The 144,179-nt window shown below is 42.9% G+C and overlaps 1 protein-coding gene across 16 annotated transcripts; it reads left to right on the top strand.

The window, feature by feature from the left end:
• The first annotated feature begins 28,828 nt into the window (after nucleotides 1–28,828).
• On the top strand, nucleotides 28,829–140,061 carry plecb (plectin b). 16 transcript variants are annotated; one of them, XM_084027245.1, is made up of 35 exons: nucleotides 28,829–29,029; nucleotides 106,462–106,523; nucleotides 109,221–109,235; nucleotides 109,941–110,030; nucleotides 111,444–111,521; nucleotides 111,613–111,705; nucleotides 112,758–112,924; nucleotides 115,333–115,448; nucleotides 115,596–115,684; nucleotides 116,418–116,537; nucleotides 117,076–117,171; nucleotides 117,257–117,384; nucleotides 118,021–118,114; nucleotides 118,532–118,686; nucleotides 118,814–119,135; nucleotides 119,218–119,295; nucleotides 119,383–119,544; nucleotides 119,668–119,772; nucleotides 119,874–119,969; nucleotides 120,061–120,186; nucleotides 120,370–120,522; nucleotides 120,622–120,776; nucleotides 121,005–121,131; nucleotides 121,608–121,791; nucleotides 122,423–122,580; nucleotides 123,248–123,426; nucleotides 123,505–123,643; nucleotides 123,842–124,198; nucleotides 124,289–124,372; nucleotides 124,476–124,580; nucleotides 124,734–124,832; nucleotides 126,611–129,964; nucleotides 131,576–138,673; nucleotides 138,907–139,023; nucleotides 139,193–140,061. In XM_084027245.1, exons 1-33 carry the CDS (start codon nucleotides 28,840–28,842, stop codon nucleotides 137,735–137,737), a joined length of 13,638 nt encoding a protein of 4,545 aa, XP_083883371.1. In that variant the 5' UTR covers nucleotides 28,829–28,839; the 3' UTR covers nucleotides 137,738–138,673; nucleotides 138,907–139,023; nucleotides 139,193–140,061. The 16 variants fall into 16 exon arrangements, with proteins under 16 accessions (XP_083883371.1, XP_083883370.1, XP_083883373.1 ...); XM_084027244.1 differs by having other exon boundaries at nucleotides 111,613–111,717; XM_084027237.1 differs by lacking the exon at nucleotides 28,829–29,029 and adding an exon at nucleotides 39,118–39,332 and having other exon boundaries at nucleotides 111,613–111,717.
• Nucleotides 140,062–144,179: the final 4,118 nt, after the last annotated feature.

Raw genomic sequence — 144,179 nt, 5'->3', positions numbered from 1 at the left:
GCTGTCTCTAAGCGAGAGGGACACAGAGCGATGGCAAGGAAAGACTCTCTGCTGCCCAAAGCACACTAATCGGTATAATACTAATATGCACATGACGCCAGCCTTAAGGTAAGCCAATCAAATGCTAGCATGCTAGGTTGCCTTGGAGACATATAGCTTCTGGCAGGCTCAAGCATTAAGTTTATGTTTACTGTCCCATTTTACCAGGATGAGGTTCGATAGAGAGTTAAGAAAATGGGAGAGCAGAGAGAGAAAGAAGAGGATGGTCGTTTGATTTTTTTTTTTCACTTAATGGCATTAACAACACACACCCTCACATAAAAGTGGAGCCAGACAACCAGGTGACATACAGCAACAACAACAAAAAAGTAAGTACAAGTAAAAAAAACAACAACATAACTTAAATATTCTATTTGTGTCTCATCCAGCCTCTAATTTGAAAAACCCTTTTGTGCAGGTGCAGGGCCTTTAAACCACAGTGGGCCATGTGCTGAACTTGATTCCAACCATGTGCTACGCCGCTCCATCCTACCAGCACTGCTCTTAAACCAGGAGATGCATTTGAGCTGTGTATCAGTTGTTTTACATTTCATTTTGTATTCTGAATCATCTACAGTCCTCTGTTCAAATGCTCTTCCTCGGCTCTTTCACATGTTGACAGATTTTGCCTGTTTAGGAACATGCATGCATTTGCAGAAGACACTCAAACTCTCAGTTTATACACAGATTTAATGATTGAAGTCATGTTCTTACGTCAGCAAATTGGAAGTAGAGGTGGTAAATCGGAATCAGTGTGCTGACTCACGGATCTCTGGGTCAATCACCAAACCGATCCGGGCGACTCACTTGAGTCACTTGAGTCAGTACCACCCAGATTATAGAAATCCTATCCGTAAAATGTGATATCTCGACATATATTAAGGATGCAACAGTTCTCAGTATAATATTGAACCATATGGTACATCATGCACGGTTCAATACGCAGTTGTGAATTGAGGTATTTTCGGTTTTGCAATAAACATTTCACGTAATTTCACGTATCCATTCTTGTATTTCTCTCTGGTCCCAGGGTGAAAAAGAAAAACGGCACCTTTCCATTTCATCTTCGTGTAGACAGCATCCGATGACGTCATTGCCCCTGACTTCTTCCCCCGCGACGTCTCATAACAACAACAACAACAACAACGGCGGCCTACGTGCTCGTGAACGTGCTGCAGCAGATATTCTGCTCCTCTGTACGACGGCGTATTAGGGCCACTGTAATGGAAAAAAATGGAGCCTAGACAGGGGGGCAATTTTCGGAGAAAAAAAGTTGCAGATTTGCCACTTTTTTATGATGCTAAACTACAACCGACATTTATGCTAGTTAACTTCCCATGAATGTCGCATTTATTTTTCTAATTTATCCCACACGTGTGTCAACACCTCGTTAAGGTCCTTAGGGTGATGGTTATTGTTGGTTTTATTTATACGGGCCAAATATTCATCTTGGTGTTTATTGATCGGGTGGTCGAGAGGATTGTAGCCGTAGCTTCCACTTGTTGCCGTAGCTTCCACTTGTTGCCATAGCAACGGCAAACATCCAGTCAAGCAACGTGTTTACTTCCCCATGCTCCATCTCTTCTTCTGTGTTTTTGGTGTATTTTTGTAGCAGAAACAGCGTCACATAAGACGCCAAGGAAAACGGAGAAAGAATCGTTTTGGTACGTGTGGACATGTCCTGAGTCCTGACCTGAGGAACTGGCTTTCCTGTGTTGATCTGAACAAAAACACATCAGGGAAGCTCTAAAAACATGTGGATACCCAAACTGGGCTTTCCACAACAGAACAAAGAGAAACGATAAGGACTGAGAAGAAAACACCAAACAAATGCAACTACAGTGTCATTTTAGGTTTCTCTGAGAAACTCAAGAGGATATTCAACGAACACCACACCAACGTGCACAAAACAAACTCTGCACAAGTCCCTTGGCAAAGATGTGTGGCAACACTTCAATATTAATTCATATCAATGGGATACAACTCACGCACTGTTAAATCTGGCCTGAAATTGCCGAATGGTTGTCTGGCCGGCTCCATGTTCTAGAACATGAGGAAGATTGATTAATTCAAGACCATCGCCCAGCCTTCATTCAATATCCTTGGAAAAACAGCGCCTGTGGAGCAGGGCTGCAAGTGCAACCTGGGTGACGAAATGTGATTAACGGAAAAATGTGGTCCCGTCTCGCCCCCCTCTCTTAAAGACAGTAGCGTACATGAAACTATCACAACATGACTTATGAATCCCCCCCACCCTCTCATTGTAGCTCTCTCACAGTCCGACAGCCAACTAGCCGGGTAACTCTACCACATCTACCAGAATTTTAAAAAAAAGTGTTGAAGTGGTAAATCCCGCCTCTTGCTTTATTTGATTGGCTGCCTCGCGTCCAAATGTGACAATGACGAGTGGTGCATCTCCACATCAGGTGCTGAAAAGTTGACAGCATTATATTTTACATACAGCATGTCTAAAGCCCAGGAGAAAAAGGCAACACTTGATGCAAGAGAGTTATGGTTTTGTCTTTGGCAGCATTTTACAGCCTTGGGTCTATGTAGATAGGCATGTAACAGCTGAACTTGGACACTACCATATTCCATTCTTTCTCTGCAATATCGCTCAAGAGAGTGAGAGAGTGTATGGAGCACAGCCGGATAGTTGACATGAAAATATTTTTTTCTGGTGATCAATGTCAAAACGGTAGTTACATCCACTTTCAATGCTGTAAGAAAACAAAACTTTAAAAATCATCAGCAGTGTAGGCCTGGACTTTACAAGCGTACTTATTTTGGCCTTGGTGAAATGTTTCTCCCTGAGCAGCTACCCTGGCAGCCAATATTCTGGCCAAATGCAGCTACTGTACAATCACAGTTGACAGATTCACCTCTCCATAATGTTTGTGTCTCAGTTGTCAGCCGCCTTTCAAACCGCATTTCTGTTCCCAGACATGAGTTTAGCTTGTATGACAACCAGCACGCTACCATGTACCTCTCTCATCACACTTGGGTACCTCAGGTAGTCTACCGGTTCCTTTGCCCTGGATCTTCCCTCAAAACCGTATGGCAGAAATGGTGTTGGTACATCATTTCTATTTCTGTGTGTAAACTTAAGATTGGCAATCGATGGCCTCTTACGTTACGGCACACGTCGTAAATCCACTGTTCCCAGTTCGCCCCCACTGTTGCTTCCCCCTCCTTCCTTGCCCCTCCATGCATGGCAGTTAGCACCAGCGCCATGGCTGGCGAGATGTTTTTGACACAATACTGGGAAAGTTGCCAAAGCATGTGTAACACAGGAAGAAAATCCAATGGGAGACCATTGTAATTAGTCCAATAAATGTTTTCACTTGGATGTATTCGAAACAAAGCGGGGCTTATTGCGGCGCGCATGGGTTTTATTGTGAGAGCTTGTAAGCGGATGATGTCTTCTGCACAGAGTCAAAGGGCACTGCTTTTCTGTGGTAATGAAACAATTTAACAGGAGCCCTTGCACTAACAAAAACCCGTGTTCTGCTACTGTGGAGAAAAAAAAAAAAAAGAATTAAACCGCTACTCTATTTCCTAATATAAGCGATGTAATAAATGCATCAATAGATTTAGCTTTTTTCCCCACTAACCTGATAAAAGATATAAATAACAGATACCACTGCAAAGGCACACTGGTTTTAATTAAGAAACATGGATGCTTATGACTTTCATCACAACACCGCAGTGAGGCTGTTTCAGTTGGATTATAGAGCTGCTAAAACAGTTGTGTGTAGAGTAGACTGCTACGCTCATCGCTGAAGTCACATCCGTCGCCAGGACGACATTTTTGTATCCTGTAATACCTTAAATTTGTAGATGCAGACACACACACACACACAACCCTGCCAGTCTGGCTTTAATGGGCTGGGGCCCGCCAGTCAGGGCCCTGAAGGCTCTTCTGATAGATGTGGCTTTCCAGAGGGTGTTGGGATGGGGGATGGGGGGGCTAGAGGGGGCAGAAAGGGGGTCAGGCACATTCACCACTGGGTGTCGGCCAGCCAAAATTGCTGCCACATGAGTGGCTGGTGCACTTGTGATTAAGGATATAGAGGGACGGAGGTGTAGAAGTCGGTTTCAAAGTCATCCGGGTGGATGGGAACACAAAGGCGAAAAATGCTAAACGGAGAGTAAACACGTGAAGCGGGATGACTGGGTGTACAACGCGGCATCGCTGAGTGATATGAGAGGCCATTTGCACTGCGGTCGCTATGTGGAGCGGCCTACAAAGCATCCAGTCAAAGAGCTTCCACGGGGCCTCTAATTTGCGGCGCCCGTGTCCTGTGTTAGTTAATTAAGCCACAAGATAGCCAGTCAGACGCAACGGTTCCTTTCTTGCCCGGGCTTCCTGGGAGGCGGTATATTTAGCCGTCTCGTGTGGCCCCTGCGGGGTGGTTGTTTTGAGGTAACAGAGCTGTCTGTTGCGGCCTGCTCGGTCGCAGCCTGTCACGCCTGTAAAAATGTTTGTGAAGTGCGGAACCCAAAGAACTGTGGTCCTGTGCCAAATAAAGGGTCTTCGCTCGCTCTCGGCGTGTAATGACAGAGCGAACGCGTAGGTCACACTCGGTGACGGTCGCTCGCGTGGATGCCGGCCTGCTGTGAAGTCGCTCGGTCTCTGCCACGGAGCCGTAAACAAACTCCTTTTTTGTTCTTTTATCGAGCGTTACAGCAGAGAGTAAACATGTGTTTGTGTGTGTCGGGAGGGGGGGGCTTATTTGTGCATCTTCTGTTTAGATCTCATTAAACGTACCTAGACTACAATTAGCATGGAATCTTAATTTGCCTGGAAAGTTAATTAATCCATATAACTTTCAAGGCAGCCTTGTAAAAACTTACACTCGTATGGCTGTAATACATTATTGGAGACATTTGCAATGGAAATGCTTACTCTTCCAACCACCCAGGAGTATTTAGTAAGCAAAATGGCCTTTTCAACACTGAATCTTGTCCCCTGAAAAAAAAAAAAAAATCCTCAACGCCCACCACTTCTTCCAAGCAGGCAGTCAAAATGAGTCCCGCTGGAAATCGCTCCTGTTTTTATCCATGTCGCTTTACACCCAGCTTTTATAACGTAACGTGGCAAGCATTACACGATGAGGGACTAATGATATATTTTCTCAGCTGGAACGTGGGAAATGCACCGCGGACCCAAAACAGTGTAGAGTCTCAGTAAATTAGTGTGTGCCGCTAAGTGAAAAGTGAACAGCTTGCCAGAGCTGTTCTGGCTTGGGACCCATAGGGAACCCGCTATACCGCACGGTGGGAGGGAGAGCCGCAGAAGATATTGAACCTATGGGGAAGGGAAGCCCACTGTCAGCGAGACGCTCCGAAAAACCCAGACTTCACCCTCTGACAGCTCGGAAATATCCATTTTAATGAGGGGGAAAAGTGGATTTGGCCAGACATCGTCGTTCCTCCCATGGAAACTCATCTGTCCTGGTGTGAGGCGACACCCTCGGTGACTTTTAACTAAAGGGTTGAGCACGGCAGACTTCTGCAGACCAGTAGGCCCCACAGAATGTATCCACAATTCACTCCTCCGGTTTCTTTGAAAACGATTTTTTGTGTCTAAGTAAGTTGTATGTGTCTCCCATTTTTTTTTTTATCTGTTCTCTCAGTTTTTTCATTCTGTTTTTCGAAGGGTTCTAAATGTCGAAGGTCACCGCCGCAAGTCTAGCAACAGCTGATCTCGTGTCCACAACAGTCCGTTATGTCAAAATCTATTACCTGCTGATTCACTTGGAAGTTTCTCTAGATAAGACCGCCAGCCAACTGCCTGCAAAGTCAAACATTTGTTTAGTACGCAGCGGAGAGTGACGGGAAACACGGAGGGAGTGAATACAGCCGTATTGAATGCAGGAATCCGTTACAAGAAAACAAGGCCACCAGGATCCCTAATAATCCTCATAATGATGCAGCAGCAGAGCCGACAAACAGTTGGGTTTGTTGAAATCATTACCTACCTCACACACATTTCCAGTGTGTCGATATGTCTTTCATAACAGAAGAATTTGCGTCATCTGGTTCAAAGGGCAAATGCACAATGTTTACAGAAATAGAATTTGCAATCACGTGTACTATTCATTTAAATAATTTCAATCAGGCAATATATTTGTTACAAATAATGGTTTCTTTGATGGTTGCCTAATCTGTTTCTTCCAAAGATTAAATTAGAAACTACAAAAAAGAATGCTCACAAAGGCTTGAACTCTACATTGGTTAACTCAAATTTAAATGTTTAAGAGAGGCACATTACCTTTTTTTTTTATGATTTTGATTATAATGGGGTCTTATTTAAAACACATGGGTGTAGTAATATTCAGCAGCTGCGCAACTCTGCCTCCGGGGCATTCTTTGTTCAGCTAGGAGGAAAGGGGGGGAAAAAGGGAAAAGAAAAACTTCCACATGCTAACATTTACACAGTGATTTCTTTTAATTGCACTCTACTTTTTAATTTGCCCTGGACTAATGCTTTTAAAAGTAGGACTGGAGGTATTTTATTGAAGTCGTGCCTAGTGCCGGACCAAGTTTTCCCTGATTGCCGTGGCCTTGTAGCCCTGGCTCTTTCCGACCTGACAACCTGCGTTATTCCTTTCATTCGCTATGTCAAACATGCCACGCAGCATTTGGACTTGGAAAGGCGAAGGGAACACACTGACTGGGCGAGCTTCCTCCAGGTCCCCTCTTCAAAGGATTACGATAAATTAACGTTCCTTGTACTGGGTGAGCGGCGGAGTCAAAAAGAATCATGTTTAAAAGTAGGGGTTGAACTGGAAAACGCAGATGGCCTAATAGATATATGTTGCTTTTTTAAAGAGGAAAGAGAAGAATGTTAAACAGATCCTAATCTGAGCAGCCAGAGGGCGGGCATAATATTCCCTTAAACACTTCCAGTCTTGATAAAGCATCCGTCAAATCCAGTGAAAATATCGCTGGAGCTGATGATGAGCTGCTTCTCGTTTCTGGGCTTTGGGACATCTTCCTCCTACGATGCTGCATTGAAACAGTAACATTCCTGATATTTACAATAAAGAGCAGTTACTTTGAATTTCTATCTCTTCCATCTGACAACCTGCGTTATAGCAGCTGCTGCCACGGTGTGAGGAGAACCTGGCAGAGCCCAGATCAGCAGTAAAAACACGTCTGTCTCTGGACTGTGTGACAGCTCTGTCTTCCAGTCATAACTACCTCTAAAGACACGACCAGAGACCAAACGGGGGAGGTTAATTGCAGAGAAATAGATGAAAAATTACTGTATAGCTGAGAATTAGGTCTGACCCTGTCATGACCCCCGGGTTGAAGTTTTACCTTCCCCTATCTCAGCCCCGATAAAACACTCACTTTTATGATCGCAGTTTCCCAGAGTCTAAAGATTATACATCTTCTGGCACGGGTTTGTGCGCGTGTGAGCACGTGTGTGTGCACATGTGTGTGTGTGTGTTCTGTATATCCATGTATAACTTTTTTGAGTTGTTTTTTTCCCCCCCATCTGTTTTGTTTAACAGCTTCAGAGGTGGCAGTCTGTAAAACCTGCGATTAAAACCGACCTCACCCTGCCAAAAAGTAATTATCCTTAATATTTTCCTGTGATTAAATGTCCATTTCCATTGCCAGTTTTTACAACAGCAATTCAACTTTTTTTTTTTCTTTTTTTTACCAATTTTCTATTTGTTGTTCTGCTCAGTGCTTTTAAGGCTCTCCTGAGAGACATGTGTTGTATTTTTCAAGTTGTTTTGAATATTTTTCAGAAACACAGAGGAAGAACCGTGTAAGCATTGTTTCTCAACATGGCTGAACAAAAGAGTGCCACAAATACCACGCGGCGGTGGCAATAGGGCTGTACTTATTGCTGAAAACAACTATATATATATTTGGTTTTGACTAATACCAACAAGTACATTAAAGCTCAAAGCAATTTGGAAGCCTTGGAAGATCCAAGGCTTTAACAGGTGGTTTATTTAACACAGATTTGTGACTCCCTCCTGCAGTGCACGTTGTCACGATCTGTTCCTGCCTTGTTCCCAGAAGGCCATCGATTATGTGTTTCCACCAAAACCATTATCACTAAATCATATTTTATTTCGCTTTTGAACTCCATATACTGTATGGTCACAATTTTTTAATTGAAAACATTTTTTTCCGTGCTGTCATTATAGTACCAATGTGTAGAATTTGGGGGATCTATTGGCACAAAGTGTGCATGCGTGAGTGTGTGTGTGTGTGTGTGTGTGTGTGTGTGTGTGTGTGTGTGTGTGTGTGTGTGTGTGTGTGTGTGTTTGATCACCTCAGAATAAGAACCTTATGATTTTGTAAGCTTAGAATGAATGCCCCCAATAGAGCCGCCATAGTTAACCTACACACTTGGGACACTGGAGCTCCTTTAGTTGGTTGCAATCTGAAAACTCAAGACTAGATGCCGCCAGATCCACAGTCCACCTTTAAGTGTGTTTCCATCCACCCGCATGTATCCCATTATTCATTTCTATTAAAGAAAATAATTCTACAGGTTTTTACACTTGGCTGACGTGCAATGGAAACAGAATCAGAGCATAAATCAGCATATGACTTTAATGTCCTATAAGGCTTCTGCTCCACTGCACAAAAACATCAAACCTGTGTGGACTGATGAGGACATGAAACTATCCTCAAATACATGAAACATAAATGCTGTGCTTTGCATTTGTGCTAAATTTGGATGGAGACTTGGCCTATTAGGGTTGCAATTGTTCTTTCGCTTCATCTTTTTTTTCCCCCCATCATAATAAATATCAGTTAGAAGCAGCATCAGCACGATACTAGTCGCACAGCATCAGCCCTCCAAAAAAAACAGCGTGGCTTTGCACGCGAGTATACTGTAAGGCTGTTTATGCTGTGTCCTCTGCACTCAGTGTTTGTTGACATCCTTCATCATGACTCATCACTCAGACTCACTCGGTGTGGATGCTGGGTTTTTTTTTTCTGATGAATCGGCTGCTCGGAATAAACAGGAACGCGTCATTAGAGGGGTAAATGGAAAAGTGAGTGTTTATGATCCCAATTACCACCTTTGCTTTAGTGCCTACTTTAATCATAGCCATATCCTCTTTTTTTTTTCCTCATTCAACACTGCAAAGCCTCCCGCTACAACACCACACACACACACACACACACACAAATAAACCTGAGCTAGTGGAATGGAAAACAACTGAGCTATTTATCTATTCATATATATTTTTAAGTCAATATGATACAAGTGTATTTGTAAAAAAAAAAAAAAGGCGTCTTGTTCCATCAGCTAGAATATGACTCTATATCCACGTGTAATATCTTACTTTTGAGGGGCTTTCCTTTGTGCGGCCCACTCTGTGTCGAGCGGCTCACACATCCAAATAACCTGTGGCACAAAACCTTTCACCATGATGATCATCATTATAGTTAATCACCATTCATTTCCAGTTTCACAAGAGCCCACAAGATCAAACATGGAGTATTTTGAGCATTTTCCTATGGCATGGTCTGGAACAACAGTTCGGAGTAATTGAAACAATGTGCAGCGTATCAACACTCGCAGTTACTGAACCATCACCACAGTTTGCAGATATCGTGATAATGGTGCGAACCTGTTTCCCCTTTTGTTTGCTGCCACAATAGCTGGCGCTGCAGCTCAGCCTCCCGTATTGATACGCCGTCAACACCATCTTGTGGACGGAGTGGGTAAACTCACTCCGCCCAGCAACTACAACTCCAGCAGGGTCAATCCCAGTACGGTATAGAACCTGTGGCAGGCAACAGTGTTTCCCTGAAACCCTCAGAAATAAATCAACCAGCAACTGCCGTCTTGACTCAAACATTGGCCGCTAACTCACTCTGAGGTTGGCATCCAATCTGACATGAAGACGACTGCGGGCGGGGAACTAAAAAAGACACTTGCATGGACACAACAAGACCAGTCACTTGAACCCTCTACAATACGTTCCCCTCTATTATGGTCAACCTTTTGATTTGTGGTCTTTGTCTCGGATTCGCCTACGATCATCCGTGTTTCTTATTCCACTGCGTCTTCCTTTCTCATGTCGTGCATGCCAGCGATGAGGGACTGCTGCATGGTGAGATGCGACGGTTCAAACACACTGTGGTTCATTAAAGACATCCTGTTGGCTTCGAGAAGGGAGAAAAAAGATCCCCTGCCCTGCTTGCTGCTGCTCCGGTCTGCCCTCTAAACCCACACTGGCCAGACCACATCAGCGCCCAAGCTGGAAATCACAGGATCGGCCGTGGTCAACCATACACACAATATCATTTCCATTTGTCATTTCTTTCCTGCGGCGTTCAATAGCTGGTACAGTAGTGGGTGTCGCTCCAGGATACCGGTAAGCAGATGGCGCTCTGTGATGTTTAAACGTCACGTTTGTAGTGGCGGGGACCGTCATAGCCGCCTCAAACACTGGTGTATTAAACCCCAACTTATTCTGCACTTCACACAATGCAGACCTCCCCCCCTAAATTTTATTTAATGAGACAGATTGTGTTCAAAGTGAATGTAATAAGAGGGAACAACCACTGTGCTGTAACGGATGGCATCAGGCAGAGGAAATGTGCATTTCAGGCATTAGAGGGAGAGTTTTTTGGTTTCAGTAAGTCATGTTGTAATGAGCTGAGGGAGTCACCACCATGGTTGACTCATAGGAAGAAAGTTGATAGCTGAGGTTGGATGAGAAATTGTTGGGTTCGGGGAGGAAACACAGAGAATCCTGCAGGATCAACAGCACCAGCTGCCTTCATTGTGGACAGTTGGCTTGACATGTGTTTAGGGAACGGTGGTCACAATTGTTGAGAAAACACGCATCTAAAGATACATTAATTGCATATTCCTTTAAAAAAAATGTTTTTTCAAAATATTCTGTAAAACTCACATATAGTTCCTATCCTGATCAGATACTGTCAACATACAGTGTACACCTGCTGTCTTACACCAGTAATAATAGCATTGCTGCACTATAGACAAATCTGTAAGTCACGCAGTGACACATTTTGTGATTCTGCTGCATTGAAAAAATTACTATAGTCATTGGACTTAAAATCATATATGATTTTAAGTCCAATCTAGCCTTAGAAAACAAGAACAAAATATTTAGTTTTATTTGTGACGATTATGAACGTTTTGTTCAGGGAGATAACTATCGCAAATGAAACGTTTGTTATTTTTAACTTTTGAGAAGTAAACAAACTACATCATGGTTGAATAAGAGTATACACAAGTCTGTAGGGGCAGACTAGTCGGTGCGATGACGTTTTGTAGTCTCATAGAGCAACTTCTTAGCACCCACCTTTTTAAAGACACTTAAAAGCTTAAAAATTCAAGAGAGGTGTAGTGTTTTATATCGTAGAATGTCAAAACCTTCAAATATCTTTAGCTTGTTTTAACCAAAGACGCTATTTCTGGCAACAGCAGATGCAAAATAGCCATTTTGGCTAACTCTGGCCCATTTACATATTGATGTTTATTAATGTGCACTGTCCATGATTAAATAAAGCTTAAATAAATAAACAAACAAAAAACAAACATATGTTCATTCACCAGCTCAGTGGTAACTTTGTTGGTCCGCTGTTAGGTGCTTTCTTTTGCTGATAGCTGCTGCAGGAAATGATGCTGATGAGAGCGATGGAAGTGAACTAAAACAGTGAAGTAGTGCACTGTAAAACCAAAACAACAACCTAAAAGATGCTAAAACTCTCCATACACTGAAGTCGTGCACTGTAAAACCAAAACAACAACCTAAAAGATGCTAAAACTCTCCATACACTGAAGTTGTGCACTGTAAAACCAAAACAACAAGCTAAAAGATGCTAAAACTCTCCATACAGATGAGGAAACCTGTGGATTCAGGTGAAATTTCTCCGTGGGATTGTTACTACCAGTGACTGTGTTCACATTACAAAGTCACTTGACCAATTGTTAAAATGGAAAAATGAATTAGTGCAGCTTTAATACTTGGTTGCAAGTTATTCGACTGTGAACCACAGACATTAGCAGAATGTTGGTATCGTCCCATCAGGCCAGTTGTGCTTTTCTTTAGAAAGTGAAACACATGTTCGGTGGGCGAGCAGTCGACATTTTGGTTCCTACACTGTTTAATATGGATGTGAACACATTCGACGTCAGCACTTTAACCTCATTGTTATTCTTTCATTTCAAATGCAATGTGCGAGTCTCGGAGAAGCCAAATCTTACTCTATTATTCTTCACTTTGTAACTTTTTTTTAGGTTCATATGTGTTGCTCTCTATAGCTTCTCTCTCATTTTCACTCTTGAATTAAGTCAAGTGAGTTTGCATTTGAAGGCTAAAAAAATGTCACCATACACCATCACCATGTACCATGACAGCTTTTTTACTTTAGTATTGTAGAGCACCAACCATACATTACATTACCTGTAAATCCTGTGCGAGTAAATACGCAGCAAAGGCAGGGACACATTTAAACAACTTGAATGAGTTTGTGTTCATGCATGCATGTGTGTGTGTGTGGGTTGCAATACAGTAGCTGTGTACCCGAGGCTCTCATCCAAACAGCTGGTACCCATCTGTTTCTTCTTCTACTCCTGCGGCCTGCGGCTCGGGGAGCGAGGTGCACTGGCATGCGGTGTCTGGGTCTGGACCAATAGTGGGGAGGTATGCACAGCAGGAGTGTGCGTGTGTGAATGAATGTGGTTTATGGCGAGCGAGCACTCCTGTGTGTGTATATGTGGTTTAGCACTCGACTGGTGCGCGTGTGCGTGTGTGTGTATGTGTGTGTGTGGACTCATGGGTGTACCGCCATGTGTGTGGATTATGCGTGTTTGTGTGTGCATCTGGCCAGCACTGCATCCAGCATGCCTGCTTGACTGTGTGTGTGTGTGTGTGTGCGCGCATGTGTGCTTTTTGGCGGATTATATATCCACTTTAATGTTGTTGCCATACAGTTATACGTTATACAGCAAACACAAAGCGCCCTGCTGCCAACCTATATTGCCTGTACGAACTCCCTCATGATGCAGTCTGCTCGATTCATTGCGGACAAACGTTCCTTCTTCCCATTTTCTGTTTATGTAAATCATATGTGAACAGCGTTTCAGATTTCCATCATTACTTTATGGCTTTATTGGCATGACGTTCCCTGAAAATATGTGCCTTCCATCACACAAACAGAAAAAGTAACACACAAAAAAACAAGTCTTATGCTGCTTTAAACAGAAAAAGGCTGATGGTGGCTAAGGTGGTATTTCCGTTGGGTTAAGGAAGTAGATGCCTGGAGAATGTTAAGTGCTTGAGGGAGAGGATGATCTGTATTGATGTGGCGAATGATGTCTGAGGCTTTTTGTGGATAAAAAACAAGTTTCTTCCAATCGCTTTAATAAATTTGTTCTCATAAGGAATTGGTCAAATAATCCATGACCTGCCTTGAACTCGCCCCACTTTTTAATAGAATTTGAGGAAATATTTTTTTATATAGTAAAATTCCACTGGAGGGCAGTGTTGATTTAGTAATCGGTGGCTTCTGCAGGTGTGTGTGTGGGTGTGTGCGTGTGTGTGTGTGTGTGTGTGTGTGTGTGTGTGTGTGTGTATAGTCATTAGAAAGGCAGACAATGTCAGCATCACTGAGGTCGACTGACTGATGTCTCTGTTGTTCCCTCCGACTACTTAGTATTCACCCACATGAAGCACAAGCCTTCCAAATCCTCCAGGTCTAGGTAGATAAAATATAAAACACGTTGTTAAAATGTGGTGGTGTTCTTGCTTTTTTGTTTGTTTTTCTCTCTCTCTCTCTCTTTATTAGGAGTAACTTGCGTTTTGGAGGCCTCAGCATAAAAAAAAACTCACCAAAAATGGATTGTGCATAGAAAAAAACGAAAAATGTCTTTATTTAGACTGTAAAAAAAAAAATACAACATTTAAGGTTTATTATTATTATTATTATTATTATTATTTTAGATTAGTGGTGATATTGATTTAGAGATAAACATGTGTTTTTTATCTGAAGGGTTTGTACCTTAATCATGTTTTTTCCCTTCAAGTTTTCTCGTTTTCTTGTCTTATTATTACCCGTTTTTCTTAGTTTCTCCTTCTTTGTTGACAGAAAATCTTTCCACTGAAGCTTACCAACCATCCTCTGGTTCTCCCTCAGGTAAACACTGTTAGCTCTGTCAGCATGTTTGTCATAACTGCAACTTTACAAGCCTCTGGCTCAGGTGTTGTGATGTCGAGTAATGTCAAGCAATCGAAATGCTCCCAATCCCATTTTATGCACCTTTGAAGAATCTGCGTGTTGCTGAACCGTTACAAATCTTTATGAAAATGTTTTCTGTATTAAATATGGAATTGGTTATTGATGTGATTTGTATCTTTAGGGGATGAAATACATCATATCAATACATAAAGAAGTGATAAGGAGATGAAGACAAACAAACAAACAAACTTATAGATAATGGATTGAAAATAATCCTGTTTATAATTATCAGAAGCGCTGTGAATGGTGGTGTTGACCGTTAAATCCTCCACACAGACACAGAAGAGTAAATACACCATTAATTAACAATGAGAAGGCAAACCCTAATAGTCCTGTTGTTGTTTTGGCAAGAAGTGAAAGTAACAGACCAAATAAAGACTTCAAACTGAGCAGAATGAGTGAGGGGATCAAAAAGGCTGCTAGGAGACCCCAAACAGGGGTCTGAAAATGTAAATGGATCGCAGACACACTGGGAGATTCTAACAGCAGACATCATTAAAGCTTCAAATCAGAATGTCTGGGCAATAACTCTTAAAAATGTATTTATTTTGGGGTGTCACTGATAGCAACCAAATGCCATTAATTTGTTGCCAATTTCTCTAAATTATTTCTGGCAAATGTTACCATCGAGCTCTGGCTGGATCTGTAGCTCATCGTATCATATTTTAATTTTGATAATGTACTTAGACTCTAAATCAAGTTTTTCAATCGCAGTAGTGTTTGTGTCCATGACAGTTACACTGAGACACTGCCTTGGCAGGACCCTGTAACAACACTGTCAATGCACATAAACCTTTCCCACCTTAAGTAGTCCCCTATTAAGTTATTTATAGGGGACTTGGATGTTGTGTGAGTAAACCGTGGTTGAATCCACAGTATATGCGTGCTTACCATCATCTGGAGTCAATACAACTGTTCTTTCTGGATTTATAACACAATGCATTTATTTTCTGTATGTTTTTAACCTCGGATTTTGCAAAAGGGTTCAACGGTTGAATCCCAACCAACCTAAACACCAGGTTATTGAATGCCACCTGCCGGAACGCCAGTGTGACGTCGGTCCCTCCACACCAATCAGATGCCGTTGGTTTTTACACTGACAACATGGATCACACAGTCACCGCTGCATTCATGCATCCTTCTGCACTCTGACTTCCACGCCTCATTGTAGTTTTCCTGTGGTCAACCATCTCTAATTAACTTAAGTTTGTTATTGTTAAGTTTGCGTGCATCTCCCTCCTTTGTTGCGGCCCACCAGCTGGGCGGAACAGTCATACCACTCATGTGCTCCGTGTGTGTGTGTGTGTGTGTGTGTGTGATATCACACCTAATGCGTCCCTAATGAGATCTTTGTTCACTGAGCTAAGAGCAGAGGTGATAAGCTTCTATTCATACACATACAGTAAGGTCTGAGCTATATTTCACAAAGCGGTGAGAACTGGGTGTCGTATCAGATATTCTTTTGACCTCAATGCCATCTGGCATTAGTTATGCTTAATATCCTCATTACATCCCGTCCCGTCAAATTAATTGGACAGCAGTCCGAGAGCAAAGATGAGAGTTTAAAGGAGCTGGAGCCATCGTCCTGGCAGCTCAGAGGAGCTGTTAATCTTACTTTAACAGTTTGACCGAGCCTCATAGCTCCTAGGAATGCAAGAGCATGTTCTAATTCATTTTTGTGTTCTGCAATCACCTTCTGCCTCTGCTTCTATGACGCCCTCTGCTGGCGTTGTAGAGCACTGTCAACGTTGCCAGGTCTAGTTGATCTGCAGCCTTTTTCTTTGCTTGTTGCTCCTTAAGGAGTTTTTCTGCATATCTCATGAGTGTTGCAAGGAAGCTGTGGTGATGTTGTTACTTCACCTCAACATTTGTTGTTTTCTCTACTCCGCAATGTCCTTGATGGATCTCTGTTAGTCTGTGCATTTTCTTCATCATCTTGTTTGCACATCGCTCGAGTCAATTCTTGGTTTGGAACATGTCCACACATTTGTCACGGAGTGCAGTGGCAGCTGTTCCGTAGGCTGCGTTGTTTGCATGTTCCCAAACGGGACAAATCGCCCATAATGTCCATGACCATTGGTGGCTGAGTCACTGGTGTCTCCTCTCCATCTCTAAGCAGGCCGGACAGCTTGGATCTTAGTCTTGTGGCCCGAAAGTCTCTGAGCCTGATGCTTCAGATGCAAATGGATTGTGGGGTGACATCATCAACGTTGGACCATAATCTCTTCTGCTAACCCTTCTTTCCCTGAACTGAGCTTCATGCCACCACATATTGCATGCAGACCAGTTTACATTGTGTTTTATCCCTTTGTCTTTCCTTTCTTTTCTATCTCATGGAATTCGTTTTTTTTTAATGTTGTTCTGTCTTCAACTGAAGCTTCCCTTGTCTGGAAAACCACATTCTGTTACTTAAAATTGAAAATCCTGCACTGAACCATAATTGACTATCATGTAATTGATTGGTTATCGTGGGATTTCATCCATTTATCTTCCCCCCAACTTTTTATTTTTTCCCCTCACTTATGTATTCAATTAATCTCCAACAAATACAAGAAAAGGAATATCAGAAATGTGATTGCTGTTTAATGGTATGACCTATTTAACTTTGTTGTTTTAGACAAAGAATCTTACATGGCACGCTTATTGTCAATCTTTCTCGGACTACCAGAGTCTCTGTGAAATAGTTTTCACAATCCTAGAGAAATGACAACCTGTCAATCTGTCTACTCCTTACACAGTATCAGTAAACCTTTCACTAGCGACAGATAACAGTTTTATGATAAACCCGTCAGATACATCCAGATTTCTACTTCAAACCTCTGTTAAAAGCCTAGTTCCCACACCTGTCAATGAATCAATATTCCCAGATTCGTAGCTCATATCACACTCAAACTTCTAAGCAGTGAAAGTAATTCATTTGATGTGGTTTACCTTGATCCACATAGTGCCATATAGGAGAAGTTCATATTAATATTTCATACAGAGGTGAGTTTTTGTTAAAAGGCGTCTTGTTGATGATTCATTATAGTTACACTGGGAGCGCCACGCCGATTACAACTTGTCAAGCACAGTTAGCCACTTTATAGAACAATGCTAATGGCTCAGCTCTCTGGAGAAAGTCTTTTCATATCTCACTCGTTTATTGTTTAATGTCTGCTAATGCTCTCATTACTATTATTATTATTATTATTATTATTATTATTCATGCCCACAATGTTAAAAACCTGGTTCTGTGGTTACATAAAAGGTGTTGCCGAATTTTTAAATCTCTCATAAATCAACGCAGTTTTAAATGATCCAGACAGCTGTTGTGTAAACTAATAGAATGTATCGCCGCCCTTCGCATTTTGTCATTTAAGGCCCTTTCCAGATCACTGAATGTCTGGTTTATGTATTTTGTTTTCTGTAGGCAGGGATGATTTGATATCCACTGTAAGGTCTAAAGTCTAACTCTGTGTTTTTAGCTGATTTGCAGAGAGAGAAGACTTCATATGTTGGGACAAACATGTTGTATAAAGCAGAGATTGAATGAAAGCGTTGAGTGATTTCTGCAGTGAGGCTCTGATGTGTCCAAAAAGACGGCTTCAGTGAGCGGATACATTACCGGACGTTTGATTATGTCTAGACCTCTCAGTGCTTTCTGTCCATCAGGCTGCACTAATGGGCTTTGTACTGCAGTGTGCTGTTATAATGTGCTGAACATGTCCAGTGGTTGAGACATTAAAAGTGGCTGGATTCCGATCATTTCCTTCTACGGCGCAGTAATCGATACATTTGTAACCCTATTTATTCAGAGAACCAGAATACGGTATCACATTTAATCAGTGAATGCTGATTTCAGATCAGCATGATAACACTCATTGCTAGCTACAGGGCTTATTTCTTGATGTACAACAGTGAGCAGTTTAGGCCTTTGACACGTTACAATGAAACATGTCCCCTTGGTCTCGTCACAAAGCTGTGATCAGTTTAAGCAAAAGGGTTCATTCGTCTGGTTGTTTGAAGAATATTAAGAGGACAATGTTCAAGCATTCATATGAAAAATCCAAATAATCTGAAAAGTTTTATCCACCACCTTAAACTATTCAAGGGTTGTAGAACCAATTAATATTCAGGCTGGGCGGATCGATCCCAAAATATTGATAGTACGTCTCATTTTACGATACCAGTTTCATTGTCTCTCTTCCAGTTTAACGTTACATTAAAGATTAAACTGAGAAATTATAGTTAACTAATAATAACAAATAATTGGTGGTCATAGGATTTGATCGCTGATCTTGATTAAAAAAAACACTCAATAGTTGATTGTGTTGAATTGCCATTATGCTAATAGTCGTAAACATAGCCATGATGACTGACTTGAAAACGCTGCCTAGATCACTATCAAGGTGAGAAGTGAAAAATAGAGCCTGATTTAAAAAACAGGATACAAACATTCTTTTTTTTAATTCATCCTTTATTTATGCAGGGACACCTTGTGATATGTGATGATTTTATTGTGATGATTGTTTTTCCACTAAAAAGGATGTTCACAAAACATGTTATCTGTGACACAATAAAAATATTGGCTTCTTAACTAAATGTAAAGTGATACCAGTAATGGAATCGTGAATCACAGTTATTTTGGCCAGGATGACCGTGACTTTACATTTTCATATTGTCCCAGAGCGGTCAATGTATTCTGCATTTTTGTTGGTGTTAGGTATAGTTTATGAATGAATTTAAAATTAGATTCCTTAATTTTGTTGCTAGTGAATGGAAAGTGTATTCTTTCACAGATATTTAACCAGGTGTTTTCTTCAAAGACTATCTCTAAGTCCTTTTCCCATGACTTCTTTATAATCTGGAAAGATGACTTACCTCCTCTTGAGAGAATGTTGTAAAATTCACTTATTTTCCCTTTTATTGTTTCAGAGGACATTAATATATCTTCTATCTCGAATAGTACAAACCGCAGTTTGTCTGCTTTAATAAGTGAATGAACAAGACTCCGGATTTGTAAATATTTAAAAACATCTTTATTAGAAATGTTGTATTCCTTTCTTAAATCAGCAAATGATTTTAATTGCCTATTCAGATTAAATAGGTCTTTAAATTGTATTAAACCGGAGTTTGTCCATTCTCTTATGTTGATCTTTGTTTGAATGTTCAGATCTGGATTTTGGTAAATAGGTGAGTCCACAGAAGTACAATAAGTGATACCATATTTTTTCCTACAAGCTTTCCATGTTAACAGAGTATTAAAGACAGAAAAACATTTGTCCAGTTCATCTATCTTTTCAAAATTATTTATAAACAAAAGAGAAACCAGAGGTAAAGGTTTAAGCGACTCTGTTTCCATCTGGACCCACAGAGATTCTTGTCTCTCCAATATCCATGATACCATGTTCCTTAACTGGGCTGCCCAAAAGTAATATTGCAGATTAGGGAGACCGAGACCTCCCATAGGTCAATGTATTCTGATTTAGCTTATTGATCACTTGATATGAAAAGCTCCTCCATGAAAGTACATAAGTCACTTTTAATAATAAAACCTATTGGTATGGATATTTGCAATTCTGGCCCAGTCTTACTTCTTACCAAATTTTGCAGTATTGTCCACATCCTACTTATATATTATGCCTATAGTGTGCATAATTAGGCATCTGATTGGCTGAGAACTCTGGAGATTATTTGCCATTGTGTCACGTGGCGTGTGAACACGAGGACAATTAATGAAAGGTCCAATTCTAAACACCTCCGTTTTCTTCAGCTCTACCCCCCCTGAGAGCCCATGCAGACACAGCCACACTCAGGCCGGGACACCTAGCCAGCCCGACTAATCGATCAGAGAGTCATGCCGCTTTTCACCGCAGCACGAGACCCCGCTGGTGGCCGAACGCCGCTAATTACCCCCCACCCGGTACAGTAGCTGCACCGCGGGTCCGCGGGGTGGACTGAGCGACCCTACGAGGACGTCCGCTTCAGTCATGAAGGTTGTCATCGGTGCAGTCAGGTAACGACCGCAGGACTGCCCGTGTTCGAGATTAACTGGTGGCTGAATTAACTGGTGATATTCTTTATACTAGGCAGATGTTTGGGAGGCGTGTCCTTCTGAGGACCCCTTGTTGACTATCCAGGAAATAAACATTTGATCGCTTCTTGTCTTTATCACGTTCATGTGTCGGTGTGTTTGGAAACATTACGGTCCGCTGTAACATTATAACCGTTCGCCAGCCCGTCGGTGAGCTGCCGCTGTCAGGACTCTCCTAGCAGGACTAGCGAATGAGACAGTAGGTGACTGTCCCGATGCCTGTTCAATACACTGCTAACGTTAATAAATCTGTTGAAATGTGTTCTTGTCGTCAGTCTCATATGTTTAATCACACATGGTTAGTAAACTGCTGTCCAGACGGCCCGATAGCTGGTTCTGCTTTAACCCACCCTGCAGGAGAAGCAGTTTCCAGCCCGCTCAGAGCGGTGAGGAGACTGTGGTCAACTGTGGTCTGCTCAGATTAACCTGTGATACAACATCTGCTACCTACCTGAGCGCTCTGCTCAGCTTTCTGCTCAGCTTTCTGCTCGGTCTAGACAGAACCGCTTGGTACCATCAGACATCTGGGCTGTGGAAATATGTTGTGTGGCGACAGAAAAGAAACAAAGACATGTTTGGCGGAGTTCAACGCGGCACATGTGAACACGACTTGGCTGTCAAGTAGCGTCAAGACCCGCAGATACCAGCGCACTGACCTGTGTGGACCTGCTCTGTCATATAAACACTTCCAAATAAAACATGATGCAGCTAAATGTGAGTTTACACACTGTAGTCATGCAGCACACTGCCAGAACTACAATCAGTCATTACTGTAGCAGAAGGAGACACAATGGATCAGTAACAATTCAGAATCACTTTTATTGTCCAAGTATATGTAGACATACACTAAAAATACAAGGCAGTAGCATGTCCTTAATGTACAGAAATGTGACAGACATATCTCATCTGCCAGTTGAGGTGTGTTCCTGTCCTGTTTGAATCCAAACCAGACTGAATTAGTCTGTATGTGGAGTCTGTTCTAATGTTCTTCCAGACTGGACTATTGCAGTGTGGAATGGGATCAGCAGCTCCGGAGGCAGGTTGGACCTCCAGAAGTAGCCAACACGGGTCTGTAGCTTCCTTATAATTTTCAATCAAAGTACACACGCAGGACAAAAATAGTTAAGGTCTGCTGGGGGACTTCCAACGCAACTTGTGTGGTACCACAGACTGCATGTGGTACACTCAATCTGAAAGGGAAAGAGATAGATGTTTAAATATCGACAAACATTTATCCTGATACTAGGGTTAATTCTTAGCTGTGGGCCTGTATGTGGAGTCTGTTCTTATGTTCTTCCAGCAGTTCCAGTGCCTCCAAAAAGTGCAGACATGCAAGTTAGGTGAATTAAAGTAGACATTTTCAATATCTGTTCAATTGTGACTGTTCACCCGGTGATGTTGAGGTGACCCATCCAAAGTGCATCCCAGTCTTCCAGCCAAACTCTGGGCAGGATATGAATTAAACTTCTTACCCAGTCGTCAATGTCAGCTCCCGAGCTGAGCTCCCCACAAGCTCGGCACAGCTGGGATAGGTCATCTGTTAAGGGGGGAAAAGCCATTAATGTAGTGCAGTGCCAGTATGGACACATTTCAGTGTAGCTGGTACAATCCTGAATACCTGAATTTTCCACCAGAGCCTGTGCCATGTTAAGCCGTAGTGTCGCCACCCCCTCCTGGTCCACACGATACTGCACAGTTTCATTTAGAAGTATCTGCTCTGCAAGCTAAAGTGATAACAGGGAGTACAATTCTGAAGGGGTTCCAATTATGTCAGAACATGCATGATCAAATTGTTACCTTGCACACAAAGACTCCACATGAGGACCCATCAGTCTGTCTTGGATGCTCTATGGTCGAGCATGTCCACCTTCCTACAGCGGGTCGTTTTTTGCGAACCAGTGCCCTGCACACAGAACGATTACAGTTTGGCAAGTGTATCATGAGCCCCAAAGAGATCATTTCCAATTAAAGATCAGCTGAATGGTGAAAAGGCTTCGTGTTGCTACCTAAAGACCAGCCAGTTGGCATTTAATTCACCTTGTTACATCTTTGCAGTGATTTATGTGTTCTGCAGAGGCCCCAAATGGGTCCAGGTACAAGGACCTCATCTCCTTCAGATACATGATCTATGGAGAGGCAAACAAGATGACAGCCAAGCCTTCATACATCAGATGGTCTCATAGTTTCATCTACATCTGTTAACTTTAAGATTACTTACAATGAGTGTCCAGTGTCCACCGTGACAAACCGCTCCAGCTGCCACAGCATACTTTAAGAGGTCCAGCTTACCAAAAAAGTACATAAAAACAAACATTATGCATGTACTGTGGAGGGAAACTGACAGACAAAGAGACTCACCGATCTTAAACTGCCTGTATTTCTTCCTTGCCAGAGTGAGGTCATGAGATACGAATCGATGATGAGTGCCCCAGCTCTCTGGCCCACCATCATCAAATACGCATTTATGATCTATGAGAATAATAATTAGTCGTGACAATGTGAAAGACAAATATCAGGCCAATATAAATGTACCTCTCCCTCCAGCAGCTTTCCTGGGGCCAAGACCAGCAGATCTTCAGAGAACAATTTGTATGGGCCGATCTTGGACCACAGCGTCTTCCTCTTCCTCCCACTCCATATGTCTCTGATCACTGTAAACATAGCAATACCAGTCATTTGTGAAATTCATATTTTATATGTACTTTGTCAGGTTACTGACAAGTTTCTGCAGGATTACAGTCATCCTGTGCCTTGCTGGATGAAGGTGGTCTTGCTGGCAGGGCACTGGATGTGGTTGGCATCTCACGGTCTTGTGGACCAGCCAGAGGAGAAGGATCCAACACCTTTTTTAATTTGGCAGGGATCCTCTCCTCTGGCTGGAAGTAATGTGTCAGGAGGTCTATATTCGACATAAGTTTGGCCTTCCCCTTTTCAGAGGCCAGGACCACATTTTTCCCCTCGAGTTCCATGATCCGGTATGGACCCATCATGTCACTCTCCATCTTGCCCCCTTTCCGTTGCTCCCGTCTGATGTTCTTTTTAAGAACTACATCTCCAATTTTGAACTGGTCATCTTGGCCCCTTTCGCGCTTTCTCCTTCTCACCATTTCCTGGCTTTTTGCGATGTTGGTCCTGACCTCTCTGTACGTGTCCTGCTGCATTTTTAGTCCTTCTGGAAGCTCCTCTTTTGTGACCAGCCTTTCTACTTTCTCTTCGGTTACCTGGCACAAATCACAGTTAGTATGTAGAGGACATAGATGAGCCCCTTTTTTAAGGATGAGAACATTAGAGCAACTTACTTCATACTCCTTTGGTACCTCTGAAGGATACCTGGCCTCCCTCCCAAACATCAAAAAATATGGGCTATACTTTGTCGTCAACTGTTTCTTTGTCCGCAGACCAAACATAGTTGACTGCAGAAACTGGTCCCAGGATTGTGGTTTCTCACCCACCAGTTTGTTCAGGGACCTCAAAAAGGAGACAGGAAAGAATTTAGATACTCATGCACAGTATGACAAAACACATATTAGTTTAGCTCAATATTTCATGAAGAGCTTAAGTTATTGAACACAAATATACCTCTGTATGGTGCCATTAAGCTTCTCCACTAGGCCGTTGGTCTGGGGATGGTAGGGGCAACAGAGGCTCCTTTTTATGCCCAGCTTCTTGCACAGGCCGTAGTTGACCTTGAAATGATCAGTTGGACTAACATTAAATAGGTGAGCACAGCAGCAGTTACATATCGGGCAGTCATAATGCTTCATCATGGTACCTTGTTGCGGAATTCTGAGCCCTGGTCTGTTAGCAGTCGTTTAGGTGCACCAAATTTGTAAAAGAAATCAAGAATACAACTGGTCACCTCATCTGCTGTTTTGCTCTTTAGTGGGTAAGCCTCTGCCCATTTAGTGAAATAATCAACCATGACACATATGTACTGGTTGCCACCATTGGTTACTGTGAGTTTACCCACTAGATCCATCCCTACGAGCTCCAGAGGCTCAGTTACCTGGGAGGAAAAAAAAAAACACATTATAGTATTTCTATTTCAGTGTTGTGATTGAAAGCTGACAAAATGTGCCATTGATTCCCTTACCTCTATCGGGTTGTATTCCCTCTTCTCTTTCACGTTCGCTCTCTTGGCCTGGCACTGTGGACACTGAGCAATCTAAACATAACATGAGTTCCAACAGCATGATGAATGTGTTCACACAAATGATTTCATGATACATTATATTGAAAACTAATAAAACATACTAGCAGTATATGAACAAACACATCACACTCTACTGTACAAGCTGAATGAGTGTTCCACCTCATTTTAAAGATACAAACTTACCCACTTGCGAATGTCCTCCTCCATGCCAGGCCAGTAATACCGGCTGATGATGGCACTGTGGGTTTTTTCCACGCCACAGTGTCCTCCAAAATGGCTGCAGTGGAATTCTTCAAATATATCATTTGCTTCCTCTGCACTTAATACAACCTTAGCAAGGTGCTCAGCTTTATTTTTTCTGCGCCTGCAGATGTAGTGCAGATCTCCATCTGGTGTTTAAATAACATAATGCTACATTTGTTAGTTTTACCATGGCAGATGATCACTGTGTTCTGAACTTCAGATGGCAAGCATTCTTACCTTTAATCCGGGAGGTGTCCGCTCTCCTTTTGATAACATATTTTTGTTTGGCCGTTAACCCCTCAGGATACTGGTTGTGGAGCTTGAAATTGAGCACCTCCTGCACAATTTTGGGATCCATCACCCCTATCTGTCCCTAGCTCCTACCTCCACCTGTCTCACCTGCTCCAACCTACCTACTCACCCCTTCACACACAAACAGATACACAACAAGATACAAACAGGACAACCACAATAAAGACAAATAAACCTCTCAAACACACACAGCCACACTCTACTACTCACAGCAACCACTCAACTATCGACTACTCACTCACTCAGCTACTAACCAATCACCTAACTATGTCTGACTTATATGTTTTATCTCTCTCTATCTCTCACTATCTCCGTCTCCTCACAAACCCACAAAGTTGGGGCATGTCAGTTGGGTTTATATAGTCTGTACCATGTACCAATGAAACCTGCTCCCAACCACCCACAGGTTAATTTAATAACACTGATTAACTGTAACTCCTGATTAACTCCTGCCCAGAGTTTGATTGGAAGACTGGGATGCACTTTGGATGGGTCACCTCAACATCACCGGGTGAACAGTCACAATTGAACAGATATTGAAAATGTCTAGTTTAATTCACTTAACTTGCATGTCTCTGCACTTTTGGAGGGCACTGGAACCGCTGGAAGAACATTAGAACAGACTCCACATACAGACTAATTCAGTCTGGTTTGGATTCAAACAGGACAGGAACACACCTCAACTGGCAGATGAGATATGTCTGTCACATTTCTGTACATTAAGGACATGCTACTGCCTTGTATTTTTAGTGTATGTCTACATATACTTGGACAATAAAAGTGATTCTGAATTGTTACTGATCCATTGTGTCTCCTTCTGCTACAGTAATGACTGATTGTAGTTCTGGCAGTGTGCTGCATGACTACAGTGTGTAAACTCACATTTAGCTGCATCATGTTTTATTTGGAAGTGTTTATATGACAGAGCAGGTCCACACAGGTCAGTGCGCTGGTATCTGCGGGTCTTGACGCTACTTGACAGCCAAGTCGTGTTCACATGTGCCGCGTTGAACTCCGCCAAACATGTCTTTGTTTCTTTTCTGTCGCCACACAACATATTTCCACAGCCCAGATGTCTGATGGTACCAAGCGGTTCTGTCTAGACCGAGCAGAAAGCTGAGCAGAAAGCTGAGCAGAGCGCTCAGGTAGGTAGCAGATGTTGTATCACAGGTTAATCTGAGCAGACCACAGTTGACCACAGTCTCCTCACCGCTCTGAGCGGGCTGGAAACTGCTTCTCCTGCAGGGTGGGTTAAAGCAGAACCAGCTATCGGGCCGTCTGGACAGCAGTTTACTAACCATGTGTGATTAAACATATGAGACTGACGACAAGAACACATTTCAACAGATTTATTAACGTTAGCAGTGTATTGAACAGGCATCGGGACAGTCACCTACTGTCTCATTCGCTAGTCCTGCTAGGAGAGTCCTGACAGCGGCAGCTCACCGACGGGCTGGCGAACGGTTATAATGTTACAGCGGACCGTAATGTTTCCAAACACACCGACACATGAACGTGATAAAGACAAGAAGCGATCAAATGTTTATTTCCTGGATAGTCAACAAGGGGTCCTCAGAAGGACACGCCTCCCAAACATCTGCCTAGTATAAAGAATATCACCAGTTAATTCAGCCACCAGTTAATCTCGAACACCCGCCGACCGTAGATGAGAATAAGCGCTGCAGCTCGGGGAAACATCACAGATGACTGCGGATTCTGCACGGCAGCCCAGCCTCCCGCAAAAGGAGTGGCTATCTCAACATTGCCGACATACACACACATGCAATGCGCTGTCACACACACACACACACACACACACGGGCTGTCCTTTATTTTTGTTTTGGCTGGCGATCATCTGCAGGAACCAGACTGTATGCAGCGGCGTTCAAGGCTGTTTGACACGCGTCCAGTACGGCAGTGAGGTAAGACATTCTCCGGGGTCCGGGTGAACACTTCAGGAAACACTGCAGGTTAAACAGACAGGAGAGGCGAGTGGTAACTGCTGACTGGGTCATCCCGTCGTTCGTGTGTCGTGGCGTGCTGGGATCGGTTAGTTGCAGGTGCATCACCAGGCCGGTAGTGCAGGTTTCCTGGAGTCCTGGAAGGTGCCCAACAAAATTATGCATTGAGTAACTGCACCGTGGCCCCGTTTTAAATGTCTCAATTATGTTGTTTCTGGCACTCTGTTAGAATAAATATACAGACAGCTCCACAGTTTAATTGAGACTCTTATCCCACAGAGGGCTGGTTGGATAGTGAGATCCCAGACTCTGACAATACAACATGTATGAGCCAATTAGAAGACTTGCTTTCACTGTAATCCTGCACCACCATCCATCCATTTCTGTGTGGTCTATAATAGTGTGGTCATAATAATAACAAGTAATATGTGCCTGAGAACTACAGACTCCAGTATTGTCATGACATCATGAGCCAACGCCAGCCAGAAACATTTACATGTACAGCAGGATAACTTCACAAAGGGCAGAATTCAGTTCAGTGGTGACAGCGTCAAGGCACGACACAGTAAGTACAGCGATCGGCTGCTGTGACAGGGTTGTTGGGTTGTTGTTGTAGTCAAGGCGACGCTTCGAGAGCTCTCTTGACATATCTCCTGCTGACAGAAAGTGAAGTGATTGTGTGTCATGAGGTGTCACCTTCTGAGAGCCTTTCAGGAAACATCTCTTGAGTTTGGCAGATGTACAGACAGTGTTCAAGAGCCCTGATGACTCACGTAGCTACTTGGTGTTGTCTAAAGCTCAGGTTTATCATTGCAGGTTGTGCTTTCGCTAAGCCACTAACATTGCATATGTGTGTGTGTTTGTGTGTATAACACTGCTGTGCCTGGCCTGGTCTCCACATGTTTCGACACACACCTTTTTAGCATGTCCTTTTGGTCATATAAACTGTTATGTAACACTTGCCTCCTCTGGTTTTAAATGCAATTAAAGGGTGATTTCCATTGAGGGTTAAATACCCCTACACTCCACACGATATACTGTACGACTCAAGGCGTTACCGGGCGATAGCATGGCAATGATGTCATATGCAGGGAGTTGTGATATTTCACAGTGAGACGCATTCTGCTCTGTCACTATTTATACACTACCTGAGGCTGCATATTACTGGTAAATATTTAACCAAAAGGCAAAGGTCAGATTGCCAACAATGGGCTTTAAAGCAGTGTTGTGCTGTGTTGATTTAAAGGGCAACTCAATTACATAGGGGGAAAGTTGTTTAAAGCCTTTTTTAAAAAACAAAACCAAAAAGGGTGCAAAGCTGCATCAGCCGAGTTCTCCTTCAATCCTTTCATTAGATATTATATTATTTCCTTTACCCATCTCTAATCTCCTCACCAACGTCCACATAAGGAGAGCAAAAGGAGCCATGGAGGCACAACAGTGTAACATCCCGTGTTTTGCATGAGTGGGTGAAGGTCTGTACAGCGGCGTTATCATGGTCATGGAGCCTCACCCTGCTGCCGGCTCCTCCACACACCACCGACGCTATTTCACAGTGCATTGAGTGTCTAGCACTGCATTTTGCATTTATGGCACTCTAATGTTAAGCATTTTATCTCTTCATACTTGCCTGTGTTATTGAACTGGTCAGTTGTAGTCAGTAATGATCAGCCTGACGTTTGAACCTCTTTGTAATCTATGATAACCATGAAAATACGTATGGCAATTACCGCTCCGCCTCCTCCAGCTCTTCTCAAACCCTGCCTTTTAATCTCCTGGTAGGTAGGTAGGTGATGGCGGCCCGTAAAGAGAGACGCAGGGATCAAACCCCAGGCGAGGAAAGCTGTGGAGAGAGGAGCGGCGTCCCCTGTCCCGGAGACACACTGCCCTGGAACCTGTCCAAGCTCCAGAGGGTCAAACGCTCCAAGTCGAACACGGGGGAGGTCCTGGATCCAGCGGAGAGGGCTGTCATTCGTATCGCAGGTAGGATGACTGGAACAACCACTCACACATGATGCAGTGCATGTAACGTAGTGATGCAGGCCTGATGAACTACTGTAGCTCACTAGCAAGTCAGCTAGCTTTTATTCCCCCAGATTGTGCACCACTTATTATAGACTTGTTATACCCTATATAGTGGCAGTGTACAAATGAAGGTCACCAACTGAGCATTATATACCATCAAGCATTGCACTGAAAGCAAAATGAGAGACGGATGAGAGAAGAGAGAGCAGAGTGATGGAGGCAAATTTATGAATATACTATATTAGAGCACTGTATCATAACACAGAAAGTCCCAAAGGACTTTTCAATGTATTTATTATTTTGGGAAAATATGCGTATTATCCCCACATTGACAACAGGAGAGTACACTTATCTTTCACCTTTAACTTACAAATATGTATTGATCATTTATTTATTTGTCACCGTTGATCCAGCATGTTTTAACTGTGTGACAGCAGTGACGTAATTAAAGGCGCAGAGAAAACGAGGAGTGTACGGATGAGCTCACAGTACCTATAAAGTCCTTCTACGTCGGCTTCATTGTCTTGTGGGAGGACGCCTTTCTTTGCATACTGGGTAGAGCTTGTCAGACAAAATGAGAGCTCTGTTTGAGATATTGGCCACTGAATTCCACGGGTCACACATTTGTCTGTTTTTAGTGTATTTGTGCATTTTTGTGTATTTTTGTGTCTTGACATAAAGGCAAGAAGTACCTGGATTTTGTGGACTTTAGTATTGTGACATCACATAAAAGCGATGTGGATCAAGTAATAAGTCCTGAACATGGTGGTAGGGGCTGACAGCCGTGTCACACACTGTCTGGTGAGCAGCATGCTAGGATGCTCTTTTTCTATACAGTAGCCTATGGAGCTAGAACAGTCTCATAATTCATAAATGCACACAGAAATTCATAAATGCACAAAAAAGATTTACAAATGTATTTGGGGATTTGTATATACATGTGACTCAAAACACAAATACATTTTCAATGCACACACAAATATGTTTAATTTCATATGTAAGTAAAAAATATTCACATATAAAAAACAAGATTCATAAACATATTTCCAATGCACACACAAATCTAAAAAAAAATCACAAATACATGAATGTTAAAGTATTTGCAATCTTCATCAAATACGCATTTGGGGCTTGTTACATTCATATATGAACTGTTGGACCTGTATTTACAAAGTGCTTTTAATTTGTAAACCTCCCTGCATTTGTGTGTGAAACTTTTGAGACTCCCCTGACGTGACTCTGATCCACAAATGCGTTTTTTCTAAGAGGAGGTTGTCTGTAGCCAATCAGATGTCTCCCTCCTTTACAGCCAATCACGTGAGTGCGTTGCGTTGGAGGGATATGGGTGCTAGAGCCAGAATCGACCTTATTTCTGGAGATAATTTCCCTTCTTCCTGTGCTCCCTGTCTTTATGCTGTATAGATTAGGTGTACAGTTATATAAATATCTATTTTTCTTTTATAAAGAAGCATTTTATGGAAGTAATTTATTCCCTCATTCTGGGGAAGATGAACCGGTGCGGGCGGAGTTGTGTTTTAGACTTTTGGGGGAGACACTCACGTGATTGGCTGTAAAGGAGGGAGACATCTGATTGGCTACAGACAACCTCCTCTTAGAAAAAACGCATTTGTGTATCAGAGTCACGTCAGGGGAGTCTCAAAAGTTTCACACACAAATGCAGGGAGGTTTACAAATTAAAAGCACTTTGTAAATACAGGTCCAACAGTTAATATATGAATGTAACAAGCCCCAAATGCGTATTTGATGAAGATTGCAAATACTTTAACATTCATGTATTTGTGATTTTTTTTTAGATTTGTGTGTGCATTGGAAATATGTTTATGAATCTTGTTTTTTATATGTGAATATTTTTTACTTACATATGAAATGAAACATATTTGTGTGTGCATTGAAAATGTATTTGTGTTTTGAGTCACATGTATATACAAATCCCCAAATACATTTGTAAATCTTTTTTGTGCATTTATGAATTTCTGTGTGCATTTATGAATTATGAGACTGTTCTAGCTCCATAGTAGCCCTTCCATGCATTTTATGCTTCCAGCGGAACTTTAAAATCCAGGTCACCAAGGAACAGTTAGCCTTGTACTTAAATCCTGTCAGCAAAAAAAGGGAAACCAAACAGAACATCTGTAAGGTATTTGTTTCCTCTGCAGGTTTTGTCAGTTGAACAGGATGTACGCTTTATATATTAAGGCAAGTAGCAAGAGACAGTCGTTTTACAAGCGTGAGGTGTGGTTCCTTTTTTTGCTCAAACAATAGTCTGGGATCCTGTCCAATTAAACTGTAGGGATGCTGGGAACAATGTATTTACTTACACTCGGGGTTGGTGCTCACATGGCTGCGATGTGCTGCCAGTGTTAGACATGTTTACACAATCTAGTCAGTGAAAGTCCTAAATATTCCTCGTATGAAACCATCAACACTACCTCTATAACTGAATGAATGAAAAGATGATGGTAAAATTATAATGGACATCAGTCCTCCATCAGACCGAAACGGAGTCGTACAGTATACTCCCCCTTGATGTTGTAACGTAAATATTTCCAACGTGCCAATTTGAGCACAATAAGTCTTTGATGAAGTTTGTTTTGGAAGGCCGTGCTGCTGCCGGGCTAACAGGAAGTTTGGTTAACTTCAGCACCTACAATAGGCCGGCATCCACATCCTGTGCTGCCCTTCCTCAGGCCGCGTCTGCACCCGTGGGCTCTGCTCAGCTTTTGTTGTGGGCTCCGCCGACTTGGCCGCTACAGAAGCACTGACTGTATGTGAATGAGTATGTGCTAAAGGGGGGTCAGAAGCATCATTATCACCAACTGGATGGAAGCTGGAAGTCACGGACATCACAGGAAAACAGCAGTGTTTTGCGTGCGAGGAACACATGACGTCAACAGAGATCAAACACGCTGATGGTTAGTTCATGCTATTGAGTCCATGTAGGATTCTGAAACATCTCCCAGACTAATGGCTGCAGATTTACAGACATTATGAGACTGAGATGATATGAAGCTAAATCCGGCAGTTGGTTAGCTTAGCTTAGCATGAAGACTAGAAACAGGGGTAAACTAAGTTAACTAACTCATTTTGTGATTTTTATGACTGAGCAGTGACATTTAAAGTTGTTAATAGGAATGAAGTACCTCCTTTGGGATTAACATGAGAACTTGATAGGACCATCTCATGTAAGTTTGTTGCATTAAACACTCACTACTCCGCCGGTGATTGTAAATGAGCTAATCAATCACTAAAACAGAATGTACTCTCACTTTCATATTAAATTCACTGCTACAATTATCAGATCAATACGAACATTCAGTCTCGGTCATGTGGCGCAAAAGTGAGACTCGGAAAGAAATTCTGCAAGTTAATTTGGTGAAATTAATTGGTGTTATGCTTTAAAACCCTGATTTACAAATTATTAATATATTTTGTAATAAAAAAAGTCTCTGCGGTTTCCCACTGCTATTTGCTGCTGAGATCATTCGGTTAGTTTCTTGTTTCTAGTTTCTCAGGGAGGGATTTACTGTCCACAGTGCCTGCGGGGTCACTGCAGGAGGAAAGCGAGAGGTCAGAGGTCACCTCTGATGTATAGGTCAGCCACTTTAGTGCATGCATGAGAGCCACTCAAGGACTGGCACTGTGCTCTGCAACAGAACACAACATGAAGTCAGACGCTCCAAGCTGCCACCTTGTGGTGGACTGGTGATATAGCTGTTTTACTTTTCCTGTGGGAGTTTAGGGGACACACACTGTGTTGGATCTTTAAAGGGGCTGTTCACCCATTTTACAAGAAAAAAAATAACTGGTATAGTTCTGGATAGTTTCAGTCTTGTTTTTAAAATCTCCACCACTGAGGCTTCTGCCACCACTAGAATACAATGGAGGTTAATGGAATTTCACCACAACCCAGCAGATAAACTGTCTACCTGCATACCATTCACTTTCACTTATGTATCTCTTTAAACACTAATGCTGGGAAGGGAGCCGGTGCTTCCAATACACGTCGACTGGTGCTTGTGTGTATTGTGGTAACATTTGAAATGATATAGAAAAGTGCATCTCTGAAATAATCATATTATGTCGTAAGTGGATGTTCTGTTCAATATTAATATTAAATAGAAAAAAAAATCTGACTCGGAGTGATTTTATTGCAGGTGCCATCATCACCAAAAGGGAAACACGGTAATGAGGTAATGCAAATACCAAATAACAGCATATCAATCATTGTTGTATCAAAATCAATAAAAATATTAATACTTATTACATAAATGGCTTCACTTCTGAAATTTAAAATAACATCAGTTCTAGTATTTGATTTTAAAGTCATAGACACATTATTTTAGATATTAGGCTGTCATTCTTTACATACATATAAGGCATTTTTTCAGACCCAGGTAAGAGCTGACTCAAGTGACCTCGATTGAGGCCATTTATCAGACCCTCTGCAGCCTCAAAAGGCTTTAATATGCAACTTTTTCAAGTGCAGTAAACTGACTTTTAAATTGGATTTCCTAAACACATTCCTATCAGGAGGAAATATTTGAATAGGTTTGCTTATAGTTCTTATGGACTTAAAGCATCTAGAATGAATAATGATGATGCCATCATCATAATCATCATCGGGCATTAGTCATTGCGATTTAAAAAAAACACACATTAAATCTCATTTTCCTTTATATTTATAGACATTTTTATATTATAGGTACAGTGAACAAATGACAGGAAGTGTTGTGGTATCAATTTCAGTTGTTCAATTTGTTGACACTGATTTAATTGGATTCCATAAACATGGACTTGCAGTCCTGGTGTGTTTGTGCTCCAAGCTGTACTTAAACTCCTCACTTCATGCCTGCAAAGAACTCAATTATTCATTATGAGGAGAATGATCTTCTACAAAGACGCCGCCACACAGAGACACTCTCACATAGTACTGTGGCCTAAGCAGAAGAGATTTACTGTAGCAATGATAAGTGTGGAAGAACAGAGCTCTAAGTGTCTCAGCAGTAATCTGTGGCTCATAAATATTACAGGCTGTATGGGGAATGATGTGAGTCTCCCACCGTCTGTTCCTCATGTTATCACTATCACGGTGACCACAGGATGCCACCTTTTTAAAAGTGTGAATCTTCAGCTATGGCACCTTAGACTACTTACTTCATAGACACATACATAAAAAACATTTAATGGAAGAAATGAATACATCTATTAAATCACGCTTCACAGGTTCTTCCTCAACTTCATGAAATGTTCATTTTTTTAACAAACGTTGACCTATTCTTGGATCTCAGCTGCCGTTGAACAAGTTTATTAAATGGCATCTATGAATCCATCTCCATGCCGATAAGTGAACTCAGCTATTAGTCCCCCTTTAGACAGCAGTAACCCATTAGCCCACTGGGTGGCACTTTCTATTAAAGAGGCCCGTAGGCCGAAAGTGTTCATCCTGTAGAGTCGTCACTGCTTCTGGAAAATGTGTCTCATTTCCCACACCCTTCTCAAATAGCATCGACTGCACAGTGTATTCCTTGTGCCCGTTACAGTGCTCTGCCTCATTTCAGCAGACAAAACGTTTTATGCTCATTTGAAGGAGTCTATCAGACAGAACAGCTTTATTTCTTGCCTTTCTTTGCTTTTTTTTTTTTACGGCTTTGACCTTTATGCCTTTCCTCATTACATGCTGAATCAGGGGAGGAATGCTGAACCTCGCCATTAGTTTGAAATTCGGTAAATGAGCCATAACGAAAGGGGAAAAGGAAAAGCTTACAATATCTTCTTGCATCAGTGCGTTTCAGTCGGGCACTGTTGTGGATATCCAGAAGAGGGAGCCAGGCTTGTTTCTGTGTTATTACAGCCACATTGCAGCATTATTGCACTACGCTAGAACAGCATCCAGTCAGCCCTGGCTAATGACAATGAACTGCTTCAAGCCTCCAGACGGATTAGTTGACACCCTGACAAAGAAGAATGAGTGAGGATGAGGAGAGGCCTTTGATTTGGTCCTTTCAATGCTGAAACGCTGAACAGAAGCAGCGATACGACCTCTGGACCTCACGCACAACAAATGCCTTTAGCAGTGCTGTTAATCGCAGTCAACTGTCTGCTATTCACAATGGCATGGATTCAGTTTTGGTGAAAACAAATAAAATTTATAGAGGGGAGAGCTTTAGTCGAAAGACACGGAAGGAAATAATCACAGACATTTCCCTTGACTTTCAAACCAATGTCTCCAATGACAAAATCATTCCCAATCCATCAAAATTGAGGAGAGGATAAGTCCAGTTTTATTCGTAGCCTGCCATCAATTCTCCCATAATAACAGCCGTTGCGCTATTGTTGAGAGGTCCGTCATCTTCCAAAGCCAGACTATCAGTCTAGATGTTGGCGAGTATCAGGCGTGTGTGTGTGTTTGTGTGTTGTTTGTTCCCATGGCTCCTTCCATCAGCAGCGAGCCGTGATTCAGTAATCCCTTTGATGCTCGAGTGTAAAAGATGTGCTGTGGTTTTTGAAGACTCTCATTCTCAGAACATAGTGTTGTTTAAAAAAAAAAAAGGTCTTCTTTGGTCTTGAGGGACGGCCCCACTAGAATATCAAACATATGGAAACTCACCTGGAAAAAAAGGCAGTTTACAGGCCAGCTGTGTAGCATCTTCAGCCCCTGGTGGATGCATTAAATTGACCAAATGTCGCAAAATGGACCTGTTTATCGACTAAAAGTGTAATAAAATATTTTATATATATATATATATATACAGTATATATGTATATAAATAATGGAAGAGAATGGAAGGAAACACATATTTTATTCCAATTAATTGCATGATCCATTGATAAAATTGACTTAAATTAGTTAATGAAGAAGTGCAATAAGTGACAGACATCAGCTATTGGTTTGTGAACTATTGTTTTGAAGCCTTGAGTTCAACATTCTGGCCGTCAGCCATCTTGGCTTTTGGCGCTGAAATCTTTACATTCACAGCTTTGGTTGATGCGTTCCATCTGTCCTCCGGGTCCATTCACAGGCAGAGCACATACACACACATCGGAGGGGTCATACATTGAGACACGCAACCACGTGAAATGTGTGTGCATCTGTTGTTGAATGAGAGCTGAGAAACATACCTGAGGCTCCACACACGCGTCCAGCAGATCATGAGCCTTTAAAAGACGAGGCTAAACTAAACGAACAGATGTCCTGAAGCCAGAGCTGCAACACCTAGCTGCACTTATGTGTCACCACTATGTGTGTGAAGGAAAATGACATGATGAGATCCAAGTAGCGAGTGAGGTGCTAAAGGTTTAATATCTACATTTAGCCTGCGCGTGTATCGGCCAGACCGATGTCGGAGAACTTGGCCACCAGGAAATGGGAGCGTGACTTAATCCTATTCCGGTTATGGATGATGACGCGTGAAGAGTTCATTACTGCTGTGTGCTACTGGCTTCTCTTCATAGGTCTGTGTAGTTTTATCTGTCAGGAGCCTTCAAGCCAGAGGCAATGACGTTTTCATGTCATGCCTCTCCCTGTTGAAAAAGAAGAGTAAGCATTTAGCTGATGTTGCCTGCATATTTATCTCCGTGACTGTTTTTCAAAAAACAGAAAAAACTCACCAGACTGATCAAAAAACTGATGGTGATTAATCATTCCATTAATCAATAGTCATCCACTGTGATTACCTTTTTGTGTGGAGTGATTAATAAATATCATATATCATAGTTTTTTCTGTTTTTTGAAAAACTTGAAAATATGACAGGCCATTATTTTAATAGGGTGACGATTTATATGTCGTCTTTTTAAAAAAAAGCTAATTTTGATTAAGTTTTCATCAACAACCATACAGTATAAACATTTCCATACAATTACTTTTTTCCTTTTCAGCTGTATATGGCACAAGTACACATTATGTTCAAATACTTATTGTAAATATGTCGTCTTTTTGAGACAACCCCAAATTGTATGTAATGGACACTGAATGCTGCTGTTCCTTAGTGCCCAGTTCTTGCATTAAGTCCATTTATTATGTATTATGAAATACAAACAATAAAATGGAAAAGGGCAAAATAGCTAAATAACGTCCATATTATTTTCTGTAAATTAAAAAAAAAAAAGGTTACATTGTTTCTGGTCGTTGCTATTAAGAAAACATGCTGGTGTGTGCATGTGCATAACTCGGTCACTGCTTGTAAAATTTCCTGTTTGAATGATTGCAAGATATAGAAACACACACACACACACACACTTTCTCTCTCTCTCTCTCTCTCTCTCTCTCTCTCTCTCTCTCGGAGTGGATTTAGCTTGTTTCCTCTCAGGAAAGACTCCTGGCTGATGTCACTTCGGCCTTGGCCAAAGAAATGTCTGACAGTCAGGCACAGCAGCAGGGATTTTCCTTTTCCTACATCAGATATTGTGCAGCGGCAGACTCCTACGCAAGCCGACATGGAAACAGTGCAGGGTGATATCGTCTGCACGTTCCTCATCATTCTTATGTGGCATGCCGTCGTTAAACTCCTCAACGAGACACGGTGTTTGGAGATAGCGGCTTGCTATGCACAGTATGTCTCTGTTAGTTGAAACCAAGTTGTCTCTGTTTGTCAACGCCACAAATCATTTTTAATGCTACGTCATGCATTTATATGAATCAAAGCACCTTCAGGACCTGAGCTGAATTAAAATGAAGACCAATGAAGTCTTGCAATGTGTCGCTGGCTGAGTGCTTGTTGTTTTGTTTTTTTTACCCATAATTAATTATTGGTGTGAACTGTCGTCAGCTTGGCTGTTGAGGGCGTCTGTTGAATATTCAATGGATAGCGAGCTCACAGTTGATTCCAGGCGGATGTCAAGGGCACATCTGCACTTTGAGTGTATTCATCGTGCTGTGGCATCAACTTTCTCTGAGGCGGGCCCGAAAACATAACGGCTACCAGCTATTTGATTAATAGTGTTGAAATTATGATTCAGTTGTTATAATTACACGCAAAACACAAATTTGCCCCACGAAAAACTTGTTGGTTCAATGTCATTATGGCTTATTTGTACCTTTTTACTGAAAGCAACTTGCTGGAAACGAGTAAAATTACTGGTCAGAGGTTAAATTGGACGTAGTAAAATGTTTGTTGGAAACACATTTGGATATAATTAGTTAAGCTCTACAGAAAGTGAGAAATGAATTGTCCTAAAACCTTTAATAGGCATCCTGGGTTAAAATCACATAAGCCCCCATACAAGCAACATTAGCGTGAAAAAAAGTTGCTTTAGTGTACAAGGAATGGGTGCTGGTTGCCTGCAAAAGTTAAGCTGTTGACGTTCTGACAACCTGTGTTGACCGTGAGATTCTCCTTATGTGTGATCTCAAACGGTTAGGATTTTAAAATCCTGTCGTGTGAGCCCAGCTTTAAGAGCACAGAGGCTACCGTGGTCTTATTTTATGTATGAAACTCCTGCTGTTTGAAGTTATGCTTTTATAGCGGTGCAAAAGCTAAGAGATGAGTGCTGCACAGGCAAAACTTCACTCACAAGAAATTGTATCAATATTTAATTGAGTGAGGTTTATTTATCATCTGTACAGGATCATTAAAGATACTATTGTAGTTCTGTAAGTAGTGTAGTTTTATGTACCGATTGATGATGAGACTTTTCCGTCTTAGTTCTACAGTATGACACACAGGAGAATTGAATCCGTAACATTGATCTGACTCTAAGAGGAGCGTGTCTTTTACAATCTGCTTGCTATCCATCACAGTCTAATTCAGTTGTGGAGTTACCAGGGAGCCTCATGCCTCCTCGCTGCTGTGCTCCTGCTTGGCAAGCAGCGAGGCTGTGAGCCTGTTTCCTGCTGGTCCAGGCTGTGTATCTTTAAGAGGAGGGGCCTGACATTTATATTAGTGTTTCTGAGCCAGGCTATGGGAGGGTATGGGAGAGAGGAGGGGAGGTGAGGGGGGGGTGTGCGGTGGGTTGGGGGGGGTGGACGCCGGACTATGGAATGAAGTTGGGAGCTGTGGAGGGTTCACACACACACAGCTGAGGGAGCAGACAGAGGACAGCACAGGCTGCCTCCAGCCCATCCAGACGTACAGAGACGGAGCTGACCCACAAGGTAGAGGAAGCAGCAGAGAGGAGGAGGAGGAGGTGGAGGAGGAGACCGAGAAGCCAGCATGGCCACGTACGAGCCCGCCTACCTGCCTCCGGATGCCGAGGAGCAGGACTTCATCCAGGCTTATGAAAACGTCAGAGAGAAGTATAAAGGTGGGAGCCTGCACTCACATTACAGCGATGACAGATACTTGCACAAGCGTTGTGATGATGGACACATGTCCGTGGGGGGGTGGGGCTTTATTCATTTGTCTATTTTTGGTATCATTTGACTCGACACAGGTGCAAACATGTGACCGCTTGCACGCGCACCTCGCCGTGCCTTTGATCACGAGCCGCAGCATCTCTCGACTGCTGAGTGCTTTATTGAACGGCGCACATGTTCGCTGTCACTCTCCCACGCCGCATGTGCTGCGAGAGTCCGCCGGCTTTACGGGAGTCCTTCACTTTGATATGTGACCAGAGCAGCAAACCCCGCTCTGCTGACCTCTGACCCCAGGGAGGCTAAGAGAGGGGTTAAGTTAATGTCTGAGCGCTATGCTCAATTGTTATCGTCACCACAGAGGACGTTAACAGGTGCTGCTGAGCAACAGAGAAATTCATTAACGCTGCAATGGGGAGCTTGTGCTTTCTTTCTCAAATATTCATCCCTTTTATGGATTATCTTACGTATTTCTTTATGGACATTTTAACGAGGTGCAGAAATCAATCTAGAGAGATGATGGGAAGGATGAAGAAGAGCCAGTCTATCTCAACATCACTCTGACATTTCAACCTATTGTTTAGGTTTCATCCCTTTCCATATCTGGTGTTAATATTCTTCGCCCTTCCTTCAGCTCTATGTTTTTCCTCCTGTATGTTGCAAAGAGGTAGACCTCCTCTATAAATATTGCCCCAGTCCCCAACCCCCCTCCCCCCCATTGAGGATCTGACGACTGGTTTTGTGCTGAATCACCGTTGCTTATTTACTGTGTATCAGCATGTGTGCATGTTTTTCTTTCTACGCGTGGATGTCTCACATGGTTGTTTTTGAAGTGCTGACCCGTTAATCGTTCTGAGACAGAATTTGCCGCATTGTGTGTCATTGGGTTGGATTGGTCAGGAAATCCACGGGACAAAACGGTAGATTGCTTTGTGACACAAACCAGGAGGTTGTTATCAAGTGCAAATATTGCCAAGGCTTTTGGGTTCTTGGCAATCGTATCGTTGAAAGAGTAGAGAAAGTGATAGGAAACCGGCTTCCAACACGTATTCTAGAGTAGGGCAATAACAATGGGGTTCATAAGGAAACGTGGTCTTGAACTTGAGGGACACGGGCTGGTAATCTTGACCACTGTATTATAAATGTAGATTTGTCTATTGTTTAGAGTGCTTGCTTCTGTGTGTGAGCGTGTGAGACAGATCTCTGTGTTTGTAGTGCTGTTTCTGGAATGGGAGGTAATGGGAAGCAGGAGCTGGCTCTGTGGCAGGTGTTTATGTTCCAGACGTTCTTCTGGGCTCAGCTGAGGTCCTGCTCTCCTTATTAAGGCACACTGATGACGGAGCCAATCAGAGGGCTGACTGCACCTTTGGCTTTCTCTTTGTCATTTTCAAAAATATGCGTCTCATTTCTAGTTAACGGAAATGAGGAAGACTTGTACACCTATGAAGCTTACTGTTAGGACTCTGAAGGACTCTGTGTACACCACAATAGGCAGCATGCAGTGTGGTCATAGAGCTCGTGTGTTGGTGGATACACCTACTGATGCTTCATAATGGAAAGTATTTGGATGGTTAACATCCTCAAGGTATGCAGCAGTAGGAATGTCGCTGAGTTTCTCAGGTACTCATCTCTGTCCTTCCAGAATATTCCAAAATGTCCTATGCTGCTCTACGTACAAAGACAAACTCTTATGTTGCCTCAACAACCTAACAGTCTACAACAAGCGGATTTTATGTAAAACCTTTACTGGACGTTCGAAAGCTGTCTCGTGATATCTTCAACTGGCGGCCATGCAAAGAAACAATTTGCCTATGTAATCAGCGATGCCTTCATTAGCACACAACTTCCAGGTGTGGATGCACCTATCAGGGTGCCGTCAGCCTTATCTCACTTGTAGGGAAAGTGTTCCCGCATTGGCATACTTGGTGCTTTTGTATTTCCCTTTTAAATGCTATTAATGCGCAGTAGCAAAGAGGATGCTACATGTCTTCCACCACTCCTCTGTCGTCACCTTAAAGAAATGATTACAGTTCCAGACATTTCCCAGCAAAAGTCTTTTTGTGCCCTGTGGCGGCACGTGATGGACTTGGAATTTTAGGTCGCCGTTTCGCGATGAATCAAAATTGGCTTCAAAGCCCAGCGCTCTTCCTGTGGGCTTGGTTTACTCTCTTCAGATATATCGAAGTATCGGAAGTGGTATCACTTTAGGATATTTTTAGTTGATCCACCACTTGCCATCCAGAAGGAAATATCTGACAAATCCGTTGCAGGGATTGTGATGAACTTGATGAACGCGGGACCACCATGAGGTTGAAGTGTATGGAGGGAAGGAGGGAAAGACAAGTAATGGATGGATTGTCATACAATGATGTACAAGCATTCATGTTGTTGATCCCCTGACTTTTCATCTTGCTCCATCATCAGGGCAAACTCTTTTATTTGTCCTATAATCATTTTTATTGCCAAAAATGAATGTCATTCCCGTCAGCCTCACCTATGCTTTGTTGATTTGTGCTGAATAGCAAATGTTAGCATTCTAACACGCTTAACTTAACACAGTGTTTGCTAAACATCAGCATGTTAGCACCTGGACCTGGCATTTAGCTCAAAGTGCAGCTGTAAGTTCAGCCTCACTTAAGCTGCTAGCATGGCTTATCGCCTAGCGTACTGCGGATCTAGTTGTGCTCAGCTCTGAAGCCTTCAGCTGCTCATTTGTTGATCATACTATAGACTACTAATCTAGTCTACATATTGAAGTGGTAACCATTTTATTCATTGTAACATATTTTATATAATAACGTTATATACAAGACTTAAAAAAACTGCAAATGTGACTGTCGTCAGTGAATCTGCTCTTTCTAAAGTTACTCAGTGCTGTCTCATTGCCTGCTTTTAATTGTAGCCGGCTAGTCGGTGAAGGGCTGGCTGTCTTCCCACTGTCCTCTTGTGCAATTTGTGCTAGCAGCTGATGGCGACGTTGCCGGGCGGCCTGAGCGGGGGATTGCCCTGTTCTTGTCGAGTCGACTGCTGAGGGTGCACAGACATGGCTGGAATCCATATTTCGCCCTGTGTGTGTCCTGCAAAGACCCGTCCTGTGCCCCGCACGGCTTAAAATAACCCCTAAATATAGCCGTGGCCCCGTTCAGCCGGCCAATTAAATGGTTATTTTTGGCTTGATTGTCTGTTAGGGGGAATTAAAATTCTTCTTGGCAGAAAGAAAAATCTAATTGTGAATTATTAAGCTAAGTCTGGCTTTGATGCACATTAAACTGCAGCCTGACAAGAATATAAACCATGAGGATCACATCTTTATTTTCGCTAGTTGTATAAATAATTTCTCCTATCACCACCATACCTTTTAGTCCTGACAGCTATCTTTGTGAATGACTGCAGTGGATCCTAGTTAATGTAGCCTGTGTGTCATCGTGTGAGGTGAGAAGTAGCGTGGGAAGCGATTCGTCACTCAGACTTGTGAATGAATGAACTCTTTAAAAAGCCGAGAGGCAACTGATCATGTATGTGTATTTTAAAACCTACCATTGGGTGTGTGTCCGTTTTTAAAGCTGCTGAGAGCTGGTGAGACACACACTTGTGATTGGTCAACGGACTCTTTTAATTTCCTGTCCTGCTACTATGAAAAATTATACCAATTTGAAAAGTTATGTTTGGCTCCTGAGCGATGACGGATATCTAAGAAATGTGGTTCTTTTACCATCTTTTCCCATGTATTCCAGACTCTCATGTTGGCTGCCTGCCACTGGTTGAGAAGTGTTAACAGAGAGGTTGGATGGAACTATTGGAGCGCGCCCTGGAGAAAAACACTTAACCTGCAATAAGTGCCTGACTGTTGTTGTGTGAAGCCAAGATCTTTTAGTCATTGCTCACAAATAGAGTTGTTGTGGTTCAAATACATTGATTTTCTTATTTAGTTTCTGTGTGATGTCAAAATACAATCTCCCTCCATTATTGCTCTCTCTGCTTTGGCATAACTCCATTCATGACATGGCAGAGAGACTGGTGCAGTGATAACAGCAGCAGGACCTTAACAACGAGGGCTGGGAGGCGTTTATCAGCGCATACTATTATTTTTGTGGATTTGCATCTCCAGTAACTGTCAGGTCATGTCCAAATGGATTTTTCAAACTAAACTAAATACAGCCTATGAACAAAATGTGCAATTAAAGGAGGTAATTTGGGAAAACCACAGAGATTTTGACTTTGAACGCATCGGCAAACTGGAAAAGTCCCGCCCCCTTCGTTCAGACCTCTGTTCAAAACCCCCAGAACGCCAAACGAGTGGTCGAGATCGACAGAGTGCAATCAGGATGTAAGAAATGACTGACAGGCAGGCCGTCCAATTATTTTCTCTGGACACATTTTTTAATTGAACGGGGTTTTAACAGTCATGGCCACAGATGACATTTACATTTTTTTTTTTATGTCAGGGCATTTAATTTATTCATTGCTATCAGTAAGTTACCAAGATTAAGTAATATTACAGAAAGTGTTTCTGAATAGAATTACGTACTCAACCTTTTAATACACGTAATGCAACTGTAAGAACCTAGAAATAGTTCACCATCATGACCGTTAAGGTTAGTGCTAGTAAAATCAAATAAATGGTTTTCCCTCTCCCTCAGCAGTTAGCTGCTCACATTGAGGTCATCTACACACGGCCGCCAGCGGCAGGTGAAACGCTCATGGAAAGTAGGCTGTTGGTGCATAATCGGTGGCGGGTGGCGTTATACAGTAACAAGGATTTTGGGGACTTTTCCCCCAGTATACAAACAGTGCCCTTTTAGAGCTGGAGCTGCCAGATACCAACCAGGAAAATACGTAATGGAACTTTTCTGTTACTGTAGTTCGCTACGTATTAAGCCCGTTCAGGGCGTGTCTCTGTGGAGCGTGTGGCTCGGAAAGTGCTCAGCTCTGTCCCTTTAGCCATGCTGCCGCTGCTTTGCTGTGAGAGTCGTCACGTTAGCCAAAATGTGTTCCTGTTTTTTTTGTTTTTTTTCTCATGTGTGTCAGCATCCTAGTGCCTGGGATAGATCAGCGCTGACACACACAGCTCAGTTCAAAGTTCATTTTGGGGCAGGGCTTGATACGTGCGACTATGCTTGGAGGCCTTCAGAGCCTTTTATGGGAGGGGAGAGAAACTCCGTAGGGATGCTCCCCCAATCTGTCAGCCTTCCCCTCAAACACTCAACAATTCTACAAAACAGAAGCTGCAGTTGTTTTCTACCTGAATCTGGTGTGTTTTTACTGTTACTGTGTGAGAGAGAGGGAGATGGAAAGGAAATGATTAAACAGTACAATTAGTACAAACTCCCAAAGGGAAATGTGGTTGTTAGGGAATGGGCAACTTGTGCTGATTGGAAGTGGATAGTCATTTACAGTTAAGTCTAATAATCTCCGTTGTGTACAACGTTTCCGTAGTCACCCCTGTGAAGCTGTAAGATGGTCACATGTTTGCATCTTACAGCCAGAGGACAAAGGGAAGACACTCAATACCATTTTTATTATATATTATTATTATTTATGTAAACATCCATTTCACATCCCCACCATAGACATCCTTGATCAACTTTTTTTCTGCCGTCCTTGCTGTAGCACTGAGGGTTTATTACCAACGTTTTGGGCCTGTTCCTTTTCGGTTAGAGCTCCAAACAAAGTGGTGCAGATAAGCCGGCTAAACTTTTGGCCTTTCTCCAACGTGTCTAATCATCTGGCACTTTTGCTTCTTGGAAAAGGAAAAGGAAACTGGAAGACCTGACAAAGCACGACAACCGTAGGTCGAAATGTTGCACCAATTCCACAACCAATTTTTTTTGGGTGCTGTTTATAGACCTGCACCTGTATCCAGCTGGGGTTAAGCGTGCACACAATTTGCCAACTTTCCTTTTTGATTCTTGCTTTGTACGCATTTTACAACAATAGGAGATGATGGGCAAACACTAAAAATAATGAAGGCTGCAAATAAACTGGAAATTGTACTTTTGTAAATCTCCTCACCAGCTTTTTCCTAATATCACAACAAGTTATCTGATTTCTTGGCATTTAACTTCAAACTGTTTTCAGGCTGTCATCATCACTGATTTGCTTTACACGGCCTCAAGAATGGACAACATAGCAGTATTTTTGATAACACCCTAAAATTCAGAATCACTAACTTACATACAGCTCCAGCCCTCACAGGCTCTGATGATGCTACTGTAACACGCGTGTTCGGTTGAACCCGTTTAAACTGTATGACTCAGCTGGGTCACACAGGGCTTGTATCTGCTGTGTCACTGCGTAATGCTGCTCAGCGTTCCCGTACATGATGCTGAACGCTAGCGACGGCGCTGCTGATCCCACTTAATCTGACATCTTGTTTGCTTTGCAGCTGCAAAAGAACTGCTTAACGAGCGGATTGAGTGGCAGCTGTCACTTTGTCATACCGTCACGTTGGAGCACCGAACCTTTTAGTTTGCAACTTGCCAACGCTGGACTCGAGCCTTCGGCTTTGCTGCTGCTCTTTTTGTAACACAAACCGGGAGCCCCGCGGAGTCTCTCGCTCCGGTTCTCTTTTTTACGGGCTGAAACACATGGCTTTGTGGTTTGAGAGGCGTGGGGAAAGAGTGTGGAAAACACATTTGTGTGGAAAATACTGAGGTTCTAACACCTGGGTTGTGTCTGACACAAAGACTCTCTGTGTCTCCACTGCTTTGTTCTGGAAGGCAGAGCTCCGGAGTTTTTATTAAGTCCTGTATTAGTCTGGGGTGGTAGCTTCAAGGCTCCAGTGAGCTATGAAAAAGTTAATGTGGGAAAACAAAAACATCCCCACGTACTTCAGCCTAACACACACACACACACACACACACACACACACACACATGCATGCCATTGTTACAGCCTACTACTGTAGAAGGAAAGGTCTTTTAAAAAGCAGAGTGGTCACCACCTCCAAAGCTTGTAGAACATTCCCTCCCCCTCATTTCCCAACCCTAAGATCACTTATGAACCAAAACATATTCACTTTTCAAAAAAACACAATTCTGTTTGTGCAGGGATTAAATGAATGATGTTATGCATACATTAGTAACATTTTCTTTAAGTTTGAACACAGCCAGGCTAGTTCCCCCCCCTGCCTCCATTTGTTATGCTACGCTAAGCTAATCACCTCCTAGACTCGGTTTCATATTTACCCTACAGACGCAAACGTGCTATCAATCTTCTCACCTTTCCAAAATAAACTTCCTGTGTGGAGTCCTTGCTACGGTTTACACAGAAAGAGTCAATCCTTACAATCTTAATTTGCATGTATTGTGATTGTGAGTTTACACAAGTCTGAAAAGTCCTAATTTCTAAATGTCAGCATTGGAAAGTCTTATTTTCACGGCACAGTGACAGGTGCTTGGTGTTGTACAATTTAAGAATTATGGATTCAAAAGTCATATTTGAGCTCAAACATAATCTATTTCGCCAACATTTGATTTATTCAAAAGTATTCAAATTTACCTTGAATTTAAATGTAAATGAACTGTAAATTCAACAGAAGGCACTGAATCTGCTTCGACACTGTGATCAACGACATATATTCATAGACCGTAGTGTACAGTAGTAATTGAAATATATCTGCTCCACAGGGACTTGGGTTAATAGAGAGATCTGTGTTCACTGTGAGGGAGAGCTCTGTCGAGGGAAGACAAGAGCTTTTTTGAAGGCCGGAGTAATATTATTCACGTTGAACACCGTCCAGCTTCTGGAAGCCAGAGCAAGTGGAAACATTCCCACTTCATTGCCAACGCGACTTAAATAGACTTTAGGGTACTTCCACTCAAAGGGAGTAATAATGGAAACCCTCCTTCGCACATGATCCGATGTGTTAATGCTTATAAGCAGGTACTGATGCGTGAGTTCGTCAACCTATTTCTTCGTCGGCCCTGTCATTTCCTGACACTGACGGGCGATGACTTTATTGCCCATAAGGCGTGGCATTCGGGGCAACTGGAGCCGGCCGGCGTGACGGCCACCGCATGGGCCGGGAATGTCGGTGCAGGTCACCCCCACGCAGCTGACAACGGGGGGAATGTTGCCCCGCAAGCTCGCACACGCGCAACAAACACACTGACATTCTGTATGACGATTTCTCAACGCTCTTTCCACATCCCCTCTTCAACTACCAACGTGCCACGAGGAGTAACTTGTTACATTCTACTCTGTTAGCAGATCCCTGGATCTCTTTGGGTCTGAGATGCCGAAGGCGGAGGAGTAAAGCTTGTTAGCAGCTCCGAATACCTTCCATGGACGCATTCTCTTCAGCTTTGACGGGAGAAACAGTTGGTTTAAAAAACTTCCCTAAATGGCGTGGCCTGCTCCATGGTTTCACCAAAAAGGGCGTTACATAAAAGGCATGATTTGTTTCACAGATAAAGCAGCTTCTGAGGTGGTAGAACACTAAGCAGGGCCCCTGGTGCGTTCGTGTGTCCGTTGACCGGCGGGTCTCCGAGGGGTGTGCCTGTTCTCCCTACAACCACAGGTCAAACAACCCTGGAAAAAAAACAACAAAACTGCCTGTTGTTTGTTTTCTTATCTCAACAGTCAAATCACGACTAATTCTGGCCTTCCTGTAGTTCATAGCTGCACGTTGACCCAGTCAAACTCTGTTGTGTGGGGAAATAAAGCATGGCCGGGCTCCAGTCGCTCTCCGGCGTCCTTTCATCTGGTCAAGGTTGTGTTTGAAAAGTGCATATGCCTGGAATGAAACCAGTGTGTAATATTTTACTTTTCTCTCACTAAGTTGTTACAGCTGTTATCACAGTTTCGGCCTCACACACACACACTCACTTGATGTGTAGCAGGACCGGGGAGGAGGAGGGGGGGGTGGAATGCTATGACCTCCAGTGTACATCATTATCTCTGGACTTTACTTTCATTCCATGGATTCACAGCTGAAGGCCCGGAGTGATGGTCACGAATGTGGTATCACAGTACATCTACTCACAGTCTGTTGACGTATGCGCTGCACTTGGAGTTGTGCCAAGGCCAAAGTTACACTGACCGAGCACTACATTTACCGCTGCAATGTTTACAGCTGTCTATGAATATAGAGACAGGAAGACAAAAAAGCAAGATATACACCGAATATACACTTAGAACTTTGACTTTGAACAGATGCTCACACACCAAATATGTAAGTGTTTAAAAAAGAATCAAATTTGTAATTAAAAAAGTGACAGCCCTGCTGCTGCAGTAGGAGGTGCCATACATGTCCTCTAGTCACAAGTCTGAATTGTACATTGTAACTGTGACTTAACAGCCGGTGTTGCAATAATGGTGTCAATGATGGGGCCGGTCTCTAAACGACACAATGTCAATCTGTTGTAAGAGTCCCAGCATACATCGTGGGAGCAGAGCTCAGTGGCCAGCAGTCAGAAACTCCCCGTCATGCATAGCGGAGGCAGAAAAAAAAGATGACGAGGCACTCTGACAGTGAGGAAGAGAAGTAGGGAGATGGTGCTGAAATGAAACTAAGACAAGAGATAAATGAAGAGGAAGAGAAAGCAGAAGGAGCATTGATCACGTTTGCGGTTGGTTTCCACGTTTGGCAGCAGTTTTTTTAGATGGAGGGTCGTCTGTAAGGTGAGACGGGAGGCCGGTTCTCACGGTGGGCCCCTTCAGTCCTGCTGGAGATGTTTTATGTTTGGCTTCCAAAACAGCACAAATCATACACGTTTATACTACTATATACTGAAACCGACAATACTTATATGAATTCATTATGTAATTAATCTGGATATCTCTGGTCCTGTTATGGCAGTAATTTGAATTAGAGCTGCAACTCACAATAATTTGAATTATCTGCCAATTATTTTCTTCATTAATCAATTCAATGTTTGGTCAATGCAACGCCAAAATGTAGTAAACAAGTCCAAAATGATGCTATAAATCGGTTGCAGACAACAGTCTATAACTCAAAGATATTTCATCGACTACCGTATGGGACAAAGAAAAGCAACAAATCCGAGACATATGGCTAGAAATTATTTGCTATTTTTACTTGAAAAATGACTAAATTATTTATTGAGGATCAAAATAGTTGATGATTGATTGTCTTTCAATCAGCAAGTATTGACCGGACAAAACAAGACATTTGATAGACAAAACACTGATGTTCTCTATGGATTAATCCATTCTGAAATATCAATAGTTGCACCTGTAGTATATCCTTTGGGTAAACTCACATATTATTACTTTGTATGGATCTGCTAATATTTGCTTTTGTAATAAGGTCTAATTAATAAAAAAGTCCCCCTCACTATCTATCATTTGACTCACTTTCCCTTTTACTAAAAGTGTCCTTCAGATGAAACACTATGAGCCACCGCTCATTTGGTTCCCTTCCCAGAAACACAATGAGCCTCACTGTCTGCCTCTTAGCTAATTTTGTTATCCTCCTATAAACTAAGCACCGATGGCGTGCCCCGCCCGCAAATTCTGACTGGTTTGAATGGCGATGAGAGCCCGCAGCCGTGTCATGCTTTTCCATCGGCACACACACACACACACACACACACACACACACACACACACACACACGCCATGTACTTTCCCTTCAGGCCCACGGGAGGCATCGCTTGGCAAAGACAGTGTTTCCAGCTTCATGTGAGCATCCAACCTCCAGCTCTCTGGAGGCTTCTGCCTCTCGCTGGAGCAGTGCAGCAGTTTAGTTTCATGAGAGAGTGTGTGTTCTATTTAGTAGAACAAGTACACATATTACTAAGTGTAACATTCGTAATGTATGCATTTTCCTTCATAAGTAAATAACTACTCTACAACTACATGTATCACTGCTCTAGAGCATACACTGATTTAATAAGATATTAAGCATTTAGTTGTCCTCCATTGTTCATGATCTTTTATTTTTTAGCAAATGGACCTAATATTTTGTTCTCTTCTCAAACTCTTCTTGTTTCTCTTCATGCCGGTTGAGCTTATTTGGGCTTTACAGGGTAAGCACAGCCCCTAGTGGATCATTGTCCTCATAACAACAGACCTGACAATCCAAAAAAGAAATAGAGAAATGGACTTTTAAGGAAAACCTGAGGGGATAAAAAGCTTTGAGCTGATTTCCAAGACATCTCGAATGGTAGCTGAAAGAGATGACTATTATATCCACGTTGCATGCAAGGAACCTGTTGAGGTATTCTCAGATCATCTTTTAATCAAAGCGTGGATTAGCCTCCTCCCCTCTCTCTCAGATATGACGGCGTCTCACCAGTGATTGTGATCCGGCTCCAAGCAACTGGTTCTGGGTGAAATCCAATGAGTCAGAGGTCAGGTGCAGGACCTTAGGGGCCCTAGTTTCCTCCTTATACACTACACACCCTCCTTGTCTCCTTTCCTACAAATAGTATATGACTCGGAGCACAACCTTCAAGTGTCCGCCTCTCTTCTTGTAATTTATCCAAATGTCAAAACGGGAGGCTCTTTATAGGGAGTGACCTCACACAACCTGAAAGCCCCCATGGGACCTGGTCTTGGGTCTTTTTAAGGCTTGAGCATGGGAGGAAACCTGCAGGGTGCTCCGTGCCTTGTTTCCCCTCTGTCTCAATTCCCAGAATTCCTCACCAGTCTTGCTTGTTTCAGTAGCATAAAAAAAACAGCGTTTTAACAGCTGCATGTTGTCACGCCGACATGGATACATTCTTTTTCAGCTTTGTACAAACATACAACGCGTTCACATCAGAATGAAACTTGATTATTTAATCAACTATGAGAGTTTTAAGTCAATTCGATGCGAGCTGAAACAACAATGTCGAACATTCCCTTCACAGTACAGCACATCCCTGACTGACAGGCTGTGATCGGTTGTATTCAGTCCACTGGCTTAAATATTGTATCGCGGCTGCCACAGAGAGGTCTCTCGGCGGGGAGGCTGGACTCCTGCTGACTGCTGCCCGGGGCTCTAAGCCGGCACATTGGGCCGGAGATTTGAGTGGCTGGGTGACCTCAGACAGAAGGAATGTTTTGCCTGGATGTCCGCAGCTACCAGTCTGGTATAGAGCCAGCAGGACTGAAACATTCGTAGGTGGAGAATATCAAAAAGAAGGGTTGGTTAAGCAGCTTTGTGCATAACAATAATACCTTAGAGGGAAAGAAATGGGCAAATGTCACTGGATACGTTGCAGAGCTTTTACACTGGTCTGCATCCTTTGGCATGGTAGCAAGGCAATACGAGTTTTACTGCAATGTAGCCCATGTGAAATATCTTTGAAAGGGTTTGATTTGGTTTTGGATCATTATCAATGACTGACTATTAAAAGTGTCAGCCAGGCTTTAGCTCTGTAACTGGATTTTCCAATTATATTTTTAATAAAACGCCACTGATCTAATCCGAAAGCTGCTTAGTGACAGGAAACAAGCTGTATGTGAACAACCGACAGCATGTTAACATTAATCACTTTCATGCTCTATGACATGTAGTCCTTAAATACCTTTTTTGTATTTACTTTTAATTTATATTTTTATTATTCAAAGGGTTCTCTTTAGCCTTCATAAATGTTTTTTAACAGCAGCACAGGTTTTTTGTTGAACAATGTCAACATAAAACCATTATCGTGTTTCAATTTTTTTTAGAGAGACAAAACTCAAGTTCCACCTTATTATTTTTCTGGAGCGTTTAGCTCATGGGCTTCATCAACACTCGGAGTTTTACATTAGGGATTCTCACCAAAATGCATCGCAGAGACGATTTTTGAAATAATTTATCGCCTCCATCCTTGTTTCTTTGCCAGCTGTCTTCTTTACTGCCTTGGTTGCTGCATTGCATTCGTTAGCACGTTACCACCACCAACTGTTCATGTCGTAACTAGCAAAGATACCAGAGTTCTCCTAGTGGACAGAACCTCAGGGTACTTTTCATTGTGTCATTCAGTCACATGATAACAGGTGGTTATAGGCCAGGCAGGATTCTATCAATGGCATCTCATAGGTGACACACTCATCACAGATGCAGCAAAAGGCTGCTTTGACACAATTTACTGGCTCCTAATAATCTTTCTTGTAAATTGTCAGGTTCCTTTAAACTGCACAGAAGCAAATAAAGGCGGACCAGCCTGAGCAAAAGCATGACAAAAGCCCCGCTCCTCATAACTCTCATTCCTCAGAAGACCCAGTTATGAAACGCTCTTAGCGACTGAGAGATTCCTCCCTGTAACCTTGGTGTTTGACACTGTCAGTTATGTGGAGCCATATGAGCATCAGCAGGGCTGCGGTTTGTTTTACTTCTCTGTAAAACATTTGAAAAGGAAGACAGAGGATGGGGTGTGCACTCTCCAAATGTCAAGCACAGGGTTGGACACATGGGATTTAGGAAAATCATGTTGTATACCGAAGCATATTTTGCTGTTCAAGCGTTTTACATGTTGTGTAATAAATCTGCAACAAATACAGACAATCTGTTGAAATAGGACCAAAATCTGCAACCAGACCTCCTTCTGGCTCTGCATCAGACACGGCTTACTCACAGGTTTTTTATTGTATCCATCAATTACCGCTAAGTCCCACTATTATATCCACTATTATATTTCCAGTCTTCCCTCCAACCGAGGAATTCACACCTGCAATTAGAGGCATTATGTTTGATTGAATATCCCGCTGCAGGCGATGGATTAATGTGGACGGTGTTGGGAAATCTGCCACGGCACAGCAGAACCAGTTAATTACTAAACAAAGAAACACAATTTGTGCCGGCAAATCAGAGACACAAACACTTATTGCTCATCTCCTGATTCAGTAAGAGAGTAATATTCTCCTATCAGGTGACTTGATGCTCACTGAGACTTGTATTCCCAATAAAGCACATGCACACAAGCTTTTGAATATGGGAGCATCATTTCTAGTGGAACATTGGATGAATTTAGTTGCTTAATCTATTACTTCTTCATCCAAGAACGGGCAACGTTGGCTAATCCGACTGGCAGCAACACTTTAGATCTTGCTGCCCAAGCAGCTGGATTAATTTTCCAAGAAGTGATAAGTTATGGGTGGCTGCATACAATGTGTGATTCTGCAGATGCATGCAGACTGCATTGAAGCTATAATTCAATCATTCTTTCCCATTATCATGCAGTTATGATTCATCGATGATAATTGTAAGAATATAGGTTACTCTTGGATTACTATTAGTGTTGTTGAAATTCACAGTGATCAATCTATTTAGAAAGATCTTGTCCTGTGTATTGTTAATAACTAATGACATACAGTACATTGTTGCCTGCATTGTCTGGCATGGGAAGAGGAGGCTCGGCACAGGTCCAGAGGGTGATGTCAGCCAAAACACACAGCTGTATCCATCTGAATGTCTGCATGTTTGTCTGTCTGTCATTTTTTAAATATTGTCTGCTGTGTAACACATTCTCAAGAGTGAGTCAGGGACAGCCACAAAATGCACACGCTCATTCAAACATACACACCAGTGATGATTTACCAGAGACCCAAACTCCCTTGACCGCGTCTAGAACCGCGAACATTAATAAAGACAAAAGTGATACCCGACTCATGTCACGCAGGTATCTGTGGTCAGCATGCGCTGCATCTTCTGGTGATTAGAGTCATTCAGCCAGTAATGTTTTAGAAATATATATTACTTAAATATTTATATGCACCTAGAGGTAATATTTTATGAAAATGCTTATATTTTATTTCAACTCACCCACCCGCAAATAGAGCCCGACCGATGTATCGGCAGTCCGATATTATCGGCCAATATTAGGCATTTTCCAAACTATCGGTATCGGCATTTATAATGGTCGATAAATGAATATTTTAAAAATAAAATAAAACGGACGAAACATCCTTATAGAACTTAACAGAATTTGTCTCCATTCTTGTTCGAAGTTATATTTATGAATCTTACCAAGTCTTCTAATACTGGTAACTTTGTGTTTGGTTGTTGTTGTTATTGTGTTTTTGTTCAAAGGACTTTAAGTTTTATATCTTAAGTTTGTATTTTTATACATTTTATTTATCAGAACTTTAATATATTTTGATGTTCCTCTGTTCCGTTGTTTAAACTGCATTATCATATTATTTTAGTGAAGACTCATAAATAACTACAAATAACTAATGTTAGGGAAATCTGTTAATGTTTTGTTACGCGTTTCTGAAATAATAAAAAAAATATCGGCCGATATATCGGAATATCGGATTTTTAAATCAACAAACATTTGCATTGGTATCGGCCTTCAAAATCCTTTATCGGTCGGGCAAATGACCCGCATATCATTAAAATCATTGTTGTTTGGCTCTAACTGGGCACCAGCTTATGGAATTCTACTTGACAGTGCAGAATAGCTCCACTTGCATTTTCCTGCTGCCAACAATGTGTCAGTCATTTCCTCCGGACCCGACTGCCTTTGTACAATGAGGCACGTACGTAAGAGCTGAATCAAACAATAGCTCTGCCACAAGGCCATCTGCTGCCCAAGCTGAGATATGATTAGTGCTAGCTTATCAATAATTAGAAGATGAATTGATTTACCATGATTTGCTTTGTTAGATTTTGATCCGTTCCCTGTGGCTTCGACATGCAGCCTGTGCTACTGGGAACAAGCAGGGCTCACTTGGTGATGTGAGGGCTGATCCGAGGTTGATGTTAATGTTTAGCGAGCCACTCAGTACAAAGGAAGTCGTTTATTGACTGAGGATAGTTAGGGATTTGTTCACACTCTGCACAGATTGTTTGTTTACAGAGCCAAGTTTTTTTTTTTGTCTCATAGGAGGTTCATTCTCACATAGAAAGCTTTAAAGCAGATTTAAGGAAATGATTAATGCTTTCAGTGCATCACATGTGGGCTCCAGAAACCAAAGCAGATTTCTCATTTGGCTTCAGATGGAAATTATTCTCATTGGGGGAGAATTTAAGTGTTCTGATGTAGTTCTTTTACTACTCCAACATTGTTTTGCCTTACAGGGGAGGAAGCATTGCGTTCTTGAATACATGTTCAGCATACCTGCAGATATGAAAAAAAAAAAAAAAACACACCCAGTAATCATTCCCCTTCCTTTGGTCCAGTATCACAAACGGCAGTGTTTATGTGGGTATGGTACTTATGGCTTTTTATTAGCTCTTCATTGAAGGCACATGTCTGAAATGCGTGTGAAGTCAGCATTCATAACGAAGTGGCTGCTCCTGCTGATGCTTGTTTCCACAGATGGTTTTAATGTTTTAGTTTTTTCATGGGTGGTTGTGCACTTTGATACACAACGAAAAGTTTAAATTAATTAAAGGCCCAGTGTGTAGGATTTGGTGGCAGATAGTGGGGTTGCAGATCACGATCAACTGAAACTTCTCTCGTGTACCAAGCATGTAGGAGAACTACGGTTGGGGGAAACAATGGCAAATGGCCCTGTCTAGAGCCAGTGTTGGGTTTGTCCGTTCTGGGCTACCGTAGAAACATGGTAGTTGACTCCGTGTAGAAATCCTGCTTCGTATATAGATATAAATGGCCCATTGTAATGAAAACACAACATTGTTATTTTCAGGCGATTTATAAGCTACAGAAAATATACTTAATATAATTATATTCCATTTCTGCTAATAAATCCTCTAAATGTTACACAATGTACCTTAAAACCTTTAAATATGAAACTGTTGAATTTGTTTTTTTTTTCAATTCATGTCAAAGCAATTATTTTCCAGATTTACAGTCATGCCATAACAAACTATGATATGCATTATATTGTTAACAATAAGCTTTTTAACACCATCTTACCATGGTGTTACCCCAGAAGGCAAGCTTTACTTTGCAACACATTCCTCCATTGAATGTGTGTTTAATGCTTCTGTTGCAGAAACAGCCTTGCCGTGATGTGGTTAAGATGCTCACAACTGGTAAATGTGTAATTAACGCTTTGCTGGTTTCGTTTAGTCAGGAATTACAGAGAGCGTTGTTCTATCTCCCCATTATGTTTGTGGTCGGCCTGTGTAAGCGGCAGGCTCATCCTGGGAATGACTGCAGGGATCTGGGTGTGGCCCTGGGATTCTGTCTGTCTGCATGAACGCACACACACACACACACACACACACACACACACACACACACACACACACACACACACACACACACACACACACACACATTACATTACATTACATTACATTATCTTTTTCCTCAGTGTTTTGCTCACCTGATTAACATAACTTTCTGCATTGCTATCTATATTTACGTATCCGAGACTAATGTCCTCCTCATAGAGAGAGTTGGAGTGATCTATGAGTAATCTACCCGATATCCTGATTGAATGGTTTTTGAAAAAAGCAGCTAGCTGTTTGATTTGGTGACTGGCTGCATTTGGGTTGCAGTAACTGACTGAAAAGCCAGTTTTAGGTGAAGGAGGAGGTGGAGGAAGAAGAGGCTGGGACATGGGAGGAGCTCTGCACTGTGCTGATGCCTGCACACACAATGTGTGTGTGTGTGTGTGTGTGTTGTGTCGTGTGTGTGTCAGAGAGAGAATGTAAATGAGTGTGTGTGTGTGTGTGTGTGTGCACGTGGTGTATCACAGGAACCATAACAGAGCAGAGTCCCGGTCACCAGAGGACGAAAGTGACCAAAGAGAGCCTTTGCGGTTCTTGAGTACAACACTTGAGACACAGGAATCTACTAAGACAGGGCATCAAACAGGAAGGAGGCAAAGCAATCGAAGCTTCAACATTTACAACATTAAATATCATCATTCTTCACAAGGAGGCCAGACGGTGACTATGGACCGCTACAGGTCCATCCAAAATGAGATCAATTCTCTCAAAGGTATTTATTCTGATTTTGGTCCTCAGAATCAAACAATTGGGTACTTGACTTGTGCGTGATGTGGGATTGACATGGAATCAACAGCCTGAACCGCGGAGAACAAGAGGGACATTTTCATTGCGCCTCTATAGGAAAGCAGACAGGGAGGGGTGTCCAACGCAGGCATTGTCTGAAAAGCAGCGGAAGCTTCCGGGCTCAGACGCTTTCCATTACATTTTAAAACTGAGAAACAGGTAAAGAATGTGCTACCGTTGTTGTCTTGGATAGATGTGTTTAATTCCCGTCATCAACTTTTGTGCTGTTGACAAAGAAAACTGTGTCACTGCATCCCGGCTTGTGTAAACAGGCAATTACTGGAGGAGTAAAGCATGCGGGCATTTAACGTGATGTACACACGGACCTCACATTTGCCATGCAAAAGCCACCATGCAAATTTGAAGATCATCTTTCCATAGCAGTAGAACAGTGGTTAATGTATGGCCAGCTCCTCTATTACTCACCTGTGTGTAAAATACAAATTACTTTGTTGTTTCATCCTTCAGCACGTTCCTATAGTGAAGGTTTTTACGATGTGACCTATCAGGTTTTACCCCTCGGAACAAGTTATGCACTTGTCGCTCCACTTTCTGCTGTCAGAGAGGGGAATGCTGAGAATTAGATCATGACTGTGAACTGTGAATGCACTGTGCTAGTGATGATGACCAACATGATAAGATAGAGTTGATAATAAAGGATTCATAGGTGTAACATAATTGTGTCGCATTTGGACGATATGGTTCATCAATGGGATTGTGACCTTAACTCAAAATTAATTATTATTATTACTACATGCAAAGGAAGACCAAGTGAAGTCCATAATACTGTATCTGTATCTGATGATATGATGATGGCGACACCCAGCTATAGGGTCTTGGGTGGTGAAATAATGGTGGAGGATGGAGGTGGCCATATTGATTTCCTCTGGATAAATGTGTGCTGATTTAACACAGAGACGCCAGCTGTCACCCACCCAGGAAGTGGTATGATTTTGATGTTTAATTGCAGAATGAATTACCACTAAAAGAAGCCATGATGAAACCACCGGGTGATTCCATAAAGCAAACCTCTCAGGTCTCGTCAGCGTCCCAGAATAAATCTTTATGTAATTACGGTTCTGTCTGACACGTTGGTTCTTTCGGTGTGTGTGAGTCTTCACACACTCTTGCTAATAGGAAACTATTTATTGGATCCCACCCAGGTGCAAAAGTTGGACAAGGACCTCAGGGGACTAATGTCGAAAGCACCTCACTGTTTGATACTTATACTCAGAAGGCAGGCCTCTTCATGCACAGTGTCATTAGATCTTTCAGTGAGGGCAAAAGGAGGGTATGCTTCCAGGAAGCTGTCGCATGTGTAATTAATGTGATCTCTCTGCTAGTCTCTCTCTCTCTGTCTGTCTCTGGGTCTCGTCTTCAGATCGATTTCAGTCTCAGTTGCACTTCCTGGGGGGAGATGTTCATGGCAGATATCCTCCACGGCCACTATGCATCAAGATGGGCCCGTTAGCATCCTGCTGTCAGCCTGCGTCTGCTCTATGCTAGATAGATTTGAACAGCTGGCTTAAGTGCAGAGGAGGAAAGAACGCAGCCTCTGTGTGTTCATCAGTCTGTCTGCTCCGCCATGGGTGTGGCTTTGGTGCACTACTTGTTTTTGAATGGGTCTAATCTTGCACATATGTGATGAATGATGCTTGTGTATTTTCTTACAAGTTTCTGATCTGAAGAGATCACCGAGTGAAGATCAGATCATGGAAATTTATGAGTAACATCATTTTTCAGTAACACACATGCATGTGGTCAAAGTGACACTTACATTACCCCTTGGCTTCAAGTATAAATCCACCTTAACAAATCGGTTGCTGCAAGAGGTTTTGTATAATGATGATAATATTATATATAATAACAGATACTAATACTAACATTTATACAGCACATTTCATACAAAAAGATGCAATACAATTTTCTTCTCAAAAAGACAGACGCTATTTTATTTTGGACAAATGATGTACATGACATTCACATACAAACAGACATTGATTTGAATGGATATGTGACAGAATATGAGTTTGAGAAGACAACTTAGACCCATTGCACTCAATATGTGACAAACGTATAGGTATAGTGATGAATAATTAATTAATAATTAATTCCTGGTTTACACACAGTATATTCACTGTCCAGTCCAATGAGAAGTGTGACAGTGAGGAACAGGGTGAGGCCCTTACATGCATGAACCCTCCACTCAACCATTGTCTGAAGGAAATAACTCGTATTATGCAGGAAACGTTCTTCGGATTGCAACGTGCCGGTGTTGCATTCCAGCGTGTTTGTAAAGAAAATTGAAGTCTGACTTCTATTTGAGCGGAGCAGCTTGCTAAAACACTGCAGTGTGAGCTCATGTTATTTATATGAGATGAAATGATTAGACTCCTGCCTTGAGGGACTGATTGAAAATGTACACAGATCTCCTTCCTTAATAAAGACATATTGTCTTTACATCTGCATGAGGATTGATCTTTGAGTCCCTCTGCTCGATCACGTACAGTGGGCACACACATTACGCATTCAGCACGCTTCGTGCCGTACACACACACCAGTCGAAGTAAGAGGGAATTCCCTGACCTGTTTGTAAGTATTCGGGGAGGTCCTCCCTTCTTTCCCCTGTTTCTGTGCCAAGGAATTCCAAACAATGACCTGCCTGACAAACTGTATCCCCACTTCCTACACGTCACATCGACTGTGTTCCTTCGTCATACTTTTACTGCCTCTGTTTCCTAACCTGAACAATCTGTGGCAAAGGTGGGATTCTGTGCCATTTTTTCATCTCTGAGGTAAAGGGACACAGAATGGGAGTTGATTGAAAGGTTTTTTAGCCTTCCTCTGGTTGCTTTCCTCAAACCTCTGATAGGAGACTAATCAAATTATCTCCAAATTGCTCTCAAGAGTTCAGAGTGAGATTTTGCACGTTGAAAAATAATTACGACCTCACGTTAAGTCAGTCACGTTTTGCACACCGACTTCAAAACTTTCGTATGTCGAAAAAACTTTTCGGAACAGGTTCGATTCTTATACTTTTTTTAGTTTTTTTTTACCACTCAACATAACAAAGGAACTCATCCACCTTGTCACTCAAAGCGAGACACCCTTAACAAGAATAGGTGGCGTTTTCCTGGTCAGTTCTCTGCGGGGGAAATACTAGGTGTGGCGCGTGATCAAGTTGAAACACGTGTGACTTGAGAGCACCGTGCTTCTTTGGGTTTTATCCCGCCGTCCCCCTCCAAAACACGCCACAAAAGATGTATGAAATGTTGTAGGTAGCGCAGCACACAGCAGGCCTTTTACGACGTGGTTTTCCCACAATCACATGTTGTTTTGTCAGAGTTTATGGTCCTGCGTTAACACCCTTTTTGAAGTGTCTCTCCCCGCTGTCGTCATGGTGCATTCATGCGAGCGGACGAGCGGTGCCAGTAACAAACTGGCTGCTCACATTATTACCAGATTACAGAGAACACTGTTTGCATTCAGGACAGTTTCAGGCCCGTGTTTGTTGTCAGACATGAGGAGGCGCCACCGATGAGGATGAACGCATGCTCATTTGACAACAGGGTGAGAGTGTGTGTGTGTGTGTACCTCGCACCATGGCATTTTATAGCAGCGTGACGGTGTGTGTATTTGTGTGTGAGGGAGACGGTAGGCGGTTTGTGTCAATGCACCTGCCTGTGTGTGTGTGTGTGTGTGTGTGTGTGTGTGTGTGTGTTTGTCGTGGGAGTGTCGTGAGGCGTGACCCTTAGATTTTCTAACCCTGCAGTGTTATTTTGCGTCTAGTCATGGTTGAGATTGATGCCTCATGAGACACACGAAGTAACACCTTTAGGTTGAGATCCCATAGACTACCATTGCAACGAATGGACAGTGATTTCATCATAGCATGGCAACACTAACTAATTAGCTCAAAACATAAAGTACAACTGAGGCTGATGGGAGTTTGATGAGTTTGGTGGGTGTCATCATAACCAAAGCGCTGAACAAATTCAGATTTTGACCTGATGATGTTGCTTGATGGAAAGTGAAGGATCCACCAATATTCTTACAATCCTGAAGGGAACATAACTTACTGTACTAAAATGTTTACTGATTCAGATATTTCACTCAAAACTACACACGTCATCACCATGGCGGGGCTAGAGGAAAAGTCAGCGGATCCCAGACGACAGTGGGATGGTTCTTTCAGTCTGGACCAAAGTGGTGGATGAAATGTCAGCCACATTATGGAGCTGTTTCCATCAGTTACCCTTTCACATTCTGCCATTGCCAGACACTATTGTGTCTCAGTCAGTTACAGTTTGATATATTTGCTGGTAGAACTAATCTCAATGGCCATGCTGTAAAACTGTAAACCAGCTGGTAGCCGAGCAGCTGTTTAAGCATGAATGAGGAAGCTGATTCAGATTAATTTAGGGACTAACTCCACATCATTAACAGTCATTTACAGTTGCTTCACATGCATGGAGAGAACAGAGCTCTCCCACATCGGAGCCGGGTCGCTGCAGAGTAGATGACTATAGGCTGCCGAGCAGCTAACAAATGTACATTTACAGTAGTCTCTCTGTGAATGGCTTCATTTACAGATACAGATACAGTGGTCATATCTGCAGTTGGGCTTACTCTCTTTATTAACAATTGTTCCTTATATAAGTGACATTGGATCTACGGCTTGCGCCTTTGACACTGAGAGCACAAAGAAAGGAAGGAAAAGTTGCAGGATCTTGAAGACTCAGGAAGCTGTAGCAGCTTTTATAGAGACTCATCCTGTCTCTAATGTGCTGCTGTGCAACCTTGCAGTAGTAGAAGCAGTACCCATTAACAAAAAGTACCCATTAAACAGAATGGTCCATTTCAGAATGTGTATTTTCTATGATACAAATGATACATGCAATAAAATACCCTTAGATCCATTCCACCGCTGCTCATTTGCATTGACATGGATATGTTTACTTGTACAGTAGCCTGGATAAAATCAAAGTTATCCAAATCGCCTGCGGTTCTAAAGTAAAACATGATGTTACTCTGCCGACAAACATTTAGCCTTTGATCAGAGACATCCAGCTGCCAAAAATGCCTAAAAAGGCAACAAACTGTTTGACAAAAGCTGTGTGTCAGAGGAAAGGAATGAGACCCAAAGTTGGGATGAGAATAAGGTAAGAATTTGGGAGGAGAGTTCATGTTTTGCCTCTGACCTCAAAGGAATGATTGGCAGCAGGCCTCTTTAACGGGAATAAGTCATTATTAGACAGATTGGGTGTGCTTCTTTATCAGTTTGAATCTGCATCCATGCCAGTGTTTGATTATCCCACAGTTAGATGGTAGCACACTGAGGACTGAACAGCATCTTAAACCAGCTGTTAGCTCAGACAGGAAGTGACTCACTGACCAATCCCTCAATGTTTATATGAATTTCTTTATCAAAGACGATGTATGGTCAACAGACGATACGCTCCATTTCTCACCACAAGCAAATGACTCATACTGATTGGCTGCTGTAAATAATGATCTCCAGTTGATGACAAACTGTCTACTGTCGCACAAGATGGAATTTGTCGTGTAGCATATTAGAAGCAGCTACAAAACTATTGCTGCAATGACGCCAATGGGTTGCAATGAGGATTTACGTATTTCACTCTATTTTCTTCTTTTCTATTGGCCTCCTGAAAAGAGGATATGTGTTTTTTGTGACATCATATTTTTTGTTTTTTGGTCATTTACATTTTTATTGAACTTTTAAGAAACATCCAAATAAGTACAGGTTCAAGATACACATATTTTCTTTTGTGTGTTTTGGTGCTGACGTCCTCTCACATAGAAAAAGGAGAGATTATGTAATCCAAACAAATATGACACATAAGGAATCCACATGAAAAGAAGCCGAGTCCACCAAATAAATGATACAGGGTGCTGCATTTAGTCTCTGGTCTGCTTTGTGTAACTCCAAAAAAGTTCCCAAGAGCTCATCCTGTCTTCCTCTTTGCCTTTCAACTTACAAAGCATAGCTTCATAGGATGCTGTCTCCATCACTCCCTCAGATTAGGAGACACAGCCGTCTTCCAATCTATCTTAGAATCACTCTGGAAGCTGTAATCAGGCCCACCATAACAGAAAATGTTCCTTTAGATATATTTGGTAATTGAGACCTGTCCCCTAGAAGAAACATAACAGGAGTCAAGGGGACTGCTGAACCACACCATTCACTCAGGAAGTCCACAACTTCTACCCAGAATGGAGCCACTAATGTACATTCCCATATACAGTGCAAAAAAATTCCCAGTCCTGTTTTATATTTCCAACACTTATTGTCGTTCAACAATTCCATTCTATGTAATCTCACAGGAGTGTGTTAATATCTGTGTATAATCTTGTACTGTGTGATGTGACATCATATATTTAACCTATGTGACCAAAATTAAAATCCTAAACCAGGTATAACAACTTGTGAGAAACTCACTCAGTACACAGAATGTGATAATTTAAAGTTGGTTATTTTATAATATTCCCACTCAGATAAAGTTGGCTTTACCTTTTCAACATCTCCAAGCCCACCGAAATATTTACACATCTTCAGTGAGAATGCACCAGTGGAGGTCAGTTCCATGTCAGGAGAAGAAGATGCAGGACAATGGGGTGTGTGACTCCTGTTATTGTTGACTTGTGGAATAGCGCTTCCTCCTTTCTTTCCTGGTAGTCCACCAGATGGGAATTACATGAAATTCCTCTGCTGTTTATTATGTGTCAGCCTTTCTCTAGCATGTTACAGCTGTGCTGAAACTCCCCTACAGTTTTGATGTATTTCATTGCATTGTTGGTCTCCCTCCTGCTTGTCCCAGGCTCCGATGCGGCTCTGGTTTCTCACCCTTGACCACAGCCCCTTAAGCAATTTGTACACAATTTGGGACATTCCTGCGACATGGTTATCCCTGCTAGGAAATGCATCATGGGTAGTTTCCCCTCTGTTGTTGAGCTATTTTTGGTGATAGTGAGACCCAGGGGGAAGACCTTACTGTATAGTCAGGCTGATCCACAGCTGTGATTTAACTTAGTGCCTCCCTCATGGCGAGCGTGACCAGACAGAAGCCTCTGCTATTCACTTCCTCAAGTGAGCTGTAGCCGGGTGACAAGATTCACAAGAAAGGGGGCGGTTAGTCAGGTTTTATTCAATGAACTATGATTTCCAGTTTAAATGTTTGAAGCACAAAAAAATATCAAGCAAGTAGGAAAGTAAGAGGCACAAGAACAACAAAGTGGAATCTTATTACGAATGATGTAGGAGTTGATGACTTTCCCTTGCAGTTGATGTGCTACACTGTTGATTTTACTGAAAGAACAGGACTTGACACTCAATAAGCAAACGTTCGGCTCTCAGAAGAGGAATACAGTGGGCTGATGAGAGACTCAGAGAAATTCTTTCATGTCCAATAAAAGTAGACCTACTATTGAAGTAACTACTGTTTGAAAAGAGGTGGGACATTATCCGACAAGAACATTCACTCAACATCATCAACAAAGTCATTATGATGACTAGTGGTCAAACTGAAGCCGTGTCCTGGTCCACTCTCTCTGTATCTCCAGGCTGGATTAATGTGTGCGGTGCTATGCTGCAATTTAAAAATCCGCGTTAATCATTAACCCTGTGCACAGAACACATTGAGTCACACACCCGGCTTGACTAGACAGCCTTTACACCACGTCGCCATATACTGGAACGATAGCTGCTATCTACACTCCATGGCAGATCTAACTCCTTGTGCCTGTTGGACTTTTAGTGCACCAGCATTAACGCTGCAAGCCTGATGCATTTTTAGTAGTAGACCTAGTTAGATGGCCTGATTGCATACATATACTATATATAACTTTCACACCCACTGACACACATCCTCTCTTTACAGTGTATTACACAATGCATGTTTAGTGTAGACCTGGTCCAGTGGATTTAATGCTGTTGTCGCCCAGTCTTTAACACATTAAATGGTGAAAATGCGTTTTGCCCTACACATAGCTGCATGGAAACCTTGCATTTCGCCTCATGAAATGGCCTAACGTGACTGCAATTATTGACTTCAACATCTCATCTGTTATTCCAGCAGGAACACAGAGTCTACCGCCAGGTTTAATTTTACCCTTTCACTCGTCTTCTTTGTTGCTTTTCAACTCTACGCCCTTGTTTGCCTTTGTTGCAGCTTTGAAATTTAGCTTTTTCAAACACTTCAGCGCTACACACACACACACACACACACACACACACACACACACACACACACACACACACTCACACACGAACAGAGGTATTATTATGGAGGGCGGCTCTGACCTGTGAAGGAGGAGGAGGTGTGTGTGTTTGGAGGGGGGGGGGGGGGGGGGGTCGACACAGTGGGAAGTGTTTGAAAGAGAGCGGAGAAGGAACCTAGATAGCGAGAGAAAGCCAAAGATCCGGCGTGACGCGCTCAGATCAAAAGAACAGAGTGAGTCAGCTGTGAAAGAAAACTGTCGGAAGGCGAAAAAGTCGCAGCGGTAACTGTTGAACTTCCAGGGTTCTGCACTTTTAATGTACAGCATGGAGTCCTTCTGCTCGGGCAAAGGTAAGCAAGCAGTCGTGTGTGATGCATGTGAACGGGAGTGCAGCTGAAAGGGGAGAAAGGAGACAGGTAGCGAAGCCAACAGGTAAAGTGATACAGGTGGAGGGCAGACGGAGACAGGATTTCTAGGCTGTGGGTGGGACTGCACGGACTATAAAGCAGCAGCAGACACATAACAGGTGTCTGAGTCTACGATTACCTGCCCGACCGGATAATGTGACAATATAGGGCACAACATGAGATGATGGAAATTAATCAACTGTCAGATTTTACCACTCAAGAGAAGCTTCGTGTCTCTGGGTGCATTGACAACTTTATGGCAACGTTGGACTGATGGCGTTTTTACGGTGTACTATCTTGGTTTGTCTGTCAGGTGTTTATCTCTGAGTTATCTGTAAGCAGACACGCCCGTTTGGTTGTTTTATCTTTAATATTTATTATATCTGGATTTCATCATGAGCTAAAAATCACACAGACATATAGACACATAAAAACACAATGCATAATTCATATTTGCATATGTGCATTGTGCACGTGATGGAGAATACCAGGGAAGACCCTTTCACGTATGTGGTCGTTAATGTATCTTTGTCAGAATAAAACTTGAATAACCCAAGTGAACACATATAACATGTTACAGCAGAACATTATGCAACAATGAACATATTATATTCCAGCTGGGTGTGCGTATAGCCTCAGGGGATGCATATGACTGTCTGGTGAAACAGTGAAAAGGTTCAAAATGAGAATTGTTCAATTTAAGTATAATTTGTGCTGGAATACTTAACATCACCAATGTAAATCATGGAGTAATTTAAAGTAATGACGGGAAATGTCCAAAAATATTTGCTGGTTCAAGCTTCTCAAATGTAAAGATTTGCTGTCATGAGAAATTAAATACTTTGGGGTTTTGGACTGCTGGACGGACAAATCAAACAATTTGAGAACATTATCTTTGGCTTTGAGAACTATTGAGAACTAATGATTTCTTCTTCTTGACGGAAGACTAAATAATCGATCTGTTTAGTTGACTAATAATGTACGCATTCATTGATAATGGAATTAATCTTTGTAGCCCGATATATAACAGGATTCACCTAAATGTATAATCTGTAAATGTGCAGATTTAGCATTGCACCGTGTTTGGTAGTAAAGTGGTTAGTACTGTCAATCAAAGATAATGACAAACAGACCTCCAATGTAAAGAATAACATCAGAAGTTGCTGATGGCTCAGGGTCACAAAGCATTTGGGATGCATGGAGATAATGAGGAAGAGTCTGTGAGCCTGAAAGCAGTTGGCATTTTGCACCAGCATCTCTTTCCTCCATCGTGCCTGAAGAATATTTCTTCTCCGTCTTCTGAGTTTGTCACTGGGTCAGTGTGTCATCCACATTTTGTAGCCAGTTTGCTTCCCAAGTCTGAGCTTGCATGTAACAAAGGACAAAGTGCTTTAAAGCTGGTAATAATGATGTGTATGTCCTCATACTGAGGCTCAAACATGTTATTTTCCTTCAGTCGTCAGAGGTTTGTTTGTCTTATTCAACAAGGGATATTTCACAGGAATCAAACTTAAACGCAATGACTTGATGAATAATCAGCTTTTTCTTAAAAAAAAAAAAAAGGCGTGAAGTGGGATTAACACAGCCGATTCAGATCTTCACCAATCAAATGAGCTCCTCTCCTCACCGTTAATGCGCCGAGGCGAGGTGCAGTGCAGGTTTCGTCACTTGAGAACCCAATGACAGAAGACAGCAGCAGCGCCAGATGGCTGGGAGAGATGTGAACTCGTTAGTTTGCATCACAGTTTCAGCTGTGTTAATTCAGTCAGGCTGAGTTTCCGTTATGCGTGCCATCCGCCTTTGATCTGACGTCAGATGTGACGGGACAATCTATATATAGATATAAATTCACGTGTTGATTCAGTTAGTTGCATTAAATAGTGTTTGTTGTGATTATTAATTGCATTTAAATGTGCCTGGAACTGTGGAAACCTGCCTGTGAGGTCTTGGTGATGTGTACGCACTGCGCACTGGTGAGCCAAACTGCCACTCCTCCAGCTGTAATTCGCCTTGCGCCGAGAGTAGACCAGGTTGGAGCTGGCGGGCTTTCGGCGCAGTCTCGGCGCGGCTTTTTGGCACGAAACTTCCACTGCGCCAAGCTGAATCTGTGACGCCTCCCCCTGCTGCGCCGCCACACCCATCTCGGCACAGGTGATCCACCAGACTGCCAAACTGACCGTGCGCAAGGCTGCGACTGGTCGAATCTTGCATTGCGCCGGCTCCACCACCCTGCGCTGCGCCACGAAACTAGGGCCCTATGTGTGAATAAAGCTTTTACTTGTATAGTTCTAAACCTCAGTTGTCCACAAAGGTAGGTCAGATGTCTGAACACATTTTGTTCACACGGTTTCTGAAACGCAAAAATGTTGAAATGTTGCACGCCTTACAGCTTTGTTAAAAAAAAAAATAGATGTATTAAACACTCTCTTAATCTAGGCTTTGTGCAAAGGCTTTAAATACTGCATAACAGAAAATGAAAAATCATCAACAAAATGAGATACTACTTTCCTCTTGACTCATACTCTACTGTTAGTGCTGTGATAAAGTTGCCATTTCAGTGTACTGACAGAACCCTTCTGTTCTCATAATGCTGCATCAAAGATGGATTAAGCCTTTGGAGGTGTAACTCAGTAGTGGACGGATGCTGACGGTGACCATGTGGTCCTGCAGAGATCTACTGTCTTGTCTTCACTATAGCAGCTCCCTTATTTGCCGGTTTCTGCCCCCGTTTTAGCAGCCTGAGCGGTTCAGTATATTAACCTACGTGTGTTCTGCTGAGTGTGATGCTGCCGTGCTGCTGACTCTCAGTCCAGAGCCAACAGGGGAAGGATTTTTTTCCTCTTGCTCAAAGGCCTTTTGCTGTCGTACTCCCAGGGATAAGCAGGGGAAGAATTTCCCACTGAGCTTCCATCAAACCACAGCACGATTCAGAGCCTCCCACCGAGGGAGAAGAAGTAGCGCTCTGTGAGTCTGACCAGCCGAGGTTTGTCTGTCTGGCAGTGACCAGCCTTCCCAACGCTGCAGCAGAACTGAGAGGAGAAGCCAAGGGCATATTTCTGAGTGTGTGAGGTTGTTGTTGGACTGCCCTCTAGAGGGCAACCAAAGAGTAGTACGCTGTAGAACAGGAGCTGTGGACCCCCAAGCGTGCCCATGCGTAATCTCACTTGACTAAACATTGATTCATATTTTCATTTCTTTCACTCTGACCACTAATATCGCTTTGGAATTATTTTCTTTTTACAATTTGGGTCTTTGAAAAACCTTTAAGTGGCACTCTATTTTACACATAATGGAAATTTTATATGTCATACTCAGTTTTCTTCAGTCTTTGAAAGCTACGTATAATTGTCTTCTGAGGATATTTCTTAAGCCTGAGAAAACTACCTTCATGATTATGTTTGAAACTTGAAACAAATATTCATCAGCAAACCTGCCTATTACATTTAGTTTGAAAATAGTTCACTTATAGTCAAGGGGAGATCTATTGACACACCCTACTGAGTTGCATTATGGGAATTGTAAGAAGTGTTTTTGAAGCTTCACTCTAGGGGGGAAAAATGTCTGCCTCTTTTGATTTCAACATGTATTTATCTGCCACTTGCAAGTCATCCATCTTTATGGAAGTACAGCACTTACTGAAAATAAGACCCACAGTTATCTCATCCATTCAGCAACAACACAAATGTTTAGGTTTTAATCTCTGGGATGTATTGTTGTGACTGTGGGGCAACGTTTGGATGCAGACTGATTTGAGGAGGAGAAGTCGACATGTCCTGCTCTGCTTTAGTGTCCTTGAACGAAGATTTATTCTCCTGCATTTGATATTTAATGATGGGTTCACAGGCTTAAACCTAGCATGTGATTCTGGCAGCTGTTGTTATCACATGTCCGTTATCAAAAGAGAGACTCAAGGCAACTTCGTGACCGTGACATTATGTCTAACTTCTAGGGATTTCTCCACATTGAGTGGTACATTTGAAGAATATATGATCAGGCTATTGATTCATTTGTGGCAGGCCAGGTAATCCTGTTGGCCATCTAGTAGATCTGGATTCAAGTAGTAATAGGATTCTGGTTTATTGAGAGGCCTGAAAAGAAGACATAACCATTTAAAATGAGCCCCAGAATGTGAAGCGTCTGTCAATGTGGGATGAAAATAATGTAAATACATAAAACCTTAAAAGCTGCCCACTTAAATGTTACTATCCTGGCCATGACCTAATCATTTATTATATCGTGTAATTTATTTACAACGACTATTAACCGTAAACACTTGTGACAGCTGCATACCAACAGTTGGACGGGTCCTTTTTTTAGATCGCCGATGTCATAAAGTGATGATTTAACATAGTGTTGGTTCCACACATGAAACACAAGCAGGGCTGATGGCATTCATATGTGACTCGTGTGCAAAGGGACCTGTGTAGTGCTTGAGGGGGGTCTGTCCCAGTCCTACACAGTAGCGGGGCCATGTGGGTGGTAAGTGTCGGGGGCAGAGTGGAATGACCCTAATGTGAAGGACAGCTGTAAAATCGGATCCTCTCATCTGAAATTCTTACCTCCCTGAGGAGGTTTGAGCTAACAGTCTATTTTTTCTGGAGCTTCAACATCAAATGTTGTTCACTTCATTTTCTTATTGAGCAAGTACTGTATGTACATATTAACAGGAAAATATACGATGAATCAAAAGTAAACATACTCATTGCTGCGTAAATGTGCATGTTGCATGCACTGCTAAATGTAACTCCTTTATCCTCCTTTAATCTGCAGAAATGCATTATAGTATAAGATCATTGTTAGTAGCATCTCTGTCCCGTGTGAACCATTATCTCTAAAAAGTCGACTTTTCGTGAGCTCAGAAACAGTCCAGCTTTCATAATGTGTGAAGGAATACTTAATCCTTTGGATTATCGCAAACATTCAGATTCTATTCTTCTAGATTCAGATCACCATATTTGGACTGCTTTCACTGGACAGATAGGGGATGAAATATTGCAATCAGAAAAGTAACTACAACTGTAGGTCGGTGAAAAGGAGAACATTTACCTCTGATGTGTCGTGGAGTCGAAGTAGAAAGTTACAAAAGTGCTACATAGTACTTACTCAGTTACATTCCATCACTGGCAACTTGTAATATGATTTACTTCGACACAATACCAGATCAGGTTATGAAGAACCAATGATTCCTTGTGCTTGATGAATTATGACGCTGACCATATAATCATGATGTCTTCAAAGTTATTAATGTCACAGTTTGTCTTAATTATTGTATACACCATACAAGAGTATGGAATATTTGCTGACAAGAAAGTATGTTGACCCAGCTGTGATACTAATATGCTGCCATGCTTTGCAGCAAGAAACATGCTTCTCTTTGTCCAGTAGATGGCGATATGAGCCAGTTACTTGAGTTTGCCTCCTGGACGTCTTCGTCATAAACTGGCAATTTTCTTTCTGCATGCAGCAGAATTTACAAGATCAAAGTCTCCCCTCTGTGTTTTTGGGCAAAACTCACTTCAGCAGACATGAACTCACCTGTGGGCTCAAGCGTCACGATGAACTTAATTCCACTCTTTGTCAGACAGCTAATGAAACGAGAGAGTTCCAACATGTGGAGACAAATGTGTGTCTAATGATAGACCAGTTTCCCTTATGTCTATTATTTAACCATGCTGATTACAGTTTAATCCGTGTGTTTATAAGAGATGTAGTGGAGTGAAAACATAAACGATACCAATCTTTATATCTTGCCCACAGTTATGAATGTTCTTGAACGCAGCCTACTTGTATATTGATTTGCCACAGGCCTGTTTATACTAATCATTTCTCTTTGTGGCTCTTTTTCAGGTGAGTGCCTCTTCTTCTGTGGTTTCATTGCTGCCCCAGGATGGGTCCAGGACACCTGAACCAATAAGTACTGCATGAATTAAAGCCTTTATGAACGTGATGGTTGTTAGAGCTTGTCAGATGGCTTGAGTGGCACCTGTGTTTGCATCACTAGTTCATTGATATTCACTATTACACAAGTACGCCCTCCCACCTAAAGAGAAAGGGTTGGGTTATGACCTTCCCTCACCCCTTTCCTCAGAATGTGAGAGTCTGGAAGAGGGGCCGTATCACCTGGGTGCAGCTTGGCCCCTATAATAGAGCAGGTCACTTCACTGTGTTGATGGCCAGTGGGTGGCCCCATTATGTGATTGTGTGTGTGTTTTACAGTGTTTAAGGTGCCATTGAGATTGATGGTATGCATGTGTGCAGTGAAAATACCATCAAATGCTGCTGGAATGAATGTGTAGGCGTGTGATTGGAGGGTGGGGTGGGGGCAAACAATGCCAGCTCAGTTCTTCTGAACTTTACTCACAAAGCAAAAATGCCAAACACGTGTGTGTGTGTCATTGGCCGATGTCGGCGAACTTGTGTCTGTGCACATGAGGGCTTCTTGGAGCTGTTTGGAAGGGGTCATAGTGCACGTCTCTCTGGTTCACATTTCTCCATCCGAGGCGAGGGTGAGTAAATCACCCCTGCCGAGACCTTTTCACACCTCCCCTTGAGTGCTCTTTAGAAAGCGACTATCATCCTCCAAGCTGATCCAACTGGTTTTGCCTTTCCCTTCACAGGACATGCCGCTATTAACTCAATCTGATACGCTATCATTCATAATCAGGGGAGGCTTTGGTTTTGCCACAAGAGTGCACTGTTTCTGTTTTCTGCTGTGCAATTGTATGTGTGTGTGTGTGTGTGTGTGTGTGTGTGTGTGTGTGTGTGTGTGTGTGTGTGTGTGTGTGTGTGTGTGTGTGCACGCGCTACCACGCCTTTTTTCAGTACACTAATGCATTCATTTCGGTACGTTTGAGCATCATGAGGGGAGTTTGGAAAAAAACATAAAGCCATTGTCGGAGTTGTCAGGGAAGTAACCTGATAGGCTTTTGGCTGGAGTTACTCTGCTGTTTTGTCCCCACAGGTGCCACACACCCTCAAGGACAAACCTTTAATGTACCGCATGTTACCTCTCTGCGCTTTCATATCAGAGTTCATTTTAGGTCTTTTTTGTGTGTGCCAGTAGTAAATGACTCCATTGTATTGTTCAGTGTTGGAGCTGCTCCCACTCACTGGGCTTTATTACAGTTTGGAAAGGGAAGCTGCCCATTGTTTGGACTCTTATCCTCTCTTTAAGGCAGGAGTTTTAGTTGTAGGTGTCCTGCTGGAAAAACAGGATGTGGAGCCAATTCAGCCATGCTGATAAGAGCAAGCAGAGAGGAAAGCAGAAATGTCATCTCCCGCAGCTGTGAGGACAGTGGAGTTGTGGGTGTGGTCGTGAATCAGCTCTATTGGATAAGATTAGTTGAATAGTATAAATGCAAACAAGCAAATGGAAACACAATCATGCGGTTTGGCTGTTTGTTATTGCTTCCAGTGTTTTGCATTTCAAACATACACCTGAACAGACCTGATATCTTATTAAACTAGCAGCGGTTTCAGCTCTGGGTGTGGTGCATTATTCCTCAACGTTCGTGCCTTGGACTCTTTCCAGTCTCACAGACAATGCTGTGTGAACAAAAATCTTTCAACCCTATATGGGCATAATTGGAACGTGTAATAATAATTCAAAGTAATCAATTCTAATATCTCACTCCACCCACTGGGTGAAGCTCTGTACCTGCATGGTCAACTATCTGTTATTGTTATTGCTGGTTGAGTAGCAAACAGGGGCTTGGTGGCTTATAAGTTGTTTTGTCACATATAGGTGCCAGGCTGGGATCCTTTTGTTCCCGTCTTACATTTTGTAGAGTTATTTATATACTCCAGTAATTATACTCCACTGTAGAGGATCTGTGATTCAGACAGCCAGAGCATTCCTGAAGTTCGTGCACATAATCATTAAGAGAAAAAGAGCAAAGAAAAAAAACAGCTGTGCAGAGAACGTGTTAATGACTTATCAAAGTTATTCTGCCGATGCAGATTGACTTCCCCCTGTAGGGCAGGCTATCATACCAGTCTTAAACTCCCTTCTCAGCATGTGGAATTTAAGGAAGTGAATACTTTCTTTTTGTGAAAACACATGCCAGACACGCAGGGCACGTTGAGAGAGTCGTCTTTCAGGACTACGGTGAAAAAGAGCAGCGGCGTGGATTTTAAAAAATGCCATTGCTGCTGTGATTCTTTCCCACACAATGGCGTTACAAGAGCCCTCTTGTGGGTGGTGCAGCTCAGTGGAAAGCCACTTTATGAATGTTACAGAGATTATAATGATGGTGAGTCACCTCTGTCTGAAACTAGACTCTAAAGCTGCATGTGGGAGAATAGGACTTCTCTTTCCATGCTGCAAGTCTTTCTTTTTGTGAAAGGAGCAGCCTGTGCAGTTCTCTCTCTCTCTCTCTCTCTCTCTCTCTCTCTCTCTCTCTCTCTCTCTCTCTCTCTCTCTCTCTCTCCGCTCTGACGAAAGAGAAAGAGAAAGAATGCAACTGATTCATTCCCTCCAGATGGAGGCGTTTTATGGGAGTGAGGATAATAAATCACCTGTGTGTGTGTGTGTGCGCGCGGAGTCACCTGTATTGTGTTTGTCAGTGTGCTATTAGAGGCCCATCATTAGGAAGCCTAACTAAAAATAAAGACCATCCTCTTCAGGTTACAATGCAAATCCTCACATTGTGGCAGCCAGTCAGGAAAGCCGGAGTCCGGATCCTGTGTCGAGTTTTGTTGTTTGATAGCCGGTCGCCCGTGGCAGCGGCGGCGAGCCCATGCCCCCCTCCCCCCCCCCCCAACCGTGGACGGGCACAACATGGTATTTGCCTAACCTGTGGGCTGTGTTGCCACAGCAACCAGAGCCCAACATGGCCACACCCATGTGTGGTTTGCAGACGATGAGTCATTTTCATTTATTTTTTTTATTCCTAAAATCGGTTTTCATATTCACCCAGATATTTCCTCCTTTGTGCTTTGTTGATCCACACACAGTCTACAGGCGGCATGAAGCATCCGTTTACCCACACGTGCTTGAAATCTGTGTCTCTGTGTGGTACGGATCGGCTGGCTCCTGCTAGCGCTGCCAGACCTGGTCCTCCCAACAGCCATTTTGTACCCTCCTCACCGAGCAGACCTGAGCTCCATTTTGTGAGGGTCAACCTTCGTTCATGCATGACTGTAAATCACTGGCACTTAATGGATAAACAAATGTTCTACTTCATCTCCATAACTCACATTCTCTCTTAACTCTTGTTAATAACTCCTGACTAGGGCTGCATGATTATGGACAAAACGACAATCACACTTATTTTTTAAACACTATTGAGATCACGTTTTTTGTGATTATTCATTGATATTACATTTGATTGCACTTTAAAATCCAAACAAACGGCACTGCTTTCACGTCCTTGTTGTGCCACATTCCTGCTTATTTACAAAACAAAATTGCACTTCTTCTCACAGGTTCCTTCTTCAACTGAATTCAGTACACTTTGCAAAACAAGTAATAATCAGCATATTAATCTTCTCATCTGGAGTGCTACGTTTTTTCACAGGCAGCCATCGTAGGGTGAAGGCTCCCCAGAAGTGAAGCCAAAAGATTTTTGTTTGCCTCCTAGTGGCTGGCTGTTAGTTTCAGAGTGAGTTTTCTATGAGAGGAGCATGTTGGGCCTTATTCACCAAGCGTTCTTAGGAAGAAATTTGTTCTTAAACCCCACTTATGCACTTTTCATGAACAAACATTTAAAAAGTACAATTGCGCACATTTGAGTGCTGAGATGTGCAAAATAATTGGTTAATTGGCGTTTTCTTCTATTCTGTTCCGGAGGGGTCGTTCAATGCCGTTTCAACTTTTCCTCTGCGTGCCAGTTCTGTGTTTGCACACAGCCCTGCAGATTCATGCCCCTTACAGGGGCATGTGTGGGGTGTTTACATATGCTAATTGGGAAGAACTGGTTTAAATTTATGAAGAGGTGGGAGCCATCAAGATAAGAACACAGATGAACATTCCTGAGGTTTAAGAAGGCGTCATGAATCCGGCGTAGGTGTTTCTTAGGAAACTTCTTAAGAAAATCAGTTTTTTTTGCAAGCGTTCATGTGCAGAGCCAAGACGGTGGATTTTGTCCCTCATCTCTCACGTTGGAATCAATTATCTTGTCATGTGTGTCGAGACTCCTCGAGTGAAGGGCCAGGGAAGGGGCCACGGTGTCATTCTGATCCAACCAGGATGAGTGTCTGACAGGTTCAGCGCCCCACAAATTAGTCAGAACAAAGTGCCTAACATAGCGTATGCGTGTGAGGCTCTTCGTCTTAGATTTATCTCTTTTTCGTACGCTTCAGGGTCAACTGCACTCATTGGAAACAAGCCAGCTCTGATAATGTCTCAATGGTATGAGCTGTTACCTGTCATCTCATGGCTCTTGAAATATGGTTACACCAGTTGTGCCTCAAAAGGAAACTGGGGACTGTTGTGGGTGGACTTTTGGTTCACTTCTTGTCTCCAGCTCTCACTTTTCTTTGGCTACTTACAAAAAAGCTTTATTGCTCCCCCATAAACTAAGGAATAAGTATGCAAGAGACAAAGCCAGGGTTGTTGTTGGGTATCTTGTGGATGCCTTGGTAGGGAATGTTTTCCAGGGCGGCTAGCTCTTTGTCTTCTGTGTTTTCATATTGTCCTCCCTCTGTTCCCGTGTCCACCCTTCATCTTCATCTCTGGGGCTGTAATTTGTAGTTTCCCGAACAAGGCGCCCAGTGTGTATATGTCCAGTTGGCTGTTGTCGGAATAAAACGTGGGCGCCTTTCGGATGCATGGGACATGGGGCAGGGTATCCGGGGAAGCAGAGAGGATGTGTCTAGGCTCGCGATGCCTTCGGATTTACGGTGTAGATGTTCCTCTTCATTTATGGGCCACAGATGAAAAGGTTCCCTTGTTCTTTTTCTCACAAACACCCTCCCTACCCAGAATGTACCCCTCCACTCCCAATCCTTCACTCTTTTAGACCCATCTTGCAGGCCATGATGCGTTACTGGGTGGGGAGTTGGTCTCACAAGGGTGAAAAAGAAAGCGGCAGTGTGGACGCTGACTGGGTGGTGAAAGCAGACAGAAGGTGTTGTGTTTTTGTTGTAGCCACTGAGGCCTCTATGCGACATGTCAGATCAAAGCAGCATGGGCGGAGGAGATCCTCTCGGAGATCGGTTCTGGCTCAGCCCGAAGAAAGGTAAGTGGCGCACGTCATCGATCATTATATGATACAGGAAAAGGAGGCAGTGAGTGAATGGTGGTCCTTATTGGTCGAATGGGGGTTTATGTCACGAAGAGGTGTGGCCACATATAGGCAGCAACTCATTTTTCACACTGTGGATTCTGGCAAGTTAAACAAGGTCGAGCATATCGCTCATGCAACGATAGTTGAGCCTTTTCCAGTGCAACACATCTCCCGCATGCTGATTCTGATCCCTGGCTGCCGTTTAGCTGGGCTGGCATACAGTTCTCACAGGAGAAGGAACTAGAGAGTCGACGGCTGGTTCACATTTTCTGTCCAGCTCTCACTGCTGGAGCTGGTTTGCAACACAAAGCGTTTTTATGTAAGTCTCTGGCTGCTTGCAGGAATCCCAACCAAAAGCTGATTTCTATTACGGTATGGCAAGAAGCTTTGCAGGAGGAATATAAGCGCTGGATAATAGATGTAGACTTTTGGGAGTGAGGAACACTTTGGCATATTCTGCATCAATCACAGGGAACATTATCCGTCATTAGCAGACGCTGCTCCCAGTGTTAGACATGACACATCTGTCACGTTACTGCTTTCAGTTTGTCCTCGTTTACTCCCTCGTGGGCAGCCGGCCCCTGTCAAGGTCTGAGAGGCTGCAGGGGGCGTTGTAAGGCTGAACACACAGATCCCTCGGCTATCAGGAGAGGAGAGGAGAGGAGGAGGGAGAGAGAGAGGGAGAGAGAGAGAGAGAGAGAGAACGAAAGGGACTTGGCACTGTTTTTGGGCGCCCCTGCTTATTTTTGGTCAGTAAAGAGGGTGAAGGGAGGCATAATCTGTGACTTAATTTCTTTCCACTCTGGAAAAGGAAAAGTCGGTGTGATCCGTGACTCGTGGAGTTGAGAACACAAGCAGGGCCTGTCATTTTTTACCTCAAGCGCACATCAGTTTATAGATTTTCCGTGCGCATTTATGCGTAAATTAGCGAGACAAAAGCCAAGAGCTGGCTTTTCCACTTGTGACGTCAGCACAGTTTTATATTGCTTAGCTTAAGCCTTTACCCCCGAAATAATTTTCTTTCGAGCCTTATATAACTCCAAAGATATTTATGGGGCAAGAAAAGTGTTGGCAAAGCAGCAGGAACAGTTTCTATCGTGTCTTGATTGATTTCAGACCGTTACTTTGTCCATTGTTTTTTGCCCCTCTGCTCTGAACACAGCAAAGAATTTTCCTCCTTCTACTGTAATTTGCCCCACTTCTTTTTTTTTTAACCACAGTCATCCAAGAACGGATGATTATTTATTTTTGTAACAGTGTGAGGAATGCCAAAGACACTTCTCGTTCTCCCTCCACATGCTCAACAGCTCTCGACACACAGTGCTTCTTTGTCTGAAGCACTTCTGTGGTTTAACACACTTTTGTGGGTTTGTGTTTGGTAGGGCATATATAGTTTTTTTTTTTTTTACTGGCCCTAGTCCCTTTGGCTAAATGTGCCACTCGCAATTCATCAATGTTTAACCACTAGATCAACCCAATTATGCCCAGAGTGGCCAGGGACTAGTCAGTGGCCGGGGGTTAATCCTCAAAGCTTCGTCCCCTCTTGCATTTGTATGTAGTTCATGCTGTCACATACAAATATCAGTCAAGGTTGTCTGAGGGTAGGAGTAATGCCCCACATGCCTTTAATCAGCATGTTCCAATTGTCAAGTCAACAAGTCAAGTTTATATATAGCCACGGATCACATGTCCCACAGGTCTTTACAGTCAGTACGACATGCAAGACGAGGAAATAATGAGGAAATAATGTGAGAAAATATGTATGATATGTAGATTTTGCCTTAAAACTGCATATTACTAACTATATCTTTTTTGAGTGTGTTAACATGCACACATTAGCACAAATACAAAGTACAACTGAAATGTCTTCAAGGTTTAAGAAAGCTTTACTATCCCCAAAGGGGCAATTTGTTGTACAGCCGGCAGTTTCCAGACAACAATCACACAACAGCAACACAAAGAACTCCAATAAATAGTGTCAGTGGTATAATTGTACCACAGAACCCAAAAAACTACGTAAATACAACACGAATAATTTTTTTTTTCAACCATTTAAAAAGACCAATGGCAGTCGGTGAATTCCCCCACTACAGGACCATCATCATCCCTACAAGAAGACAATGACAGTCTATAATAATTTTATGACGCCCCACATGTTGGCTCCTGCACTCATTTGTATATTAAACACATAAAAGTGGTGAGATGACGCAGCCCTGAGGTGATCCAGTGGAGGATAAAGGAGTGTGTGATAACACATTAACCCTCACATGTTGTGGACTATGAAGAAAAAAAAAAATTGGCTGGGATCAATGCCATGGACGCCAAGTCATTTTTATGCAAAAATGTGTGGTTGATGTGGTCGAACAAAGGCCTTAGCTCCCTAGTTGAGTCAAAATATAATGTATCAGGGTATCTACAGCCTCTTCAATGCCCATTTCTGACCTGTAGGCAAACTGCAACCGGTCCAAATTCCCTTGTCTGTGTTTATAAGTGCTTCCTTCACCATTTTCTCAGATGACAAGAGAAGTCAGTGCCACAGTCATTGGCTGATGAGTAACTTTCTGTATTTTTTATTTCACCAGTTAAAGTTAATTACTTTATAATTAGTTAAAGCATCAATTCAGCATTGACTGCTGGGAAAGCCTATAATTACAGTGGTGACACCCCCCCCCCCCCCCCCTCGACCATATGAAGCTGTTTACAACAATCTCTAACTTTAGCAGGTTCCTGGGTCGGAGGTGCTTGTGATCTAACATGCCGTCAGGGGCCACAGCTGTCCCCCAACTGATGGAGTCACTCTCCTAACTATATTCAGCCAGGGAACAAGCTGCTCAAATGAAAAGAGGCTAATTGTCCAAACAGAAAAGGCTCTCTCATGCATTTCAGAATAATTCGTCTGAAGTACAAAAGTGCAGTGTCATGATTCCAAACAAGATGTTTAAATCCCTTTTCAGCCTGTAGTGATTCAAAGAAGTATGTGAGAATGAGTTCCTACTGCTTGGCTGGAAAGCTTCAGTGTGTCATCAGTGGCTGACAGATGGTTGAGACTTATTGCATTTGTCCCCACTTTACAAGCTCAATTAAGCCTTGTTGTAAACTGCAATGACTTGATAGTAGAACGTTGACTTTTAAACTGGAATTACTGGTGACATTCATTGGTAGGACCTGTCATTCTAACATGTTCTTCAGTATCAGCACAGGTGGGTCTCCACGCTAATTTCTGCTAGCGTAAGTGCTGACATTAGTGGGTAGGAAAGGATCTGCTGACCTTTGCTTTCCCTGGAAGTGGACGGGGGGCTTGTATCTGATGTCAGAAAGGAGGGCACGTGTGCCGGACCAATAGACCCCGGAGGTGCAGGCCTTTACAGTGGGCCGCTCGCCAGCCACCCTCACTTGGTGGTGACAAGTCTATTCTGGGACTTGTGGAGGTCTGAGACATCGAAGCAGAAGTAGACTCCTAAACCAGGAAACTATTCAAATACTCTTCCCCAAAGTCTTATTGCTCTTTTATCTGCTCCAATCAATCAAATCATGTTTCCATTTGCAGTTGCCTGTTGCTGCACAATCTGTTTATAGACTAAATGAAATTAAACCGCTTCGGTTCTATAGCGAGCTTTCCCTGCAGTCTATTTCTGATCATTTATTATGCTGCTAACGGAACCTCAAACCTTCCCACAGCTATTGTAACCACCAAGTCGCTGTTAAAGGCAGCAGCAGCAGCCTGTCCATAGCCAGGCTTGGTCAGGCCCGGCGATACAGTATTTACCTAGAAGCGGGCATATTTAATAACTGGATGGCCGAAGGGGACCGGGCCACGAGCCAGAATAAGGGTCACTGTGGGAAGTTTGAAGTTCACTGAGCACTTTGTGCATAAACAGTGCATGAAATCACATTGGTGTGGGGCCAGGAGAGCAAAGCACCATGCATGGTGATGCAGATTACGCCAAATGAGATAGCTCCAGGCTTGAGTTTTAACACATAGATGACTGGCGTATCATGTTTTTTGTTTGTTTGTTAGAAGTATGTTGTTTTTTATGACCGCTTTACTAACAAAAAAAAGGATAAAAAAGAAATGGGTTAAGTAATAAAATGCTTAATTATCCTCTTAATGTCACTTTGATACACTTATTCAAACCCAAGCTTGCAGATTCACACATGCCCATACACATTCAGCTTTAAGAAGTTGCAACAACCACCACCACTTTTGCTTCAATATCGGGCAAACTGCAGCATGTCAATGATAAAACCTTTGTTTCGTAACACAGAGGAATGCCTCATTCAATCTCGCATATCTGCTGGAGGTGGAGTACACACATGGCCTGGGGCATGACAACAAAGACGTTTAAGAACTGTTGAGTGATAGGAATTGTTTTCATGACAGCATTAACAGAGAGAAATTATGTTCACTTACAGTACTTCCAGCAACTATTTTGAACATGTTCATATTTAATGAGTTTGTTAAGCACAGACTACAATTAAACCCTATAGTTTTCTTGGTTGCTGATGAAAGTGTGACTGCGTGTTAAATGGCTTGTTTCAGATCAGTGTCTTTTGCAAATAGTGGTGTGATAAATGAGAGTGTAGTCCAGCTGTCCAGGACAACAGATTTACGGCCCTGAAAGCGGATATGAGACTCGCTCAAGCTGGTTCACTTCATTTGACTGTTGCCATGGCGAACAAAATGAAAACAGTTTTACCACCAGTGTTTGGATGTGTAATAGCGTGTGTGGTTTCAAACAGCAGGCGGAATGCATCAGCTCCTCGCCACTATAATTTCGCAACCAGATCGCCGTGTTCCAGCACAGCACCGTGTACTCCTCTCTGCCCTAAGCGACAATGGCCAGTCTTCCTTCCAGCTTGGTCGCGGGACGTGAGAGGACACGCTGACACGGAGGCAGACGAACCGGAGACAGATGTAGAGAAGAGAGTGAAGAGAAGCAAACTAGGGATAGAAATCCGATATGTTCCTGAGAGTGCTGAAAAGGTTAGCTACAACACGCGGCTCTTTTTATAGTTGTGCAAGGCAGATTCTCAGATCCCTGCTAAATCGAGGCGTGAGGGCTAAATGTTAGCCCGTCTGAAGCAGCAGCACAACTTTAGGCGGGTTTGCAGCCTCTTGCATCACTTTAATGAGCTGCGAGGGGAAACGCTGATCAGTCTGTGTCATTTTATTGACTTGGTGACACTCAGACAAACACAGACATGAATAAAACTGAGCCTAATGTCTGTCTCTCTGGGACATGCCGAACTACCAGTTCATGCCAGTTTTGTCTTTTTCCGTCATAATCCAGGACACCAGAATACATCCATTGTGATTTATGCTTTTTTTTCCTTCTTCAAATAGCACCTATACACATCCAGAAGACTGTGTGACATGAGACGTGAAAGCCACACCTTTGCGCGTAGAGTTAATGCTCCTCTGTGATACCTGATCGGGGAATTTTGTAAAATTAGACACCCTGTACTTGATAACCTGCATAGAAGCCGGAGCAGGATGGATGCATGCCAAGTTCCTTCTATAAACTGATCCCTGTTTAGACCAGGCAATATAGTGGGCCGTGTGTGTGTGTGTGTGACATGCCAAAGGGTGTGTGTCTGGTAATACTGTAATGTGTGTTTAGAGGCGTGTGCTTTCATGTGTGTGTGGGCGTCTCCGCAAAAGTGCTAGTGCCACCGAGCATGTGCTCAAACACCCTTCATAGGTGTGTTCCTCCATTCATTTGACTCTTCGCTGTCTTTATTTCAATCCGTTTATTACGTGGGCTTTCTTTTTTCTTAGCGTTCCCGCTTCCTGCTGTACTATTTACTTTAGTGAGAATTTTTTTCCATGCCGTTTTTTCCTAAGAAATAAGAGGGAGAGAAGGAGGAGCCAGACTGAGAAGTGTGCCTCTCTCTCTCTCTCTCTCTCTCTCTCTCTCACTCTCTCTCTCTCTCTCTCTCTCTCTCTCTCTCTCTCTCTCTCTCTCTCTCTCTCTCTCTCTCACACACTCTCTCACACACTCTCCCTCTCTTCCATTCTGTCATTGCCATTTCGGCAGAACGGAGACTGTTCATTCCCAGCCACGCTGAATGTAAGGGGGGGGGAGAACAGCACACTTTTGACTTTGTTTGAGTCAGACTTCACAGAGGAATATTCTTTTTTTCTTCTTCACAATATCCAAAGGATCGGGAAGAACGAGGAGGAAACGAAAGTAAGAACAAAAGATTGTCAGGATTACTTCTTTCATTTTTGTTTCTTCTAATTGAATGAAGCACGTGACAGCCGGTTTTGCCACTGGATTCTTTCAACAAGACGTGAGCTTGTCTTATTTATCTTCCTTTTCATGCTTTTTTCAGTTTTGCTTTGAGAGAGCATACTGACATAAAGCACAATGGTTGCTGGAATGCTGATGCCCCTGCGGGAGCTGAGGGCCATCTATGAGGTCCTGTTTAGAGATGGTGTCATGGTGTCCAAGAAGGATAAGAGGCCTCAGATGAAGCACCCTGAGGTAGAAGGTGTGAGCAACCTACAAGTAATCCGTGCCATGGGGTCTCTCAAGTCTCGAGGCTATGTGAAGGAGACATTTGCCTGGAGACATTTCTACTGGTACCTCACCAACGAGGGCATTGTTTACCTGCGTGACTACCTCCGCCTGCCTTCTGAGATCGTTCCTGCCTCCCTGCAGAGGTTCAGGAAGCCAGTCACCAACCTGGCAATCGGCCAGCGGGCTGCAAGGGTCCAAACCGTAGAAGGACCTACATCTTATGTCCCTAAGCCAGGACGCAGGGGTGAAGAAGAGAGCCAAGAGTCCATGGCTGAGCGTCAAGGTTACCGCCATAAGATGATGGGTCCTGGAGAAAAAGAGAGCTACTCTGACAGGACCCCCAGGTTTAGGGGTCGTCCCCTTTCTGCAGAACCAGTCAGGCCAAAAGCATCATGGGAAGTGGAGGACCAGCCTCAGCCTCTGTTTAGGAGGGGAGCCAACTTTAGAAGTGAGGCATCGGTGATGGAGGAGAGCAAGATGAGGAGAGTCTCTCGTCAGCAACCTGATGAGAGCAGCGAGAAGCCAGTAGCGACATCACAGGAGAGAAGAGCAGCCGGTGTCCAAAAGGAGACAGCACCAATTTCTGTCCAGAGTCAGAGAGCAGCTTGGAAACAGGATGTGCAGCAGACCACCCTGACATCAATGTCCTCCAAAACAGCCCTGCCATTACCTGTGGCTGCTGTCGCCGAGGCTACAGGTGCTGCAACATCAAAGATTCCAGCTGAACCCTCTACTCCCAAAACAAATAAAGAGAAGCTTAAGGTAGCTGATGAAAAGGCTTCCATGAAGCCTAGTTATATGGCAGCAAGCTATTCGGCTATCACAGTGCTTCCTGATGCAGAGGAGGTCAAAGAGGAGAAGGCGAAGAAGGTGATTGTGGGTCCAGTTAAATCTGCAGAGGTCAAGGCTACGGCTGAAACAGCAACTGATAACTTGAGGGCTGCAGAAGTTATCACAATTGCTGCCTCTCAAGAACCTTCCAAACTCCTTACTGGCACTGCAGCTCCCGTCATCACAAAACCTGCCAAGGATGTCGGTGAGAAGACAAAAAGGGTAATTGTGGATCCAGTTAAATCTGCAGAAGTCAAGGCTGCAGCTGATAGCATGAAGGCCCAGACAGCTATTACAATGGCTGCCGCTCCGGAAACCACCAAGCTTGTTACCACCTCCACCACAACCACAACTGTCATCAAAAAACTTGTCAACCAAGATGCCAAGGATGAGAAGCATAAAAGAGCAAAGGTTAATGAGGAACCAATTAAACCAGCAGAAGTAAAGACCCCAGTTGAATCCAAAATAGATATGGGGAAGGCCAAGACAACTACCAAAGTAACTGTCACTCAGGAGACCAGCAGGCCAGTAAAGGAGATCTCTAAGGTTAAAGTGACCCAGGAGCCCATCGATGCTAAAGTGACCTCGGTGAATCTCTCTGCAAAGCCCAACGCTGATGAGTCCTCAATACTCACAGTTAAAACTACCATTAGCACAACAACACTCTCTGCAACCGTGGCCAGTCCTGAAGATGCAAAAACCATCAAGGGGAGAGCTACAAAATCAGAGATTATTACAAAAACTGAGAAGACTAGTGTAGAGGTGACTCCTCATGTCAAGAAAGATGAAAAAATAGCGCCAGCGGAGGCCGCTAAAGTCTCCGTACAGGGCATCACTTTAGCGCAAAACGGTTCCGCTTCCCGTGAGCTCAGTCAAAATGTTGCCCCTGTGGAGGTAGTTATGGAAACCAAACAGGTGGGTGAGGGGAGCTCTAAATCAAAAAGGAAAAAGAAGAAAGCGTTAGGTGATATATCCATGAGTATCAATGCAGAGGAAAAGCTTGATTTAAAGTTGGAGAAAGAAAAACCCAGTGTAGACAAGCTCCCAGAGGAGGTGTCTGAAAATACCCTCCAACCCACACCAGTGATTACCTCCGAGCCACTGGCTGTGACTACCAGGATTAAGACTCAGGGACGTGTAGAGGAAAATAAGACTCAGGCTAAAGTAGATAGTGACGGAGGAAAAATAAAAGAAGTCCCTAAACAAACTGAGGACCAGAGTATTTCAGACGCAGCATCACTACCATCAGATCAGAGCCCAACAGTGCCCCCAGTGGAGCTTCCAGAGGTTGCACAAGGAAAAGGGAAGGCTCAGGGAAGCCGTGTCAGCAAAATAACAGTATTCCCCGAGGACAAGTTGAGTGCCAAATTACCCCACGGGGAGCCAGTGAAATCTGAGGGAATGACCGTGACTAAAGTGGAAACAGTGACGGTGCAGAAAATAACTCGAGTGGACCTTGTACAAGCAAGTCCTAAACCTGAAGTCAAAAGCCCTGCAGTGGCGTCAGAATCTCAGAAACAAATAGGTGAGACTAAAGCCCCAATAATCACAGGGAAAGCTGCGGAGGAATCTTCAAAGGGCAAAAAGAAAGGAAAAGGGAAGAAGCAGGCGCAGGCACCAGTAACAGACACCCTAAACACAAAGCCTGTGCTTTTGCCTGAAGCAGAAGCATTGCTCTCCACTAATATTACACCATTGCCCACGGCTACACTAAATGAGGGCCGTGTCGTGACCTCTGGGGCGACGGAGCTGAGCGTTTCTCCAAAGATGACTCCTGAAAGAATGTGCAGTGAGGAAACCATGCAGGCAGCAGCTGTGCTCTGTGAGGCCCCGGCAGACAAAGGGGAGGTGGAGCCAGCGCCGCTCTTTGCAGAAAAACTCGAGCGGGAGGTTCCGAAACCAAAAACATCCTCCACTGCGAGGGAAGCACCCGCAGCCGGAGAGTTAGCGTCAGCAGCACCAGCGCTAACGGCAGAGGCAGCTGCAGCTCAGGCACAGGCCAGCCCCCTCGACGAGCCAGAGGAGCCTCCCAGAGTTGCACAACGTTCAACCAGTCAGGCAGCAGAGCGCAGCACAGAGAAAGGGCTCTCTGCACCCGAGGCCTCAAAGCAGGAGGAAGAGAAGAAGAGTGACTTGGAGGAGGACACACCCTCTGCCACTGCCACACCCGCCGCCAACCAGCTTCACCTGGGGGACACCTGTGAGTCTGCAAGCTCTGACACAGACGAGGCCGCCATGAAGAGGAAAATCGTAGTGGTTGAAGAAATAGTTGAGGTCAAGCAGCTTCTTAGTCCCGATGCAACCGGGGGGCAGTCACCACCTCCACCTGAGCAACCTGAGGAGGAAGGAGAGGAACTGGACGTTCTGGAAGCAATCGCCATAGAGCGGTCACTTTTGTTGTCGCCACCCCCGCATGGGGCATCACCTGAGGAGACCTGGGACCACTCACTGGACGAGCCAGAGGAGAAGACATGGCCTCACTTCATTGAAGGTTTGTGTTAATGTGCACCAATTAACCTACTTCCTACCGTGCCCAACTCTCACTGTGCATGTGGTGTAGTTACTCTCGCCGCTAGGGTCCCACCTTTCTTTGAAGTGTGGGAGGTCTTAGTTAGGGGATTTGATGACGGCTCTTTTGTTGCCCCGCAACAATGAGATGTGCTTTAAAGCACTTCATACTCCGGGGAGCGTTAACATACTGTAATTGTCTGTCTCTCGCTTCTCTTGCAAAGCATTATTTGGGGTGATTTAATTACAGTTTATGGCTTAACGTTGCATGTAGCCGAGGCCGGCTTCTACTGCGTGCCGTGGGGGAGAGGCTTTAGAAGTAGTTTCAGTGAGCTGATGAGAAGAGCCGGTTGAAATGTGGCTGTGATTTAATTATCTGGGTGTCAAAATAGAGGAGTATCTGTAACAAAGTCCTTGTAGCGTATTCAAGACACTGACAAGTTTCACACAAGAAAGTCATTCTTAGAAAGCTGGATATAAAGCTACACTTCTCAAGTACAAACTAAAACTTACCTATGATGTTATCATGCAAAGCATGTTGCAGTGGCTCTTATATCCTGTGAAACAAACCCACATATCACACTTTTTGTTGGGGTGGGGATTTCATCGTTTGGGGAAAAATAAAAATCTGCACGTGTCGGTGAAGACAGTAATCTCTGGCACAACCTCAGAGTGTGAGTCAAGGTATATTATGCAGACCTGCAGTCATTCCAACTAGGTGGGGCTGTTTACTGAGATTCAGCCTCGCCTCGTCCCTGCAGAGACAGTTGTGTGTGAGTGAAAGGAGCCAAAGGCAGGGAAGTGTGGTGCTTTTGGGAGCGTTTGTCCCCTTTGCTCCAGTAAGACTGGTTTTCTGGCACTGGCTTGTGTCCTGTGGTTGGTTATTTTTTTTGGTTCTCTTTTCAGCCTGTCTTGTATGGTAGACAAACATGCCCCCGTGCATACCATTATGCAATGGCATGCGTAGGATACGGGAGTTATGTAGACTGAGATAACAGTATGCAGGCCTCCTTTTGTTGCATCTGGAAAATAACAGTTCCAGGACGCCCTGGAAAAAAAGTAGCCATTTGGTGGTGTGGTTAGTTCTGCTGAAGTGAAACTCATGAATCACGATGCTGAATCATATTCATGTGACTCTGGAATCTGGATCTGGATATGTAATGTGAGACATCAACAAAATGGGAAATTGCGTGCTTTTTTGTTATCATGGGCATTCGGGTGTACAGCAAGGACTTCACATGCATGGGCGTTGTCTTGTGGGTGTGCGCGCGACGGGACACAGATTCAGGAAGTTGGAACAGTTTGCTCACAGCTCACAGGGTGTGTTTGTTTGGTTCCACACGTGTCAGCTGATCTGGATTCAATTAGCAGCCTTATTCCTTTTATTCAATCTTTGGTCCTCAAGAGGGGGAAAAAAATCCCCTTTTCCACTTAGATAAATGTGTATGTAATGACTCACATCTACAATAAATCAGCACATGCATCTTATCATGAACAGAACTTAAATGAATTGCTTCAACATGTAACAACAAATTCAACATTCACGAAAAATACATGCTTTTAATGATGGAGTTCTGTGGCACTCTCAGATATGTGTACAGCACCAGCCATCTGTCAGATGACCAGAGTGTTCAGTGACCCACTGCTGACATCTGCTGTCCATTACCAACCATTATCAGTTGTCACATATGAGATGCTGCAACTATAATCAGTTCTGATTAAACTGATACAAAAAGTAATGCATGTTTCACATCATAAAGTGGACAAGCCTTGTTTTCTGTTTGGTTACAAACACTTTGGATGAGCCAGATTATTCTGCACTGAAGTAAAACACTGTTTTTACCTCAGATACAGTATGATGAGAACTGCTAGACAGTGTCGTGGTTTGCAGACTTACAGTTTTTTTGTGCTGTGATCCTCCTGAGCGTGGTATTCTTGGTATGTTAGATAATCAAATAGCTGTCAGCACACTCAGTTACACCCTGGGTTCAGTTAGGCATGTCTGCTTTTGTCTTGCAACGATTCCTGTCCCTCTTTTATTGCGTCAGGGATGTGGGAACTGGGAGAAATGTGGGAATGTAGGGATTTGGAAAAACTGACTTGCGCAAGTGAACGCTTTGACATGATGTGCCTTTTGTGCTTTGATTGAAATGGACATGCTTGAGAGGGTGATTAAACTCTGCCCACACAAAGTTTTTTTTGTTGTTGTTTTCTGTTCCTTTTTTTTTATCTCTCAGATCACGCCCGATTAAATGATGAGTTACAGAACGCTGCAGCTTTGTGCCTCTCATTATGGTGCTATGACTCACCAGGAACTTCAGTTATGAGCCTGACCCTTTTGAGTAGAAAAAAAGAAAGAATGGGGGACATTAATCTATGTTTATCTCATGCTATCTCTCAGTAGCCGGGGTTGGAAGTGCTGCTGCCGCTGCTGCTGCTGCTGTTGACCACCGGCGTTGTTTTGCTCAAAACAAAGTAAATGATCTTAGCCGTCGTGCCCTATCTTTTACTGCTGACTAATATGTTATTGCACTCGCAAGCGTCATCGCCCTACATATCATAAATCGGAGACACATGCGCACCAAGCAAACACTTTGACAATGAAGAGGTGTTAATGACACAACGGTGTGTGCCAGGACTGAAAAGTCCGAGTGAAACCTGAGTGGGCGACTTAATCCTTCAAAGCTGCTGCATTATTTCCCTTAAATCAGGGTTTAAAATGTGAAACAAGAATCTGTATACCTATATTGGTTTAAAAATGGGACTTTTTGGAAGAAGCAAATGATGTGTGAAGACAGGACATCACGGTGTAAAGTTGTGTGTGAGCCTCCAGATTTGAAGGACGTAGTGAGCAATGAGTTCACATTTAAAAGCAGTCCATTGCAACATAATGACTCGGGGCTGGACAGTGAGGCAGAATGAGAAATGTGTTATAACAACATATCAGTTAACTGACTCGACCGAACCCCAGAAACAGAGAGATAACATGTGGAATATATTGAGGGTTTGGTCGACATGGTTATGATGTTAGTCATTTCCCAGGGTGCGTGTTGGGCCGTATTACAGGGGCGGACTTACTCAGCTTCAATGTGAGTGAGTTGGACAAATAGTTTCAGCCCATATGTTGTCAGTATTCTGTAGAGCGGGTTTAGCCTTTTTCTTAAATGTGACTTTTACATTTTGACTTAATGTTCTCCAGAGAGACCTCCCCGCCTGCTTGGTCAGGATTGTGTTTGCAACATGCAGCTCCAGCAGTATGTGGATGTAGATTGAGACGAGAGGTATCCCCCTCTGGACACAAGCTCGGAATACCTTTTTGGCTCTGTGTCCTAACATGAATGGCGTGAGCGTGAGGCTCAGTAAAGTTCCAGAGTTTGTGGAGGCACAAGAGGATGTAAGGGGGAGGAATTCCCCGCGATCCTCCGTAAAGCCCCTCCACAGTTTCTCAGTATAGCTGGCTGCGTTTCACACAGGGCATCCGTCTATAGTGGCCGTGTTTCATCAGAGCAGACAATCCCCCGCTCTACCCTCCAGACAGTGCGTGGAATTGCTTTTAGCATTACAGAGAAGTGAAACCAGTTGTCATCACTGAGCCATATGCATTTATTAGACAACACTATATATAGAGAATGTTGTGCATTGTTGTGATCCCAAAAGTGATGGGGGGATAAACTCTCGCAATCAGTCCATCGCTAAACACAGTGTGTGGCGTTCCTGATTTAAGAATTATTCCATCAGTCTGAGCTCTCAGTTTTCAATTTTAGTTTTCAGTCTTTATTTGAATGTATCACGTTCCATCCCATGTCATATTTAGCTTCGTCATCGAGTGACCCGCAGACTGTATGGCATCATTCAAGCGATGAGTCTACTTTTGTAAGTGCTGACAATATTTTGCCAAAATGTTGCCTCTAGCATATGTTGAGATCTGTTTTCTGACTGAGAGCTGTGACTTAAGATCACAGAATAAACCTGCCATCATCGTCATCATCATCACAGAGAGACATGGGAAGGAAGGGAGGGAGGGGGAGACGGGGAGGGAGGCTTGTGTTTGTGGATGATGTCTCTAGGGGGCGAGTGTAGCCAAGTGTCCCGCCAGAGCTCTTCCATCAGTTTCTAACTGTGACACTGTGTGATCATCTGGCTCTGGTGGATATTTATAACCCTCTGTCAGCTCCAGCCCACTCCCCCTGGCCACCCACCCCTCTCAGCCCCTCCGAGCCCCTCGCCCCTCGCCCCTGCCCCCTGCCTTGGCGTGTCGTCCCTCCTCCCCTGGCCACCGGAGAGCAGGCTGACGGATCCAAGCAGCAGGCGCAGCCTGTCAAAATTCAACACAGGAGAAACAAGGCAGTTCAGCGCAATCAAACAGGAGCCTCTCCTGTCCTCTTCATTCCCCCTCTGTAAAATATCTCTTTTTCTTCGCCCTTCGTCCTCCTCTTCCTCCCCGTACCGTTTCTTAGATGAAGATCATACCTGGTAGGTCCACAGAGTGGGGTTGCCGTGGCGTGTCTGTCCGTGTCTAACTGTGTTTGTCTGTGTGGCTGTCGACCGTCGGTGAGATTTTGGCAAACGGCCCGCGTGAAGTCTTGTTGTGTTCCCCTGATTGGCGCACGCACTCAAACAAGGCAGACGCGCGCTTTTGACTAAGAGTAACCTTCAGCGCAGATTGTTTTCCTTTTTTTCCCAAACATGTCGACTATGTGACTGACGTGAATCAGGAGGAAGGTTGGCAGCCTTCTTTATTTTCCCTAATTTAAAGGTATCTAGATAGATGTGGGCGAGCACAGGGGCTGAGGTGAGACGGGTCACCTCCTCCCCGCTCACTCCCTTCAGGAGATGTCTCTCCTGTCAATCATGATGCAACAACACGCACTTATACGGAGAGTCATTTATTTATATTCAAACACTTTTTGTTTGTCCGCGTGTGAGAGACGGCCTCGAAGAACCATCTGCCATCAAAGTGTACAATCCCAATGCTTCTGCCGAAGTGCATTTGTTATTATTGTCGTGTCAAGAATAAAGTGAGTGCTCTTTAAATGTGTAGTATTTCTAACCTTTTTATCACCAAGTTGTGATTCTTAAAAAGTCACCATTTGCTTCTTGAAGATCTTCATTAGAAATTATTTTGAGGGGTACCAAAAAGAAAAAAACTGATTTTATTGCCCATCCTTGCTTCGTTGGGTTTGAGCCTCTTCTCCAGAAATGAGTTATCTGCCAAAGAATGCAGAGTTGTTAAAGTATGTGAGTCACAGAGGTGAATCTGATAAGCCACACAATCGCACGTTTGTTCTTTTTTTCTTCCTTCCTAAATTGAAAGAGAAAGATGGCTTACCTATTTATAACACGGATTGACATCAACACTCGGATCAAGAAAGTACGGATGCGTTTATTTGCTCTTTGACCAATAATAAGTCTGTGCTTTGGGAAAGACATTTTGTAAAGTCATCAGTTGCTCTGATTGTATAGAATACATAAGTCAAGGGTCTGCAAACAGCTGAATGAATCAGGAGAAGCAGACAAGAAGAAGACTAAATAGCTTTAGGCCGGGAAGGAGGAATTCCTGCTCGGGGCGTCCTTTTTTTAAAATGTCCCTGCCACTCCCACACCGGCCCACTCCTTCCCACCTCCCCTCCCTCCCAGTAAAGGCCCACCTGTCACCACAGCCCGGGCTCATCCCCTGAGCCCCTCTACCTTATCTCTTTCTGTCCCCACAAATGCCTCCAAGCCCCCCAGGACCCACTCTCCCCGCCCTGGTGGTTTTGGGGCACCTAGTCTCCCTGATTGTATTCTGGTGCTTGAGAAAACCCAAAAGGGAAGGTAAGAGAGCTGCATGCTGCAAGATATTGAAACAATTTGGATTTTAGACAGGTTCAAAAAGCAATGAGAGGAACATCAAAGTCTCAAATGTGATACGAGTTTGCTTTATACCCTTCCTCTCTCACTAAATGCTTTGTTAAAAATAGAGGAAATACATTTTGCCTATGTCTAATCTATTATGTTCATGCCATGTCTTCATTATTATTACTTCTTCGATCTGTATTAGTTCTTCCACCAGGCCACACACAGCTTCTCATGCGGTATGTTGTTTACCCAGTGCATTTGTCACTCTCATGTGTGACCTTGAAACCTGTCCGTTGCGACCCGTCCAGGGTGCCACCCGGCCTTTCCGTGCCAGTTTCACAAAGTGTCTGTTCTTAACTGGCTATGTCGGAGAGATTAGCCCATTATGCTTGTCGTGGGAGACTTTCTGTTTGGCTCACATTGCAGTTGGCCCCCAGACTGACAGACTGACAGTTTGACAGCCCGACGTGTCGCAGTGTGTTGACACAAACCAGTCTAGAAGCCGTCAAGCTCAACTTTCCTATGTTGTCGAACGGCAAACGCTGTCCTAACCATTACTTAGTTTCTTAGGTTAGGTCCCTCCCAAAACCTGTCCAGTCAAGTTTGGTTGTGGATCAAAGCTCTACGCGTGTGGGCGTGTCTGTATGTTCTTGCTGGTTTGGTACACCTGTCAGGTTGGAGGCACAGCCGGTTCTCAGACTGGCTGCCAGCCTTTGAATAGGCAGTGAATCTAAGTGTTTAATTAATCTTTAATTCAGTGGGATGTATCCCAAGTTACTCAATGACTCATCTTGAGTTTTTATCCTGGCTGGAGTCTGTCTGCTGGTCAGTCCACTGCCTTACTTTAATATAGTGTATATAGATGTATAATAAAGTACTTCAATATTCTTTTTCTATACTATATTACTAGAGATTAGTTTGACACAGCCCAAATGACTAAAAGGAACCATTTTACAATAAAGTATACATTCAATATTTTGTAGGCACATCACTCTAATCTGTGATGACTGATATTGCCAATGCGAGAGTTAATTTGGCATAATGACGCTGACGTTATTGGTTCTATCCGCTAATGTTTTATTGTTTGAGATACTGAAGAGTTAAATGCAGCTCCCGGCCCCTGTTATCTGTCCTCTTGTGGCCTTCTGGTCTTAACTGTCCCCTTTTCTGCTGGCATCCATTCAGCATGATGACAAAGCCTGTCCTCTAGTTAGTTCTGCAGCTTGAGCTATCGCATGCTCCAGCGCTGAGAGTCCAGTCGGATGCACCGTACTTTGCTGTGTGCGCGGAGGTGGGAACACAGATCTGTACATACTCCCCTGACAATGTTGGAATGAGGTCGGCCGAAAGGTCATGAGGGAGGGAGTTTGTATTCCGTGTCAAACGGAATTTTCCCCTTCCTCATTTCGTCCAAGTACCAAAGTAGATTTTCTCACTCAATCTCCCATTTGTCAATTCAGGTGTTGCAGCGACATCATATCTGACTTTACATCGAAATTGAGGAGCTGGTAGTCAGAAAATGTGTCATGTCATCATTTTACTTGTATGGTGGTGTCCTGTTAGACATGCTAACGCTACAAGGAGCATTTAATCGTGCATATTGCCAAACAAATGCTTTTAAGAGATGAATGTTAGACCCACACAGAGCCTTGTGGGTCGTGGTGGTTGAGCTCTGGCTCTGGCTTCAGCCTGGTTTGTGGAAAAGTCTACTTTTTTCCTGGAAACAGCCTCGCAACCCTGCTACTTTACTGTACACGTGTGTGTGTGTGTGTGTGTGTGTGTGTGCAGGTTTTGTTTCCAGTACTAGATGGCTACACCACTGTGACTGGCGCCCCCGGTGAACCAGTGGACATGAGTCATAACATAAACAGTGAACTTGTGTCTCTGGGCCGATAGGAACCCAAAGGGGCTGTGGGTACAGTTTGTATGTCTTCTGGGAATAATAAACAGATGCTGGTGAAACAGAAATACACATGGGGCGCATATGTTCATTATTTATAAGCAGCACCGGGGATTGTGAGCCACTAACACTTCCGGTCTTGTGCTGGGAGTTTGTATATACTTCTTGTGACCTCCCTCAGGGTATTTCGCAGCTCTCCTTGGGGCATAAAATATAGTATACAGTGACATCAGCAGTTTACCTAACGATGCCGATGTCACCTTTGGACTGTGGTCTTTGTATGCAGAATGCCGTAATTAATGTACGACAGAAAACATAAGTTATTGGCCAGATAAACAAAAAGTTGCCGCAATCCAGTTTCCATTTCTCTAGAGGGCCAATCTGGCAGTTCTGTTCAGTTAGCGACGTCCCAAAATTACAATTCCGACTGAAGTACGCCAGTAATAATTTTCATTCCGAGAGTTAGAGTACAAAAGATTGATAGCACTCTCATGTTTGTCTGCTCTGTTTGAAGCTACAGAGACTTAGCTTGTATAATAAGCTAGCTAGCATAATGACAGGAAACACAGCTAGCTCGGCTGCGTCCAAAGGAAACAAAATCTTGGCGGGACACTTGACACAAATGTTTTTCTTAAATGACGTCAACACAAAGTTGCAACCAGCAGAACATCTGCAGAGGGAGTAAGTGTGCCTTGCCAAGAAATAGTGTTGCACTGTCTTTATGCTAAGCTAAGCTAACCAGCTGCTGGCAGAATGTAAAAGACAGGTCATCCCCCAAAATGCTACTCTGTGAGATCAGAGAGTTTCCTGTCCTGTGTCAGAGGTCAGCGTCCTGTAAGGAGAGAACACAGCATATTTAGATCACTTTCCCTTTTAAATGTGACCTAGGAAGGCCTCAGCTGTGCCCTGTTGTAAAGTTGACTGGCGACACTAGGGGCGAGTGCATGTCACGTAAGGCAGGCCGTTCCTTTGACTGCACTAGTGATCGTAGCGCAGTCGTGCTTTATTGTTTTAGTATACCGTGTGAGTTTAGAGCTGAGAATGTGTTATGCTTGCAGATTTTTAGATTTGAGGTTCTAGAAGGTCCAGAGGAGGAAAACCAAATTAGAATGAAATCATGAAATAGCATGTCTCTGTTGCTCCAGGCCTGCATTAAAACTGCCAAGGAACATGACAACGGTCACATAAACCAGCACACCCAGAGGATGTTAAACACCTCTTTTTACTGCTAGTGTGTGCAAAAACTGGAATATCAACACCGACTCTGAACAACTGTCGGAGACAGGTACAGGCAACGCACAGAGAGATTATAATAACACAAAGAACATTGTTGTAGTCGCAGTTATTACAGTAGAAAAGAGTCCAGCAGTTATAGATTGTATATTGTATATAGAACAAAGACTATGAGCAAAGTACAACGTCGAATCACCTGTTTGTTAACTTCCGTGTTGCAATTAATGAAGAGGGCAGGACCAACTGTCCGCCTTTCATCTGTTGGAAAGTGTTTCCTGTTTCTTTTTTTAAACCCCTCGAACCAGCTGGCACAGGGTGTCTGGAACACGGAGGGCTTCTGGGGGGTCTTGCATCGGGGGCCGGTAATGGCCACATTATGGGATTGCGAGCGAGGGGATTGTCTGCATGAGATGGGCTCATATGGAGAAAGAAAGAGATATTTGTACAGTAAGATGTGTTGTGCAGGTGAGTGGAGCCTGATGTACTGTGTGGCCTTGGCGGGTGGGGGAGGAGTTACTTGTTGTTGTTGTGTTTTCAGTTCGGTGAAACCACGTGGTTGTTGCTATGAGCCATGCACACAGACTAAATAGAGGTTAGAATGTTTTGGGGGTTCATACACTTTATTGTTTTCTAGTATTTCAGTTAATTGATTGAATAGTTGTCAAATATTTTAGAATCTCCTATTCACACATTTAATAATAATAATGATAATAATAATAATAATAATAATAATAATAATAATAATAATAATATTAATAATAATAATAATAATACATTGTTCCCTGTATTTAAATGCGTTAATATAAGCCTCATAACAATATGGGGAAATCATATACTGATAATAATTCTAGACTCTAGACAAAATAATTTGAAATTCCCTGTAAAATGCAGTATCATAATAATCAATGTGTGCGGAGTGATTCATGCTATTAGACACTTGTTGGTGGTAACGAGCCAAGAAAAGCAGTGGAGAAGAATATGGATGTGAACACTGTAGGATTTTACACATTTTAACTCATGAGGAAGGAAATTCTCTCAACAAGGACCTTAGGAATATAATCATTGCATTTTGGTGAGAAACCCTAAATTTTAACGTGTTTGTTTACCAGAAAACTCCACAGAGCCCCTCCTATTGGGAGAATACTCCACAGTGTTTTGAAACCGCACCCTGTACTGCTTTGAGCACCCCTTTTTTGTTTGTAGTGTAAACACAACGCAGACTATGACGTGCTTAGAATTGTCTGGTTCAGGCACAATTAGGTTGGAGCAGCCTGCCTGTGATTTGAAACCCAGGGCAACAAAATAAAGGTCACTGAAGGAGAGTTAATAAGCAAATATTTGAAATATAAAAGTTATAATTATTTGAAAGCATTAGCAAATTCTGCTATATTTTATGATTCATATGTATATTATCTCCACCTCAGTGAATTATTCAGTACCTGATTGAAATTTAAACATGCACAGCAAATGATAAGAAAGCAAAATTTAAAAAACCAGGAGAAAGGTAGAAGGTTTTCTTTCATATTTTCTACTTTAATGAAAAAGATTGCATTCATTTATTCATCAGGGTACATTTAAGCTACATGTACTAAGTAATGCCATGACTTTTGCCATGACTTAATACTTGCCATTAATTTCATTCCAGAAGGGGGCGCTCTCTCGCTCTCAATTAAAACTTAAAAAATGTGCAGCTGTAGGAAAAAATATTTCAAATGAAATCAAGATAATTATTTTCTTAGACATTTTTGAAGTGAAAATTAAAGCCACGGACTTTCTCTGCCTGGATCATTATGTAATATAAAGAGATGCCCAGAGACTTGCCTTCAGCTGCTGCTGTAGCAGCAGCAATAAATCCCACAGTAAATCCAAACAGGAGTAAAGAAGCAACTCACGCAATGTATACGTTACGACCATCAATGAGCACTTTGGCGCTCCTGTTTTATTGGGGGGGAGGGGAGGCAACATACCTCTGGGAACTGTCTTCCTATAAGTTGAGCTTCAAGGTGTGAGAACAGGTCTGCAAGTCATAAAACAAAAAAGTAGACGCAATGTCAAAGACATGTAGTCCTTTTGATTGGCTCATAGTATTGTCTTGTTGTAAATGAGTAACTACAACAGATATGAAGTGGTCATCATGGGAATCATTATCTTCATAAACTAATTAAAATGCTGCATACCCACCCTGATAGTATCAGGTTTTTATCTAAGGAATGTTATAGGCTGGGTGTTACATGTCTATACATGAGATTACATGTATCTGCTGTATAACCATCTAAGCATGTATGATAATGGTAACCCATACGTTATCTTTCTTACCATCTTTTTGGTGATGGTTCTTTTTCTGAGGAAGGTTTCCATCAACCTGGATGTTGTCTAAATATTTATAATCCTAACCCTATTAAATCAATTTCTACATTCCTTTATATTTTTGGGCCTATTTTTTCTCAGTCATTATAATATTCCCATCTGATCTCTGTAAGACTACTGTTTTTTTCATATCAGATTTCCATATCATGCTTAGAATGTTATTGGGATTGTTATAGTCATAGTTTATAAGTTTATAGTTGCAGAAAACTTGGGAAGGAGTTGGGCATGGTGATGCTCTGGTGCCATCCAGTGGTGAGAATACAGGGCCTGCCAGTGGGAGGATCAGCATGGAGGGTGGTGCTTTCCGTTTCACGTCAAATCGGTCAGTTTACAGCCATGAGTCAGAGTCAGTCACTGCTCACACTGCACATGCTTCTGTATGTTTATAGCTGTTGTCATAGAAACCTGCTCAAGTTCCCCTTTTCTTCCCACGTTTACACGGGTAATATATATGGAAATACCACATCATAATGATAGATTCATTGAAAACTAGAGGAAAGGGGAACCTGCAATGTTCTGCTTTCAGTTTATTATGAACTCTGATATGCCTGATATAATCTTACAACACATTGAGGTAAATAGTTATACATGATGGAAGTAACGTATTACATTTTTCTCTCTTTTTCAAATCAGAATTTAAGTTGTATTTAAAGTATAATAATAATATTATAATCCACAACCTATACATAGAAAATAAATCGATTTATAGATTGATTGATTGATTGATTGATTCATTCATTCTTCATTCATTAATTTTATTCATTCATTTGTGAGTTTACAGCAAATTTATCAGCCACTATTTTGTGAATTGATGAATCCTCATTTCTCAAGCCAAATATTACCTGGTGACAGCTTCTGGGCTGCTCTGAAGAGCAGTGATAGGTCCACAGCTGAATAGCAGTATGCAAACAGGGAGATAAAGTCATCATGAGGTTGTTTATTGAGGTAGTATATTTCCATATGGAGCGAAGTCTACGTTTTCAACTAAGCGACTTTGTTGCTCTCACCTGCAGAGGGAGACACATTCGGCTTCAAATATTATTCTCTGTGCTTTTGAAACTGCAGCTCCCTCAGCTGTTTACTCACCCTGTTGCATTTGAATTCATCAACTTAAAAATTAGCGACTGACACAATCCCAGATGTTGAGCTTTCAACAAAAGCTTGTTTAGCTCTCCACTGAGCTATTTTAAAACTCAGCTGTTGTGGCTAATAGGCCTGTTGAGTCTGAGTTAAACCGGGGTCTGCCGCTTCATCTTTAGATCTAATTCTGACAACTTCATCTGAAGTCTGCTGACAGGTTTGTGGATCATAACTGGACAGTGCATCATGGCACAGTTACAGTACATGAGTAGACATACACTGCATTTGACCTGATGTATTAAACAGTTAACAGCTAATTTATGAGCTCATGGGCTTTGCTTGACTGAAAAAAAGACACTTTTAATGGTGTATTTCCGGTAAGTCTTTTTAAGTTTCTTTCCTGTCACCGTAAAAAAAAAGGCTTTAAAATGTTTTAAATGTGCTGCACAACAAGCCAGCATGTTTAAGTCACATACTGAGCATCACAGCTTGATAATTCTTAATAAAATATGTACTTTCAACAGGACAGCTGGGTTGCAAAGGATCTGTCCCTACATGGTGCGAGGTTGTGTTTTGTTTTTTTATATACTCAGCTGGCTTTGTATTCTAAGCAGACAGCAGAAATCTGATCCGGAGTGTGCACTGTGATTCAGGTGGCAGCTATCTTGCCCTGCCTCCTCCACCTCCTCTTTTTCAAAACGACGGAGGTGGTATTCCAGGGTGTGTTTAGGCTGCTCCTAGTTTTATCAACATTCCTTTCCCTCTGGGGCGTGGTGGCCTGATATCGCTGTAAATATTCCAACTTTCATCTGAATTGACCATCAGCGGCAAAGGGATGGAAAACAAATGTGAGAGGTAGATTGAGAAGAGAGCTGTCTCTCATCCTCTACGCTGAGAGGTGTTGTCCACCCTCCCTCATGTGTAAACCCTTGAAATTGCTCTGCGGTTCAGCAGGTTCAAAAGCCATAATGACATATTCTTAGAATTATTTTGTCCTGTAATGTGTTTGCTTTGTTTGGGGAATTGAGTCTCCAGTGATGTAACCGCAGGTTTGTTCTAGGCTAGCCGTAAATGGCTGCAAGCTCAACCATGTCTGTCCACATATGTCATTGCGTATCCCATTCAGGGTCACAGGCGTGTGGAGCCCATCCCGACTGACATAGGGCGAAGTCGATGTACACCCTGGACAGGTCGCCAGGCAACCATTCATGCTCACATTCACGCCAATTAACCTAATTAATCTCATTTGAATGTCTCTGGACTGTGGGACGAAGCCGTGGGACAGAACAAACTCCAGACAGTCTTGCTTTGAAGTACAATACAACACATGGCGCCCAACTCAACCATGTCAATCACTATTGGAGACAAACTGTACGTCCTTTACAAACAAGCTAAATGGGCAAGATAATGTATTTATGTGCAGTTTGTGACTTTCTACACGTTGCCTTTGCTGCAGTCAAAGCACTAAACAAGTTGATGGAAATCAGGTCATAGAAGAAATGAGTGATAGTAGAAACACAGAAACGTGAGATTACTATCTTGTGTTTGGCACAGATTAAAAAAATGGTGACAGCAAAATGCTTTATGGGTAATGTCTGTGGGGAATGGTTTTGAAGACCACAAGCGCTGGTGTGGAATAGAACCAACACATTGATGGCGGTGGTCAGATTTGTTTATGGTAATGATACAAAACTATTTTCACAATGATACAGTAGGCTTCATTGTTTGGCAAAACAAGACCAACAGTCTGCAGCCACGCTAGCAGCTCTTTTAGGCTAACATGCGCAGTGGTGCTTAGGGCTAAATGCTAACGTCTGCACACTAGCATGCTCACAAAGACAATGCTAGCATGCTGATGATTAGCAGGCTATAGTGCAGCGTATAACATGCTCAGCATCTATCAGGGTGCTACCATTTTGCCAGTAACCCACTGACATTGCCATCTCTAGATGCTAGCATGGCTGAAGCTAATAATAGAAATTTCAAAATAGGGATTTTTAATTCACCCAAATTCACCCTTCCTCTGAATTTACTCAGAAAACATGCACATAGATATCATTGCAACCAAATGCAGTCTGCTGAATCACAGTCAAGATGTCTGCTTGGCAAAGCAAGATCAGTGTGGCAAGAAGGAAACCCCACTTCCACGTCACTTCCATCATGGAAACTGATCAAACCTCAAACTTGTCATTTAAAAAGAATACACTTTCTGCCTGTCTTATTTTCACCGAGCTCTCTCCTCTCTGCTCATATAAAAATCCCAGAGCGTTCCATCTGGTTTTGATGGAGCCAGATGAGGGAGCAGTGTAATGGGCACGTTGGGACCTTAATCATATGTCTCCTTTTTTGGGGTCTGGAAAGATCTCATGACTAAGATGTTCCACACTTTCTGCATCCCCACTTGGTTCCCCGTTAGTGTTTCCCGTGAGGTTCAGAAACCCAGCTTTAGTAGCCGTCGGTGCATGTTCCATTGCCAGGCATGTCAGCGATTGCAGTTACCTTCTACAGCTGCATCTTAGATAACCCAGAAAACCATTAGTGTTCTCTTCAGTGACGTTCTATTCCCTTCTGTTCGACCCAGTCGTTGATTAAAAACGTAACCGTCCCTTTCCTGTTCTCGTTCATTAAAGTTTGATATGACACAACTGATTGAATCAAATTCCAGTGAGCCTTTCACCTCTGTAGTCGCTATGATTCCTTTCCTTTAATTGCCTACCCACATACCACTCCTTAATTCCTCAGCTTGCCTAGACATTGTATGGACCTATAAAGGTGTGTCTCCTTGAAATCTGCTAACGTGGCTCTAAATGAGTCAACACTCTCACACACCCACAAGGACACACTTACCGCTGCACATCAAGCACCTTCATGTTCATACAGGTCATATTCAATACCCAGTTCTCTGGAGGGAAGAGAAGGTTTTAGATTCCTGATGTCAGTCAGGGTGGAGGGGGATAGGATGTAGTATTATTAGTGTTAGAGGGGCAGGACACACCCTGCCCGGCTTAGCTGTCAGCACATGCAATACAAGCCATATAGGGGACCATTATGGAGGGACTTTGTGTAAAACCGTTATTTGAAATGTATTCTGGATAAAGCAACACTTTGAAGCAAGAATAACTTGTGCAAAGAGACATCGTCCTTTTACAAAAGAAAAGTTCAAGTCATGAAGCCATACACATGCACCATACTGCTATGGCATCTCTTGGTCTGGTATCACCAGTAGTTTATGGTTGGTAATTTGAGCTAATAAAAGGATATCTTTACACATATCTGGCTCTAATCTGGCATTACCGACTCACTGTATGACTCTACATGACGTGTTTTCTACTTACGCTTCGTTTTGCAATGTATCATTGATGGACTCTAAAATGTTGCTTAACATGTTACTTGTCTTTTTAAAATTTGTGGAAAATAAATTTGTATCCAGGGATCCTAGAACTATCCATAAAATTATATTTGAAAACCCCCACAATAGTCATAAATAGTGTTCAAGTAATGCCTGTCTGCCTGCACCTCCTTGGCAAAATCCCTTAGATACCAGGAAGTGATGCATCTGATGTTCTCCAGTTTGTTAGGATTAGACACTCTAAGACGGTCTGATGACACAATGTGTACTTACGGCTGAGGAACAAAGGCGACACTGCCTGAACAGCCAAAGATTGCAGCTACAGTTCCTAAAACTTAATTAAAGGGCAACATATCGCACTGGACATATGCTTCAGTGAAGAACCTCAGTGACAACTTCAACACAGATGCTTCGACTTGTGTGTTGATTTCTTACAACAGTCTTCAAACACATGCTCAGCCACTGAGTTATAAGCTGCTGAAATTTCTCAGAAAACCAGGGATGTTCAGGGTGTGGTCATTCATCACTGTCTGGAATCTAAGCAGCACTTCCCAAAACGATCTCATACCCCATCTCTTCTCTTTTTGTGTCACAGCGGGTGACTCCTACTGTGAAAAAATGCTGTGAATGAGTAATGATTACCAAGGAGGATGTTTGCTTGAGTGTTTTCCTGAAAAAAGAAAATACTTTTATTGTACATCATTCATTCAAGTTTTATTCAGTGCAATATAACACTTAAAAATAACTACTACAGGCTGATTGTTTTATCACCCTTAGCGACGAATCTTGTGTGTGATTAAGTGAAGTCCACGCAGGTTACCACACCTTCGTCCTAACTCGCCTCAGTGAAGCGCGCTGCAAGAGGAAGGGGGCGTGTTTAGAGCCCCGCCCACCTTCTCCTCCACACATTAGCACTACTAAATACACACTCGCTCATCACACACCAGGACAGGCCCAGACTTCATAGCCCACAGGCACCATTTGCTATGGAAGGAGTCGAGTGAGAGGGAGAAAAAGAGAGAGAGAGGGAGAGGGAAAAAAAGAGGAGGAAAAAGACGGGGAGAGTCGAACCCAACATAGGAAGTGAGGAGTTTATAGAGGCAAGAAGGGGGGAGAAATCATAGGTTTGTGAGGAGCTGAGTGGATTGCGGGCCACAGGACTGCATCCTCTGTGACGAACCGAGGGTCAGATAGACGAAGGAAAGCAGAAGTTGCTTTTCAGGGGGAAGGCCGCCAAGGAATATTTGAATCATTAGGATTGTTACCCTGCGTGCTGTCAAACAGTCAAAATGAACTCTCAGCAGCAGAAGTACAGGAATTTCTCCTCTGATGGCATGGGCAGAGACAGGGTGCCCTCAGACGACGGCTATTACCAGGGGAGGCTGAAGGCTATGGATGGCAGGAAAGGTACCAGTATGATGGCAGTTAATGGAAAACTGCTTAATTGCGAGTCTTGATTTTTTTTTTTTTTCATATGTGCGAGACGCAGCTGGGCAGCAACAAAGCGTTTTTCCATGACGAGGTGTGTTTTAATGACATTTCAGTGTTGGACAATGTTCAGGTTGTAGGCTTTTCTGTTAGAGCTCAAAGAATTTTATGTGATGAGGCTGAGTGGTTCGCGTGTTGTATATTTATTGATTTTAGTTTTTTCATCAGTGAAGATTGTGTTCAGTGATGCAGCCAAGTTTGGATGTTACAACACATCTTAAGATTTAAAATGGCAGACGTGCAGTTATTCTGATTGGACGGTGGACAGTGTTTCTCCACTATGTGACCTAAAGGAGGATACTCCCCCTTTTTCCCAAAGCATCAGCATCTTTCTCACTTCGCATTGGTCAGCAAAGCCCATTCACAACTCTTGTTGTGTGGCATGCTTGTGTTTTGGGGTGAATGAGTCACTGCAGCTACAGTCTATTTGCCTTTAGGTGTGCTGGGTTTTTGTTTGTTTCTCTTTCTGTGTGTAAAAGGAACGAATACCTAATCTCTACCATGCAGTGGTACGCATGAGTTCTCTCCAGCAACCTGAAGAACTACTGACCAGTGGTGCAAAAAGTATCCAGCTTGTTCAGCGAAAGCAGAAATTAAACAATGTAAAATGACTTGCATTACTTATGAATTACAAGTAAAACTCCTGCAATCAAAATCTCACTCAAGTAAATGTAAATAAGTATATGTACTTAAAATATTCATCATGGAGGGAAAATGAGTGATCTATTGTGACATTATTATTACTAATGCATTAATGTGTAAAGGTTTAACTTTTGGATCACATTTTATTATTGTAATTCATGTTTTGCATCTTCAGTCTTTATTTGCAAAATAATTAGTAACTAAAGGTGACAGATGATGGTACAGAGTAAATAGTGCACTATTTCTGTCTAAAATGTAGTGACGTAAAAGTCTAAAGTAGCATCCAAAGGAAATACTTGAGTACTTCAAAAAAGTACTTGATTGCTGTTCTTCAGTAAACATAGTTTCTTTCCAGCGCTGCTGTTGACCTTTGTGCTGTTTGGGGCTGTAAACTCCACACTTTAACTAAACCCGTTTGTCTCAGGTGACATTTGACACTAGAAGATCTCTAAGCCCCTATCCACTCACATGGCCTTCACTCATAAAGAGCAGTGAGTCTGCATTAGTTGAAACAGGATTAGGTAATGGGATGTGAAGGGAATGCGGAGAACCATCGGGGTCAGGGTGCGACTCCTCTGGGAATCTACTTTGTCTACGCAGCAGCCTCATCGTCACGCTTCCACTCTGGCAGGAAGTAGAACCACGGAGGTCACGTAGTAGGCTCAGTCCCCCACTGGTCCGAATGATAAATGAGAGGGTTAAATGTCCGTGGTGTCTATATAAGGTTTCCATGGAAACAATACTTCCATAACACATTTACAGAAGTCGTTGCTGACACCCTACAGAGAAAACAAATAGCCGACGGGTGCCTGTTTTGTTCGTTGAATCACAGCCCTTTGCTTTTTCATTGCTGGGTGTAACTTCACAATGTTAGATCACTCCATTTAAACTGATAAGACAGAGGACTTTGTATTGCTGTGTGAGTCAGTTAAGGTGGGCCTAATTGGTGCCTTCAGTTATTAAAAAATAAATAAAAAACTGTTCGGTAGAACCTCTGATTCAAGTGCCTGAAAACGGACGGATCCATCCGCATAAGTGTTGCAGTGCCACACCTAGTGGGTTTTGCCTCAACTCCAATAGGAATTGGGTGTATGCAGGTTTGTTGTCATAGTGGGCGTACTCTTTGCCAAGATCTTGTTGTTTCTTGTCGGAAAATTGCACTCTCTAATAGTTATGCCCCGGCTTGCGGTAATCACGCAGAGTATCAAAAAACATTCGACCTAGACGATGGGATTCTTTTATGAATGTTCCTGTCTAAGAGTGATGTCATAGAGAGAGACGTGACCCTTCGCGAACACAAAGCTAGACAAAGGGCAGCGCATCTGCCGACAATGAGTGTGGTCTGACTCAGGTGCAGGCGTGCTCAGTGGAGACGCACCTTTTCACCTGGTGATCTGTTTGTCCTCCAGAAATCAAACATGTCTGGTATCCTGGGGGTTTTTCTCTTTACTTGGCTGCATTTTTTGTCAATAAATACATACAGTAAATAAATCCATCATCACGAAGCTACAGCACAGAAAAATCTTTTTTTCCCCCTTTTCATGCATTTCTGATGTTTTTTTTTCTATGTTGCAGATGAACGAGATCGAGTACAGAAAAAGACCTTCACAAAATGGGTGAATAAGCACCTGATAAAGGTAAGGATCCCCTCCTCAACTTTCACTGTTTCTTATTCTATTCTCTAAAGGCACAGTGATGCTCACATACTCCGACGGCACAATCTCATGTCCCGTATTCATTTTTAATAATGGTAGGTTCACCAGAAAGTGTCGTTTAATGTGGTTGACTGCTTTCTTGCATTACAACCACAGTGGATATCAAAAGGTAAAATTCCCTCTTTGTGGTCCAGGTCTAAATAATACAATTGGCAAACAGCGGATGTGTTTGCAGTGACTCATCGCGCTGATTTCCCATCAGCAATTTGGAACTCAGATGTTGAGGGGTTATAGATCTCCACTATTAGATTGAAATCAATTTACTTTATTTACAGGGCCATAAAGTTTGGGATGCTTTGTTTTTAATGGGTTATCAAAAAATAATTAACTTAGATCATGTCTTTATCTGGACTATAATCTATGAGGTTAGTGTCGTCTGCGTCTTCTCATTATCATACAACAACGACAGCATTAGTTCCCAGAATGCAATGTGGTGTTGTGGATTATTTGGAGTGAGTGACAGGTAATGGTTACCTTAAATGTAATCCATCCCTCACCTGTACATTGGCAGTGACCCTGTGGAAATGATTACCCCCCCCCCCCCCCCCCCCTCACATAAGCGGGCATTAGCGGGTCGGTTATTCTCTCACACTTTGTCTCCAACATTGCGCCGTGATGGCGAGGCTTCCCAGGAGTCCAGTCTGTCATCAGCTGAGAGGCTGTGTAAATCGTCTGTCAGCGCGCGTCCACTCTCACCTACCTCACTCTCTATTCTCTATTCTCAAAGCCCTTCAATGCATCACGGGGAAGGTAAACAGGTCATGATGGGGGTAAAGTCAAACAGGCCATAATCCTCACTCTGGAGTTCCTCATTAGCAGTGAAAAATTAGCCGCCGTAACACAATACCCGGCCCCTGAAGCAGTAAAAACATCCCTGTTTGTGCCACCTTCCAGGAAACTCCCATTGACAGCAATGCATTTACAGCCCTGTGACATTAAGTGCTTCCACATTATTTGTATATTCACTCCACGGAAGATGGGGCCCATTCTTTTTTTTCTTTTTTTCTTAATGGAACAAGTAAGCACAAGGAGAGTGTTTTCCTTTCCATGAATGTGCCGCGCTAACGTATTCTGCTACCACAATATGAGAGCATATCGTGGTCACTCCCCTCTTGTCCGTCTTAAGTGTTCACTGGATTTCCGAGGGTGAGTCACGGACATCTGGGATCACTTAGCTCCTTCTGAAAAGGGCTAATTCTGGTCTCGGCCGAGAGCCCAGGGTGGTTCAGAACAACGGTAGCACATGTGCAGCACAGACGCCGAGGTCTGGGGGGCTACGTGCGTTCATGCCTAAACAGACAGGCATGCGTCAATGCATGGGACGTTACAAGTATTCAGAACCGACATAACTGTTGTCATTGCATTGTTTAAGAATGACCCATATAATACAATCATAACTGTGTGTTTGAAGGGATTGCAGAAAACATGTTACTATTAATAAGGCATCAAATGACAAGAAACAGAACATCATCTCCACCTCCACGCTCTGTCGGGAATGTGTTAACTCCATGACTGAATGTGCACGACTGCTCCTCTCAGGTTAAACCGATGTTAAACTGATTTAATGACTTAATGATCGGCTTGGCAGAGGCAGACTAGAGGTAGGGTGCAGCCATCAAAAGTAGTAAAAGAGCCACTGAGTGGTTTCCCCCGCGCAGTAAATCTTTTTTATACCGCGGGGCGTCACACCAGCTGCAGATCAAAAATCTGCTTTCTAGCATTTGATTTGATTAAAAACTGTTCCAGGGTGATTTCAGACGCTGCCTGAATGTCGATGACAGGATCAACCTCGAGAGTTTAAATGGGGTCGCCACCACGATGACGTAAACGACACGTTAAACCTGAAGCATGTAAAGCGTTTTGTCACGTAGGACGGATGGCTGTCGGCTACGTGTGCTGATGAGTTTCACAGCTCGTTTTGAGTCTGAGATTTGTAGCGTAACGCCTGCCCTTCAGCTGCAACGCTGGGGCAGATCTCACAGAGCTGAGCCATTTCAGTGCAAAGTAATTGAAGGGTGATGATAGATAAAGGGATACGCTACCAGACGGTCACACAGTTCTAAATTTGGACAAAGGAAGTGTACAGAACACTGAAACAATGTTTGATTAAGATGTTTACATTTGTATAAAATTGTGTGCAACTCTAGAATACTATTAGAATACACTATAGGAGCTGATCAAACCACATAACATCCTGAGCAGGTCTTAAATGTGTAGACAGTGAACCCTAGTGGTGGCAGTGCTGCTTACCTCGGGCACACTCAGGTCCAGGCGTGTTGATCTCTGCCTGTCTAAGGTTTGGATAGCTGTGGTGAAATTGTTGCCAACATAAACCAGGGCACTGTTTGAACTTGCAAGTGAAATGTGCTTACATTCCTTTTGAGGGCCGAGGCTTCTCTACTCATACTGATGATGCACTAACTGGAATAACATTTTAATTATCCCGTGTTTTTATCTTTCTGTCTCACACACCATCATACTCCATACCAACATTTTGGGATTTTCTTCATGTCATTGTCATTCATTCCCGCTCTTCTCCTCTCTCTTTCTTTCCACTCCATTCCTCCATTGCTCATCCGTCTGTTCTCATGCCTCCACCTTTCGTCCCTCTGCACTCAGCATCGGAGGGTAGAGGTAGGTACTGGCAGGACTATACCATAGGTGTCATGGTCATGGGGGACTTTTGCATGGAGACCTCCTCCTCGTATCCAGTCTTCTGTTTTTTGGCATCCTCCCTGTCTGTCTGGTTGTGGTTGCACCCCACCTCCATCATTTGAACAGTGAATGCACAACTGACTGGTGCTTGATAGAGAGATTCATGAAGGGTTTTTTGTGTTTCAGTTGATTTTATGTAAACTGGCATACCGTTCCTTTTTTTTTTTTTTTACCTCATACCTCTGCCTTTTATTTGGTCCCATCTATCACTTTCCAGGGATGACAGCTGATATTTGGCATGAGGAGTAGGAGTCAGGCTTGCCTGCTCAGGGCTATGCATTCCTGTCCAGTGTCGAATTGTATCAGAGATGAGAAGATTCTGAGCACTGCAGACACCTTATAAAACTGCTGGTTAGCAGCTTTCAAATCAGTATAAAGCATTTATATAAAAAAAAAAACTGTTATTGCTCTTAAATTTAGTAAATTGCCTCTGAGACCTTTTGTCACATCAGTAACAAGGCTCACCAGCCTCCACGCCAAATGCTGAAGTATGACTAAAACAAATGTTCCAGCTGTTAGTCCTGGACAGCTGTCCCTGCATATAATATGGGTTGTTGGTATAATTCATGGTGCTTGCATCTGGAATTCTTTTGACATGTATTCTCTTTCCCTTTCTCCCGGCAGTCGCAGCGTCACGTGTCGGACCTGTATGAAGACCTCCGTGATGGACATAACCTGATCTCGCTGTTGGAGGTCCTCTCTGGAGACACACTGGTGAGTATCACCGTGACGACTTGCGTCTGACTCTCGCCTAGGGGCAACAGATATGTCCAAGCTCTGCATCGTTTACCTCTAAACTCATCCTCCAAGGCAAAACACAATCCAGTCTAATTATGTAAGCGGTACTTATCCTGAATGTAAGGTATCATCCCCGTGGCAACAAATTGTAACCAATTGCAGCCAAGTTGTCAGTCAAAGGCTTAACCTGAGATGAACTTTGCTAAAAAAGGAAACTTTTTACTGACTCCAGCTGCTCCCGTAACCCCTCCTCTTAATCTCAACTATCTAGTCAACTAGTGTTTCTGTAGCTTCCGCTAACATCTCAAGCCTTTTACACCAGGCTCATTTCAATGTCAGCGGCGGGTTCGTTATTACAGAAGCTGCTGTAGCTCATTGCTCCCTCCACCAGCTCCAGCTCTGCTCATCTTCTGAAAGCCTCCACAGCCTTCACCCATTAACTCCACTTTGGCCTGTTTGTGTGTGTTTGTGTGTGTGTGTGTGTGTGTGTGTGTGTGTGTGTGTGTGTGATGCTCCTTTCTGACATACGGTTCTCCTTCTCTACTCCTCCTCTTCCTCACGCTCTCCCTTTCCTCCCGTTTCCCTCTCTATAACCTTCGTCTGTGTGTGCTGATCTTGGGCCGTCTGGCCTTCGCCTCCTCTCTTAGCCGAGGGAGAGAGACGTGGTCAGCAGCACTCGGTTGGTGAGTGGGTCGATAACTTCCAATAGACATCCCCCATCCTTTTTTTATTATCATGATTATTCATCTGTGCTTTTCTCAATAATTGGGCTGCATGGGATCAGACCTCCAGACGTTTCCCTTTCTCTCATTCATTGACCGGCTTGCTTTAAGCATGCAGCTGCTGGATTTTATGTACTGATATTTGCTGCTGGCACGACCCAGTAATTAACTTTTTTTTTCTTCTTTTTTTTGCAATGCAATACTTTGTTTTGCATAGCATTATTTTGATTTGTTAAGGAACCTTTTGTTCAGCATTATTTCCCTGATTTACATTTGATTTTCAAAGGACAAACTAAGCATATTTTTTATCATGAGCTCTCCATAGCTTGCTTGCAGAATATTTAAATAACACACCTATTGCTACTACTTTAATTAGTATTCTAAAGGGTTTTTGTATTTTCATCATATCCCTCCCGCCCAAGTGTGGGATAGTGGTGTACAACAGGACCGAGACAAAGAACAGTAACGTGTTATATGTCTAGGATCATACTGAAAATGTCCAAGAATTAGCAGTTATTATTCCATTTATTCTTTCTGTTAAATGTCTTTCCATCTGATTTTCAGTTTTTCCTTTCCTTCACCACGGGTGCACCAAAAGGATCATCTCTGACAGTCTAGCATCCATCATGTGACTAAACGCCACTTTACCTCTCTATCTCCTCCTCAGCCCAGAGAGAAAGGCCGCATGCGATTCCACAAACTGCAAAATGTACAGATAGCGCTGGACTTCCTCAGACACCGGCAGGTACGACACATCAGACCAAACCCGGATTCCGTCCCAGGTCACCTCGCCGTGTCTGTGCTCTCGTGTGATGCTGTGTTTTGTTTTTTCTCAGGTCAAGTTGGTCAACATCAGAAACGATGACATAGCAGACGGGAACCCCAAGCTGACCCTTGGGTTAATATGGACCATCATCCTCCACTTCCAGGTCTCCTCCTCAGTCAGTGTTGTGTTTCATTATATTATGGCTCTTTGCCACTGTTCCTGGGGATCTGCACCTGTCAGCTGCTGTTTCCTGGAACCAATCAGAATGGATTCTGCTCTTCAAAAACTCCTCTCAAAAAAGACCTTTTCTAATCATCACAAAATTCCGCCATGTTTAGTGTGCTTTGGCTGATTTATGAACAGAATAAAGAACTAAAACACCATCGGGGTGTGTTAGTATGAGTCACTCTCACCCTGACTCTCGAGGGGAGGGTGTGTCAGGCCGACTGCACAACTTGTAGTCATGCTACACCCCTAACTACATCCCATGTACTCAAGCCTTTTCCTGTGTATGCCAAAGAGGTGCCAGTCAGAAACCCCGGGGCACCGGCTTAAAAGGCGGGGACCACACTTCCTATTATCAGATGATTCAGTTTACAAAAAGCTGAAGCCTTGCATGTGAAATAAAGGAGAGGCCGGGCCGGTGAATGTGCCAGTGTGCCCTGTAGATACACATACTGTTCCCAGAGTCTTTGTACTTGTAGAGAATAGAGACGGAAATACTGCTGGTGAGTCATAGAGATAAAAGGGGAGAGGAAAAACAGATGTGAGATTTAATAGTTACTGCAGGACCTACATAATGAAAACATCAATATAGTCTTCACATGTTTTATCAAAGCAGGTGAAAAAGAGGTGTTTTCAATGACTCATCTTTCCTCAACCAAAATGCCCCCAAAATGAAAAGTTATCTGGACGTGTTCCAGAGAGAAATCCTGCTGCAACCTGTACCTGTATCTATCGGACTCCTAATAAATGTATCACATTCTTACAGACATTACTTTAAGGAATGATAAAGGTGTTAATTGAGACTGAGAGGTGGTGATGATGGCATTTAATCAAAATAAATTAACCACGGGTGTCTGGTGATTCGGTTGAAATTGCATCTTATGGTTTTTCCACTCATGAATCATTTCCTCCACATCTCTCCAATATGGATTATTATATATAACACTACCATCCAACCTTTTCTAACATTGCATTTCTTACATGTTTTAGATCTCAGACATTCAGATCAACGGCCAGTCGGAAGACATGACGGCCAAGGAGAAGCTGCTGCTCTGGTCCCAGAGGCTGACGGACGGCTACCAGGGCATCCGCTGTGATAACTTCACCACCAGCTGGAGGGACGGCAAGCTCTTCAACGCCGTCATTCACAAACACCAGTGAGTTGGGAATTTAGTGCTGATACGGCAATATGAACAGTAGCGAGTGTGTGGATCGTTTGGGAGAAAGAGACATAAAGACACTTGGATTGTGGTGAATTTCCATTATCCGCATAAAGGTGAATATCTTCACGTGATGGAAAAAGAGAGCCTGATATAGAAAATACAGAAATTATCCTGCAAGGCAGAATCAATATTGTTTTATTTGTTTATCCATGGTTTATTTATTGCAGGGATACCTTATTATTATCAGGGAAAAGGACTTAAAAAAAGTGTCTTTTCTGTCTAAATAACTTAAGACGTGGTTACCATTTCTTATGGTAATATGTCTGATTTATTTTAATGGAAAGATAATTAGCAGTGTGGTATAGTTTAATAGTGCAGAGCTTCATTATAGTTGCTCAAATTGATTTAATGCTCTGTTTAATCAGGTTTTAATACCCGTTTTTGCTTTACTTTTCCCAGACTAATGTCCAAACTTATTTTCTACTTACTGCACATGTCAGCACTGCTGCTTTAGTAAAAGCTTCATTAATGGCTCTCCGTGGACATTTTAGGCCTTTGGGCATGAAATAACACTGGCGGGCGTTGGCTATGAGTAACACTGTATCATCTTAAGATGATAATTTATCTGTTAAACATGATTTGATTGTTGGGATCTAGTATTAACAAGTGAAATTATCCTTGCTGTTAAACATCAAATATGCTTATTCCCCTAAAGTTGTTGTGCGTCTTTACGGTAGCATTAGTGGTTAAGGATTGCTTTGTGTGGTTGCGTCCTGGGAAATGACTGTGCGTTTATTTCTCAGGAAGATTTGTACAATACAATTTTCCATTGGCTGCTTTCTTTGTAGATGTTTTGACAAAAGGCATCGGTGCAGAGAGATGAGATGAGAGAGCGTTAAAATGCCGAACACGCACCATTATGCATCGAAATAAAGAGAAGCCTACAGGAGCAAGTTTCCTCGAACCGGAGCGTGCACCTGAAACTATTTTCTCTCTCCCTCTCTCTCTTGGAGACACCTGAGGCTGGATTAGTGCTGCCTTTCATAACGGTCAGGGTGTGGTGTGTGGGCGGAACTGTTGCACTCTGTGGCTGCTACATGAAAATTGTGGCGTTATTTTGAGCCTCGGCGTAGTTCGGGACATTCTGGTGCAGAATACGCGTTCGTCCAAAGAATTCAAGATTGCACAGGGTTTATGTCGATGCATGAACTTGAACTTCACAAGTCAAATTCAGGTTCCAGATGGAAAAGAGCAGCGACTTGACTGTATCACTCATGGGTTTCTTCACCACGACAACCCTGCAGAAGGATTACGGGGATCTTTAGATGATGATGGACACCTGAGGCAACCATCCAACCACTGGAAGATTTGTGCAGCTGCAAGGCCGAGCGCTAAAGCAAAACATTTGGACCTGCCTCTGCACGAGGACCTGCCGCCAGATTTCAACATGCTCAGGTCAAGGAAGAAGTCTACGAAGAAGAAGGGAAGCATCGGCTTCTTTGGCAACGCGTCGGGATCCGTCAGAGACATGGACGACCGTGTGATCATGTTGTGCGAGGATATCCCCTCAGAGGCGTCCCCCGGGGACTCCGGGCGGGGCTCCCAGATCTCAGGGGCCCGCTCCAGCGGTGACGAACTGGGCCGTGGATGCAGGTCCCGTAGCTTTCAGGGAAGAGAGGGACAGAGTTTGAGCAGCTCCTCCAGGCTGACAAAGCCCTACTCCTTTCGAGAAATCTGCCACGTGGAAGTTTCTCCTGTTCACAGACAGACCGCCTGTCCTTCCACTCTGTGCATCAGAGAGCTGTATGAACCTGCTCTTTGTGCTGTATTTTCTCACTAAATATCATAGTCAGTACTGCGGGGGGGTGCATTGCACATTTGAATGTGTGGATTTGAAAATCACGTATGATATCACAATTGAAAGCTATGCAAGCATGACAGACGAGCGTGTTCTGTCTGAGTGAAGTTATGTGGATGGCTGCCTTTATAAAATGTGTCAGCTTGGATAACAATGGCTGCTGTATAAATCACATTCCACCTTTAGATGCCCCGACATCTGCCAGAGAGTCAAACACCCAGAGGACAAAAAAGCAGTTGCTCATACAAGTCTGTCAGAAAGGGTGCAGGTGGGATGTAGCCAATGGCAGTAGGGCTTTAAAAAGTACAGCCTGTAGCATATAAGTGAGCAGACCTAGTGTCGACATACAGTAGCCTCTGTGTCAACTTTTCTAACTACAGCTTTACAATTGCACTCATACGAAAAATGTTTATTGTTGTTATAGAAACTCAAAATGTATGTCCTTCTCTCACGTTTCACTGGGACATCCCTGAAGATTAGTATAACTTAACCCTCTCAACTGGACCCTGTTTGTGATTAATCGTCCACGTTTGTGTCCCTCTAGTCCCAGACTCATCGACATGGGCAAAGTCTACCGGCAGAGCAACCTGGAGAACCTGGAACATGCCTTCGGCGTGGCGGAGAGAGACCTGGGAGTGACCCGCCTTCTGGACCCTGAGGGTAAGACCGGCCTTTGTTTTGTCTTGTCTTTCTAATCGGCACTACTCGGTTACGCTGCACTATTACTACAAGCTGAGACTGATATCATTCATTAGCAACATGAAATAATGAGGTAGCATATAATATAATTTGATCTTATCCTTTCAGATGTCGATGTGGCACACCCTGACGAGAAGTCCATCATCACCTACGTATCGTCCCTGTATGACGTCATGCCTCGGATTGAAGTGACTAACGTGAGTCAAACTTGTTCCTTACGACCAAGAAAACACAATTATTTGCTCTTATTTGATCTGATTGAATGCCATGAGTGAACTATTGATAGCAGCGTTTACCGAAGCTTCAAGAAATAGAAGTCTTGTGAAACCAAGTATCACAAGAAATTAGTAAACTGAGGTTTTTACACAGAAATCAAGCCCAGATTTAAGATAATACTGATCATTCTGTACACATTATAATAAATATTTACACATTCATTCCAAACAGAAAAAACAAAACAGAAATCACACATAAAATGGTAAAACAGTAATATACAAACTCTCATAAACAGTATAAAAGAACATTTTAAATATATACTACAAGTCCGAAAAGTAATCGTATAAACTTCACCATAAGGCAAAAAAAACGACTCCAGTGCTACATGTTCAACCCAAATAGCCACCAGTTGCAATAGGATATAGTTTATATTTATTTATTTAATCTACATATTTGTGCAAACACAATACTTTAAATCATCTTTGCTGCTACTGTCTGACTCCCACCCTTGTTCTCCTCCCCCACTGTCTCCTCCAACCTCTCCCCCCTTCTCCCCCCTTCTGCCTCCTCGTCCACTCAACACAAGTCCTGGATTGTTTGCTGCCTAATTGAGTTTCGCTGTAGTGTGCGAGCAGGAGAATAAGCGCCCTCCTGTCTGTTGTTGTTGATAAACTCCTGACCGTCTGTTTTTTTTTTCTGCTGCGTCGGCTGCAGGAGCTGGAGGTGCGCTGGCAGGAGTACTACGAGCTGGTGACTATCCTGCTCCAGTGGATCCGCCACCACGTCGTGATCTTCGAGGAGAGGAAGTTCCCCGCCAGCTACGAGGAGATCGAGGTGAGATGATTTGTCTTGGCTGTTGAGCAGCACTAAATAGCATATTTGCTTTCCCCTTAATGCTCTTCTTGGAAAAGTGTAATTTATGATGTTATTAAAAAAAAAAATCACAGAGCCATTGTTGGATCAAAGAGCTTGCATGCATAATGTCTAACTGTGGGCGGATTTTCACAGACATCGTTGCACTGTGCCAAAAGGCAGATCTGTGCCACTCCCAAGTATTTCTCTTTATTCTCTTTCAAGTCAAATTATCAGCAACAAAACTCGATCAGAAGCAGTTCGGTTTGGGTGTGATTCTTTAAAAGCAGAGAGCATGTAGCATGTTTCTCCGGTAAGCAGGCGTTGAAATAGTCAACTCAATTTACACCAGTCATGGGAATGAACCAACGGAGGTCAGCAGTGTACAGACTATTAGAACGTAATGTACTCAACCTGTTTAGGAAACGAGGCTTTTAAATCCATTTCAATGATCCAGGACATTGACATAAATCAAATGAAAGTGAATTGCCAATTTATTCATCTTCATCTTTTCCTCCAGCTTCTTTGGCGCCAGTTCTTGAAGTTCAAAGAGACAGAGCTGCCGGTGAAAGAGACCGACAAGAACCGGTCCAAACACATCTACCAGTCCTTCGAGGCAAGCGGCCGCTGACCATGTATTCTTGTGTATGTCATTGTGCTCTGTTCTATTGAGTGACGGCTTACACGTCATGCTCCCACAGAGTGCCGTGGCTGCTGGTCAGGTGAAGGTCCCTCCAGGCTACCATCCCATCGATGTGGAGAAAGAATGGGGTCGAATTCATGTGGCCATCCTCGAAAGAGAACGGCTGCTGAGGATAGAGTTTGAGAGGTTCGGACATTGGTGGATATTCCAGAATATATAGTTATTTCATTTTTATTGTACTATTTTTCCAACTAGTGAGTGTTGTGCATACAAAACAGAACAGCATAGAATCTAATGTAACTAGCAAGTAGCCTAGCTATAGATTTTTAGCTGCAGATGTATTGTATGATTGCCCTACTACTTTTATTTATTTTTTTGCATCAAAGCGAGAGAGATTTGTTCCTCATAATTTAGAGAAGCCTTGCATCAGGCCTGAAAAATGGTTTCACGTCATGAGATTGTTCGGTCATCTCACAGTCTGCTAGCCTTGTTTACGGTTCTGGGACGTGGAATGACTGAATGAGCAGACTGGATGTCTTTGTCAGAAGACATTTGTCTCACTCCCACTACGTGGCAGAGCATTTTTCCCAGAACACAATAAGATTGCGAGGAGAATCGACTTTCTCGTCGCCGGAACTCTAGTCTTTATAAAAAGGGTCTAGGGATGGCATTTGTGAGTGACCCTCATTCATTGGAGTATTTGCTGCAAAGCAGGTGGTCATGAATTGTGATCTTTAGCTTCCGGCAGTGGAAATGTGACATTGTTTTCTAATTTGTTTTGTTTGATTGGTCTTAATTTTTTTTTTTTTTTATTTCATCCAGACTTGAGAGGCTCCAGAGGATCGTTACTAAAGTCCAGATGGAGTCGGGGTCTTGCGATAGCCAACTCAGCCACTTGGAGACCTTGCTGCAGACGGTGAGTCCTTTCTCCGGTCCAACACAAGAAATACTAATAAACTACTAAATTGTTGTGTTTTACATAGTTTTGGTTAAATTATCCTGTGTGAAGTACTTTGTAGCTTTTCTTTTAAAAAGAGCTATATAAATAAAGGTATTATTATTATTATTATTATTATTATTATTAGTACACAATCATCCATAATATGCCTTCCCCTTCATGTTTAGTTTAATGCAAACTCCAATCAGACCTTTAAAAAAAAGTATTGTACCTAAACTTGTTATGTCTTGCAAAGCTACAGAAAAAAAAAAGAAAAACATGGAGGAATTTCTAGAATCCTTCAGGCAGGAAAAAGGCTAATGCTTATGTTTCAAACACTATCACTGAAAAGATGATGAAAATATGTTCTTTTTTAATTGGCTTTCATCCCTTCAGGACATTCGTCTGCTGAACGCAGGGAAACCAGCCCAGCACACGGCAGAGGTGGAGAGGGAGCTGGACAAGGCCGACAAAATGATCCGCCTTATCTTCAATGATGTGCAGATACTCAAGGATGGGCGCCACCCTCAGGCGGAACAGATGTACCGCAGGTGGGTGCTATGTGCTTTGCATTCAAATGCACCTTTAACAAAAATACACCCTGTTACGTTGAAAGACACCGATCTGAATATGAAAAAAAGCAGAAGTATAAAAACACAGTGTTTCTCCTCTCCACAGGGTTTACCGTCTCCATGAGCGCCTGGTGAACTTGCGCACCGATTACAACCTTCGCCTGAAGACCACTGTGACGACTTCCCAGGTTTCCCTGGTGCAGTCGTCACAGCAGACCTCCATGAAGGTGCGGCCCGAGATGGACGATGTGACCATTCGCTACGTCAAAGACCTCCTGGCCTGGGTGGAGGAGAACCAGCTCCGCATCGACGAAGGCCAGTGGGGCTCTGATCTGCCCACCGTGGAGTCCCAGCTGGGCAGCCACAGAGGCCTGCACCAAACCGTGGAGGACTTCCGATCCAAGATTGAGCGGGCGAGAGCTGACGAGGTAACACCCCGATCAGAAGTGGTTGCATATCATCCGATGTTGTGATTTTAAAGAGGGTTTAACCATCTCTCGTATTCTGCAGAGCCAGCTGTCTCCTGTCACCAAGGGCTCGTACAGAGAATACATGGGTAAACTGGACCTGCAGTACGGCAAACTACTGGTAAATATTTCCATATTTCAAACTTAAAGGCTTTAAGTTGAAGGTATTTGAGTGCAGATTTCTTTTTAACTGTTGATCTTTTTTCAGAACTCTTCCAAAGGCCGCCTAAGGAACTTGGATTCGCTCTACACCTTCGTCAGCGCTGCCACTAAAGAACTGATGTGGTTGAATGAAAAAGAGGAGGAGGAGGTCAACTTCGACTGGAGCGACAGGAACACCAACATGACGGCTAGGAAGGACAACTACTCGGTATGTTTTAGAAGTAAACTCTCACATGCTTCAGCCTTTGACTCTTGTCGCTAAATCCAATCCCTTAACTTTTGTAAAGTATGTTTGGATAAATAACTTAATGTGATTTTTCTTGTTGTTTAGGGTCTAATGCGAGAGCTGGAGCTCAGGGAGAAGAAAGTCAATGATCTCCAGGTCACGGGAGACAAACTTGTCAGGGATGGACATCCTGGCAAGAAGACAGTTGAGGTAATTAGCTGACCATTAGAAAACACTGTACATACTGCATAAACGCTACTATCTGAGGTCTCAGCTGATGGATGTCATCACGTCTCCTTTGTCTCTTGCAGGCGTTCACAGCCGCCCTGCAGACTCAGTGGAGCTGGCTCCTCCAGCTGTGCTGCTGTATTGAGGCTCATCTCAAAGAAAACACAGCCTACTACCAGGTATGGAGCAAACCTATATATCCGTCAATATCCATACAGTAGAGCAATGATTCCAGCTTTCTGTTAACCCCATGACGTCCTTTCCTTGCAGTTCTTTGCCGATGTGAAAGAGGCTCAGGACAAGATGAAGAAAATGCAGGAGAACTTGAAAAAGAAATACAGCTGTGATCGCTCCACCACAGCGACACGCCTGGAGGATCTGCTGCAGGATGCTGTGGTGAGTGATGACTGTTTATATGCACATAATCGTGCCAAATGAGCTTCTTAATAGAGGAATAGATGGAATAAGGAAGGTTTTTGATTCAGAAGCAAAAGTTGTACCCCTGGTTATGTTTAATGCCATTACAAAACTGGGAATCTTTTTATTCTAATCCTGTTTGTATTATTTATTTTCCACCAGGAGGAGAAAGAACAGCTGAATGAATTCAAGACCCTTGCAACCAGCCTGAACAAGAGAGCCAAGTCCATTATCCAGCTGAAACCACGCAACCCCACCACCTCCATCAAAGGCAAACTGCCCATTCAGGCAGTCTGTGACTTCAAGCAACAGGAGGTCAGTGATTTATGATTCATTCACCACCCAGAGTGCTTCATATATGTCACAAATCCTCAGCACACCCTATTTAACATCGGTGTCCTGGTCGCGTTTCAGATCACTGTCCATAAAGGAGACGAGTGTGCACTCCTCAACAACTCGCAGCCCTTCAAGTGGAAGGTGCTTAACCGCTCTGGACACGAGGCGGTGGTGCCCTCCGTCTGCTTCATGGTACCTCCAGTCAACAAGGAGGCCGTGGATAGCGTGTCCAGGTGAGAACACACATGGACAAGCAGCAGGGTTTATGGGAAATGTGGTTCTTCTTTTCTTTTTCTTAAGAACTGAGAAGGCAATTGTGTTTCTGTCAACCAATTATATCAGACATTATTAAACCAAATACATAAAGAGTTTAACACCAAACTCTAAATGGCAAGGACAGGTATAATCTCTGGAGTCTGTTTCTTAATTATTGTACTTTCTGTGTCCCCCTCCTCCTCCAGTCTGGATGGAGGTTATCAGCAGATGGTGACTATGTGGCAGACGCTCCATATAGACATGAAGAGCTTGCTGTCATGGCAGTACCTGATGAGAGACTACACACAGATCCGCACCTGGAACATCACCATGGTGAATATGAACATACAAGTTGTTATATTAGACGTAGACTTTAACCTCAACATGCATGTGCAAAGAAACAAAAAATAAAAAACGTATTTAAAATTAATTAGTATTCAACAACATACAATATTCAGCCAATGACACTCTTAAAAAAATATTGTAAACAGCTAATGGAAGCTAAATAAATCAATCTAGGTTTGGAAGGTTAAACAAGGCCTATAAAGTCTATTGTTTTAAGAGCAGGCTGTTTAGTAATTATGTTAAGTGTTTGGAATAAAATTCAGTTACTGTAGTACTATAAGAGTATAGCTTTAGGAAAAGTGCACGATCCTTGATACATTTAACAGTGAGACTGTTTTGTTTGAGTTTTAATAATTAAGTAAACCTAACTCCAAACACAAAATCCATCATTCAATCAAATAACAGCATCAACGTCATCAGAATAGAATATAGAATAAGCCCCCATTCTTCTCGGTCCTGCGTAGTTAAAGACCATGAAACCAGAGGAGTACCGGCTGCTGATGAGGAACCTGGAGCTCCACTACCAGGACTACATGCGCGACAGCCAGGACTCGCAGCTCTTTGGCCCCGACGACCGCATGCAAGTCGAGGAGGACTACACCAAGTCGACACAGCATTTCGACAACCTGCTCCGCTCCATGGAGAAAGGTAAGATTTTCTTTTTTATCAAAACAACAAATTCTATTTTGTTTGTGGACATATGAAGGGAATATGTGAAGAGCAACGTTACAGTTTGTAATTGTTGTTCACCTTTCAGGACTATTGGTTGTTAAGCTCAAAGGTGAGTGAGGTCAAGCCGGTCAAAGCGAGTGTGTGTGTGTACACGCTTTTAAGCTTTGGATGAGATGTTCCTAAATAACCGTTCGTTTTGGAGCAGAGATCCAAGTGACTGCATGTTGTTTTGGTTCCTACGATGCTTTTCACGTTTGTTTTTGCAGCTCTGCAAAGATCCATGATGTGGGTCAGGCTAGAGTGTGTTGTGATTTTCATAACACCTAATGGTGTGATTAGAGAACACTTGCTATACACTGTATGCTGTGACTGTAGTATAAAATGAGCTGGTGTGTCACAACACTTAAAGAGCTGCATGTATGATGTATGACATGGCAAATATTTGGTAATGAAAAAGATTTGAGTGTGAAAAATGTTTAGAAAGTTGTAGTTAAACATGAACAATATCAGATCATATTGTGTCATGTACACAAAAAGCATCAAAAGGCAATTTTCGCTTTCGACTCAATAAATGCTGTTCTAAACTAGTACATATGCTGCTCTACAGGTCAAAAGGACGAGACTCTGTGTAAGAACTACATCTCTGAGATCAAGGACCTGCGTGTGCGTATAGACGACTGTGAGTCCGGGACCGTGGCTCGCATACGCAAACCTATGGACAAGGAACCTCTGAAAGAATGTGTTCAGAAAACGACAGACCAGAAGGTACTGTACATAGCAATGTGGCCATATTAATGACACTGCGGTATATTTCTCTACATTGTGTGCCAATAGGCTTGAATCAGATGGCCACCACAAGAGCTAATTATTAGCTCAATGTAGGGAGATGCAAAATGTTTGTATACTAGCCTGACCCCTGTTTTATCTGTAACGTGATCGTTTTCATATTAGCCTGATGACCCAACATCTTTGGAAGTGAAGTAACGTAGTACATTTTAGCACACACCACCCAAATCCATCCAAAAGGAAGAAAGAGGGAAAGATAAAAGACGAGGAAGGTAAAATGGTAATTTGCTCATTCTGTACGGGGCGATGACAGGCAGGTTTTGGTGAGGCAAAAAAGAACAAAACCACTGGGAAAACTATGGAAAAGTAAGAACTTCAGTCTGTGTAGCTTTAGCCCGTGAAAACACAGCAGAGAATTGCAATTGCTTTAAGGCCTTGAATTTGTATGCAGTTGAGAGAGAGTAGGAGTTGCTCAGGTCCCTGCTGATCTGTGGCTGGTAAAGTTTTGTGCAGTGCCTCTGGCCAATCCTGGCGCATTCAACTGTTAACGGCGCCTTAAAGCACATTTTTTGGAATCTGCTCCTCACAACAGTCTTACTTGAGATGTCTTTGTTGCTAACTTGTGCTGTCTTCGTCTGCTGTGCAGAAATGCCAGGTGAAGCTTGAGGGCCTCAAGAAGGAACTTGACAAGGTCTCTGTGAAGACAAATGAGGTCTTGGCCTCCCCTCAGCAGTCTGTCTCCGCTCCTGTCCTGCGCTCAGAGCTCGAGATCACTGTGCAGAAGATGGATCACGCCCACATGCTCTCCTCGGTTTACCTTGAGAAGTGAGTCTCGTGAGAAAATGCCCTAATGCCCCTTCTGTGTGCCTTGCTACTTCATTTACTTATTGTTTTGTGTCTCAGGCTGAAGACTGTGGAGATGGTCATCCGTAACACTCAGGGTGCTGAGGGAGTTCTCAAGCAGTATGAGGACTGTCTGCGCGAGGTTCACACCGTGCCCAGCGACGACAAGGAAGTGGAGTCTTGCAGAACAAAGCTTAAGGTAAACAACACATGGTTAATTTTCACCAAGTTTCTGTTAGAGGATAACTTTTTCAAGCAATTGGATATTTGCATACAAAAATACAAATCCTCTGATCAGCCAATCAGGAACTCTTCCTGTTGCGTACTTCAGTCAAACTGGTTTGCTTGTTTGCTCAATGCTGACTGGCCTTTTTTCCTCTGTGCATGAAATCCACAGAAAATGCGTGCTGAGGCTGAGGGTGAGCAGCCGGTGTTCGATTCCCTGGAAGAAGAGCTGAGGAAGGCGACCGCGGTGAGTGACAAGATGTCGCGCGTGCACAACGAGCGTGACGCCGAGCTGGACCACTACCGCCAGCACATGTCCGGCCTTCAGGAGCGCTGGAAGGGCGTGTTTACCCAAATGGAGATTCGCCAGAGAGAGCTGGAGCAGCTCGGCCGCCAGCTAGGCTACTACCGCGAGAGCTATGACTGGCTGATCCGCTGGATTTCTGACGCCAAGGAGCGGCAGGAGAAGATCCAAGCTGTGCAGATCACTGACAGCAAAACTCTGAAAGAACAACTGGCCCAGGAGAAGGTACATTGAGTAGCGCTTGATTTTAATCAGCATTCTCATTTTCTTAGCAATATTACAATAGCTAAACTCTTAACCCATCTTTCAAAACAGAAACTGCTGGAGGAGATTGAGAATAACAAAGATAATGTTGATGAGTGTCAAAAATATGCTAAAGCGTACATTGATACCATCAAGGTGAGCATGAACGTTATTTTTCTTTAAATATTGTAATTTTGATCACTTAGAGAAGGTATTTGTGGCATAATTAATGTGTGGAGAACATCCTTTTCTTCAATAGGACTATGAACTCCAGTTGGTCGCCTACAACGCTCATGTGGATCCGCTTGCTTCTCCCTTGAAGAAAACCAAAATGGATTCTGCTTCTGACAACATCATTCAGGAGGTGTGTTTTCTAGAACACACGGTCAATACAGCTTTTTACATTTCTAAGAAATGAGTGAATATTGTGATAAAGGACAACGCAACCATGAACTAAATGTCACAGTAAAAGGCAGGAAGTGAAGTGATGTGTTTTGTTTGTCTCTCCCTGCATCAGTATGTAACACTGAGGACCCGGTACAGTGAGCTGATGACGCTGACTAGTCAGTACATCAAGTTCATCACCGAGTCGCAGCGCCGCCTGGAGGACGAGGAGGTGCGTGACAACTGGCTGAGGATCCCAAACAAACTTAATTCTAACATTAACCTAACCAACCAATCAAATATTCAGCCAACCGACAAACAAGATTCCCCGCCGATCCCGGAAACTCATGCATGCACGCATGAACACACACCCATCACATTAATGTGCGGGCGACAAATAGCTCCTTTGCACTGGTTAAGCTTGAAACATTGGCACGCTGTAGTTGAGCTATGTATATTATGTCAGGACAAAGGATGAAACAGTAAGGGAATAAACAAAATAAGAATCACAAACAAATATGATGCATGAGGTTTGAGTGTGTTTACTTCAAGTGAATACAGTAATAAAATAGATCATTTGGAAGATGGTATTTCTCAAAGTCAGTCTAAAATAAGTCTAAATAAATAAAGCTGACTCTGTGTTCACAATGGCTACTCCATCTCCATCCATTGTGCGTCTTGTGACGTGGATTCAGAGTGAGGGGTTCTTTCTTTCACTACGATTTTCCTTTCCTTACTTATGCGTTTGGCATCTTCATTTCCTGAGGTTAAAATCAAAGCGAGACTACGCTTCAGTCCGGTTATTTAGGTCTTCGGCTCTTCTTTTCCTCCCTGAATTAACACAAGTTAAAGGTTTTACATTATTTTCTAACCCTAATGTTTTGTTTGTTTCTTTGCTCCTCTTAACTGCTTGCCAGTGCTTTGCCATGATGAATGCTTAACTTGTTTGAGCATTAAAGAGGTAAATCATTCACAGTTTCTACTGTACCGTATTTTCTATATTCTCTCTGTCATCTGAGCATCTATCTCTCTCAAACTGCATTTTGGTTTTTCATGGCATATTTATTTCTTGCTTCCACTGCAGCCTTTATAGAATTACAGTAACTATACAAACTTCTTTACTTACTATATATATCAATGTTCTTCATAACCCACGCTATAAAGTGCTTCTTACACTTCCCGGAGTCATAAACTGATTTTTCTGACTTACATCATCTGAACCTGTTATCCTTGACTTTGCCTTTCCTCTCTTATCCATTTTATTGCAAATGGTGATTTAAAGAACCCCAAGTGCATAGGATGAGATTAAAAAGTCTTAGTGAATAGTGGGAATAATGCTATTAGCATTTACTCTCACAGTTAGTTATGTGAAACAGTTCAACAGAAACCCACCTGAAACAACTGAACAGATTTACATGATCATATTTATATCTGAATAGAGATTATAAAATAAATATGAGTGGGTAACCATATTTCCTTGCCACTATAATATGTAACATCCAAATAAACATTTAAAAAAATGTTCAATCATTTGATAAGAAATTAAAGCTAAATTGTACACATGTATTTTAATTATTAGAAATGCAATTATAATGCAGTTAGTGAAAGTTAGTGCTACAGCTACAGCTGCATGCCATATGATTTTCTTGCTGTGTTGTGAAGTGACATTTTGTTTCCATACATTGATTGATCCATCCCCATTATCCGTTTTCCCCCCCGATTTGTCTTGTCATTAATTATTTTAATTGCATCGTGAATTTAACATTACTTTGATGAATGTGCATCTAATATGTGTGCAGTGATTGATCTTTGACTTGACCCTGAGCTAACTTTTAACATTAACATTGCCCGGGTAATACATTACATTAAATTGCTCTTATTCCAGTGCGATTACTATTGTAATTCCAATCTTAATCTGCACCGTTTTAAGATGGTTAATGTAAAGTGCTACCTTTAACATGTCATGCTCAATTATAATCCTTTCTTTACCATTTGCTTCCACTAATGCAGAAAGCTGCAAAGAAACTCAAAGCGGAAGAGCAGAAAAAAATGGCCGAGATGCAGGCCGAGTTAGACAAACAGAAGCAGTTAGCTGCAGCTCACGCGAAGGCCATTGCCAAAGCTGAGAATGAGGCTCAAGAGCTGAAGCTCAGAATGCAGGAAGAAGTGAGCAAGAGAGAAATTGCTGCTCTAGATGCAGAGAAGCAAAAGCACAACATCCAGTTGGAACTGCATGAGCTCAAAAACCTCTCGGATCAGCAGATCAAGGACAAAAGTCAACAGGTGGATGAGGCTCTTCACAGCAGGACCAAGATTGAGGAGGAAATCCACATAATCAGGATCCAACTTGAGACCACGCTGAAACAAAAGTCGTCCGCGGAATCTGAGCTCACGCAACTTCGCGAAAGAGCGGCTGAAGCTGAGAAACTCAGAAAGGCTGCCCAGGAAGAAGCCGAGAAGCTCCAAAAACAAGTCGGTGAAGAGAGCCAGAAAAAGCGCATGGCAGAGGAGGAGCTCAAACGCAAATCTGAGGCGGAGAAAGAAGCTGCGAGGCAAAAACAAAAAGCTCTGGAAGACCTAGAAAACCTCAAGATGCAGGCCGAGGAGGCTGAGAGGCAAGTGAAGCAAGCAGAGATTGAAAAGGAGAGACAAATCAAGGTCGCTCATGTCGCGGCCCAGAAGAGTGCTGCGGCTGAGCTCCAGAGTAAACACATCTCCTTCGTGGAGAAGACCTCGAAGTTGGAAGAATCACTCAAACAAGAGCATGGCGCTGTCCTTCAGCTGCAACAAGAAGCGGCACATCTCAAAACTCAACAGGAGGATGCGATACAAGCCAGAGAAGAGGCAGAAAAAGAGCTTGAGAAGTGGAGGCAGAAAGCCAACGAGGCCCTCCGTTTAAGGCTCCAGGCAGAGGAAGAAGCTCACAAGAAGAGCCTTGCTCAAGAAGATGCTGAGAAGCAAAAGGAGGAGGCTGAGCGTGAGGCTAAAAAGAGAGCCAAAGCTGAAGATTCCGCCCTGAAGCAGAAAGAGATGGCTGAGAAAGAACTTGAGCGGCAGAGGAAGGTAGCAGAGAGCACAGCTCAGCAGAAACTCACCGCAGAACAGGAACTGATACGACTCCGGGCAGACTTTGACAATGCAGAACAGCAGAGAACTCTCCTTGAAGAAGAACTTTACCGCCTGAAGAATGAAGTGATTGCAGTGCAACAACAGAGGGAACAGCTGAAGGATGAGCTGGCCAAGGTGAGGAGTGAAATGGATGTTCTCGAAAAGTTTAAGTCCAAGGCAGAAAAAGAGTCCATGTCCAACACAGAGAGGAGCAAACAACTTCTAGAGGCTGAAGCCAGCAGGATGAGGGACGTGGCTGAGGAGGCAAGTAAGCTACGAGCCATCGCAGAGGAGGCCAAGCATCAGAGGCAGATTGCTGAGGAAGAGGCAGCTCGTCAGAGAGCGGAGGCCGAGAGGATTCTCAAAGAGAAGCTGGCTGCAATCAGCGACGCCACTCGTTTAAAAACGGAGGCTGAAATTGCCCTCAAAGAGAAGGAGGCGGAAAATGAAAGGCTCCGGCGGCACGCTGAGGATGAGGCCTATCAGAGGAAAGCTCTTGAAGACCAGGCCAACCAGCATAAGCAAGAGATAGAGGAGAAGATCGTCCTACTCAAAAAGTCATCCTTGGCCGAAATGGAAAGACAAAAGGCAATTGTGGACGACACACTGAAACAGAGGCGAGTTGTCGAAGAAGAAATCCGAATTCTGAAGCTCAACTTTGAAAAGGCTTCATCTGGAAAACTTGATCTGGAGCTGGAACTAAACAAACTGAAGAACATTGCGGAGGAAACTCAACAAAGCAAACTAAGAGCAGAGGAGGAGGCGGAGAAACTAAGGAAGCTTGCCCTTGAGGAGGAGAGGAGGAGGCGGGAAGCAGAGGATAAGGTGAAGAAGATCGCTGCTGCGGAGCAAGAAGCAGCCAGGCAACGCAAGGCCGCCCAAGAAGAGCTCGATCGTCTGAAAAAGAAGGCAGAAGAGGCCAGAAAGCAGAAAGAGGAGGCCGATGTCGAGGCAGAAAAACAGATTGTCGCAGCCCAACAAGCGGCCCAGAAATGCAGTGCAGCTGAGCAGCAAGTCCAAAGTGTCCTCGCTCAACAGAAGGAAGACAGCATCACGAAGAAGAAGCTCAAGGAAGAGTTTGAGAAAGCAAAGAAGCTTGCCAAGGAGGCAGAGGCCGCTAAGGAGAAGGCGGAGCGGGAGGCAGCTCTGCTTCGTCAACAAGCAGAGGAGGCAGAACGACAAAAGGCAGCTGCTGAGCAAGAAGCTTCAAACCAGGCCAAAGCTCAGGAGGATGCTGAGCGGCTGAGGAAGGAAGCTGAGTTTGAAGCTGCTAAACTAGCACAAGCAGAAAGTTCAGCACTCAAGCAGAAGCAACAGGCCGATGCTGAAATGGCGAAGCACAAAAAGTTGGCGGAGCAAACGCTGAAGCAGAAGTTCCAAGTGGAGCAAGAGCTCACAAAGGTTAAACTCAAGCTCGACGATACCGATAAACAGAAATCTCTCCTGGATGACGAGCTGCAGCGATTGAAGGATGAGGTCGATGATGCTGTCAAACAAAGGGGCCAGGTAGAGGAGGAGCTGTTCAAAGTCAAGGTCCAGATGGAGGAGCTACTCAAACTGAAAACCAGAATTGAGGAGGAAAATCAACGCCTCATCAAGAGAGACAAAGACAGCACACAGAAATTCCTTGCAGAGGAGGCTGAAAATATGAAACGGCTTGCAGAGGATGCCGCTCGACTTAGTGTGGAATCCCAAGAGGCGGCACGCTTGAGGAAGATTGCAGAAGAAGATCTCAATCAACAACGAGCTCTTGCAGAGAAGATGCTCAAAGAGAAAATGCAGGCCATCCAGGAGGCATCTAAACTCAGAGCTGAGGCAGAGATGCTCCAAAGACAGAAGGACTTGGCTCAGGAACAGGCACAAAAGCTGCTGGAGGATAAACAGCTAATGCAGCAGCGTCTCGATGACGAAACGGAGGAATACCAGAAGTCACTTGAAGCAGAGAGGAAAAGGCAACTGGAGATTGTGGCTGAAGCTGAAAAACTCAAACTTCAGGTTTCTCAGCTTAGTGAAGGCCAGGCTAAAGCTGAGGAGGAGGCAAAGAAATTCAAGAAACAAGCCGACATGATTGCTGCCCGTCTTCATGAGACCGAGATAGCAACCAAAGAGAAAATGACCGTAGTGGAAAAACTGGAAGTCGAGAGACTAAATACCAGCAAAGAGGCTGGCGATTTACGCCACGCAATCGCAGACCTAGAGAGGGAGAAGGCTAGACTGAAAAAGGAAGCAGAGGAACTTCAAAATAAGTCTAAAGAGGTATTGTGTCAAAAATGGCATAACAGAGCAGCGTATGTCATTGTTAACTCTATCTGAAAACTAACACACTTTATTCAATTTCCTCTATTCCTTTCTCTGAATATACTAATCATAAAACCATACATTTGTCTTTAAATATGATTTGAATTGCTTTTTTACAGTGCACTGTGCTCATGCAGATCATATCCTGAATGTCCACTCATCTCCTGGAATGTTTCTTAATTTTGAGATGTGCTGCATATACCTTTCCCTTTCAAACTCAAAAATCCCATATATATTTCATATCATTTTATGTCAGACTGAAATAATTAAAATCATGATATCCCATTAGCAATCCAGCCAAAGTGCTCATGGTACAAATTAGTGGCATAGAAAAAGACATCTTACCTACAGTCCCATTTGTAACAAAGCCCGGTACAAAAAACAAAACAATGCCGAGTATTCATTGCGAATGCTAGGTTAAAATATGCAGACTCCTCCAAACAGGCCTCTACCCCATCAGATATATGTATTCTTATTATTCAGGCAAGCAAAACTCTGTCACCAACATTGATACTGATATATCACCATACCATCTGACATGACCATGGCATGCAATGGTGTGCATCAATGGACACACACGACATGCAACAGACCTTGCTATAGTATACCACCCAATAATTGGAAGCATGTTTGTCAGATTGTAAACCTTTCATATTTATAAAAAATACAATTCTCAAAATCTAGTTCATCATTATCTAAATCTTACTGTGTATTCTTAACTGATTTGTAACACAGAATACTATAGTGGCCCTGAGAGCTCAACAAAAGAAAACACATACAAAAACAAAGCAAAAAAGAAAACATCTTCACCAATTTGACAACACATGTGCAGTAGTTAGAAAATAAATCCTGCAAATACAAAAAAAAAAAAACATATTCGAATAGAGAAAACACAATCAAACACAGAGACACAAATGCTGCCAACAGAGACAAATATGTCAATGGATTTGTAAAATAAACTTAAGTCAGGTTTCATTGGTTCATTTTAACATTGATCACAAGATTTAGATGTGATTGCAAATATATGCTGTTAACCTATCGTTAGCCTTTAGCTTATTGTCAGCCTGCCAATTCAAATAATCTGACAAAATATATAATATAATTGTGAAACAGGCTGAGTTGGCTCACTACAGTAACTTTGAGAATTGTCACCAAGAACTGTTAAAGAATGAAAATGATTCCTAAATTGTTTAACGGAAAAGTAATTCTTGTGTTTTTTCTGGACATGTGTCCTTTTAATATAGGAGTAAATACAAAACATGTACACATATACAACATTGTTCATTTTATATCTTTACCCAAGGATGCTAGAGAAAAAGAACATCTGATAAAAAATACTGCACAATCAAATTTAAATGATTATCCTCTTAAACAAATGCTGAAAAGCACATATATAACTTAAATTAGGGATACATTTTATCTCCATAAGCAGACTGCATTGTAAAAATCATAACCATTCAAATAAAATAAAATAAAATAGAATAAACAAAATCAAAATTTAAATATTACAAAAGGTATGTGTCCCACCTGTATACCAATTGTAACTTGTGTTTTCTGTTTCTTTATCAGATGGCTGACGCCCAGCAGAAACAAATAGAGCATGAGAAGACAATGCTCGAGCAGACATTCCTGACAGAGAAGGAGATGCTTTTGAAGAAGGAGAAGCTCATTGAAGATGAGAAGAAGAGGCTGGAGAGCCAGTTTGAAGAGGAGGTTAAAAAGGCCAAAGCTCTAAAAGATGAACAGGAACGCCAGAGACAGCAAATGGAGGAGGAGAAGAAAAAGCTCCACGCTACCATGGATGAGGCCCTCAATAAACAAAAAGAGGCTGAGAAAGAGATGCTTAACAAGCAAAAAGAAATGCAGGAACTGGAGCAGAAGAGACTAGAGCAGGAAAGGATTCTTGCAGAAGAGAACCAGAAATTGCGTGACAAGCTGCAGCAGCTTGAGGAAGCACAGAAAGACCAGGTCCCTGACAAAGAGCTCATCCATGTTACAATGGTTGAGACAACTAAGAATGTTTACAATGGCCAAAATGCTGGTGATGTGGTAGACAGTGTGGAGAAGAAACCAGATCCCTTGGCTTTTGATGGCATCTGTGATAAGGTACCTGCAAGCAGACTTCATGATGTCGGCCTTTTGTCGAAGAAGGAGTTTGACAAGCTAAAAAAGGGCAAAACCACTGTTCAGGTGCTTGGTGAGACTGAAAAACTAAAAACAACTCTTAAAGGAAAGAACTGCATTGCTGGTGTTTTGACACCAACTAATCAAAAAATGTCAATCTACCAAGCATCAAAAGAGAAGAAGATTACTCCAGGCACAGCCATGATCCTTCTTGAAGCCCAAGCAGCCACAGGTTACATTTTAGATCCTATTAAGAACCAGAAACTTTCTGTTAATGAGGCTGTCAAGGAAGACTTAATTGGCCCTGAACTGCACAACAAAATGCTTTCAGCAGAGAGAGCAGTTATTGGCTACAAAGATCCATACACTGGTGGGAAGATCTCTGTCTTTGAAGCTATGAAGAAGGGTCTGATCGAACGTGATCATGCCATCAGAGTACTTGAGGCTCAGCTTGCAACTGGTGGCATTGTGGACCCTATTAATAGTCACCGTATTCCCAATGAAATAGCCTACAAACAGGGACAGTATGATGTTGAAATGAATAAGATTATGGTGAAACCTTCAGATGACACAAAGGGATACTTTGACCCCAGCACTCAGGAACCTTTGACATATTCTGAGCTGATGGCGAGATGCACTACAGACCCTGACACCAGTCTGCTGCTCCTGCCAATCACAGACAAAGCTGCTCAGTGCTCACGTATATACACAGAGGAGGAAACCAAGGATGTGTTCAGCAAAACAACTGTTTCTGTGCCATTTGGACGATTCAAGGGAAAGACTGTCACCATTTGGGAAATAATAAATTCTGAGTACTTCACTGAGGACCAGAAGAAGGACCTTCTCCGTCAATACAAGACAGGCAAAATCACAATCGAAAAAATCATTAAGATTGTTATTACAATGGCAGAGGAAAAAGAGAAGAAGAATGAGATTACCTTTGATGGTCTGAGAGTACCTGTCCCTGCCAATGAACTCCTGGAATCCAAAATCATTGATAAAGACCTATACAACAAATTGCACAAGGGCAATAAAACGGTCAAAGAGGTGTCTGAAATGGAGCCTGTTCACAAAGCACTGAAGGGTACAAACTCCATTGCAGGTGTAGTTATCAACTCTTCAAATGAGACAATGTCCTTCTATCAAGCTATGAGGAAAGACATGATGAGGGCACAGCTGGCCTTGAATATGCTTGAAGCTCAAGCAGGAACAGGTTACGTGGTTGACCCTGTACAGAATCAGAAGTACACTGTTGATGAAGCTGTCAAAGCAGGTGTTGTTGGTCCTGAGCTGCATGAAAAACTCCTCTCTGCAGAGCGAGCTGTTACAGGTTACAAAGATCCTTATACTGGAAAGACTGTATCCCTTTTCCAGGCAATGCAAAAAGACCTCATACCTAAAGAACAAGGAATCCGACTGCTCGATGCCCAAATGACAACTGGTGGTATCATTGATCCAGTAAAGAGCCTTCGTATTCCTCATGATGTGGCCTGCAAGAGAAATTATTTTGATGATGAAATGAAACAGATTCTGAACAGTCCCACTGATGAAACTAAATGCTTCTTTGACCCCAACACAAAAGAAAATGTCACATACTCGCAGCTCTTCAAAAGATGTGTCACTGATGAGAAAACTGGTCTCCAGTTTCTGCCCCTTTCTGATGAAGCAATTAATGCCAAGGAGGAGCCAACATACACGGATGCCCAGACAAAGGAGGCTATGACTCAAGCAACTGTGGAAGTTGAATCTGGACCATTTAAGGGCAGGAAGATGACAATCTGGGACATAATCAACTCTGAGTATCTCACTGAGGAAATAAGGCTTGACCTGCTCAGACAGTTTAGGTCAGGAAAGGTTACAATTGAAAAGATAATCAAGATTGTCATCACAATTGTAGATGAGAAAGAGGCCAAGAAACAAGAACAGACCAGCTTTAAGGGCCTTAGAGCTCCTGTCCCAGCAGCCTATCTCTATGATTCCAAAATCATAGACAAACCAACCTTTGCCCTTATTCAACAAGGCAAAAAGACACCTCAACAAGTCAGTGAGAATCCCAATGTCAATAAATATCTCCAGGGCTCTGATAGCATCGCTGGCATCTACCTGGAGCCAACCAAAGAGACAGTAAGCATTTATCAGGCTATGAAGAAAACACTCCTCAGACACAACACAGGTCTTTCACTTCTTGAGGCCCAGGCTGCCACTGGTTTCCTTGTCGATCCAGTGAGGAACCAATGCCTGACAGTAGATGAGGCAGTGAAGTCAGGTCTTGTTGGTCCAGAGCTACATGAAAAACTTCTCTCCGCAGAAAAGGCTGTCACTGGCTATAAAGATCCATTCACAGGCAACAAAATCTCCCTCTATGAAGCAGTGCAAAAAGATCTCATCCTGAAAGAGCATGCCATGCCACTGATGGAGGCACAGATGGTTAGTGGAGGAATCATTGACCCTGTAAGCAGCCTCCGTGTGCCAACTGATGTTGCATATCAGAAGAACATTTTCAGCAAAGAAATGGCCAAGACTCTATCTGAACCGTCTGATGATAACAAGGCTTTCTCAGACCCAGAAACAGATGAGAATGTTACCTACAGACAGCTTAAAGACAAGTGTAACAAAGATCCAGAGACAGGCCTGTACATCCTTCCACTATCCAAGCCTCAATCTCCAACTGTTGTAGAGAAGACATACCTCTACACAGAGGAACAGACACAGAGTGACCTGAGTGACACACAGATTGACATTCCAATCGAGGGCCTTGCTGATAAATCAGGGAGCCTATGGGAAGTCCTGAACTCAAATTTACTTCCTGAGCAAGAGAGGCAGAGATTAATGGATCAATATCGCTCTGGTCAAATCACTAAAGAGCGGATGATCATCATTATAATTGAGATCATGGAACAGAGAGAAATCATCAGAAATGATAGCCCATTGTCATATCAGACTATAAGGAGAAGAATAACGATTGAGGAGCTCTACAATGCCCGCATCATTGACTTGGAGACATACAACCTCCTTAAACAGGGCAAGAGGGACATCCGAAACATAATGGAGATGACTAGTGTGAAACAGTATCTCTATGGTACAGGCTGTGTTGCTGGGGTCAAAACAGACGCAAGCGCCAAGATAAGCATATACCAAGCAATGAAGAGAGGTTTTCTCAAACCAGAAGTAGCCCTCAGCCTCCTTGAAGCACAAGCTGCTACAGGATTCATTGTTGATCCGGTTAAAAATGAAACGCTCACGGTTGACGAAGCTGTCCGTAAGGGTGTTGTCGGCCCTGAGATCCATGATAAACTTCTGTCAGCTGAGAGAGCAGTCACAGGATACAAAGATCCATACAGTGGGAAAATCATATCTCTTTTCCAGGCCATGAAGAAAGATCTTGTTCCAGAGGATTATGCTCTGAAAATGTTAGGGGCACAAACTGCTACTGGTGGTATCATTGATCCAGAATTCCAGTTCCACCTGCCTGCAGACATTGCCACGCAAAGAGGTTACATCAACAAAGAAACCAATGAGAGGCTGACTGACAGTGTTAAAGGATTTATTGACCCTGTCACTGAAGAGGAAGTGTCATATGCACAGCTGCTCAAGAGATGCAAGTTAGATGGTGGGTTGCACCTACTCTCCCTGGGAGAAAAGAGGCTGATGTTCAAGGGTCTGAGGAAACAGATCACAATTGAGGAGTTGCTTTGTTCACAAATTGTTGACCAGGAGACTGTCAATCAACTGAATGCAGGTCTTATTACAGTGGAGGAGCTCAGCAATATCCTATCAAGGTACCTTGAGGGCACAAGCTGTATTGCTGGTGTATTTTTAGAGTCCACAAAGGAACGTCTCTCAATTTACCAGGCCATGAAGAAGAACATGATTAGGCCAGGCACAGCATTTGAACTCCTTGAGGCACAGGCGTCCACAGGATATGTCATTGATCCCATCAAAAACCTCAAATTGACCGTCAATGAAGCAGTGAAAATGGGAATTGTTGGACCTGAATTCAAAGACAAGCTCCTCTCTGCTGAACGTGCAGTGACAGGATACAGAGATCCTTATTCAGGAAAGACGATCTCCCTCTTCCAGGCCATGCAAAAGGGCCTCATCTTGAAAGATCATGGTATACGTCTCCTGGAAGCCCAGATTGCCACAGGTGGAATCATTGACCCAGAAGAAAGTCATCGTCTGCCAGTTGAGGTGGCCTACAAACGTGGCTTCTTTGATGAGGAAATGAATGAGATCTTGACAGATCCATCTGATGACACCAAAGGCTTCTTTGATCCCAACACTGAGGAAAACCTAACCTACCTCCAGCTCATGGAGAGGTGCATCACTGATCCCGACACAGGGCTGATGCTCCTGCTGTTGAAAGAAAAGAAGAAGGAAAGGAAGACCTCCTCCAAATCCTCTGTTCGGAAACGCAGAGTTGTCATTGTAGACCCAGAGACTGGTAAAGAAATGACTGTGTATGAGGCCTACAGGAAGGGACTCATTGACCATCAAACCTACCTAGAGCTCGCTGAGCAGGAGTGTGAATGGGAAGAGATCACAATGACCTCCTCTGATGGTACTGTCAAATCCATTATCATTGACAGGAGGTCAGGGAGACAGTATGATGTTGATGATGCACTTTCACGTGGCCTCATTGACCAGAATGCCCTTGATACATACCGATCTGGAAACCTATCCATCACTGAATTTGCTGACATGCTTTCTGGAAACATGGGAGGCTTTCGCTCACGCTCATCCTCCTTTGGTTCCACCACTGGTTCCACCTACTCCTCTCCCATGAGCCCCATACCTTCCATTAAAGTTCCTGCAGTCATATGGAATGACCCAGCAGAGGAGACTGTCCCCATAGCTGGAATATTGGACATAGACACGCTGGAAAAGGTCTCTGTCACTGAGGCCATACACAGAAACCTGGTAGACAACATCACTGGCCAAAGATTGTTAGAGGCCCAAGCCTGCACAGGGGGAATAATTGATCCCACAACTGGAGAGAGATTCTCTGTCACTGATGCTACAGAAAAAGGCCTTGTGGATAAAATCATGGTTGATCGCCTCAACCTGGCTCAAAAAGCATTCATTGGCTTTGAAGACCCCAGAACTAAAGTCAAGATGTCTGCCTCCCAGGCTCTAAAGAAAGGCTGGTTGTATTATGAAGCTGGGCAGCGTTTCCTGGAGGTCCAATATCTGACTGGTGGACTTATTGAGCCTGATGTCACAAGCAGAGTAACAATAGATGAATCCATCAAGAAGGGCTCAATTGATGCCCGCACAGCCCAGAAACTGAGAGATGTCGGTACTTATTCTAAATATCTAACATGTCCAAAAACCAAACTGAAAATATCCTTCAAAGATGCCATGGACAAAAGCATGGTTGAGGAAGGAACCAGCCTAAGACTTCTGGAGGCCTCCTCACAATCCAGCAAAGGCCTATATAGTCCCTACAACGTCAGTGGCCCTGGATCTGCCTATGGCTCCCGGAGTGGCTCAAGGACCGGATCCCGAACTGGCTCCCGGAGAGGCAGCATTGATGCTGGCTTCAGCACGAACTTCTCATCCTCCTCCTTCACATCCTCTTCAAGTGGCTACAGCCGCAGATTCTGATTAGCTAGTTCTGTTCCTAACAATAGCCCAAGTGTCTAACAACCAACAATACTAATGCACTTAACAGTTGCATTTTTCATAGGAAAAAATAGTTACAGTAACAAAGAATATATTATTTATTTATTCTACCCTGCATGTGGTCAAGGCTATTGTTATTTTCCATATATTATAGATTTCTAAACATATGCCTCATATATGGAGACATAAGCAGTCATTGCTAGATATATAAAATGTTATTTTCTCTTTAGTACTAATTTCTCTGTCAGTTTATATTTTTTCAAAGCAAAGCATGGTTTCTGCTTTTTTTAAGTGACTTTATAGTTTCCATTTTACACTTGTTAAAAAGTTGTATGCTTGTGATTTCTGAAACTAATATATACTGTACGTATGTCAAACAGAGATATTTTTCCAGTGTTCCTTTGAAATTCTAGGATATGTGTCTATTTTATATCTTTTTTGACAGTCCTACTTAATGAGCGAATGTATGTCAACTTAGTTCTAATGTATTTAACAGATTCTAAAATACATAGATGCCTTCACATTTCTGAATGTTTGTATAGAGTATGGACAGATTTTGTGTTGTTTTAAATGTGTGCTGGGTAATTAAATAATATATCCAGTAGGAATACACTCATCAGACACTACAAAGTGAGACACTAAAGGAATACAACCGTGAAAAGACGTGCCAGAATTAAAATTATGCAGACCATTCTGAAATCAGTTTCACATCCGTCATTATTTTGTACTTATGCCCATTTATATTCAGTGGACTTTTGCATCATTTGGGCCCATTACACCATTATTTTATGCACTCCCAAGTTTTAGATTATATACTGTTTATTTACCACTATTCAAGTGTTCCTGGTTAATCCCAAGATGATGTCAGACTTGATCCTGCTCTCCCATACAGACCTGCATCCTGTTATGTTGGTTATTGTAAGTTGAAATGATTCATTATCATCATTATTTTTTTTCTTTTCATTGTGTTGTTTTGTGTCTGAGTTCTTCAGTTGATTTGGATCTCAGAGCCTAGGTCATGCCATTTATTTATGCAATGTTTTCCCTATCCCACACCCTACCTCAGTGATGCCACTAGTGAACTATTTCTATTCAAGAATATCATTACTGCCAGTTGACAGTTTTTTTTTGTATCATCTTGTTTTTGACAGCTGTCTCAGTCCCTCATATTCCAAACCATGAACAGAGAAACTCAGATGGCCGGCACATACGATACCCTCAACTTGGATGGATTTGTGAGTCCCTGTCATCCTCACGCTATTACACAGGTACTTTTCATAACTGTCTTTGAAAACATGACATTTAATTGGCACAAGATGCAGTCACGTTTCATCAAGATTTGTTTTGCATTTTTTATGTAATTTCCATTTGTTTCCTGCTGCATGGTTCAGTTTTCTTTTTAATTTTTTCATTCAGTTATTTTTCTTTCATTTCTAGACCTGCCATTGAGTATGTCCTTTCTTCCATTGCACATCACATTTGAAGAAAGCTGAGGCTGGGTCAACCTGAAACCATCTTGGGATACCTACTCTTCATTCATTACCTTTTTTTCATATATTTATTACTTGAATGCTAATAGTGATTTGTGTTGTCATATTCTGATTCTTTTAGGGAACAACCCCAAATCATACACACATTTGCATGTGTATTATTTCATTTAAATTTGAATTAGCTGCAATGGGGGAGTAGCACAGCTTCTTTTAAGTCCACTGAGTATATTTTTGTTCTCTCTCTCTCTCTCTCTCTCTCTCTCTCTCTCTCTCTCTCTCTCTCTCTCTCTCTCTCTCTCTCTCTCTCTCTCCACTCCTACCCAAGTGCTAAAAATATACATTGACTTGTTTGATACAGCACCATTGCATGAATGTATGTATAATATCAAATTAATTCAATTGAGTTGACATTTTGCCACATCTTTTTTTTGTTTTGAAAACTGAACAATAGATTGAAGCTTTATTTCGCTTATAGTTATTTTTCCACAGCAAGTATTTCTGTTATGTATCTCTTGTGTGTTTGACCTCTGTAAATCTTTTTTGTTTTTCATCAAGTGTTTTTCATATATCATGAATATGCCTTGCATGTTTTACTATTCTTTCAAATTATTTTGGGGAAGCTTGTTAATGTCAAATAAAGACAACTGCAGATGTAGCTGTGCCGATTAAAATGTTTAGCAAATATATCAATTCACAAACGAAGTGCTTTGTTTTGCTTGTGGGGCCGATTTTGCCTTTGGATGATGTGGTGAGTTGATTCTGTTGTATGTTCTGCAGATTAACACTATGATGTAAATAAATGTGCTCTGAAGAGGCCCTTCTGTCATTCATACATCAATACCTTTGCTTGTGAAGCTATTTTGAGAGTAGGGCATGCTTTTCAGTGCTGCTGTCTTAAGTTACACACAAAATGAAAATAATAATGCTCGTTTCCATCCTTCCATGTTAAATTACAACGCTAAAACACAACAGGTGTAGAGCGGCTTGGAAAATTAGGCAAAAACTATTCAAATGCCGTGGTAAGTTTATTTCAGCACTCCGGATAATTCTTCAGCTGAGAATAAAGGATACCTAAAAACTTTAAACAGATAACGCTGCGATCGGAAAAGCCCAAGTGACGTTCAGGGTCGCAACAACGTTCAAACAGTAGCGAATGGACGACAGTATTATGACTGGACTGCTCTCAGTGATGTTGCGGAGACGCTGTGAACACCCCCCATATTCACATCACGTAGAAGCACACGCAGCTTGGAAGACTTTAACCCATCCAAACTTGTTTCAAACGGTTCAGTAACGTACCATTGGCTAGCATGTTTGGTTTAATAGTTGCTAATGTTGACGTGTGCTGGCTAGCTAGCTTGTTGTGGAGGGTTAAAGGTTTGTGATTCAACTCTGACTAAGAATAATGGTTTCAAACGTGTTTTGGGCATTTTAAAATGAATGTGAAGCCAACGTCTAACGGTACTTGCTAACATTTTTCTCTTCGAAATGACTTGCAAAACTTGCAGCGGTAACTTTAGCTCATAATGATGAAGCTTGTTAACACGTAGTAAAGGGGCTAACGGTGTCAGTAAGTAATTCTGGCAAACTCAGACATAGCCATAGACTTTAAATCCCACATTAGGGTATGAAGAGTTCAGTCAGTCAGTGGGTAAATAGTGATCTACTAGTGTTGGTGACAGTCAGTTTTATAGTGGTAATTACCCTCTATATGTTATTGTAGGAGAAATATACAAATAAATTCAATAGCTATATGTCTTGAACATAGTGTGTGTGAAGAGAAATACCATGGTTTTCTGATATCCACCTTCTTCACCACTTCCTCTGTCTTTGTTGGATAATTATTGTTAAATCAACAGTAGCTTTTCAGGTGTATGAATATTCCCTCTGGAAATGCCAGTAGTTGACAGCATGGGGGCAGTGTTAGACGGCCCTACAGTCATCAGAGACATAGCCCCATGGAGGCCAGTGAATCAGGTGAAACACAGCTGCTTTGTCCAACACCTGCTCCACAAGTGATCATATTCTGAACCCACTGAGGTCTGCTCTTACTATGATTATGTATTTGTCAGATAAATGAGGGTCTGACTAGGTGTTTGAAGGCCCCTTCTTCTGATCTGGTTTAAAGGAAATACCATTAAGACCATCAATGCAAAACACTGCTCACTGTACATTACTGGTAAAATGTGGAGTTAAACCCAATTCCTTTATACCAGATGCATGTATATTTTGCTCTATGTGCCAACATTAGCCACTGGGTTTGATGGAGGACCCTGCCAACAGAAGGAATGGGGCATTCACCTCCCAGAATTCTTCACCCAGCTCCCTTGACTACTCTGATCTGACCCTTTCCCTCCCAGCTCTCCCTGCATCTGAGCCTGGAGACACAGAGGTATGAACACAGAAAGCAGAGTTTATACAAACACTTCATCACTTCAGCATCATCACACTTTGTATACAGTAGAGAACTGTTGACTGAAGAGTGTTGGCTCATGCAGCTGAAAATGCCATGAAAGTAAGAAACACAAGTAAAAGGATTTGTTTGTATATTTTCTCTCTGCAGCACGATAAAGGAAGTGCTTTATTTGGACAACCAACACCTACATCACAGAATCAGAGATATGGGTATGCTCATTGTCATTCATTCTTGCCACAGTAGCTGATCAACTGATAATTATGACATTTGTAAATTAAATGCCCATCCTTAAAGAAATACTCAAATTATATCCAGTATAATCACTAACTGTCACACATGTACAACTTTGAAGCATATTTTTGTAGTCAAAGTGATCTTGATTCAAAGTGGCCACAGTCAGAATAAAAGAAAGCATGCAGCTTGCGACGACAGTTGCTCAATTGTATCGGCTTTGTAGACCGGTGCGTCTGCAATTTGCCAGCAGCACAAAGGCAGAGCTATGACTTGTGAAGTGAGCAAACAGTGTAAAACATCTAATTGAAACATACTGAAACAAGAAAACTAAGGTTCCAGCCCAGTGGACGTACTGAGAGAGAGCAGATGCCTCCCTAATGAAGCCCCCTGGTTTATCCTTTGACAAGAATAACAGTTCTTGAAGGCTTTCTTGTCCTCTTCCTGCCGCAGTACGGGCCATGGCTTTGCTTTTGTGCCTGTTTCCCCAATTTTCTGCTTCCTGCCCTCGCAATCTTTCAAATGTCATCCCTAAAGTGGGCATTTGCACCTCAGGGTCCTACAGTATCCCACAAATACACATTAATAATAATAATAATACAATAATAACTGATGATAGTACAAAATCAACCAATAGCTTCGGTTAGTACACAAATATGTAATGTATGTAATGAATAGGTACAATGGATCTATCCAATTAATAATACAGTGATTATTTTAATGTATTTGGCTTGATTTAGATCAGCGGTTCTCAACCTTGTGTAACTTAAGGTCCACTTCTGATTGGGGCAACATTTCCGAGGACCACCTTCCCAAATAAATGAGGAAAAAAGATGACAAAAAAGGAGAAGGAAGCAACCTGGCTGTAAATATGATATAAGCAACTGTCAACTGTAATAATGCAAAACATATTTTGCTTACCTTCACCCATCACTACTTTTCATTAAGAATCCAAATGCAATGTATTCAGGGTCATATTACCTCACTACAGAGTGAGTAAAAAAAACTGATCCATTCTGTGTCACTGCATCTGAAAAATGTGTTCCATTTCACTGACTTTATGTTTAAGATATTCCTTTGTAAAAGCTTTTCTATTTAACTCCTTACACCCCTCTCTGTTTTAGGAGTGACATGGAGGACTTGAGTCAATGGCAGTGTGAGTTCAGAGGTCAAATCATAGCACTGAGACAGTGGCTGAAGAGTATGGAGATGAGGCTGCCTCCTCTGGATCCCAGGGTTAGTTGAGGTTACGCATGTCTGCCTTCTGTTGTCTCTCTGCCTTTCACTATTTGTCCGTTTTACCATACCCCATTATTATTATATTTTCTTATGTGATCTTTATCATTCTAACTGGACTTTTACACTCTTATCATAACTTATCTCATCTTATCAATAATATGATCCTGCAGCAGAGCTCGTGGCTAGTGGCACACGCTTTAAACTGTACATGTTGTCAATGGCAATGCTAACATTCCGATGCTGTGCAGGTGTTACAGTATGTTTACTATGTTCACCATCTTAGCTTAGCATGCCAATTTCTGCATATTTGCATTAAACTTGTAGTACAGCAGAGGCTGATGGGAAAGTCATCATTTTTGCAGGTATTTGGGTATCACAAACACAAGTTTTGGAGACAAATATATTTTAATTGGAGATGGTGCCAGGAGAGTTTATCCTGTACAGAACATAAATGTTGCGCCAAAATCTCATGTAGTTATTGAGACATTAAACTCAAAACTGCACAAGCCAACCCTAATGATGGCACTATTTGAAAAGTGAAATCACTTCAAGTGTAAACTTAACCCTCTTAACCCTCAAAGGCCTTTCCAAAGTGCTGTTAAGGGGTTAAGATAAATCATCACAAGTATACAAGGACAAATATATGTGTGTGTGTGTGTGTGTGTGTGTGTGTGTGTGTGTGTGTGTGTGTGTCTTTGTGTGTGTTCACTTTCTGGAGCCGGGCATTAGAAGAGCATGACCTGAAGGAGGAAGGACTTGTCCTCTTGCCACTTGATGCGATGGCTCTCAAACTGCTGCTCAGCCTTCTCCAGAGCAGCCACGAGGGTGTTGTTTCTTTGTTTTTCTCATCAAGCTGAGCCACATTGGAGGCTGTTGTTCTCCTGCTGAAAGTGGAGCCGCTCAGTCTCCAGCAGATCTTGTGCCTTGTTCAGGCCTGCTGCGACTGTGACCTTCCTTGTCTCCACTGTCTGTTTCTCAAGCTGGGCTTGATGGGAAGCCTGGAACTGGGACAGTTCTGGAACTCCTCCTTCTGGCTTCTGTTTTCAGA

The sequence above is a fragment of the Eutrigla gurnardus genome (assembly GCF_963514095.1).
Source record: "Eutrigla gurnardus genome assembly, chromosome: 14".
Classification (NCBI taxonomy): domain Eukaryota; kingdom Metazoa; phylum Chordata; class Actinopteri; order Perciformes; family Triglidae; genus Eutrigla; species Eutrigla gurnardus.
Note: the sequence above shows the minus strand (reverse complement) of the source record. Positions and strands in the feature narration are given on the sequence as shown.

What these genes read in the sequence shown, in the direction of transcription:
- plecb (XM_084027233.1), top strand. Translation starts at nt 83,498, where the DNA reads ATGGTTGCTGGAATGCTGATGCCCCTGCGGGAGCTGAGGGCCATCTAT. An exon ending in GCGGAACAGATGTACCGCAG is followed by an intron (nt 118,687 to 118,813) that starts GTGGGTGCTATG and finishes TCCTCTCCACAG; the next exon opens with GGTTTACCGTCTCCATGAGC. An exon ending in AGCGGGCGAGAGCTGACGAG is followed by an intron (nt 119,136 to 119,217) that starts GTAACACCCCGA and finishes CGTATTCTGCAG; the next exon opens with AGCCAGCTGTCTCCTGTCAC.